Source organism: Strix uralensis, chromosome 19 (assembly GCF_047716275.1).
Source record: "Strix uralensis isolate ZFMK-TIS-50842 chromosome 19, bStrUra1, whole genome shotgun sequence".
NCBI lineage: Eukaryota > Metazoa > Chordata > Aves > Strigiformes > Strigidae > Strix > Strix uralensis.
In genome coordinates this window covers 3,434,439-3,565,906 of record NC_133990.1, presented here as the reverse complement: position 1 = coordinate 3,565,906, position 131,468 = coordinate 3,434,439, and the positions used below count along the sequence as shown (strand labels likewise).

Below are 131,468 nucleotides of genomic sequence, written 5' to 3'. Positions count from 1 at the left end.
GAACTGGGGGGGCCTCTGGGGGAGACAGAACACACGACCCCAGCCAGGTCGGGGAACAGTCCGTGCTCTGGGATGGTGCTGGGTTTGGTTTTATATCCCCAAAAAAGGCAAAATCTCCACACGCGAAGGGTTCGGAGGCTGCTCTTGGCCGGAGCTGAAGGTGCACCCGTGTTAATACAGAGTAAATCAGTATTGGAATCTAATTTTCTGTTGATGGCTTTCGAGGCCGTCTGTTTATGTTGAATTGTACTTCACTTTCAGTGGCTCTGACAGCTCCACTCCTGGCTACGCGAGAGAGGCTGTTCAGCATGAATAAAGGTATCGCACTCACGTAATTTAATCACAAATTTATCTCCAAGACATTTTGGTATAAATAGCCCAACAGAAGAAAAACACTACAACACACATGTAATAGCTTTCTTCCTGATGGCTCATTAAAAATGAATAAGCACTTCGTTTTATTTCTGCAATAACACATTTTAGCAGACTTTTATAAAATATACATACGGATCTCAATCATACATACCGATCTAAATCATACGTGCAAAACCTGGATGGGAAGAGCAGTTTGTAAAGCCAAGCACCACACTGCAAGCAAACGCTCGCTTTCAGGTTGCCTGTAAAACCTTAGTGTGGCCTCTCAGTGCCGGCACATCCAAGCGAGGAGGTTGAATGACCCGGTGACAAGTGGTTGTCCCACCAGCCCGGCCCCACGCCGTGCGAGGGCAGATCAGCCGGCTGGCTGAGCAGGTAATTCAATACTCTGGTTTCCCATCAGTCGGTGCGCAGCCCGTGCTGCGTGCTGCTCGGAGCCTGCTCTGAATACTAAACTCTTCATTTTCTTGTGATTTTTCTTCTAGTGCTTGTAAATACACAGGCGAAGTGTTTTACAAATACCGAGGAATGTCTTTCCAGTCCCTATGAAATTAGAGGTCATGATCCCTGTTTTGCACACACAGAATTGTGATACAAAGGGATGAATGAAAACATAAATGCCCACAGATTTGAGGAGCTCACTCTGCAAAACCTGCTTCTGTGTTTTTCAGGGTACAAAGCCCTTTCCTTCTTCCCCTCGACCAGTAGCCACAAGCCAAGGGATATTAACCTCTCTCCCAACATAGCCTGGATTTTCACATATTGCTGATTTAATGTTAGATGTGGTAATGCTCAGTAGTTTTTTTTTCTTATTATCACAGTGAATCCTTTAACGGTGCCGGAAGACGCCCAGAGCACGGTGGAAGAGCCCTGCAGTCAGTCTGCCCAAGGCTGGACCCTGGGACCTTGCATGCAATGGCCACATGAGCTCCTCACAGGGCCAGATGAGCCAACCAGGCTGCACAGGCACCCCGGGCACCCTCACAAAAGAGATGAGCTTTTCCAGCTGAGCTAGAGGGGCTCCGAGACCCTCACAACCTTGTTTAACACCAGCCTGGCAGGGAGGTGCAGGAACAGCCAGACACCCCACTCCAGACAGACACCCCCTTCCCTCCGGGGCAGCACCTCAGGGCGGTACGGGGGCACGCGTGTGCAGAGCCTGAAATTAAACGCATTTCACAACTGATGCTGCAAATGGTGCAACCTGCTGCACACCTTTCCTGTGTCCCCCTCCCCTCACACACCCTCTTTTGCCTCTCCTCTTCATCGCAGCACTGCTGAAAGGAGCCACGGGCCCACGCAGCTGCCCAGCACCAACCGATCGGCTGCCACACACCCCCGTGCTTTCATTTCTCCTCGGTGTAATACTGCCAGGGCTGCAGCCAGCTTTAAATGTTCTGTATCTCATTTGTACAGCTGAACCTGTGCCGTCTGGCTGATGGCAGGGACGGCTCTGAAAACAAACTAATTCTTCTTTTTTTTTTCATTTTTGATAAAAGAAAACATTACCTCTCTGAGATTTACACACTAGATCAAGCATAAACCTGAATTATCTCCCTCTTCTTTTTTTCCAGGGAGCAGATAATAGGTAGATCTATCCATCCGTCTGCTTTGTTACACGTCGCCCAGCTTGGCAGCGTTTCTGTTGCTATTAAACCATGCTCATCCCCCTTGACATTTAAAGGGCCGTTATATGATTACTGTCACAGTCTCGTACGTGGATCCTTAAACCAATTCTCTCCTCCTCTTCCTGCTGATGATGGATTTGCTCGTTTATGCGACAGTAATTTGTTTTTCTCACCCAGCGCTCCAGCAAAATGCTTTCACTGTCAAATGTGGTTTTCTGTACAGTCCTTCCCTGCAGTGCCATGTTACAACCAAGCAGCTCCAGGCAAATTGGAGCTGCCCTGTCTTTCAACAGTGTTAGCAAAACCAAATACACCTTTGGGAGCCTGGTCACACCGGGGTTGGATCCTCCTGCATTCGGAGTCACTCCTGCAGCGGTGCAAAATGTGGCAGACCTGTTGATGGGACCGTCAGCTACCACGGCTGCTCCATCGCCCCCGTGCAGGATGTCTCGTGGGACACGTGGACATTGGCTGCCCAGTGAGGAGCACATGGTGCTCGAGAGCAGGGAGTCGAGGCTTTCTGCCTCTTTGGGAGCCTCTTTTCCACCTCTGTGGGGTGGGAAGCGCCGTCAGCTCAGGGGGTTGCAGCTCAGCCATCGACTCAGCACACACATGGGGAGAATGTGCAGAGTGCAGGGTTTGCTGCCACCAGAGCTTTTCCAGATGATCTGCAAAGGGGAGAAACACTTTAGTGCACCAAGTCCTGAGAGTACTTTAAAGTTCATTTTGGCCTCTCCTGTGTTCACTTGTTGGTAAGATCAGAAATGCTGAGGTTGGTACCCAGCTCCGCCAGGTGCTGGTGGGTGGTTTTGCCAGAAAGTTGGTCTCTTACACATCCAGGCATTGCATTGAATGAGTAAAAGCACCTACCACAGACTGTGAAACAAAGCTAAGCCCTTGTCCCATGCAACAGTTTGTACTTCGGGTGTCTCTGATGTGAAAACCTGGCTCTGTATGTGCTCCCAGCATGTCCTGCCACACACAAACTCCTGCTCACATGGAGGGACTTCATCTGCCCTCACCAGCAGGAGCCTTGGAAACAGGCCATGAGCGGGGCTACCCTGGCCCATCTCCCACGTGGAAAATGTGGCCAGCAGAGATGAAAATACAAGTTGTCCCCCTTGGATGGAGAGCGTCACGGCTGGTCGTGCGGCAGGTCATGTCACCTGGACACCTGAGCCCAAGGCACTCGAAGCATGGACCCCCGCCATGGGGCTGCAGTGAAAGCTTGAGGATCTCTGGTTTAACCTGAAAAACAAAGTGAAAATTTCCTTCTCCACAGAGCTTAGTTGTTTCTAGAATTACTCCCATCATCATCTCCTCTGTTCCCAATCCCCTGCTGCAGAGAAGGTTGCAGAGGTTTGCGTAGCTGATGAGTCGCTATTCAAACCCACTTGCTTGCAGAGAAACATCCTCGACCAAATCCAGCTGTGCTGGGGAAAGATGTTTTCTCTCTCAGGCACTTGTCACTGTCCCCAGCTGGAGGTTTCTCTCCCATCAACCTGCCAGCAGGGCAGACTGTGTGCACAATTCAGACAGAGCCAGCTGGGCTGGTGTCCTCTCCTCCGAAGACAATAAATCTGAGAGCAGGCAACCCGATGAGGAATGCTGTGGTGGCCAGGCACGCTGCTGATCACGGCACATCCACGCTGCTGCCTCCCACCTACTGGGGGCTTTTTTGAGGAATAACTCATTGTGGCAAAACTTCTGCCAGATCCAGTATCGTATGGCTGTGCTTCCCTCATCTCAGCTGTACCAGGTATTATTTATCGTCCAGCAGACAGCATCAAGCTGCCGAGCAGTATGTCATGGAGCTTGACTAACTTCTCAGGCACAGACTAAAGCTGTGCCCAGCTCTGGGCTCCTCTCTGCTGCCTGGTGGCTCAGCATTGCATGCATGAATTAATGCCTGCAGAACAGTATCCTCAGAACTCTTCATAGAGCTGAAACAAACCCCAGAGTGGGGTGGTGAGTCCTGCCCAAACTGCCCAACCAGCACATCTGCAAGAGTAACAGTGTCCATGCCACAAGCTGCTGCGGGATGCTAACTCCTGCCACCGGCACAGCTGGATCTCAGAGATGATGCTTCTTGGCTGCATGTGTGCAGGACAGGACTCAACACCAGCAGTAATTCATCTGGCCCTCGCATGAAAACTGTGCAACAAGGGCAGCTCCGCGGGCTGGCAGGGAGGTGTTTAGTGTGCCTGCAAACGCTGGGGGGAATAACCATCTTCAACCACAGCAGACCCCTGTGTAAGCAGGAGGAAGGCTGGGCAGTGCAGAGACGGGTGGTAGCTGGGGACAGCCCTGAAACGACCATGGCAGTCCCCTTTATTCTGTGCTCAGGTAGCCACACTCTGAAATTCCTTGAAATACTCCAGAGCACTTGGTCCTTTTCCACCTGGGAGCTCCCTGTACCCTTGCAAGTGAGGTCAAGTCACAGCAGCAAACAGGCAGCAGGAGGCACACCTGGAGCTCTGGTCGCTGAAATTATCCCAAGGAAATTCCTCCGTATTGCATTTTGGGGACCAGTGCTGACACCCTCTTGATCTGCAAAACCCACAGCCCTGAACATCGCCTGTCCCCAGCCAGGCACTGCCACCGCTCACAGAGTCCCCCGCCCCCGGGCCGCCTCCCCACCGCCCCGACAAGCTGGTTTATAGGGCCGCAGCCGCATGGGAGACGCGCTTCCAACGCAGGCGCCTCGGATGAGTTGGTGCCCTTTGCAATCTCCTTCTGTTGCATTCCTGTAGAGTTTGGCCAATTTGCATAACAAACACGCGGTATAAATGTCAAAAGCAGCCACAACCATATCTTATTTTCTCTTCACATTCTAATTGCATCATTTTCACTCTAACTTGCTTTTGCAGATAGCTGAAGCCTGGCACGCCGGGGACGTTGCCTTCCTGGATCCCTGGGGCTGTGCTCCGAGAGCCCAACATCCATCTTACAGCCACCCGACGAGAGCTCCTGCCTTTCCTGCAGATGCAATTAGCTGCTCTGTCACTGCTGCCCAGCACAAATGGACCCAGGGAGGAGAGAAAAACACATGTTGAGCCAGGAGACAGACCTGCATGGCGGCCTGGGGAGGCAGACGGCCTCTTCTGCGTGCCAAGAGGGAAACCAAGGCAGAAACAGCCAGGGGTCTGGCGCTCTGTTGCAGATCTGGGTTCCCAGTGCGACCCTTGTCTCACTTTGGTTTACACAATTTCTCGTGAAGTGGCCCGAGACCCTGTACTCTGGGTGGTTTTGCAGATGCAGGGTGAGGGGAGATGGCTCCGAACCCTGGTCTTTTCCAGACCTCCACGCACTCCATTCCTCCCCCTGCTGAGCTGTGGATAAACCCTGTATAAACCCTTTATAAACCCACCTGCTGCTCTCCATGACGGCCCCGCTGGCTGCATCCGCTGCCTCCTGTGGGGCACATTTTGGACTTGTATCTAAGTGTTTCAGAGTCCCTAAAGCACCACTTTTCATTTAATTCTGCAAATGCAAATGAGGATTTGCAGGAAACCATTTGATTCACGGGTTCATCCTTTATTTTGGCAGATAGCATCAGTTAAACGCCTGCTTATTTCTGCTTTGTGAGAACAATATAAACCACTTAAGTACACATACAAGATAGACTGATCCATAAGTGCTTATGAGCTGTTTGATTTACCGGGGCGTCTTTATCTTTGCTGAGTATCTTACAAAGTCATTTATTATTTAGCAGTAAATTAAAGCAGAGGGTCTGTGATTTTCAACAACAGAAATTAATACCCCAGCACTCCTTTGTACCATATATATCTATAATTTACAGCACTGAAATTGGCCAGATAGAGCTGCGAAACAATCCCTTTCCCCTTCTCCCTTGTTACCTCCTGATTACTGCTGCACAGGGGGAAATAAAAAATGGACTCGCAGGAGAGACGCTCAAGTCAGTGAAGGATAGTTTTAAATTAAAAGTCCAGTTTTTGTGGCTCTCGTGAGATCCCCTTTGCTTCCCACTCTGTCCTCCCACACACATCACTTACGGATAATATATTGAACATGCTGCAATCTTGCCTTGAGACCGCTGATTTTTAACTTCACCGGTTCTATGCTCAGGGTTAATTATTATTATTATTATTAATAACAATTCCACCTGCAAGCCTCGCAAACACATGCAGTGGAGGGGTGGCCACGGTACCCGCAGAGCTGGAGCAAGTGGTGTCTATCCAGAGACACGAGTGACAGCGAGGACAGAGCTCTTCCCTCTGAGGCTCCATGGACTCCTAAAGTCTGTGGGTGATTTTAGGAACAAGGGTGAGGGTGTCGCACTGGAGAAAAATACATCCTTTGAGCTGGCAACCCCTCCCTTTGGCTCTGGGCCAGGTCATCACCAGCAGGCTGGTGCCACGTTCAAGCACAATAACATGGCCAGAAAGTTTTATGGGCTGTGTCGCGCTCTGGTTGACACAAAAAAGCTAATAATTTATAGCAATTTCATGTACTACAAAGGCAAACCATGTCCCTCTCGGATGTAGCTCTGCAAGCTGCAGGGATAAATCATCTCCAGCAGGGAGCAAATATGAGAAAAGCAGAAAAATGACCGCAAACTTTCCACTTGGCTTCTCTGGAAGGAAGAGACGAAGGCGCCCTGCAATCGCCCTCCCAGCGTAGGTCATGTCCTGGCCAGCCCGTACGGGTGCCCGGGCTGTGCCGGGTGTCTGAGCCCTGCCTGCAGGCACCGCGGCGTGAACCGCTGCTTCCCAGACAGCCCGCACGCTGCCCCCAAGATCCCCTTGCATCGCCTTTTGTCTGTGCCCACAGGAGCCCCCTGTCCTTCTGGAGGCCACCTGGGCTGCAGAGTACTGAGATGGCACCCCAGAGGTGTGGGGGGACAGGGGCTGCACCCCAGGGGCTGTGTGGAGCCATCTGGGTAGCAGCAGGGGTGCATACACCAGCCACTCCTTACACTCACCAGCGAAATGAGGCATCTACACAGCAAGTTCCTCATGTCTGGTGCCTCCATGGGGACAGGATTTGTGCTTTTGGCCAACAAATCCATCTTCAGGAAACTCAGTGCTACCCTGGCTGCTGCCGGCCGGGAATGGCACCCACGGGCACTACAGATGCTTTCCCCCTCTCTAACATCTGACATCTCCGTGTTGGAGCCGCACAGACCAACCTCCCAGCATCTACCAGAGGTGTTTCACCACACCAGTGACTGGGGTGTGACCACGCCAGCACTGGGGCCGCTCTTGCTGCAACGCTGCGCAGCGTTCTGCCACAAGAACCCGACTCCCCGGCCTGGAGATCCTGTGGCATCAGATGGGATGTGACACCCCATCACCTTATTTTCACCGCACTCACTTGCTGCAGTTCCCCAGGCAGTCGGCTGGCTGGACCACTGCCGGATTATACGAGTGCCCTTCAATTTCTTAGTTAAATTAAGAGAGTCGTTTGTCTTGCAGCAAACCAGATAAACAGGAGGAAAGACATCAGGAAATTCAGCCTTTCACAAAACACGTTTTTCCCCTCTCTTCTTCTCAAAGTGGAGAAATTTCCAAGGAGAAACCGTTGCAGTATTAACTGTCTGTTTTGGGGAGAAAAGCAAGCTGATTAAAAGCAAACATAAAGCAAGAGCTGTGGGGTCCCAGAGGCTCCCTTGCAGGAGTTCAAAGGAAAAAAGGAATAAAAGTCTGGAAGCTTTAGAGCAAGACATTTAAGCTTTGAAGATCGTATCAGTTATGGATGAATTAAAAGACAGAATAATTAGCACTGGAAGCTACAATACCTGAAAAGATGGGGAAAACTTGTTTCTTCATGCTCATGAAGTCCTTGCAGCGATGCTCGTGCCAGGCTGGGTTATGGCCCAGGCGCTTGCAGCGTCTGCGTGTGGCGGCTGAGCCACAGCGGCTGGGATGAGGGTTATCATCGGGAAACACGCTGCTGTTTGCATTGCTCGGGACCACAGCCCACCCTTGGACCCCCTGCCCGGAGCAGGGATGGGGACAGCAGCGCCCTGCGCTCCCCTCGGGGCCTGCGCTAAGCCCTGAGATGACCTGGAGGTGGAGATAAGGTGGGAGAACAAAACTCCTCGATGAGTGTTGGGAGGCACCTGAAGCTTATCTCCTCTGTGCCTGTCAGCTGAAGATTATAGGCTTTTATTTTCTTCTTCCCAGTGGTAAGGGAAAAAAAGAGAAATAGGGAAAAAAACCCATCCTGAATGCAAAACATGAGCCTGAAATAAATATCACAGCTATGTTATCCCATTAAAAAAGCATTTAGCTTCGAGCTTTGAACACCTTGGGCCTTACAATGCTGGGCTCTGACTGTGATGAGCAATGGGAATATACCTCTGCCAGCTGCTGTTGGCTCCTACCTCCTTGGCAAACCATTTCCTCTCTAGTGCAGAATTTTTTTTTAGCAGAGCCACTTGGCTTCAGACCTGCTCAGGAGTTAATTTGCTTGAAAATCAGCAAATTAGACTAGGTACTTCTGTAGATCAGGGGTCATGGGCATGGAGGGAGGTCCCAGCACTTCAGGGGTTTCATCTTCCCCTTTGGAGGCAGGTCAGGCTCCCCTCACTCTGCTTCTCCTGCTGTGGAGTTGGCAATGGGGCTTTTGAGCTGCTAATTTCTACCCTAGTTCTGCAGAAAAGGGACGGCTGGACCATTGTGCTCTGACAGTCCTCTGAGGGCAGTGAATCGACCAAATCTCTAGCAGATGAATGGGCAGGAACCGCTTTCCTGCATGCACACACACAACCAGGGCAGCGATAAGGATGTTCAGTGAGAAGAAAAAAACCCAGGCAGATTCCTATCAAATAATGTGTTCCCATATAAGTGATTCTCAGCAGCGTGGAGGCTGAGTTGGGCTCTGTGGCACTTCGAGAGGGATGTTCAGAACAGTGTAGATTAAAAAAAGCTGTAAAACTGTGTTTGCACTGCAACAAAGTTAATTAGGTTTCATTTTTTTGGTGGAGGAGGTAAAATCAGTCCAGGCAGCAAGGGTCAGCTCCAGCCCCAAGAGCCACTCACCCGTGGGCAGCGCTGAGGGGTGGGTTGCCCTGGGTGGCTGCCCTGGCTCAGGTTTTACAAACTGGGTTTGCAGGTTCAGAGCAACATCATCCACTGTCCTTGGTGGGGTGACAAGAGGAGGTGTCATGTCACCCTCCTCCACTGAGAGAAATCCACCTCAGTGGAGCTGGGCACATTCCAGCCCCTCCAACCTCAACACCCTCCACTCTTCACAGCTGCCTCTCCTGCTACTTTTTTCCCCTCTTTTTTTAGCTAAAGCTCAATTCAAGCAGATCAAGGCTGACCCAGGCTAGCCCCTCCTGCCAAAATTTTCATTCCTTTAGATGGGAAAGATGTGAGAAACCCTCATCACCGAAGCCTCCAGCAGCATGTTTCAAAACCCTTCCCTGCTCAGGAGGGCAGCCGTGCTCCTGGCTGCTGGAGGAGTGGGGAGAAGGGCGACAGAGCCAGTACCCTGCAGCCGGCAAAGGTCTGCTGTTATTGTTAAAAAGCCCTGGAGCAAGCTTTTTCACCCTGGACCATACATTTAAAAAGCCTTTTCACCATTTAATGACTCCAGATACCCCCATCTGCAGAGCCAAGGCAGGGGCAGGGACACTATTTGCAAGGCCCCTGCCTGGTGTGTGCAGCAAGGGGGTGGCTTTTCCCCGGGACAGGGGCATCCCACCGGGGATGGGGACCTGCAGGAAAGGCTGCACCCCTCGTTTTGGCTACAAGCAGGCACCCCCCTGCCAGCTCTAAGCGTCCCCATTGCCACTAGATGTCAGTGAAGACTGGAACTGGGACTGTGCTTGGGGAGGGCTGGTCCTGGCAGCAGCGCTGGGGAAGCAAAAGCGGGGTCCTTGGGTGATGGGCATCGCCTTGTACCCCTCTCTGCAAGGCTTGGGGACACCCAGTGTGACCTGCCACCTCCAGGCATGGGTTTGGAGGTTTTCCCCCGCATCTCCCAAGGGGTCAAAGGCCTCCAAACCTTGCAGCCAAAGGTATCAGGACTCCCGATTCCCCATCCCTGGCACTAAGCAGAGAGCATCCTTCAGCCCAGCTGGCAACTGCTCCTCGTTAGGCGATAAGCAGCGTGTGAAAACAACAAGGGAAAGAAATCGGGCAGTTTCTTTGAAGGCTGTACTACCAGCAGCTTGTTAGTGTGCGGGGAGGGGCGGGACGCAGGGTTTCTGAGGGAGCTGTGTGGGTCCTGCAGGCTGGCATGGGGCGAGCTGTGGGGTCAGCTGTACCCCGAGCCTGGGCTCTGCCCTGCCCCCCAAGCCCTGTTACCAGCAATAATGCATCAGCTTTTTAACATCCCCCTAAAAGCCTCCACCCCTTCCCAAGTCAACTGTTTAACATCCTCCTAAAAGCATCCTCCCCTTCCTGAGTCTGGCCAGATCCTTTGCTTTACCATTACAACAGGTTTCACCTCGAGTACAAAGGGCTGTTTAGGCCCACACTGCAGCCCTGAGCCACACCAGGATGCTCACGGGAGGAGTGGGGCAGAGGGCAGCCCCCGACCCGGCTCCTTCGACCAAGCTGAGCCTGATTCCTCCATCTCCAGAGGTCTGGACCTGGAGTTTTGCTGCTGCCACCCAACTGCAATGTCCACATGGGAGCATCTCCCCTCTCCAGCAAGCTGGGCTCACTTACACCATCAAAATGTAACAAATAAATAACAAACGCCTTATTTTCATGGGAAGTGGGGAATAGTGATGTTACTGAGCCGAGCAATTTGATTTTGCACTTACTGAATTACGACACATTGGCTTCAACCTCCCAACGAGAAGCAGTTTCCCACCACTGGTAGATGATCATTTAGGCAGAGTTTGAAGTAACTCCCCAGCCTCCCCCACCAAAACCCATCAAGATCAACTCTTTCCCCCACAAATATCCCCTGGAATTACCATTTTCTAGTGAAAAAAAAGTGCTTTACATCAAATTCTCAACTGGGCTGGAGTTTCACAGTACTAAACACTACAGGAGCACAAAAACCCCGTTCTCTTGCCAACCTTCCTCAATGCATATTTGGGGGTCCTTTTATCCCCCCTGTTTCCAGTCCCGACACCCAGCTGCTGTGTGCCCCATCCCTTAAATACAAAAAGTGCAATTTCCAATCCCATTTCTATTCTTACAAATGTCTTCCAAGATTCAGAAGGCCGCAGAGGAGCAGTCCCTGCTCTGCAGGGCCCACATCCAGCAATCCACCTGAAAGTCCACACTGATTAAATAGCTACAAAATAGCAGAGGTTTGAGGGTTTTGGGGGGTTATTTCTTTCTTTCTTTTAGTTTGGTTTGATTTTTTTTGGTTATTTTTAAATGGTCTACTTGCTGAAGGCATTCTTGTAGAAAAAGATTGCCTTGCACTCACCAGGGCTGGAATAATCTATGCTGAGCTGGGGCAGAGTGAGATGGGATGCTCTGTTAGATTTTGCAAGACTTTAGCCAGCATGTGCAGGGATGTGAGGGTCTTGGAGCAGGGCTCAGCAGCTCTGCAGTCCGGGCTGACAGGGAAAAGCCAGCACTGAGCAGCTTTGCCACGTCCATGGCAAGCCCAGGGATGCTCTAAATATTAAGTGGGATTTGCAGTGTATTAAACCCTCCCTGAGATGCCTTTTGGAGCTGTGGGGGCCAGGGGAAGCTCTAAAGAGACACATTTGGCCAAGCCCTGACCGACAAGTTTCAGGGTGGCCCCATGGCACGTGGCAGGGTGACACCACTCCTCGCTGTCCCACGGGGGACAGAGTGAGGCCACCCCCGGGCAGCCGCCCTGCCAGCAGCAGTCAGCGCAGTCCTGCCATCGCTGCCTGAATAATGCATAAAGCATCCACAAAATAATAGCTTAATCTTCAGCAGTTTCATCAGCCCTGCTCCTGGGCTCGAGTCGCACCCATTATTGGGAAGGGGTAACAAAAATGCAGCAGCCACCATGAAATCCAGAGAGCCTGGGAAGGCTGGGGGCTGCCTCTGAGTTAACTGCATGCAAGAAAACAGCTATTAGACTTTCTGAAGCCTTCTGAAGAGAATTAAAAGGGAATTAAGTTGCTCACTTCAGCTTAGTCAGTACAAATAAACCTTCAGCTGTTGGATTAGCAATACCGGAGCTGGAGCAGGAGTGGTAGATGCTGGATTTTCTTTCTTTCTGTTGTGTTTTTTTTTCTTCTTTTTTTTTTTTTTTTTTTTTGATTCTTGTCATTCAGGGCAACAGAGTGTCAAACCAACCTGGATCTTATCCAAGAAAGGTCTACCTTCATGCAGATGCTATTGCTTTCATTCCTCACAGAAATAAAGACAGAGACAAAAAAGCCCAAACCCAAACCCTAATCCCAATTCACACTGGCACCTTTTATCCCCACAAGAGTCCAATGCAGATCTTATTTTTCATATAATATTGGACAAAGAAACATACCTGGCAAATAAAGAGATGCTCTCTCCCCCGTCTACGTGCGGTTTGCTCTGCACAGTTGAACTCACGCTGCGCCCAACAAGAGAGATGAGCCCAAGCAGAGAATAAACTGCCAAATAACCGTCACCTGCAACCGGACTTGGAAATAAAAATTAGATTGGCTTAATGAACCAATGCTCTGTTGATGGTATCAAAGCACAGTTTGAGAGAGGAGTGGCCCCCGAGCACCATCGCACGCCTGGCATGGGTTTGTGACCTGAAAGCATTTGCAAACATCCCAGCCTGACCAACAGGCGACGCAGACGAAGCAGGCAGGACTGGCAGAAGGCAGCTGGGGGGGCCCGTCCCTTCAATGGGGTAATGGAATAAATGCGAGAGACCTTCATTTCTTCACCCAATGACTCCAGGTACAAGGCATCTGGCTTGTGCCTCAGTTTCCCCAACTGCAAAATCACACTTCTCTTTTCTACACTGCATGATTGGATATCAACTTGCAAGTCTGCCTGTTGTATCTCTCCCTCTCTCCACACACATACACTATTTATAGTGGGAGAAAGAGGAATTTCTGGCTAAGATGCAGTACATCCCCCCCTCCCTACAGACATACTTAGAGGGGATCACAGCATCACAGCCTACAGCTGCATTTGCCCAGTTAAACCCAAGCAGAAGGCAAGACAAATAGCCAGGAAAGCAGCTGGGCTCAGGCAGAGGCTGGGTGCCAGCTCCGAGCGGGGTCCAGCGAGCCCCAGGGGTTTCCATCGGCGGGGCCGGGCTGGAAGCAGATGTTTTGCAGCACATTGACAGCTGCTGCATTTCTGTTCTGTTTGTGTGCAGGCAGTAAAATGCCGGACAGCTTTAACTGGGATTTTTATGGTTTCCCTGAGAGGGGTTTCGATGAGGTTAGAAATGTTAAGCAGAACCTTGAACCTCACCAGTGTTAGTGAAGCCGTGGTGCCGGGGGGTCCCTGCAGGTCAGTTTAACCCATCTCCAGTTACCCCCCAGCAGGATCCAGCTTCACCATGGAACCAAACCCTGCACCCAAACCAGCAACCACAACCTTAGTCCTGTTAATAGTCAGCTCCCCGCTCCCTAATGAAGATCTTGGGCCAAAACTGAGCATGGGGCAGAGGTGAAGGGGTGGGTTGCAGTGGGACAGGGAGAACAGGAAAGCATCGATATGCCCGAGCATTCCAGCTGACCGGTGTTTTGTCACCTCATGCCCTGCAAGACAGTTCTTCCCAAGAGAGAAGGAACTCAGGGAGCTCGTGCACACCAGGGTGGGTTTTTGTACCTTCACGGGGGCTCTTAGGGGGACCCAGGCATCCTGGCTCCAGTCCCAGCTGCCGGGCGCAGAGCAGAGGAACCTCACCAGAGAGCATCAACCGCAGTGGGGTTTGCACCAACAGAGCCGCCGATTTCATACCTGGCGTGAGCGAGCAGCCTGCCCTGCTGTCTGCCTGTGCACGCTGCAAATCCTCACTGCCTGTGAACCAGCAAGGTACCGGGAACCCGGGCACAGCTGAGCAAATACAATCGCTACATGCAGTTATTAATTGGATAAATCTCATATTTTGGTGCTTGCAGAGGAAGCTTTCAGGGAAGTTTCAGCAGCTGAGAGATTATTCCTCCTTGCCTATCTGCTTTGGCAGCACCCTGGGTGCTGTAAGTCATGTGGGCACCCTGCTATACGCAGGCATTCGGGAGATAAAGTCCTGCTGTGCACATACGCATGAATATAATGGCTTGTGGAAGAGAGAGAGGGCATGGGAAGGCAGAAAGGAGAATTGCCTGAGGGCACAGGACACCCACAGCCCCTGCTCACTGGGGCTTCACAGCCCTGAACGCAAAGGTTGCAGCCTGCTGTCCCCCACAATGTCCTAGGTCCCCGAGTCACTTTCCCAAGGACTATTCCACCCACTTTTGGTGCTGCTCCCTGTTCATGTTCCTGTTTGCCCAAGATGTTTTCCCAAACACCATCCCAAAGGAGAGGTTCAAAGGCAGCCAGGGCAAACACATTTGAAAAAGGCACAGGTAAATACTTACAGCCCTGAGCGTTTGCTCTGGATTAGGCAGCCAGCACCAGCTTTGCCTGTGCCCCCTGAGACCCTCCTGCTCCTCTCTGTGCCTTCACTCTGCATCCCTCCTGCTGCTGAGAGCCCCTCATATCCTGGAAAGGTGGGCAACAGCTGAGAGCTGGCTGCGGCAGAGAAAACCCCCTGCAAAAGGTTTGTGTGGCAGGTAAAACCCTACGGCGCAGTCTGGGCTGGATGCTGACACTGCCCAAATGCCCCACAGCACCTCGGGGGTTGGCAGAGGGGAGTGCTGCTGGTTTTCCCGGCTGTAAGGAGACATCAGACAGTGGAAGAGTCAAGAGCAACACTCGAAGCAGAAAAGGAGGGAGACGCTGAGCCTCGCTCTCCAGAAAGGTCATGCACGCAGCATCTTTATGCACAGATAATGATCCTCACGGGTCAGCGCTCCCCACCTTGACCCTGTGTCCTGATGGCAAATAAAAACGTTTGAGCTATTAGCACTGTGTTACTCAAGCCGAGGGCAAAGCTATCAACCAATTTTCCTCTTATGGAGGCTGGAGACAAGGGGAGGGATGAGTAATTTCAACCCCAGTGCGCACAGAGAGAGGGCTAGCAGGGGGTGAGGGCGGCAGAGCAAAGGGGAGAGGCAGATTCCCCTTGGAGCATCATTTCTGGCACCAAAAAGCACTGTGATTGCTGTGGATAACGTCCAGGGAAGGGAGCACAAGCAGCCTGGGGCTGGGATTGCCCTGGGTCCAAGCCAGGGGCTGGCTGGCTGCAGCAGGAGCATCACCCCAGGGCTTTAACAAGGGATTCCCACCCAGGAGAAGAGGATTCACCTCATGGCTGACCTCGTACCAAGCCTTTCCACATCTCTTATTTTCCAAACAGCTGCTTTTTTGCGTGCAAATAACACTCTCCACCTCCATGCTGCCACTGCAGAGGGTGGACATGTCATGTGCATGGGGACAAATCCCAGAGCTGCCACCTCCTAAGGGCTGAGAAAGAAGCTGACCCAGCCGGGCTGCAGGGCTTGCTTCACCCCAGCACCTCGGGGTAAAACACTCATCCACTGACCCCCAGAATCAGTGGGACCTGACCTGCCAAAATATAAGTTTTAACAGCAGCTGGAAAGGCTTCACAGCTGCCACTGAGATGCCAAGCCCAGGTGCCTCTCCTGCTGATGCTATTCAGCCTGACAACATCTTTTTGGTTAAATTCTCCGGCTTTCAGGGTGCTGTGCTGCCTGGCATGTAACACTTTGGCTGTTAATGGGGTGTTCCATCTCCGTGTCCCCCTCCTCTGTGCCAATCGCCTCTGGGCAATATTGAGGACTACGTGTGCTCCTTTCCCTGCCTGGATCCACACAGTCTGTAGGTGTTTGTCCTCTCCCCAGCTGCAAGGCAGGAGTAGCAGGGCCTTGAGGAGGCTCAGTGGGAACTTGGGTTTATTTGAGGATGGCAATAGACCAAAATTGCTTCTTGTGAGCCCTCCGAGATGGATGGTGCATGAAAAAAGGACAAACCAGGGCTGGTGGGGGGGTCCTGCCTCCTGCCATGCAATGTCCCAGTGGGTCTGGCCAGCCCCAGTGACACAGCCCAGCATGGGTTTCATCTTTGCCTTGGCTTTGTGTACAAAGAGGCAAAGCACGAGCTCCTTGAGGCAAAGCACCTTCAGGCACAGGTTTCCATTGCTGCTGGGGCCGTGTAGAGCATGTAAAACCTCCGAGCTCCATGGCACGTGCCTTGCCCTGCAGAGCCCAACAGCATCCCCCAAGGGGTGGCCCACATCCCCCCCCAGGCTGGAGAAATTGATGCTCAATAACTGCTGCGACAGCTCCTGCAGGCTCTGGCTTGGGCGTTTATCTGGGCAAGATGTGCTTAAACACAAACAGGACAAAAGGACGGCGGCAGACAGGATGGGGAACGCTGCAGGCAGTGTGGGACTGGCTTGTTCCCCACCGCCCTCGCTGACCGCAGGGACAGGTGGACCTGGGCTGGAACGTCCCCTCCATCTTCCCTGGCAGATGCACGGAGGCGGCTGCGGAGCTGCCTGACAAGTGATGTATTTGGCCCTGGCCTAAAAATGTCACTTGATGTTCTCCTTCCCCGTGACGAATGTGCTGGGGTTTGATGCTAATAAAACTGGGGGCAAGAACTTGACAAAAAATCTGAATACAAGCACGGCAACTGAACTGTCCCAAAAAAAGTTTAACCCTTGATCATCCTCTATTTTGATATATATATATTTGGGTTTTTTTAAGATAGGGGAAATATAAATTCCTTCACTTTAAGCAGCTGCCAGTGGTGAGGGCAGATGCACTTCAGAAGCCCTGGAGAGGGAGGATGGGACTGGAGTGGCCACTCCGCTGGAGTGAGCAGCATCCAACCCCTCCGTGAGCACCGACCTGCTGCACCCAGCCCGGAGCCAGTGCACAGAGTTGCTGTGATGAGCCTTGTCTTGCTAATAAAATAACTGAACATGATCGTCTGCCCTACTCGGATCATGGCCAATATCCATCACATAAACCTCATCCACCAAGCGATTTATTTGTTAATGGGGGGGGGGGGAAGCCTGTTCAAGGCTCAGTTCTGCTCTGAGTGATGTTGGGCTGATGCTGCAAAACACGGCCCTGGAGCTCATGTGGGTTTGCACCAAGTGAACTGGGATCAGAGCGTGCCTGAACCCATCCTAGGAAGGCTTGGGCTCCTGCTGAACTGGGGATGGTAGTTTGTTCTGGGATGACAGAGCACTGAGGCTGGTTAGGCAATACCTCAGTGCCCATCCTCCAGCTCTAATTAACAGGGCTTGCACCCTGCACCCTCATTATCTGACCAGGGCAGAACAGCCTGGCTGCTCCTAAGGAAAAACAACCAGAAAGCAGAAAGAGAAAAATGCCTGTAGTATAACTTTGCTACTAAAAGACATGACAAGGATAATAAATGCAACCTCTCCTCAGCTGTCCTTAACATTCCAGAAGCCATCCCTTACTCTAAAGTGCCAGGTGAATTTTTTCTCCTTTTCAGTACCAAGCAGATTCAGCTGCCTGGCATGGTATTTTTTTCCCAGCTTTGTACAAAGCATCTGGGTCTGATCTTAGAGGTTTGGAGCTTCACGAAGGATGGAAATTTGTGAGCACATGGAGCAGACAGCTGCCACTCCTCCACTGGGCCATCCAGGCTGAAAAAGAAACTGCTGTAGTCATTGTTTTGGGGGAATTCAGAAGGACTTGTGTGTTTTCAAGTGGCATCCTCTGGACTGGGTTTCAAATGCTTTAGATTTTGATATTGTGTATTAATTCTTCCTGGATGTTAGCAAGGTAACCAGTGAGCTGGGACCCAGAAGCACAGTCCCACATCCCTAGGCTGCAATGAGAAGTAAAGGATTTCACTCTGCAAGGCAAATTCCTGTGTTCATATTCAAACAATATGAAAAACACAAGTTTTGTTTGTAAATGAGCAAAATCCTGTATTTCTGCCCCTCAAAGGTTGGGCAAAACCCTGGATTTACTGAAGGTGCTGGCCAGCATCCCAGGACGTCAGCTCTCAGGGTTCCTGGGGGAGCTGCTGCCTGGGATGAGCCACGAACCCCTTCCAGACAGCAAACCTTGGCTGAGTTTCCCATGCATTCATCAAGAAATACAGGGTATTTTCATGGAAATCAATCAGTTCATGAACAATTTGCAATGAAGCAAAGGGCCAAATGCCTGCGATGACAGCAGCAAACTCCTCTCACCAGCCCCGGTTTTTATGCAGCCCCTTTTCCACGAGCACCCTGGGCTTTTCCCCATGTCTGCACTGCATGGACACATTCCTCTCTCACCCAGCAGGGTTTAGGCCACAGCAGACTATACACTGAATAGGTCTGAAACAGTCTGGATTTTCTTTTCCTTTCTTGGACCACAGGCAGCTCTGCAGGCAAACCCCGCTCAGCAGGAGGGCAGCCAGGCAAACCCAGACGGGTGCTGCAGCCGCAGGGCCCCGGCTCCTCTCGTCCCCCAGCCTCCACCTCGCTGTTGAAGCTGAGACCAAAGGTGAAACCTGCTTGAGACCATTTTTCTTTCTTATTTTTTATCCTTCATATTCTTTGCACAGCTCTTCTGTCTGGCAATATGCTAACACTGCCACCAAATTGAAGTTGGAAGATTAGAGCAATCAAATCCATTTCCACAGGGTACATTTAACTGGACAGGTTTTGCTTTAAACTTAAGTACCCTACTGGGGATTCATTACCAAAATCCATCCACTTCCCATTTGTTTCTAATGGGAGGAAAGATGAATTTTGAATAATTAAAAGCCATTTCTTCTCTGCCTGCCTGCTGCTGGACAGAGCAAAGGTTGTGCCACCGCTCGGCCCTGCTCCAAGATCTGAGCCCAGCACTATGTAGTAACTCTCCAAAACCCCTAAACTATTTACAAACCCTACAAAAACCCCTAAATTATTTATAGAATTACAGAATGGTTTGGCTTGGAAGGGACCTTTAAAGGTCTAGTCCCACCCCCCTGCCATGGGCAGGGACATCCTCAGCTAGACCAGGTTGCTCAGAGCCCCGTCCAACCTGGCCTTGAATGTTTCCAGGGTTGGGGCATCTACCACCTCTCTGGGCAGCCTGTGCCAGTGTCTCACCACCCTCATCATAAAAAATTTCTTCCTTATATCTAGTCTGAATCTACCCCCCTTTAGTTTAAAAACATTACACCTTGTCCTATTGCAACAGGCCCTGATAAAAAGTCTGTCTCCAGAAGAGTAACACTACAACCCCCACCCAGCTCCTATCTGCAGGACACACAGAGGATCCTGGCAGGGACAGGAGCTGCTGGGCTGGGCCCTGGGCTTTGCAATGCACTGGCTGCACTTCCAGCTGGGCACCAGGTGAAACCAGTGCTGAAAAGCCATCCCCTTAAATAAGGAACTGTGGAATGGATGTTTCCCAGCTTAAAGCTCTTCCACATTCTGGTCTCTAGTTGCATCATCTCCGAAGGGCTGGGCTGCCCAAGCACGTCCGTCGCATGGCAATCACTTTCCCTGCAAGGGCAGAGGGGGAAAGTGATGACAAATTCCTCCAGTTAATTAAAAAGCCCCACTCCAACAACGTAGCAGAGCTTTTGAAGTAATTTATGAGCATTTATTCATTTTGTCCCAGCACAATCTCTGTGGAAATGTAAAATTCAGCTACTGTATTATTTTCTCTTTGCATTGACTGGAAGGAGAAAGAACGAATAGATTCTGTTAAATTAATTATCAGCATTGATTTCTTGTCTTTTTTATATTTTTATCCCGAGACAGAGCCCTCGGTAACTTTGAAGAATCTCTAGCACTCAGACTTGGAAAATTGATCTACTGGTTTCTGTGAAGCAGCATTTCCAAGCTCCCCTTCCTCAAAATACACTCTAAATGTTAATTTGCATGCTCGAAAGGAACTGGGTGATTTGTCATTATATTTGCCTCCTCTCCCAGATGTAGCTACTCGTTCCCTTCTTAATTGATTTTCATATTTAGATTCAGTTCTAGGGAAAGTAATTTGGGGACTGAATCGGAGAGAGAATTAATAGCTGACAACAAACAGGAACTTCGATGGGACTTCATTAGGCCATCCAAGCACCCAAACCGGTCCTCTCTTCCTCCAGCAGTTTCATTTTCTTGATCTATTATAAATCATTATATTGAAAACCAGCTACTAAATAGAGACTCCTCACTGCTTTTGCAAAGCAGAGGCGAAAGCTACCAGATACGGCGGAAGAAATTATTTGCAAACATTCATTGGAAGAAAAGCCCTGGCGGGTCTCTCCTGGCTCCGTCAGTCATTGCTGGCTGCAGCCCGGGTGTGCAGGATCTGGGCTTCCACAAAGCGCAGCGGGGACATCGCCACCAAAGGCGGGTGCTACAAATCCGGGTGTGATGTGTGTCCCCACCCAGGCATCGCGGATGCATCACATCACCGGCTGCACACAGCACCAGGGAGGGGAGAGGAGCCCGAGGAGGTGCCGTGACTTGCTCAGAAGAGATCCTGTGTCCTGAAGGCACCCAGGGAAGCGCAGCCACGGCAAACAGTACAGAAATCTCCCAGGATAATTGCATTCCAGGCCTTTTCAGCTGGCACCCACAGCTTGCAGCGCCCCTCGCCAGCAGAGGACACAGGGCAGTGCTCGTGTCCCCTCCCCGCTCAGGGACCTCGAAGCAGATGCTCATGGTGGCCAAAAAGCTGCGAGCATTGGTTGGAAGAAGCCTAAAGCCCTGAGACACCCTGGTGCTGGCGAGTGCTCCTGCCCCTGGGGCAGCCCCACAGGGATGCCATAGCACAGGCAAGCCTTTGATAGCCTCTATCACCCCAGCGCTCTTATTAACATTACTTAATTAACAGTCACGAGGACACCATGCAGCATAGCAGTGCTCCAGCTGATGGGAATTACCCAACACGGAAAAGTTCCCTGGGTTGACCTGCCCAGGGAGCTGCAATCCTGCTTCAACTCTGGTTTTACTCATTGCACTTTTAGCACCAGAACTTGTAAAAAGAAACTCCATCTTCTAAGGAAGGAATGTTTTTCTGCCAGTACATTTCATTTTAGGACCACTCCAAAGCTGGCTAGCTGGAGAAAGCAGTTTCTTCCTCTCTCCTACTGTTCTAAACACAGTTAATTCTTTTATAAATTAACTTGCACAATGTCACAGTACATTACCTCACCTTGGAATATTTTTATTCTGAACTTTGCATGGCTGATAAATGGAACGATGCTTGGATTTTCTCTGGGGATGTTTTACCCGTAATGTAACTTATTAAAATACAGCTGACTGCAGAAGAAATAGCACTTTTTCAACAGGGTCCAGGTTATCCAGTGAAACACAGATAATGAATAATGGTTTATGGCAAAACTGATAATTCAGCAGCTATTATACACACTGGCCCTGTGGTTTCTTTTAATCATTGGAAATTGCTAGGCAAGGTGCCATGGACCACTGGCTAGTTGAAAAGTGGGGGTCCCCAGGAGGGGATGGCACAAGGTCACCTTTAGGGGTGACAACTCAGACAAGCCCTGCCAGCAATGATATCCCTGCCCACCCGCTGCGGCCAGGGAGCTGCACCCACTTCTGCAGCCGCTGTGGCTTATTCCAGCATTTTATCCCTGGCTGTGAAATGCTGCTTTATTTATAGCAGGGCCATGAGGTAGAGCAAGGCAGTTTTATTTCTGTGTGCATTTTCTTTCTCCCATGGGTGGGGCTGGATGGGGCAGCGTCATCTCACCCAGAATCACCAGCTGCTCTGCTGGATCCGGGAGTGCATGTCCCTTGGGGTACCCCATTCCCTGTCAGCCAAGGGAGGGGATCCCAACCCTGCTGGCTGTCCCTGGAGAGTGGGGAAGGGCTTTCCCCCTCCCAAAGGTTCAAGGATGCTGGGCAGGTTTCTCCAGTTGTTAGCCACATTCCCAAAGGCTGCCTCTTCTTTCTCCACCGCTACAGCCAGCTCCATCTGCATTAGGTGCTGCCATCAGCCAGGACCTCTGCCCATGCCGCAGCAGAGGGGAGGTGGCTGCTCACACCGTCCCATCCCTGCTCCCAAACCAGCTCCCATTTTAGCCACTGGCAGCCTGGCTTGGGCCCAGCACACGCTAAAGGACAGTTTCAGCAGCCAAGAAGAGAGAAGAAGGCTCCAGCCAGAGCCAAGAAGAAGACATAACCTCTGACACTCCAATCTTTCTACCTTTCTAGAGACAGACACGTGCCACATACCTCAGAGCACCAGGATGCCTCCAGCAGCATTGTGGGGCTGGGGGAAGCCATGGAGTGGTGGTGGGGAAGTCCTGCCCAGCTGCAGCTGCCCTTAGCCCTCCACTGCTCACAAGCAACACCTGCTTTTAACCTCCTCCCTCCCCAAAATAGAAAGAAGATGCCAACCCTCTTTCTCCCTTTCCCTCTCTTTTATAGCACCCTGAAGCAGGGAGGGACTGTTAACCCTTGCCTGCCCTCAGGCCCTTGGCTGTAGCCCAGCTGCTCCCCAGGCCAGGCAGCAAGGAGACATCATGGGGAGAGCTGGTGCCTCCAGATTGGTCCCATCCCACTTCTTCCCTTTCCAGCCCCGCCGTTGCTACCCAGGGTATTGCCTGGCTGCTACCAGTGGTGATGAGAAAAAGCAGATGGCAAATAGACTCATTTTCTGAAGCAAGGTTAACCCAGAGAATGAGCAGCAGAGGGGTGAATGGAGCTTTCTGAAGGATCAAGGAGTCAGGGGGGACGTGAGGGGCAGGGAAGGAAGGTGCCGTATGCTCTCAGGTGGAAGAAGAGAACAGGCTGGGATCACTCCACCCAGGCAGCATATCATCCAACAGCCAAACTGTGTTGAGTCAGGGATGCTTGGGCTGGCCCCAGCCTGGGTGACATCCAGGGTTGCTGCTGGGGCTGCCGTGGGCTCTGCTGGGTAACACTAAGTGACCACTTAAGAGCTGCGCATCAGTTTCCCAACTTGTACCCCCGGGCTAACCTCAGTTATCAGCAGTGTCAGTAGTGACATGTCACATGTCCAAAGTACAGTGAGAATCTCTGCAGAGAGATGTAAATCCAAGTTAAACACTTCTTCACATCTCCTGGGAAGATCAGAGGGTAATTAGCTCTGACAGCAGGACCCCAGCTGGCAGGAGGGCAGGAGCACGGTCTCGCTGGCAAGCACTGGGCACTGCTTGCTTAGAGCTGGCTCCCCAGTGCTGCCTCGTGCCAGAGCATCCCAAATTCCCGTGGTGAGGTTTGAATAATCCAGGGATTTGGACACATGGAATCTGCTCAGTGTTTAGCTGGGCTTAAAAAAACCTCCTCGCTTTTCTGTACTGCCTGCAGCCGAGCCTGGCTGGGCTGTCTGGGATGGGAGACAGCAAGTAGGATGGTTGGAGGTGACAGGCTTCTGGAAGAGGGCAGCTGCCCGAAGGATTTCATGAAAACCTCCCTGTGTTTGTCACCCCCGTGCCAGACCCAGCACAGCCCGTTATCCGCAGCGCAAGGGGCTGCAGCTTGCAAGTCTTGGCTTAAACTTCCCCAGACAGCATCTGAACACCTCCCTTTTACTGATTAGCAGGCATCTTTGCTTCCAGCTCCTTGAGACTATTCCTCCTCTCTTTAATAAATACCTCCTCGTTCTCCAGTGGCAAATCTGCCTGCGCGGGCAGGAGCCCCTGAGGCCCGACCACAGGAGCTGCTGGGGCAGAGAGCTGCCTGGGAAGCAGGGCAGCAGCCACTGCTTTCCCAAATCCCTTCTTAATTATGAATGATGAACACTTGAAAATCTGACCCGAGGTGGCTGTTGTTGAGTCATCCTCTGTTTAATTGCTTGCAAATATTACACTGTCTCGCAGTGTGGGCTGTAAATCACCAGCAAATAAAGTGTGGAAGCTGCTTTACAGCTAATATATTGCTTCTTGGGAAAGTTTTTGATTAAATGAGTCTTTTTGCTGAGCTAACAGCCCCTTCCCCAGGGATCAGGCTCCAGTGAGAGGTGCAGGGGGATGTGGAGTGGAGGGCTGGGGTGGGGGATGCTGCCCTCTTGCTGGACCATGTCTGCACCTTGCAGGTAGGAAGAAGCATGGGGGAGTAAAACACAGAGGCATCCAGTCCAACTGCTGTGACAATGTTTGTGCCACTTGCTGAGAGCCTCAGAAGTGCCAAGCACTATTTATCAATATTTCCCAATACCCCCCAAGGTGAGTCTTTCTGATGATTTCAACATGAGGGTTCATTAAGTGACTTCAAGTGAAAAAGAAAAAAAAAAAAAAATCCGCTGTTCAGCAGTACAGATTTCCCCGGAGGCTTCTGTTATTATCATCTTCCCAGTTATGAGTGATTTATTCTTGATGTTCCTGGCTTGGCATACGCTCTGCAAATTATTGCTCCCACTGTGAATCCAGCCCCTCTCAACAGCCAGGCAGAGGGGACGCAGCTGCCGTGGGTGCCAGCACCCCTCTGCCTTCACCGGTGGTCCCCGGGGGTCTGGGCTGTCCTCCTGGAGCATCATCTGTTGCTTATGTCTCTTAAGCTTTGGCCATGGGCAGCCCTAGATGATTAAAAATCATTGCAGGAAATGTTGAAATTGGGATGAAGCTTTGGAGGTCTCTGCTGTGGGTTGCTGAAGCCTTTGGGGCATCTTGGCAGGTACCATGTGGATCTTCATGGACAGAACTGGTGGTGACCCAAGTCAGCAACCAACCCTGTTAGGAAGGTCTCCAAGAACAAGACTGTTGGAACTGCCCCCAAATTTAACCTAATTTATGAATTCCCATCTCTGGTCAAAGGTCCTCTGTCCATCATCAAAATGCATCCATCCCAGGGCAAGGAGGTGGCAGTTGTTTGGGAATCTGAGGAAGGGTGATAAAAAGCAGAAAATACCAGCAGTGCTGCTGAACCACCTTCCAAAAATAGATGGTGTCCAAGCAAAGGAAGAAAAAAGTATCTCCCCTCCCTGCCTTGAGCTGTTGAGGATTTTTCCAGGCACATGATTAGATGAATTAGAGGGTTACAGAGAGTCCTGGGGCTGAGCTGCTGCCAGGGAAAAGTCCCACCAGGGATTTGGCCCCAGCACTGGCTGGTGATGGCTCAGGACTGCTGCAGGATCTCCAGTCACATTAAAATGACAAATTTCCAACCTGTGGCATGAAATGACACATGAAATGATGACTTGGATGTGGTTTGTCCATGACTAACAGGAAATAAGATTTCACATCATTTCTAGATCATTCTCATAGTCGTGCTAAAAGGAAATGGTATTCTTTGAAGCAAAGCATCCCCCCCCCCCAAGAAAATCAAGGTTATTTCAAGGTTTTATAACTTCCTGTTGGCCGTCAGAAAACAAGAGTCAAAATCAACAGCAGCCTCAGTCAAACATACCCCAATCCACTGTGTCCCTCTGATTTCCTAGAAAAAGCCATTTGTGTTAAGAAGCACTACTGTTTTTTCCCAGTCTTCCTCCATAACTCCAAGATGAAGGATAATTAACTGATGAAGTACACTTTCCGTGAAGGCACTTACTCTACTTTGCAAAGAAATGCAAACTATAATTAGCAGGTTTTTTTTCTTTTGGCATGCGCAACCTGCAAACACTCATCAATCCTCAGGGGCTGCTGCATGGGGAGGTGGAGTATTTTGAGCAGGGGTCAGTCCTTCAGACATTTCAACAGTAGGTGGTGGCACAGATGAAGATTTTTTTGGAATCAGCCAGTGAGTTTAGCTACATTTCAACTCAAAGCATCACCCTGAGGTGGAAGGAGATGTGTCCATGGTCTGTCAGTCCCGCTGTCCCCATCACTGATGGCTTTTAAAAGTCCTGAATGTTCCCCCTCCTCCCCATCCACTTCAGCCACCTTGCCACGACTCGAGACTACAGAGGAAAAGCACCGTTCCTGAGAAACACAGCTGGGAAATGAGATTTATGTTTATATCAAGGATGAGGGATAGAAAGACCATGGTTGTTTTCTTGGCGTGCCCAGCTGGGGTGTCCCTTGCCTGGGCTCACCCAGCATCTCCTGCAGACTGGTCCCCCCACGGAACATCCACCTCACTCTTCATTTGGAAACTATTACCCATCCCTTAGAAAAATCCTGGAGCCACCAGAAAGCCATTTCCTCTGCCAGAAATACCTGGAAGAGAGCAAAAGAATCAGGGAGGAAGGAAGCTATAAAGCAGAGGAAGCTGTAAGGCGTTCAAAACCTCAGGACGGCGACGCTCAGGGGCTGGAAAGGAATAAAAGAGTATCTGGTCTTTGTTCACCTCTGGAGCCATGGCTCTGGCAAAGATGAGCAAGAGCAATAAAACTTCCACCAGTCCTAGGTTTTTCTTGATGAATGTTAAGGATTTTCTCAACAAGAACTCTGAATAGCATGAAAATAATAACAGAAAATATGTTTGTTTTCTCAAGGGAGGAAGATGCACATAAAGTGTTTTTTTTCTGGCTGGGTCATGCTGGCAGCAGCCCTGGGTGCAAGTAGCTGCTGCACGGATTTCAGGAGCCACCCTTGGAGAAACACTGGAGGGAAACATGTCCTTCCCTCCTTCCCTCTCTCCTTCGGCTAATTTTGTATTTCTCTTTCTGGCTGTGCTGCAGAGAGTAATGAACGTGGGTGATTTGCCATCAGATAAATTGCATGCCATTAGCTGCCTGTTTAGAGACCATATTTCCTCTTTGTGATGGGAGCTCAGTATCTTTCCAATGAGTTATTACTTGGAGATCTTCTAGACCTGGACTTTAAGTACCGAGCAATTACTGTGCCGTAATTCCAGGGCTGCTCGCCTCCCTGCTAGACAGTCTCTTAAGCCTCATCAGGTTGACTGGAGGAAGCTTTTTTAGTTTTAAAAGAATGGCTTAATGACAGCTGTTTTGAGCAGCTCCCTTTTCCCTTCTCCTTTTTCATCCAGCCTTTTCAGTCGCCTGCTGCAATCTCCTTGCCCTGCCCAGCAATGCTGGGTGATGAAGGAGGGGGTAGCTGGGGCTCCAGGGTTGAACCTTGCAACAAAGTGTGTATTGAAAATAGCAGAAAACTGGCCAAAACCTTGTACCCACACATGCATTAAACCATGGCACTGCTGCCCGGTTGTGCCCAAGCCCTCCCAAGGGGCTGGCACAGCCGTACATCCCAGCCCAGCATCTCTCAGGGGTGCAGCCCATCGCTAACCCTGCTCCCACCTCTGCTTGGTACCTCCATCACTGCCTGCTCCAGTGGCCTAGGGCAAGCTCCTTCCTGCTCTAGGGCCCTCTCCCCTATCTGCAAAGCAGGGAGAAAAGTCCTTCCTTCCCTTTCAGAAAAGCCCTTTGTCTTGGGACACAAGTCCAGAGCACCATTTGCGTCTTTAATACAAGTGATTTTTGCCCTCCGAGCACCCAGTTGAGGCCAGCAGCAAGGTCTGAACAGTGGTTTTGACTTTAAATCTCATTACTGGAGGAGTATCAGCTTGTCCTGACCTTTTCTATACCTCAAGAGAGTAGTGGGTGATGTTGGGGGCCCCATTTGAGGCTGTTTGAAAAAAAGGTTCCCCAAGATATGCCCATTTTCCCCTCTTAAAAAATGAATTACAAAAGTAATAGGTGCTTCTTCAAGCTTAGCACGGAGCTGGAGTTGAGCCTGGTTCTTGACTGACATGATCATGGTGTGGGTTGGAGGAGGTGCTGTGGTTGTGAGAAAGAGGTGCTGTAAAACTGAAGGAAAAACAGCAAAATTTTGTGAAGAGGCTGAGCCAGCCCTTGTGCTCCCCACATGTCCAAACACAAGCAGTAATGCTGCTTCCCTCAGGAGCTGGAGGCTGAGGGAGACGATGTACCTGGAAGCATCATCCCTTTTAGGAGCACCAGCAGCTCCTCTGCCTGCAAACCTGTGCAATCACTGTCAGAGATTTACTCCCCCAAAGCACATTTCATTTTATTAAAGAATACAGCAACAACAAGCATAAAACTCAGGGCTAAAGCCGTTAATACAGAGTTCATGGTGCCTGGAGCATCTCATGCATTTTTAAACGTCTCAACCTGCAGAAGTGGAAAATAAGACAGCAGAGTGCCCTGGGCCCGTCCCGCAGCCCACTTGACTCCTGCTCTGGACACCTCCGCTTCCTCCCAGCCCTGGGGCACCCCAGCTCCACACTGGGTCCCCAGCAGCCTGGGCAGTGGGACAGGACAGGGTGCAGTGGGATGGGATGCAGCAGGATGGGATCAGCAGGATGGGATCAGCAGGATGGGATCCAGCAGGATGGGATGCAGAGGGATGGGATGCAGAGGGATGGGATGCAGAGGGATGGGATGCAGCAGAAAGGGATCAGTGAGATGGGATGCAGCAGGACAGGATGCAGGGGACATGGCGCAGTGAGCCATGATGCAGCAGAAAGGCCGAGCACCTGTGGGTGCTTCTTCAGCCCTGCTGGGACCCTCTTCAGGAGAGAGGCCCAGCTCTTGCAGCAGCCCCAAGCACTAACTCTCAGCAAACAGATTTATTAATGAATGATGAATAACATTAATTAAAGAACATTCCTGATGAGCAATTAAACACCTAAGTAAGCCTCAGGTGGGCAGATGGATGGATGGATGGATGGGTGGATGGATGGATGGATGGATGGATGGATGGATGGATGAGGAGCACCGCGAACCCCTGATTTATGGGTAAGGGCAAACACTCCCTTATAACAGAAACAGTAAAACTGCACTAGCCAGTAAACTGGCTTTTTTTCTCTTTTTTTAACAGCTCTTCCTACTTTTGACATCTCTCCACCTTCAGAGCTTGGAAAGTCTCCCAATACAGTCACAAAGGCACTGCGTGCCTGATGGGCTTGGTGGGGTGACCCTGGCCACTGCTGGCTGCAGAGCTGCTTGTTTGAATCAAAATCTCTTTCTACTCTTCCTATGACTTTATTCCCACTATCAGATGCAGGAAAAGCACCCTGTCCTGGGACAAGCCAGGCAAGGTGTCCCACACTATGATCAGGTTTGTCTCTTCCTTTCCCTCCTCCAGAGAAAAAAAAAAAAAAACAGGATTATTTTTTGCAGCATTAGGTTTTTTTGAATGACCAAGTAATGGAACAAACCTACGGGAGATATTTCAGCCTCCCAAACTGCTGACGTTGAAATGTATCCAGGAGACCAGGCTAATACTGGGAGTATTTTAAATAGATCAAATAATCATTGCTTTGCAAAGCCAGATTTTTATGTCTCAGGCCTCAGGCAGGTAGAGTTCAAGTGTGTTTCAATAGTGTATTAATAGTGTATTAATGAAGCCCACATACGCAGCGTGCGATCTTCAAAGGCACTCTTGTTTTTGAACTGTAATTGTCCACTGAGAAATGACAAAACAAACAGCAATTACACTGAAAAGGGGATTTTAAAAAAATTATGCCAGTGGGACTGGAGCTCATAAAACAGTGTTAGTGATGTATACACATTAAACTGTTGCCAATTGCTGGTGAATTGAAAGCACAGAAGTGCCTTGTTTTCCTGTTTTCTTTCTTTTGCCTTTTTTTGTTATTAAATTTTTGCAGTGTGAGCGATGCCCAGGGATGAAGGCAGATGTACGTCTGCAGCCAGACCCACAAGGAGCTCCCAAAACATCCCCAGAGTGACATGGGGACTGGGACTGGTCTGCTGCATCCCTGAGCTCACAGGAGATGTGGTCCCTGGAAATGTTGAATAATTCCTCTGCACCCAAGGTGCCCTCTGGAGCTGTGGCACTGGGAGCTCCCTTCCAACATTGCTACCTTTTAAGAGCAAAGCTACAGGACATGCCCTGAAAACTGCTCCAGCCTCTCCAAAAAGATGAGAGCTTACCCACCCAGAGGACATTTTTATTAGCATGATGCTAATAATCTGTTATTTTTATTAGGGTGGCACTGTCCCTGTTTATGTACAATCTGTAGAATTCTTTTCCATGAGATAATATAACCCACACCAGACCCAGTGTGCAGAAAACTGTTGATAACAACATGGGGCCATTTATTTTGTGTGGTATTGTTAAAGCGAAAACACCAGCCAGGCAGTGGTGGCCAATTACTGTCAGCTCTTACCTGCAAATAGGGAAAAATTCCCCTTCCTAGGAAGGAGAAAGAGAAGTTATGGACTGGACTCGGTGCTGCAGCAAGGCAAATAATAATAATTTCAGTGTCTGGAAAGATTAGGGGCTGAAGTGCTCCCTGCGTGCTCTGCCACGTTGGGTTTCCACCTTTATTTTTGGAGTGTTTCTAATTTCAGACTGGTTTCTCTTTACCTTAAGTACACTCTTCTATTAAAAATGGAGAAGTGTATTGTTGAGATCTAACCTACTGTAATTTAAGTAGCTTGTATAAAAATGTTAAGCAGCACATGGTTGCTGTCAGCTCTATAAAGAAGCTCTAAAACCACTGAAGCATTGGAAGGCTCTAACTGAAGGGCTGGATCCAGCACCTGCCAGCATCGCTACTCTCCAAAAGAGCAGGCAAAATAAATACCTCTCTGCATCAACATTTTCCACTAATTTAGTTGTTGCAAAACCAAGGAATTTGGGATGAGAAAAAATGGAAAAGCTCATTTGCCTTTTCCTGCTTGTAAATAAAACCTAAGTAATATATTAATTTTAAAACCGTAAAGAATATGAAAATCAGGAACAAAGCACTCAGCTCCCTCATTGCAGATAGCACTTATCTTGTTTAGAAAATCAGCTTTAAATGCATGCTCAGATAAGCTTACTTTTCTGTCTGTAGCTAGCACATTTTAAATGGTTTTATTTAACTAATAAAAAACATTTTTGATGCTGGTTTTTGGGCGTCTTAAATTGAAAACCAATTTCCATCCAAATAGACCACGGCACACATTGTGAGTCCAAAATTAATAATCATGTCATAAAAAAGAAATGCATCATTCCCTATATTATAACATAATAAAGTGCAAACACGAAGAATTGCCATAAATGTACATTAAGCTACATAATTGCTTAAGTAACCTCACATATATAAAGTGTTTTCTTCTGTTTAGCAAAAACAGGGGTTGTAAAAGAAGTAAACCTGCAGATTAGTGGTTACCAACCAAGAAGAATCAAGTTAAGAAAATAAAGTACAAATGAGAAACAAGATTAAAGCCGATCATGTAAACCAAGTTTTCCGCTTTGCTAATTTAAATCATGATTAAAGTGGGTGGCTGAAATCAATCGTCTCTGAAGTCTTCAGCTTCAAAGCTCCTTCCACCCTGGGAGGGGCTGGGGAAGGGTTGCGGGCAGTCCTGGCATGCGGGGGGATGCAGGGGGATGCAGTGGGACGTGGTGGGACATGGTGGGACAGTGGCAGGGGATCTGCTGGGTCTTACCCCTCCCTTGCAGCTCTTGGGTTGGTGCTGGGCTATCATGGATTTAAAAAACTAAATTACAAGTGCCCAGAGCTGCCCAGGGTCATTAAATCCTCCCCAGCCCTGTCTCCGTCAAATGCCACACTCCTGGAAAGATGCTTGTTCCACGGTTGTTCCTGACTGCACATATTGAGGAAAGAAGATGGGGATTTAGGGAGAGACAAGGGTATTAGACGAGAAACAGTGTGATGGCTGATGCTCCATCTTGATGCACATCCCATGATGTTCAGGAAATGATGGGTGGCCCAGAGCCATGGAGCAGGGAGATGGGGCCCCCGGTGCCCACTGAATCCATCCCCTCCTGTTTTATACGGGTAGGATATGCAAGTTTTATAGGAAAGTGTTAACAGGCACCCTCCCATGTAGGCATCCTACAAGCCAGATTGGGGTGAGAAGGGGCAGCAGATGCCTGCCAGCCCCACAGCAGTGTCCCATCTGCTAACCCATCCCACCTCGGTGGGAGACAGGAATCCCCTTGCCGCTGCCATCGCTGTCAGGGTGGTGGGGGGAGCCCAGGGATGCGCTCTGTTCACAAAGCCCTATGGCAGCACCACACTAGGACCCCCACTCCGTGCATGGCCATGCCACCACCCACGGGTTTCCCACCACTGGGGAGCAGCGAGGGCTTCACATCCCTCCATGCCAGGCTCCTGTGGTCCTTCACACAGCTTCTGAGGAAGCATAGTCTTTTTGGACTGGATGAGGAGATGCCCGAGGAGATGATTTGGGATTTCAGCAGGGCCTGGGGCAGCCCAGAGGACATGCAGGGACATGGCAGTGCAGCTTCCCACTGGCTATGGCAGCATCCTGGAAAGATACTCAGAAAAAAATCCAATTCCTTCCTGGCATCTCTCGCTCTGACTCGCTTCCAAAGCACACCCCCGCTCCCGAGCAAACCAGACCATCTTTCTTTCATATGAAAGAGGGAGGCTCGGCAAGATGTAGCAATAATCTGTCGTTTTCTATTCCACTGCTCAGCGAGGAGCCTCTGGGGATGGCGGGGAAGGAAAGGGACCTCAAAATAGCGGCAGACTTTCTGTGCAGCTGGAGAAGCTTTCTGGAACAAAGAAAAACTTGGAATAGAGCAAACATTCCCCTTCCCCATTCCTATCCCAAGAAAAGGGCTTGGGTGTGAGCAGCTTGAGACACCCTATATTTTTGCTTGGTTGGGAATAGCTAGCAGAACCCGCTTGGAAGAGGTGGAAGGCTTCAAAGGGGCATCTACCATCATCAACCAGCTGGGACATCCCAGGGCTGAGACTCACGGGTCACGTCTGCTTTGGAAACTGGGTTCGCTTCTGCTCCCCTATCAGTATGTTGCCCAATCTCTTGTCTTGGCATCTCTTGCTTCATCCATCGAACAGGCACCTCTCGCCTCGGCAGGGGACTGCTGTGCAGTGCCCTGGCAGCGTCTGGCCTCCCACCCGCCCTTTGAACTCTCCAGCAGCTCATGGTTTTGGAGCGAGAGAGGAGCAGCTGAGGGAACTGGAGGGGTTTAGTCTGGAGAAGAGGAGGCTGAGGGGAGACCTCATCGCCCTCTACAACTCCCTGAAAGGAGGGTGCAGAGAGGGGGATGAGTCTCTTTTAATGAAGTAACAAGCGATAGGACAAGAGGGAATGGCCTCAAGCTGCGCCAGGGCAGGGTCAGACTGGCTCTTAGGAAGGATTTCTTTGCAGAAGGGGTTGTTGGGCATTGGAATGGGCTGCCCAGGGCAGTGGTGGAGTCCCCATCCCTGGAGGTGTTCAAGAGTCGGGTTGACCCAGCGCTGAGGGATCTGGTGGAGTTGAGAACTGTCAGTGTGAGGTTAATGGACTGGAGGATCTTCAAGGTCTTTTCCAACAGAGATGATTCTGTGATTCTGTGAGACTGAAAAGGGCATTGTCAGAGTGCTGGGTCTGAAGGAGAAGCAATCCCTGAGCATGTCACCCAGGGGATCCGTCCAAGCCTTTGAAAGAGAGATAAATGCTGAAAATGCCACCATCTCCTGTGGGAGGAGCACCCCCATGCCAACAGCCAGGTGGGCTCCAGGAAATGAGCATCTGCTGTGCGTGGCTGGCACAGGAGGAGCACACCAGGCTGCACCACATCAGACCCTCCCTGCTTTGGCACTACAAGAGGCACAGGGCCACCCGTCCCCACGGGGGCCACCACATGCCTGCAGGGTGCTGCGCTGACTGCCAGAGCACAGGGGAGGCAACGAGGCATGGCCAGTTTGAAGCCCCCATTTGAAGCCCGTTGCCTGCAGGTGGGACCACGTCAAGCTGTGCCTGCCTGGTCCCCGCCATCAGTTCCCTGCCATACCTCCAGAATGAGACCTGAGCATCTGAGCTTCATACTCTTCTTCGAACACTGTAGGCCTTCATCCCCTCTCCCCATCATCCTTCTGCCTCCCGAAAAGAGAGATGTCTCAAGCCAGTAAGGGGGAAGGTGCCCTGTAGCCAGGGCAGCAGGACCTGCTTTTTGCTGTGGATGTGACGACAGAAGGACCAGGACGATGTAATTCTTTCTGCTGGAGCACACAAGCAGAGATTTGGTCTCTGGAAGGGGTGAGAGGCACCTTTGCACCACTCAACCTTGGGAAGGACTCAGCCCCAGTAGGGTGCAGCCCCCATGTCTGGTTCCCTGCCCGAGAAGCCGGCAGCAGGGACCGAGCTGCCGTGATTTTTGGTGCCTGCCTGATTTGAGCTCTTGGCCACATCCCAGCTCAGTAATTTCCGAGTTCCTACCACCACCTTGTTAAACCAAACTAGGCATAAGCTGAAAGCAAACCGTGGCAAGGAAAGCGTTTGCAAAGCACCGGCACCAGATGTCCCAGGTCCCGGGTGAGCCTCGTCTACCGTAAAACGCACCAGCTCGGGGCTTTCTTTGTCTCGCCAAAAAACAAGCGCTAAGGCTAAGCACGGGCCTCATGCTGCCAAGGGGTATAAATTGGCACCTATTAGCCATCCTGAAAATAACTCTAACTTGTTTGACATAATGAGGTGATTAAATCAGCATGAGAAATTCTGCTTCTTGAAGCCAACAGGACACGGTGAGATAAATTGTGTTTCAGATCTCAGCACAATTAGGGAAAGGACAGAGCGCGATTTGGGGAGGGGAACATCTGTGTGGGCTTCATTGAGCTTGGTCGTGCCGTGCCAGCAGTGCTGGGCCGGGGTGAACAGGGGTCTGCATCGACACACAGTCCTGCCTCCTTTGTTAGTGCTTTGAGGGCTGAGAAAACACAGTTTGCCTAATATGCCTGATTTCACCCATTTTCAGCCCCCCCAATCCATCAGGGCATGCAAGGACATTGCTGCCATGGGTGCCAGCTCCAGTCAGTGACCTGCCACCATCTCCCACACCTACTCCCCATGTGTTTTCCTGCTGCCAAACTCTTGCTGTAGGAACTCAATGTGTTAAAGTTGGTGTTAACACAGATGGACCCCCCCCAGGACGGCCTCTGTTAGAAAAGAGCATTTCAGCAGAGTTTGCTTTTGCTTTACCAGGCAGGGGAAAACATGCAAGAAAGGTGCTGCACAGCATGTAGATCCGACAGTAAATGAAGGGATTTTGCCATGTTGGTGAGGAGCACCTGAGCAGCGTCTTGGGTTGGTGTCCTCAGCTGCTGGAGCAGGAGAGCCTCTCCATGCCACAGTGCAGGAGGGGATCAGCCAAGCATGAATACATTGGTGAGAGCTCCAGAAATCAACCTTCTGCCAACGCCAGCTGATCCAGGAGCTCCTGAAGATCCCAGGGGAGCTCTCAGACCTCCCCCAGCCCTGCGCTGGTTTGGGAGACCTTTGGGGTCTCCACGTCAGCATGGATCTGCAGAGCTCCACCAAGGCATCCACTTCCATCCCCTGTACAGACATTTCCATCAGATTCTCAGTGACCTTCAGAGGGTTGTCTCTGCTTGGCCAGCTCTCATCTCTGATGATTTGGTTCCTCTCCAGTTCCTGTCATGCAAATGGAGGCATGGTAAATCTTTGGCCAGCAGTAATTCACATCTAGACATCACAGGGACTGAAGATAATGAAGGTTTTTGAAATCCAATAGTCCCTAAACAATTTCAGGTGCTGCCTTTGACTTTCTATCTTCATGCTTCAGGGACAAATCATTCCTTACAACCTGTGCTCCCAGATCCTTTCGCCTGAACTCCAGAGAAGGATTTCAGTTAGGTCTAGCACAACGTACAGTCATTTGTCATAAAATTATTTTTGTTCATTTATCTCCATTCTGCCTTTTCAAGTCCTTTTCTTGTGTGCTACTTCGGCCAAATTCCCAATTCCCTGAATTTATTATCACTATAAAATGGTTGCCTGCTCCACAGCATGACCTAGACACACACCCCACTGCGATGCTTTAGAGGCCTTCGTCTGTTCCTATGGCAACTGGAAAAAGAGGCAAGTACTGCAGCCAGCACGGGGATGGGGACAGATCCTGCACCGATGCCGACACCCTGCTCCCAGCTGGGAGGCTGCGAGGAGGGCAGAAGAAGATGGAGGGGGATACGCAATGCTGGATGAGCGGGGCAGAAACACATCTTCCTGGTGTTTTCAGTTCCCTGGTCACCTTGTAGCAGCTCTGTGCCGGGCTCACGCGTGGCCAGGAGGACACAGCTCTGCCAAGATGTTGGGTGGTGCTCGGTGCTTTGCTTGTCGCAGGGGGGCACAGCATGCTGCTCTTGAATCTGGGGTGGGATGGAGACAAGAAGCGCTCAGTGGGCAGTGGGACGTGGATGTAACTGCGGGAACATGGATATCAGCGCCAGGTCCCCCGGGTGCCCGTGGTGCTGCCCACCCACCCAAGCCCACCCGCAGCCGGCGTGGTTCAGGGACCTCACGCCCCACCGCAACATCCAGCTGAGTGGCACAAAGCCCTGCGCCCTGCTGCGCGGCACAAAGCCCTGCGCCCTGCTGCGCTGGCCTTGCTCTGGTTTCTTACTCTGTTTGTCCTCCAAGTAAAATACCTCTCACAAACCCACTCTCCCCAAACCAGCCATCTTTGCCACAAAAATCTGCTTCTGCAAAATCTGCTGCCTTTAACCTGTTGATAGACATTAACACCTTTACTTTCATTTACTGATGTTATTCTCTTTTAATTCTTTATTAATCAATTCCCACATCAGCCACTCCATCAGTTTGCCCGGGATCGAAGTAGAGCTGACAGGCCTGTAATTATCCAGGTCATCTCATTTATCCTTTTTTAAATGTTGGCAGAGATCTCACCTGGGAAATCAGTGGAGCAGATTCAGCTCTTGCTTTTGACACAGACACAATTTTGTTTTTTCTCCTGTGATGGGTCCCTGTCCTCAGGCTGGGAATCCTGTGGGAGCTGCTTAACCAGCACCTTGTGTACAGCCATGGGCACCGTCCCTGTCTCCTGTAGCATCCCAACTTTCATTAAAAGCTGGGAAAACAGCATGGAAGGGCCCCTCATCCTCTCTGCAGCACAGGGACTGGCTTTTCTGATGCTTGCATAGCATGAGCTGAGCTCCATGTATGATGGCTCTCAGACGTCCCCACAATATACACTGTATTTCTTAAGCATCCCCTGGTCTGGGGTCTATTAGTCACCTCCTCACACAGCGGGATGCTTTTCCTCCATTTCCAGGTTTGAAAACAAATCTCCAAAACTGAAGCAAATAAAACTAAAGCAGACTCTGGCCTTGCCCCAGGGGGCAAACTGGATTATTTTGTTCTGAAAATAACCCAAGGGAGCTACAGATTTCCCCACCCTGGGTGTTCACTGCGGTTCCTGACCTGATGTCCCCATCCATGTCGGAGTGACAGCACACATGAGCATCCCTGCAGAGCTGGCCACAGCCACAGGGCTCAGCCCAGAGGGGGAGGTGATGGGCAGCACTCTGTGTGCCCCCTTCCCTACCGAGGACAGCAGTGTTGGGGCCAGAAGCTGCCCCCCCAAGGACTCATGGCTGCTCTTTGGCCCAGGCTGAGCTTTCCCCACTCAATCAAAATACCGTGAAGCTGCAACAGCCTGAAAGAAAATGAGAAAAAGAGCATTTGCAGACAGCAAACATTCATATTAAGGCTCCTTCAGTGGATAACTTATAGCCACCTATAAAAGCTACGTGCAGCATGTCTTCCGAGGCCAGGCTGCTTTTAACACCTATCAAAAGACACTAAAAAAAGGTGAAGGGGTACAAGCAAAAGAAGCTATGGAGATACACCCTGGCTGCATCGACGGGGAGGCAGCGCGTTTACACGCACTTATCGCCTTTGATCCAGCACTTCTCATTTCTGATTTTACACTTACAGAGGATGCTGCTTATGCAGGCAGTGCCTGGAGCGACTGGCCTAGCCCCGTGCATTCCTGCTGCAGACGGTACAAAGCACTGGGGAGATGGATGGGAAAGAACTTCTCCTCCGTCTGCAGCCACGCAGTTGTGACACGCTGGCAGGAGGGACGGGCAGAAAAGCCTTTGCTTGCTGCCATCTGGCAGCCTGAGTCCAGGGAAATGGGGGCTGGAGGTGAAGGAGAAAATAGCTTTTCTGTTTACCTGCTTGTAGGAAGGAGGAGGAGGTTAAATTGGGACCAAGAGCCGATTTGCAAGCCTGGCAGGGAGCGCAGAGCCACATTCGCGACCTCTGCTCACTACTGCAAGAGCTTCTCCCTGAAGGCAGATGAAAACGTCTGGGTTTTTTGGTGCTGGGAACCAGAGTGGACACCACCAGGCTGCATCCAGTGTTGATCAAAACCCCTCTGGGAAGCAGCTTTATACTAAAGGATTTGTGTGGGATTGCTGTTCAGCAGCAATAGGGTTTGTTATGAGCAAAGGCGCCACGGGGAGGATACCAGGGAATGAAAAACTGCTGCATTTTAATGCCCAAGGCTGGCTGGGACTCAGTGGCCTTTCCCTCTAACTGCTGCTTTGTAATCCCGGTTTGTGTTTCCCAGCCTCCCAGCGGGGCACAAGCTGGGAGCCAGAAGCACGAAGCGAAAGGGCAGTCAGCTGTGTGGAGGAGGTGGTCCGATGGCAAGGGATGCTCTGCAGGTCTTGGCACCGTGGGGACTGCTCAACACTGCTGCGAGAAAGGAGGCAGCCGCAAACCCCACCACAGCGTTTGCCAGCTGGGAACGCTTGCAAAAAGGTAATGGCCTCCAAGCAAGTGTTTGTGTGCGAGTTGCAGAGCGAGTGTTGCTGCAAGGCCCTCACGGAGTAAGCTCAGCACTGCTCCAAAGAGGCTGAAATTTGGGTCAAGGAAGGGATCGAGTCAACCATCTTCCTTCTCTCCACTTGAAGGCATGTTTGCACAGTCCCTGGGCATGGGAAAGGACCCGTGCTCCAGGGGGACCTCATGGGGGCTTCTCCCATGCAACACGTTGATCTCCAGATGAGCGGACCCAGGGAGCCCGCGCTGAGCTGGCAGGCGAGTGGCACCATGCCAGCACTGGCAGCAACCTACGTCAAAGCAACACCACTGTTTCCCATCAAGTTTTCTGAACATGAAATTTCTGCCTATGCCCAGGTTACTTCATTTTTCATCTCTCCTGTCTGCAAGCTGCTCTGCTCCTTTCCAGCTGACCTTGGGGTCCTCTTTATTTACTGCCTGCCCTGTCCTTTTACCACAGAGGTGGGACACGCCTCTCTCTCCAGCAATGCAAAGGGGTGGCTGGAGGCAGCAAGGACACCAGAGATTAAGGAAACCCACCTAGGCCCTCTGCCCACCACGGCAGAGCCATCAGCAGGGAAGGGCGTGCAGGACCACAGGTTGTACGGCCCCAGCTAAGAGCAGCTTTGCCAGTGCCACAAGCCAACCTCACGCTGCAATTTGGAGAACCACCGCTGACATGGAAAAGACAAACACCAACCGCCTCTGAGCGCAGCAGGCAGCATTTCCATGTGTCCCTATTTCTGGCATGATAAACCCCAGCACATTATAAGGAGGGACCCCACTGCTGTCTGAAAGGCTTTTAAAAAGCTTTGTTCGATACATGTGTGGTTGTTAAAAAGCCTGGCATCGATTCTCCTTCACATCCCTGCCAGCTCATCCCTCCCCGACCTCCCAAACCTGCCGCTTCTCCAGCACTAGGATCCCTTTGTATGGCAACATTTTATATAATGCACTCAGTATGATGAAGCATGCAGTCGGACTCGCAAAAATGTCTTCTGAGCACATCTAAAGCTGCTTGTTAACCAGAAGGGAGATACAAAGAGCACAAACTACTTACGGGGATATTACAGCTCGCATGTGCTGCTCGTGTGCAAGACCCATCGCTACCCAGCAAACTTCTCAGGAATCCAATAGCGCAGAGGAATTAATAGCTGTGAGGATGAAGCTGTGAAAAATAAATGGGCTTTGTTTGGTAGCTTCCTGCCACTTGTGGAAAACAAAGTGGTTTCAAACACTGGGACTTTAAAGCTGGGTATTTTTAAAATTAAAAAAAAAAAAATCGAAAGAGATTTCCAGCTGACATCCAAGCAGTGATGAGCTTGTTTGGGAAGTGTTGAGGAAGGAGCTGGAAGTGTTAGAAATGCTTGTCTCTTCTTCCCTCCTGTGACAGCATTAGGACAAACTGAAAGAGCCTTCAGCCTCACGGGGTCTGCATCACACCGCCTCGTTTCTCAGCATTGCACGGGGCTTGGGTGGGATATTACCGCCACGGTGCCAAGAGGTGAGACTTCTCGCAGGTGCAGAGGTGTATGTGCCGTGGGGTGTGAGCACCAGCCCCGCTCACCCCACGCCAAGGGATGGGGCAGGACAAAGAGTCTCCGACTCACAGCAAGCAGACCACAAAGTGAAAGCTGCTCACCTGTGGAAATACAGCCCAGCAGCCGGAGAAAGTCTTTCCCTTATTTACAGCAAATTCCCAGGAACCCGGGTCTGAATTGAAAGCATTTGCTCGCTTTTCAAGAAGCTATTTAGTCCTCTACAGAGAAACGCACAGCATCTCCATAAATTTCAGCAATGTCCAGAGGGCAGCAGGATCAGAGAAAATGCCCTGACCACAAATGCATCAATCTCTTCAGGAAAGAATCAATTTTTATGTGCTTGTAGCTGTGGAGATTATTGTTGACCTTGTGAAATCATAAATAGAAGGTACTTTTGGCACAGTCCCCGCTTTCATCCGGATTGTTTTTCTCTTCTTCTCTCCCCCACCTCCCCATTTTTGGAAGGTAACTGCCTACTTTGCAGGCAGCCTGCCTACAACAACCTCCTTCGGAAATATCCATGCATCTTTTTTTGCTAAAGGCAGAAGAGCCCCTTGATGTTCCTGGGCTCCATCTCCTGCCAGTGCTGGGTTAGCATGAGCAGGGCAGGAGTGCAGTGCTGTTGCAGCCTGCGATGCACCCAAAGTCATTAGCGCCCATAACAAATTCTCACGTTAAGCTTTTTTCACCATGCACCTACAGGCTTCATGTTCCCAGGTCAAACTGGGCTGTTTAGTTATAGAGGGTCAAATAAATTGCATATTTCTGTAACAAGTGAGCTCATAATTTAATTCCTTGCATTCTTAAAGACACCTGCAACATCAAATTTTGCTCTGAATACACCCTCAACCCCCTTTTACAGGCTCTCAAAATATCCGCATGCACGGGCACACTTCTGCAGAAGCAGAAACCCCCAAGAAACCATTTGGAAAGAGGATCAGGAATCTAAGGGCTTTTTACAGCAATCTTCCCCCTGCTCCGCCACCTCCCAAGCCTTCCTGTAGGGAGAGCTGTGAGTTTCTTCCTGCAGCAGCTCAGGTAGGTATTGCAGCATCTCACACCAAAAGTGCTCGAGCAAAACTCTGTGTCTTGAATTTTAACGATGCCACACTGAAGCAGCAGCATGGGATGCTCTAAGAGCTGGTCCAGCCTTGGATGTGTTCCTGGTACCCCCCAAGCTGTGTTAGACACTGAGGCTACCCATCTTGTTCCTTGGGCCATTTTCTTTGCCTGGCCAGCTAAGGAAACTGGAGGGATGCTTTTATATTTGGTAGATTGCAAAGCTGTTAAGCTTTGAGGAGGACATGAATGAAGAGCTAACACAAACTAAAAATGTTCTTTTTTTTTTCCCCACACCTTTGGAGCAGCCCTACCAGCCCACTTCACACAGGCTCTCACTTGGGCCAAAGCCCTGAGTGTCAGCACCATGACACAGCGAGCAGCCAAGCAGCACAGGGTCCTTCCCTCAGATGGATTCGTTTTGCCTCATCATTAATTACCCATCTAAGGAAGCAGAAAATATTTTTCCACGTTGTGCTTCAGTGGGAAAAAAAAAAATTAATTTTGATAGAAGCAGCTCTAACACCCCAAAACAACAGTTAAACCAGACCTCTTGCCTCTCCCTAGTTGCACAGGCTCTGGGCAGAGCAGCTGTGGATTTGGGGAGACACCCCCCATGCCATGAGCATCGCCTGTTACCCCCTTTCTTACTCCTGGGGCTTTTTGGTGGTCAGAAGGCAAGTGCTGCTCACACTGCCCTCGAGTGGGCCCTGAAATGTCTGCACGGTTTGCAGGGTCCTACCCCAAGAGCCATGGGGAAGGAGGATCAGGAGGGTCCTGAAGAGAAGATTTCACAGTGCTTCCTTTAGTCGCTGCCACTTGATAGGCAGAAGCAGGCAGCACTGTGAGCATCTTCCTTCGGCTCCCTGCCACAGCAGTGAACCAGTATAGCCTGGGACTGGCACTTACCCTGCCTGAACCTGATCTTTCCTTATCTTTTCTCCACGCCCCCCCCCCAATAAAATAGCAAACCTACCATTCCTCCATGCAGCTTTTGGCCCCCAGCACCTTTGCAGGCCCCATCCTGAGCTCAGCACTTTCTGCAAGACAGTAACAGACTATTCCCTCAACCACAATAGAATAAAACCAGGGTTCAGATCCTTATAGGTTTTAAAGAAAATGAGAGCTGGGTCTGACCCTTGCAAAGGACAGGACCGGTGTTGGGACGCTGCTCCCCTGCAGCCAGGCTGCCCAGCTCACAGTCGTGAGCAAACAGCTTTGCTGCTAAATGAAGGCGATGCAGTGCCCCAGCAGAATACGATGAAATGAATAAACAAAATGCAAGGCAGCCAACAAGAGCAGCGCTTTAATCAGGTCAGATGAAAAATTAAGTTTAAAAAAAATTTCCCAGATTCAAATCTCTTTTTTCCCCATCCACAGCTCATGAGTGGCTCAGCTCTGAAGAATGAGCAAGAGGAGAGGACGAGGGCTCTGCAAAGCATGAAGAGACCCGTCTGGGTCCTGCTCCCCCCTGCTCAGCACAGGACCAGCTCCTGGTGCACGTCCTGAGGGATGTTCAGTTCTGGGCTTTGCCTGAGCAAGGCCACCTGCGACCATCACAGCTGGTCCTCTCGCAGGGACCACGAGCATCCCACAACCAGGATTTAAACCCAGAATTGCCCTTGGCCAGACGCAAACCCAGATCTGGCAGAAATGGCCCCAGACATCACCCCAGGCTCTCCACGGGCACTGGATTGCCCTGATCCAAGCACTCTCCTCCCTGCTCAGCTACCCTTGGGCATCTAAGCACAGGAGCTATCACAATTGCTCCTGTCACTTTCCCCACCTCCAGCCCCAGCAGCTTGTAGCATCCCTGGACAATCCACAAGATTCATTCACGATCATCATTAACTCATGGTCGCTACCAGAAAACAGGGACAACTGCAGCAAGCCAAGCCAGTGGGTGGCACGGATCCATCAGCTGATGGCCTGGAGTGCAGTAGCAGCCAGCCCTGCTTTTTCTTCCGATACACAGCCCAGGGCTGCCTTTTCCTTCTTTTCCAGCACCCAACCAATTAATTAATTAAACAAGGAAGCAGCAATTAACCCGGCATTGGCCTCTTCAGCACCCCGCTAGCAATCCTCCCTCGAAGGAAAGCTAACAGATTTCCCCGCTACTCCAGACAGCTTGAGGGCACAAAATTTTTCATGCTCTGACCCCGCTCCAGCATCCTGTCTGTCCTGTGGTTCCCAGCCCCTCACCAAAATGTGCCCAGCAAATGCCTTTTAAGTGAAATCAGACTCAAAGACCTTTTCTTGGCCAGTGCCTCTCAGCTGCTTGGCGGGAAGATTTGCAGATGCAAGTGCCTACGGGTGCCTCTCAAGAGCTGGCCAAGCCCCCGCACACAGTTGCCCACCGTGGCTCCCATGGCATGTGGCCCAGGCAGGGCTGCACGGGCGGCACGTGGAACCCCCAGCTCTAGGAGTTGGGGTTAGCATGCTGGGCAGGGGGTGCAGAGGCAAGGGGGGGTTAGTGTCAGTTTGGGAGCACACGGATGTACGTGAAACCCAGCGCCAACAGAGCCTGGCGAGCTGGGCGGTGGGATCTGTTTTCCCATCCAACCCTGGGCAGGTTTTGGGGCTTGCTACATTCTGATGAGACCTTTTGTTCACCCTGGGCTGGAGTTTCAGAGCATTTAATCTCAGATCAAGAGAGAGCTGCTGTTTCATTCCTTCACTACAACCTTCTGCTGAACTAGAGCCGAGTTCCCAGCCAGGCAAGGGCATCCCCAGGCTGCCTTGTTCAGTGTCTCATCCCTGCATCAAACATTTCACGGGTCTAAAGTCACCACGGGGCAGCCCAGCCCTACAGCACCCCAGCTCAGGGCAACCCTCCAGCTCTGCCTTATTTGCCAGCCCCCACCCTAAAAACACCCCCCACCTCTCCCCAGGCTGCTGGGGCCTGGCAGTGTGCCTGAGCACCGCTGGGGCAGAGCCAGGTCCCCCTTCAGCCAGATCTGTCGGCATTTCAGCAGTCTCTGTCCCTGATCCTATTGATCAACAAAGTTATCTGGATGTCTGCCCCATCCCTGTGCATCTCCAGCTCGCCCATCACTTGTGGCATCAAGGCAGCCCTTCTTCACTGGTGCAGACACGTGCCTGGTGAGGCTGCTCCTTCCACCCACACCCTGTGACAGCCTGAGCTTCCCCAAAACCCAAGGACAGGCTGTTCCACATGGCAGATGTTACCTGGGGACATCCATTCTTCCCGCACATGGAGACACGCTGCAGCCTCTCACCAAAACACCTCTCCTGCTTCCCAGGAGCATCACAGCAGCTTTACTGCTCTGGGATGAGCTGCAAGGCTGGATCACGCTTCCCACAAAGCATCACGTCCTTACAGATCCCACAGGAATGAGGCAAGGCACAGGTTTTGTAAAACTAAGGGAAAAAATAATATATATATTTTGCAAACCCATCTTCCGTACAGACAGGCAGCTCTTTGAAAGCCGGAGTGCCTTGTAAAATCTGGGTCAGTTTTGTGAGATTATTTTGAAGGAGTGGAAAATCATTTTGACAACTTTGAACTACCCTATTTTGTTGTTTTTTTTTTTTTTTTTTTTTCCCCCTCTCCTGAATAAAGTGCCTGGGAATGACTTTTTGTCTTTATAATCTACTGAAGTTAAATCAAAGTTAAGACCCGAATAAAACACCCCCAATGACTGGCGACAGAGCTCTGTGAACTCTCCCCATGGAGCCGGCGGGGAGCAGCCAGGTCTCTCACCCAGACCAGCGCTGCCGCAGCTGATTAACTGAGTCGTTAAATCACTCCTTGTCTCACTGATGCTTCTCATTTAAGCCCAATTCCCTCATATTTCCAGCCCAGCAGACATCACCCCGAGGGACAGAGACCAGGGTGTTGTGTTCCTATCCGGCAACTACTGATGCTCTGTTTATGGGAAGAGAATAAGAAAATATTGACACTACAGCAGAGGAGCATCCCCGGCACGGGGACAGAGCTGGTTATACCCTGTCCTTAATGCAGGCTGCAGCACTGCCCCGTGCCCCCAGGGACGGACTCGCTGCCCAACCACAGGCAGAAGCTGCCTGCAAAGCCCCCACAAAAACCACCAAAACTCCTGTCCCACACATGATGAGACCCGCTCGGGGACACAAATCTGGGTGACAGCAGCGTCACAGCACAAGCGCCCTGGGTGTCACCACACCAGGATTCACCTGCTTCAGCGGAGATCTCATCCTGATCAGCATCATCTTCTCTCCTTACCCCACCACTCCTACTTCGGGAGCGACTGGCCAACATTCATTGCTGCACCCTTCCCTAAATACAGCCCAGTCGGTGCAAGATGATGCTTTGATGAGCAGAGAGGTGGCGAAGGAGGTAACAAGCCCACGCCACGGGCAGCAGATCAGCCCCAGACCCCCTGGGGGGCTACAACAGCCCCCCTGCACAAGAATCTGCTCCCGCAGGGAGGGCACCCAGGCTCGAGCGGGCTGCGCTCCCACACCAGGGTGCTGGGTGCTCCCTGGACCACCCGCTCCAGCACCCTCCCTGCACAGCTCATCAGGCTCTGCGGTGCAAGGACTGCAGACAGAGCAGGCGATAATTTCATTTCCCTTGCAAATGAGGCCCCATTGCTTCCCCATCCCCAGCACCTCATCAGTGGAGCCGTCATCTCCACCCCGCTCCCCACCAGCCCTCGCCGCCTCCTCCACTCACTTCAATTTGTTCACCCAACCCCGACAAACAGCCATTTCCATTTTGCGAGGAGCCCTGGCTGTCAGTATTCTTACAGTCTTGTTGCAGACAGTTGATCGGGCAGGTTTGCTTATTAATGAAGTTATGACAGTTAACTATTAATAACAACAACAACTTGCTTTTCTAGCAAACATGGTTCTCTGAGATGTTATCCGATGCCAATTGCTGAAAGCCATCACCGTATGAATATGCTGCTTAGGATGGGATGCTGCAACTGACTGGTGCCTATGTGGAAAAGGGGCTTTGTGGATGAGAGAAGGCGGCTGAGGGCTGAGATGGGGATGCAACGAGCTGGAGAACCCTGACAGGGTCCCATCTCAGCACAATGCTCTCCCTGAGCCCTCACTCTTGCAGCCCCATCGCTCGCTCCTGGCAGGGAGTATTTTATCCCCCTGTTTCCCCATCGCTTGCGCCCCTCCATCAAGGCTTTCCCAGCCTCACTCCTACTCTGTGCAGGGTGGGGGTCCAACATCAGCCAGCCCGAGTCCATGAGCTTTGCCAAGACACCAACTCTTTTGCTATATTTAAACAACCCTGGGAGCTCTCTTGGTCTCAACAGACCCATTCCCCAGCAAAGGTGCTTTTGAACTACACCATGCCATAGCAAAGTAATTAAAAGCAAGACTGAAATCTTCCCAGGGAACTCAGAGCACAATTAAGGCTGCAGAAAGCTCCAGAAAGCAAAGACTCAGAGCTCCCAAGTCCCCTCCCAGGCAGAGGATAGGTGCAGGCACTGGGGAGGGGGGGCAGGGGGGGGGCACAGGGGAGCAGTTGCAGGGTCATGCTACCTCCTGGGGTGGTACCTGCCTCAGTTTCTCCACTCTAGTTAAGGCACAGTCTCCTGCAGCACTGATTGAGATCACAGCAGTCACTGACCTCCCAGAGAGAGCTGCACCCCACATCCAGGATCCTGCACTGCCTTGGCTGGAAATCCTGCAGGGAGCAGAGAAAGAAGCATTTACTGGGGGTCCTGCTGCCCCCCTGAACCTCTCCTCACCCCAGCCCAGCACATTGGTGCCCTCCCAGCCAGGTTCTCCCACACCTCTGCCCTGGCTGGTAAGGCACCCCATCATTCCTGGGTATCCCCAAGGCTCCAGGGATGGGGTTCACCCCAGCCCTTCTCCCTGCAAAGCAGATAGGTGCCAGCCCTGCTAGAAAAAGCCAAGACAGACAGCAGGATCCAGCCCCACTTTCATTAATTTCTGTTGAATAATTAAACCCTGGGAAGTTAATACTTTCTGCTTAAAAACTCAAATTGCAGTGTTTGTAATTACTGTTTTATTGAAGCATTAAAAATTAAAGGGTATCCTGAGGTTGCAGTTAGTGCAAGCGCTGTGTTCGGCCCCGGGTGAGAGGAAGCTGAGCCCTTGGGTACCAGCCCAGCAGCAGGGGGGCACGGCCTCTCCATCCCTCCCCCTGCTGCAGAGAGCAGGTTTTGGGGATCAACAGTTACAGGAGGACCGACCTCCCCAAACCTGGGGGTCCTGGCCACAAACCCTGCCCAGCTCAGCCTGGCTCCTGAGACTCAGGCTGCCTATCTCAGGATAGAGGGGTGTGGCAACTGAGGCACAGACTCTCCATTGAAGTGCAGAAGGAAAATCCTTTATTATTACAATGGTACATACTTACGCTCTCTCTACCTTGGCTCTTACTTCATGATAAGCAAATCAGCAACTAGACAGTCATCAACCCTCTCTCCCAAAAACAGTTCCATACTTTCTCCAAGCTGACTTATCTTTCTTCCAAGGCCTGTTTCTCCTCCAAGCCTTACTGCTTCTCCAGGCCAGCACAGGACAGAGCTCCAGCCTGGCTCACCAAGCAGAGTTCTCCCGAACAGAACTCTCCACCTTCACCAAGCTCCCCAAACAGAGCTCCCTGGCCAATGTCAATTTGGGTCTTAAATATTGAATCTCCCACAGCTGTGCAGGGCTGACAGGCCAATGCCGACTTGCCTCTTAATCATTTACCAGTAACACATGATTTGACTCTTAACATATTGAATCTCCCACAGCTGCGCAGAGCTGACACTCCCACAGAGGGGGACCCCTGACAGCCCCCAAACCATCACCCATGTTGCTGCCAACACCAGCCCAACCGTCCCCACAGGGCACAGGGGTGGGGATACCAACTCACTGAGCCAGCTTTGGGACCCCCAACCATCCCTCCTCCTGCAGTCAGGTTCTGGGACCAACCCAGAGCCCCCCCCCTCCCCACAGCAGCACAGCTCAAATCAAGTCTAACAGCCCTTTATAGGCTCCAACTTCTCCCACCCTCCCTGCACTGGGGTGGGAGAAGCTGGAGGCCAGGCTGGACCCCTGAGAATAGGTAATGAGGGCAGAAAGGTGCTTTTAAGACTACAGCTGTGAGGAACCCTCATCTTCCCCCACCAAGATCTTATGTGCTCCCATCCCTTCGCCATCACTTCATCCCATCACAAGAGGAGGTGGTCTTGAAATTCCCAGCCAGAACATCCACTGGCCCCGCAGGTCTGGGGCATGTCTGGGGTGGGAGGATGTCCTGACGTGGGGTGGCTTCCCCCACCCCGGTGCAAGAGAGCACGGCCAGTGTGCCCCATCTGACCAGGCAGCTTCAGGACAGACAATAAATGGATGGAAATGTCTGTGGGTGTTTTTGTGGATGCAAAAGAGCGAGCAGGCAGGTTGGAGAATTCCCATCTCATGGCAAGGTGCTCATCACCTGCGTGCAGAGGATCCCTCTGCCAGCTGCCAGAGGGGAGATGCTGCTGGATGCAGGGGAAAGGTAGGGAGGGGACATGGTGGGAGAAGGCAGAGCTGCTTCTGCTCTGCTGTGGGTGTCAGGGAGGTGACCCTCAGGTCCCGTCAGCCCACACATGCCAGCCCGGTCGGTGCCAGAGGCAAGGCTGAAAGAGCACAGAGGCATCCTGGGGTGTTTAAACACTGCTGCATGGCACAGTGAGCATGGCCCATGGGAAGGGTGACAAAAGCCACCTCAGTCCCCACTGAGGACACCTCTCTCCTGCAAAGGAGAGGCTCAGCCCAGGGGTGATGAGGCCTTCCTTTTTTTTTCCAAAGTCCTATTTTAGGACAGAAAACAAACACAAAACCCAAACAGGAGAGCTTTACTGGTTCTGGGTGGAGTGGAAGAGCTATTCAGCTCTATTCACATCACCTCATGCTGCCAAGCCGAGAGTATCCCCGTCCTTCCCACTGCACCTGCTGTCTCCTCATCCCAGTCCTGCTCTTCCCTCCCACCCTCTGTGTAATTTCTCTCAGGAGATGTGGCTCGTGCCACATTTCCTCCCTCAGCCGCTTTAATGTTTGTGTTTCTGCGCAATTCACAGTCCTGAGTGCCGGTGGGTTGTGTGTCCGAGAGCCCAGAAATATCCATCAGCTCTTTCCCCACCAGCCCACATTACTACAGTTTGGGATGTTCGGTTCCCCAGTTTGGGGCAGTTACTCCAGTTAGGGGGATGTTACTCCACTTGGGGGATGTCGTGGGGCTCAGCTCTGCTCTGGAGTATCCGACCGACCCAGCCATCCCATGCCACATGGACCAGCACCATCCCCACGACGTGGGGACCAGCCGGGCGGGGTGGCCCCACAGACTCCCAAACTGGTTTCCATGGCAGCCAGTTTTCAACTCTCTCATCGGTCTCCATGGCAATAAGACTTCTCCCTCCCCATCCAGGGTGGTGGGGCATTGCTCAGGGGTTTCCACAGCAGCTCTCCCACTTGAGAGCATCCCTCAGGTCTCCAGCAGCTCCCCCAGTTCCTCCCAGCAGCAAACCAGTACAACCAGTGCATCTCGCTGCGCCTGTACAGACAACATCTGCCCAGGTACCTGAGCAGCCAGATGGGGCACAAGCTTGTTGCAAACTCAAGAAACAACATCAATTTTTCTTCCTTCTTGCCCCCACCTCACCCCCATCCCAGAGGGTTTCCTGCTGCTGTCTGTTGTAGCTGGGGCCACCTGGCAGGTACTTGGCGCACTCTCAAACCAAGACAAGCAGGGTTGTAAACCATCTCTCTGGTAAGAGAAGGAGACAAGCTTTGTAAAAATGACGCACGGCAGACGCAGATTAATTTTATTTTACAATCCTGTTGAGGATTTTGAACTAGTCACTGATACGGGACTAAAAATACCACTGGGGTCCTTGAGTTTTTATTTTTCCTATTCAACAACACTTACAACAAAAACACCCAACCAAAATAGAATCTACAAAACCAGACTGAGCCCCTCACGGGCGATGACAGGAGCTGGAGGTGGGGAGGTGTGAAGGCACCGGCTGCGCGTGGGGCAGCCGGAGGAGGATGCAAACAACATTGCCCTTCCTCTGCGGCAAAACACTCTTTCATTGAAGATAACCCCCAAGATCCGCAGCGCACAAGTTCTCTGCGGCTTTGGATAAAGCTGAGCCAAATGGAAGAAGGAGCATAATCCTGTATTTTCTGTGCTGTTAAATATTGGCAGTAACGGTTCCAGGGGCTGCTGCAGTGAGTTTGTCCTCTCTGGGGCATTTAACAGAGCTTTGCCCAACTGTTTTGATGCCTCCTGAACACCGGGCATCCAATATTCTCTTTGGGCCCACACTGGGAGCCAGCCCTTGGGGTGAAGCCTCTCCAAGAGTTCCCCTTTCAGCCCCCCTGATGTTCCTCAGTAGGGCAGGAAAGGACCCAAAGCCAAACTTTCCCAGTGGCCAGGCAGGAGCAAGGAGATGGGGGGGTTGTGGGTGCTGAGCATGATTCTCACCACGTGGCCCCAAAAGCAAATTCCTGAAGGTAATAGCAGGAGATGGGTGCAGGGAAGAGGCGTTCAGGTTTTGCTGAGTGGGCTTTAGGAAGCAGTGGGGGGAAGCAGGGTGTGTTTGAAGCTCAGGCTGGGCTCAATCCTGAGCTGTCACGGGGACTCGGAGAGTCCAGAGCTCACCGGCACCCATGGGACAAGAAATGCGATCAAGAGCGGTGCAGGAGGAAAGGACTCTCTGTATTCCTGCTGAGACCAAACCGTCACAGGAGAACACTGCTTAATTAACGTGCTCAGAAAAAGAAGAACAAGCAGATGTTTTCATTCAGGCTCTTTTTAGAGCAGTGGAGAGGGACAAAAACAGTCTCCCCGCTGTTTAGTTTTCTGGTGGGAAACCACTCAAACAGGAGCAAGAGCAGCCAAATTTGCAGTGGTCTTGGAAAAATGGCGATGATGGAATCCAGCACATCATGCCCTGAGAGTCACGGGGGGGATCACTGGGTCACACAGTGCTGTCCCCTTGCCTGTCCCCCATCCTGGGGAGCAGCATGTCAAGGGGACCAGACCCGATCCAATCCCCACCAGGATGTGCCTGGGTGGTGGCGGTGGCAGCTCTGGTGTTGGGGACACGTAACTCCTTGTCCTCTGCTTTTATAATAACGTTAAGGCAGATAGTGCGGTTGTTGCTTGAGGGGGAAAGATGATTAACCACTATAATCCCAATTACAGCTTCTAATTGGGATTAATTTGTTGAGTTAATTAAGTGTGGAAATCCATTGCCTCACGATTTCTTTTATGAACTTCTTGATCCCAAGCCCAGTCCCTGCCTGGCCACATCTGGCCACAGCTGGAAGGGCAGAGGACTGGTCGCTACTGTGTGATGACATGAGATAGCTGTGGCACTGCCACCGCCGGTGACAGCCAGCTGGGCTCCACTTTAGCACCCAGTCGCTGCTCTTCATTTGACCTAGATGGGAAGAAGGCAGGAGCTGAGGACAGGAACGAAGGTGGCTCCAACCTCAATGCCAAACCAGAACAAGCCTTTGCAGAGGGACAGAAATGTTGCAAGAGCCTGGGGACAGCAGTGGCTGAGGAACATCACTGCAGCTGCGTCAGAGCTGATGCACCAAGAGGCCAATGATGGAGGATCCTTGCAGGTAAAACTGGTGCCACATCCTCCCTAGTTTCCAGCACAAACCACACAAGGAAATCCCAGCATGACAGACTTGGTGAGAGTAAAGGAAGCGGGGGGAAGCACACACAGCGGGCTCAGTGGACAGCAAAGACATAGGATTGGCAATGCCAGGAAAGGGGAGACGAAGCAGTTGGAGTGCCCAGGCTCTGTGCAGTAGCCATGGCGGCTGAGTGTTCCTTTCCCTGAGGAAAGCGTTGCTGTAAGGGTGCAGACTGGGTTTCCCCAGCTGCCACTGCTGTACAAAAAAGACATGGACCTGCTGGAGCACTTCCAGAGGAGGCCACAAAAATGATCAAAGGTTTGGAGCACCTCTGCTATGAGGAGAGGCTGAGAAAGTTGGGGTTGTTCAGCCTGGAGAAGAGAAGGCTTTGGGGAGACCTTAGAGCAGCCTCCCAGTACTTAAAGGGAGCTTATAAGAAAGATGGGGACAGACTTTTTAGCAGGGCCTGTTGCAATAGGACAAGGTGTAATGTTTTTAAACTAAAGGGGGGTAGATTCAGACTAGATATAAGGAAGAAATTTTTTATGATGAGGGTGGTGAGACACTGGCACAGGCTGCCCAGAGAGGTGGTAGATGCCCCAACCCTGGGAACATTCAAGGCCAGGTTGGACGGGGCTGTGAGCAACCTGGTCTAGCTGAGGATGTCCCTGCCCATGGCAGGGGGGTGGGACTAGATGACTTTTAATGGTCCCTTCCAACCCAAATCACTCAGTGATTCTGTGATTCTATGATTCACATCTGTCCCAGTACTGCACAGCCAGGCTCGCCTCACTCCCCTGAGCCACATGTACGGATCATGCCCCTGTTCCCACCACGGCACACGGTGAGACAGCTGGCGGAGCTGCTGGCGCTTCCTATTATTTTTCTCAACACTCTGCTGAAAATTAATTAATTCAATTAATTGATTAAATAAACAATCCTCCATGCTCGGCAGTGCTGAGCCAGCTGTGCACTGTGTCAAGCTGCAAGAACATCACCCGTTCCCAGGCTGGGTCCTGGTCTCAGTGACATGAAATTGGGGTAATTTGGGAAGGAATTGGGGCTGGCAAGTAAGGGGTTGCAATGCAACGGTCAGCAAAAAGTTGCACGCACACCTCTGAAATGGCTGCATTTCCATGCAGGTTGCAAAGTCTTTCCTTATTTCTTAGAGATGCTGTCAGATGCTTTGAATCCTTAGATGAAAGGAACTAAATTAGGGCGGATCGTTATTTCCTGTTTTCTGGTTTATATTTATAGAAAAGCTGATACGTCTGGTAGCTCACTCTAAAAGCAAACCTCTGGCCTGTTTCCAACTGGTCTTTACTGGGAGCTGAGTTCCAGAGGGTGAGAGGCAGTGGGAGCCCTCTGAGACATAGCAAGAAGAGGGGCTGCACACCCCGCCAGCTCCTTTCCTCTCGGCTTTCCAAAGCCAGCAGCCAAGTGTTGGGAATGGCCACATTATTCATATATTTTTGCCCTCCTGAGGCCCTTTGCAGGCAGCAGCACCACCCAGGGGCCCTGGCTGGAGGTCAAACCCCGCAAAGGCACCTAACGCCCCCAAGACTCCCCCTTCTCCCCATCCTCCCAACTTTTAATTTTTCCCCCTTTCCAGAAGACCTGGTTGCCAAGGGTCGCATCCTGGCTCAGCTCCAATGCTGCCCAGGCTGGGGGTTGTCCTGTCCCCACTGCGGGCACTGGCAGGACAAGCTGCATCCTCAGCAGTTTTGCTCTGCTTTGTGGATGGGGCGTTGGTGTTCCTCTGCCTGCCTGGGGAATAATGTTCAGTGGGCCCTATCTCTCCTGAGAAAATATCGAGCCAGAATTTTAATGGCTTTCCACTAATGAGCCACAATGTGTGTCACTGGGCATCACTGCCTGAGCTGGTAAGAAAGGGAACACTCAGCCCCACACCTTTGAAAAGGGGTTTCACCGCCCACCCCAAAACCTTTCTGCTGGAAAAAAAAGAAAAAGAAAGGAATAAAAAGAGAGAAAGCAGAAAAAGGCAAAAGATTTCACTGCTCTTTTCACTCAATAAGTCTGAGGACAGATTTTCAATTTGCTAACTTTCTTTATGGCTCTGGCTTTGCCAAAGGGAGCGAGAGATGAGGGAAGGGGACAGGAGATTAAATGCATTAGTTTATTGTGGGAAGTCTTTCTAAAGGGGGGGGGGGGGGGGAAATGAAAAAAAAAAAAAAAGAAAGAAAAAAACATGACACCAGGGAGACAGGACTCAATTAAAGCAAGACCTTGAAATATGTGAGCCAGTGGTCCTGACCAGAGGCCCATTAGACATCCCTGTCAGGTGGCGTGCTTTGGTTACCGGAGGCTGTGTGGCAGCTAGATCCATCACCTGGGGAAATAACCACCGGTGCTTACATCTTCAGCAGCTCCTTGATCTAGCGATAAACCCGTTAGGGGAAATAAATGGGTTTATCTTGCCTGGACTGTCCACATCATGGATGCAATTTGCCATTTTACCCGGCTGCTGATAAGCAGAGGATCGGGAGGGAAAAGCCGCTTAACGATTTCCTAATAAAGCCCTAGATAAGAGCGGAGCAGCGCTATTACCTCCCTTCGGCTGTGATTTACAGCCCAGATTGCTGCTCCAGGAGCTAACGGCGGCTCAGCCTCTGCAGGGGAGGATGCTGGTGCGGGGAGAGACACCCAGTCAGCAGCAGGATGCTGTGAGGGGACGCCGGGGCAGGGACCACCCACCCTCTCGGCAGATCCCCCCGCTGCCCCAGCTGCACTGGCAAGGGAAGGGTTTGATGCCATCAACATTAAAAACAGGGGAAAAACCAGAACTCCAGAAAGAAAGTTCTGAGTGGAATTACTGAGAAGAGTGAGGCTCAGAAACAAAAATCGCCCTTGGCTTCATTTCTAGGTAGAGAAAATGGATTTCCAGAAAAATATCATTCTTTCGACACGCCTGTCCTGGTTTCAAAGCTGCCAAGAAGAGGAAAACAGATTTAAAAAGAAAATCTTCCAGGAGGCTCTGCCCACTGCGATGCCACCAGAGATGCCTTCAAGAGGTCCACACCCCCCCACCCCAAGGAGACCCCAGGGGCTCACCACTCACGTGCTCTGGTCGTTAAATAAACTGTCCCATCCACCAGCATTGGAGGGTGTAGCTGACAGCTACACTGTTTGATTTTATTCTTAGTTTTGACACTGTTTCCCACTCTTTTCCCCCTCCCAACTGGGGATTTCTTCTTTGTAATTAGCAGTGGTAATTAGAATCTCTTTCATATGGCTGCACCTTGGCTTCCCTTTAAATCTCTTCTATGCTCCTACTTAATAAAAAGTGAATTCAATGTCAGTATCATCCTCAGATCTCCCTTTCAGATGGAAACGTCCTGACCAGGGAGATCGGGGCAAGTGCTGGAGACTTGCTCAGAAAAGGGCTCAGGAAGGCAGCGGGATGCTCCAGTGATCAGTTGGGCACAGTCAGGGCCAGAAACAGGCAGAGAAAAAGCATTTCCAGGTGACAAAGTCCCTTTTCTTTTACACCAGCTCCTCTGGGAGCTGCTGCTAACCCAGCACCTCCCTCCCTTGCTGCCACCTCCGTGTTGGGGTGCCCAGGACCAGCAGCACTGCAGGAGTCGATATGCCCCACAGCCCTGGCAGACACAACCCCACATGACAATTTGGTGCCAATTCTGCACCCAAAGCCACCATTAATACTCAGTGTTGGCATTACCGAGCCAGCCAAGACCCCACTTTGCCCCTACATGGGATGTTACAGACCAAGGCATCCCCCTGGGGGTCCACAGGTGATGAGGCAGGAGGGGCTGACCTGACCACCCACACTTCGTTACATCCAGAATCCACGAGCGATCTGCAATCACAACGGACCAAGAGCGGCTTTAGCCCAGGCAGCATCCACCCTCAGGGCAGCACTGAGAGCAGGACCTGGTGCCAGCTGATGGGGCAGAGACGTGACAGGTAATACCAGAGCATTACTCAGCCCCATCACCCAAATTTACAGGCTGGCTCAAGATCCAACAAGCTTCCAGACAGATCATTATTTCCCATGACAGCGGCAAAGGTGAGCCAGACGCCTTTTATTTCAGCTTGGAGAAAAATGCTTCTGCCAGGGGATAATTTGGACTCTGTGGTGGGAGGCAGGCGCTGGGCTGCTGAAAGGTGAAGGCTATTTTAAAAGCAGCTGAGCAGAACCAGTGGAGAAAGCTGCCCAGGGAGCTGGTGCAATGAGCACTGGCTGGAGATGCAGCCCGAGCCTCTTGGTCTTTAAAGCTTGCTTAGATCCCCTGTAAAACCAGGTTTTATTTGGTCCTTACAACCCTGGGAAGTGAATCACTGGTGGTTTCTGCCTGCAAATCCCCCGTGCCTCCCCCGGGCTAGATCCTGCCCACCCTGCGCTCGCAGCAGCCGGGGCGAGCGGCGCAGGGAGCCTGTGCTGGGTGATGCTCTGAGACCAAGATGAAAGGTGCCGTAGAAAGGCACAAGGTATTGTTGCTCAGCTCTGCAAAGAGAGGTTTGTGCTGCTTTTATTTATACACATGCTGGCTGCAAGACACAAAAATTACTTAATCAATCCTTCCCCTTGTCTGGCGTTGCAGGCGGGATGGAGGCTGCCTACGCAATTTTGCGCTGAAGATGACAAATTGCTTCGGGATAATGGCAGCGTCTCCAGCTCCCGCCTCATCCGGTGCAGGATGCGGCCGGTCTCGCTGCAGTGGGCTCAAGGGCTCAGCTGAAGGGATGTCTGGAGGACACGAGCACTGTGTGGTGTCCCCATTCCTGGGGTCAGAGTGGGTGAGGGGAGCTGGCATCTGCCCAATGCTGCTGCACAGCTGAAAGAATGATTTTCTCCCAAAACCCAGCTGCAAGCCATTGAGCCATGGGGAGGATGGGCTGGAGGTGCCAAGGCCATGTGGCTCAGCTCCAGCGAGCAGCTGGGTCCTGGGGGAGACCTCATGTACTCATCCTGCCATGGCACTGCTCTCCATCAGTCACCGTGAGCTGGGGGGACAAGCCTGGAACCCTGTGGTGACACTGCCAGGACAGGCTGCCAACCCACCAGCCTCCCTCGCCAGCCCGGGCCAGGAGCTTTTCTGCACAGTGAAGGGCTGGGAGGGCATTTCCAGCGCATAATTTTCCAGCCACATGTTTTACGGGATGCAGGAGTCTCACCATCGAATGCTTCCAAGCAACAGGAGGGCTGAGCACCAACCTTACAACAACACACTCAGTCTGGCTCCAGTAAGCAACCCTACAAAAACAGGTCACCCAGCAAGCAAGGGGATACACCGGCAGCAGTGAAAACTCCCCTGAACTGAGATGAATGGCATGAAGAAAATTAAAGAAGCGAAGACCATCCATGGAAGATGGTTGCTTGGAGCTCACCTCTTCCCATGGCTGCAACATCTGGGGCACACAGAGCTGGCAATTCCTTTCTGCTGCTGCAGCATGTCCTCCTTGCCGCCTGCTCATTCAAACCCCGAGCAGTCTCCGTGCCCCTGCCACCGTCTCCGATGTCTCGGTCCCTTGGAGGGACGTACAGCTCCGTGCACAGCCCAGGGGCTGCGGGGGGGAACTCACTGTGGGCACCTCCATCCTGCTGACAGCATTTCCCTGGGGACCAGCGTCCTTCCCGGGAGCCCTCCCCAGCCCCATCCTGCCCCTCCCTTCCCAGGGACAGCCTGGGTATCGTCCAACCCCCAGCGGCTCTTCCTGGGAGAACCATGGGTGCAGACCCCACCGTGTCCATCCAACCCAGCCGCTCTCCTTGGGCTTTGCTCTCCCCCAGCTTCACAGCCAAGGCAGGCACCAGCAGCCCCCCTGAAACCCCCAACACAGCTCTGCCCAATGACTCCCACAGAAGGATTGGGTGTTGCTTCCCCTTTAATTTACCACTTGTCAGGGGGGAGGGTTAAAAAAAAAATCAATAAATAAAACAACCCAGGATGCTTGAAGAAGATGAAAACCCTGAAACTGCAGTCTGCTGGTTGCTTGTCCCATTGTCAGAGGAGGGGAAGGGTGTCCCCAGTCCCCCTTTCCCACCACCTCGGCCCAGCACCACCAGGTCCAGGTGGGTTCGGATGCGGTCGGACAATGCTCCTCGAGAAGAAAATTAAACCAAAAGTCAGGACGTGGTCATTCACAGTTGACTGGCAGACGAAACAACCCCCAGAGTCTGACACTCCCGGCTCACCCGCCGGGAGGGACCTGTCCCACCTCCCTCGGCTATTGCAGAAGCTTTGAGAAAAAGCCACTCGTTGCACGTTGTGTGTTGCAAACGCGGAGGGGGACACACCAAGTCACAAGCAGTCCCTGCACAGAGCCACTTGTCCTTTGCGGTAGTCACGGCAGGGGCAGAGGCGCCGGTACTTGGTGTTGTAGCCTGCACAGCTGAAGAGCAGTGGCTCCTTCTGGAGGTAGCACTCATGGACATTCTCGGCCACCGCTGGGTAAAGATGGTTCATCTCATACTCAGTGCTATCGCAGGTGATGCTGAGCCTGGGAACAAAAACAAAGGTGGGTTGGTTCAGGTGAGGAGGCTGCCTGGGGTTTCACTGAAGGGTTTTTAGCGCTGTTCTGTCCTTCCTGTCCTAAGCACTGGGCCAGATCTTTGCTGGTTGCACCAGTGTTATGTTTGGCACCCCTTGGCTAGACGTGAATGCTCGTCACCAGCCCAACACACCATGCAGGAAGGGGTGACCCTTGCAACTCAACCCTGCAGCCCAGAGACCACCCCATCCCTTGCATGGGCCATGGATGGCTCAGGAAATCACGGACTAAAATCCACCTAAATATTTTATATTCCCCCTGCTCACCAATGGGTCTGTTCACTCTCTGTGGACACCTCCCACAGCAGCTAATGTCCCCTGGAAGGGCACATGAGTTCAACAGAAACCCACATGTCCCCCGCTAGCTGGGATTAGCCAGCAAAACTGGGGTGGGCATCAGCAAACACCCCAAGGAGCAGCAGCAATGGCCGGTGTGGATCTCAGCATCCCTCTCCTCCCACCCATGCCTGCATCTGCAGATGGAGCAGCAGCACTGGCATCACCCTCCCACCAACCCTCTCAATTGGTGAGTCCCTGAGCCAGCTCGTTTTAAGGTCTGGAGGAGGGCATGGAGGGGAGAGAGTGAAATCCAAGCCCCAGCTATAATTTATCATATAAAAATGTCAGTGGGACTCACAGCGCCTGCCTGACCAGCATGACAGCAATGGTAATGCTCGCATTTTAATTGCCCACAGAGCAGCACGGAGCCTGGTGGCAGATTTATACTCTATTAGAACTTCACTGCTGTGTATTCAAAATGCAGTTTTATAGAGAAAGACATAAAAAAAGAGAGAAAGGGAGAGAGCATGGAGGAGGTGGAGAGGAATAGGGTGGGAGAGAGGTGGAAACGTGCCTGGAAGGGCTACCACTGTCTTCTGAAGTGTGAAGCCGGTCAGGGCCAACACATGCAAGCAATGGGCTGCTTTGCAGGCAGTGCCCTGCCTACAATCACGTTGGGCACCTCACTGGGATTTTGGGAGGAAAGATATGAGGAAAACGGGGGATGGGATGGGGGAAGCAAAGGGAACATCTTCTGGCTGATGGCCCCCAACGCCACCTCGCTGAGAAGGTCACAACTCACTGGAGAAACACCTCCTTCTTGTTGAGGAACCTGAAGAAGGTGGGTTCGCAGACCAGCCCGTGCCGCCGGCATGTCTCGGTGCAGGCGTGCCGGGTCTCTGACACCCACACCTGCAGCGAGTCCACTGGGGGCCAGGCATGGGGGTCCCGGCTGGCACTGGGGGACCACACCAGGTGAGTGGCATTGGGGGACAGGGCCAGCGGGCTCGGAGGGCTTTGCATAGCAGGACTCTTGGCCTTGGGAGGCAGAGGAGGAGACGACGTGGTGCAGAAATCCTAGTGGGAGAGAAGACAATGGGTCAGTGTGTGGAGGGACAGAGCGAGATGTTGGGGATGGGGAAGAGAGGCTGCTGGTGGGACAGGAGGACATTTGGGCTGCTGAGTTTGCACCTCAGGTTGAGGTCACCTGCATGCACAGATGGCATCTCCTACTATGCGAGATGAAGGCACCGGCCACCTCTTCTTCTCCCAGTGTTGCCTTATTCTCTGCAGCAGAAAGGCCTTGACCCAGCCCCAGTCCCCCCAGCCACCCTCTACCACCCCCCCAGCATCTTTGGTTCATGACAAACCTCCCCCAGCCCCCATCTCCTGGTGCTTTCTGCAATTAGGCCGCTGGCTGCACGGGGCTGGGACCTGGCATCCCTGGCTGGGGAGCTGCAATGGCTCAACGGTTGCTCGCCCAGAGGAACAGGAATGGACCCATGAGAGAACAGGGATGGTTGGCCAGGAGAACAGGGATGCTCCCCAACCTGGTGCTGAATGTAGGCGTGGATCCGCTCCAGCATCCCCTCGCAGGTGTACTCGTAAGGCAGGTAAGGGTCCACCTGTGAAGGGAGAAGAGCAGAGCACAGGCAGCAAGAAGGGACAGCCTTGTTCTCCCCCTGGGCCTGGTGGCCTGGGACAGCAGTGCCCTGGGCAATGGCTCTCCCCACCCACTGAAGCCCATGGCTTGTGTCTGTCCAAAGCAAGTAGGTCAGAAAACCAGGACTGGAAAAACTTCAGAAGCCATAAAGCACTAGAGAAAGAGGGTGAAGGATTAATTTGGGTTTAACCCATGTACTGGTGAAAATGAAGTTCTATTTTAGTCTCACTTTTCATTTTTGGTATGTTATAAAATAAAATCAGTTTTCACGCAATAAGTCACTTCCAATTAAAGTATGAACTGTTTCAATCCAAGAAAAACTCCGCAGCTGCAGGCAAGTGGGGGGAGTAATTTTAAAATACAGAGGAGAAGTTAGGACTGGTAAAGATGCCAAGCTAATCCAGAACAAGAGCATCCTAGTGGTGCCCTGGGTCTGGTCTAGGATCCTGAGTGCTCTGACATCAGCACAGCTCTGCCTGCTCAGAGAGGAAGGTCCAGGCTTTGCCTCCCTGGGCTACGACCCACCAAACTGAACGGTGAAAAGCATAGGGAAAAAAAAAATATCTTTCTCACTGGCACTTTGCTGAGGGTTTGCTGCTCTGCGTGGATGGCTGTGACAGGGTGGAAGCCAGCACCTCCCCCAGCTCCAGAGGCTCAGTGCTCCCCGCTGCTGCCAGCACGGGCTGGGACGAGGCAGGGAGGCAGCACTGGCTGCACGCCGGGATGGAGTAAATGTTGATGCCAGTGCTGTCGCTGCACCCCCATGTTGGTAACTGCTATTTATACCAAACCAGCAGCACTTCAACCATGGTGTATTTTTAGGTTACGAAATGCTGCCGGTCTTTGGGAGACTTCTGCCTGCACTCACTGTCCAACATCCCATCTCCCTGCCCCAAGAGTCACCCTCGGGTCCTGCCATGGGAAACCCCCTCCTCTGCAGAGAGGCTCAGCAGCATCGCCCAAACGAGCTTGTCCCTGGCACAGCAGTGGCACAGGTTCCAGGGCAAGCAGGCAGAAGCAGGCAGAAGCAGGCAGAAGCGGGCAGACAGGCTCACTGCCCTCCAGCGGGGCTGGTGTGTGGCCATTGTCCTGGGGTCAGCAGTGATTCTTCCCACAGGGAGAGCATTGTCTCGAGAGCTGCACCACTGACAGACCTCTTCCCTCTGGAACAAATTATTTTTTAAGGAACTTTCTGCTCTGGGAAGACAGATTTTTTCACACTCCGTTATTTTTCCAGAGAAATGTTACACGAGCCACAGGACATTGGTGCCTGGAAGGGGCTGGTCCTGGGACCCCTGTTTCCCCTGGGCATCTCTGCAGAGCCTCATGCAAAAGAAGGATTATAAGCAAAACCACCGCAAAGATAATTCATCTGGAAAACACTGTTTCTTCTATTTTCTGAGCACTGCACCTCCGAAATAACTATCTCCTTTTGAAGTACCCGTCAAACCCAAGCTCAAAGGCTCAGTCTGCCGAGAAGATCCCTCTAAGCATTTCCCTGCCATAAATATCCCACCTGAGATCTCAGCCAGGCTGGAAATCACAGCTGCTCTGTCTAATTACAGATGTGCACGCTAATCAGGGCTGACACAATGACAGGCACCAATCTTGCCTCTGAATTGCTGATGGGCGCTCAGTTAACTGGGGCAGAGTCCTCCACAGAGCAAAACTGCCCATCTCAGTCACGCAAAGCCTGAGCCAGGCTGGGTGCTGGGTGCTGCCTGGCACTGATCTGGGGGAGACAAACCCCACCTTGCTCAGCATCACCGATGCTCGGTCACATTTTACCACTGCTTTCCTGGCTGCAATGCTGAGGGCTTTTCCCAGGACCCCGTTACACCCAGCATGGTGCAGATGTAATTCTGTAAAACAGCCTCTTTCCCCCAGAACCCCACCGTGGTACCCAGTGGGATGCAGTGCACCCACAGCTGGGCAGAGCAGAAAACCTCCTTGCTCCTGCGTGTGTACCTGGAGGTGATGCTCTGGGTACAATCCCACTTGTTCACAGGCTCCCAGGAGCCCTGTCAGGTCCAAGGGCATCAGGAGGCTGCAGCTGGAGCCCACTGCAGCCCCCACACACCCCCTTTGTGCCCCTCTGCCCCCCCGGGGCTCCCCCAAAGGTTCTTGCTCCCCCCTGCTCCCCTCTCCTGGTCTCATTAGGATTCAGCTCATGCACCCAGGACTGAAAGAAAATGCCAATTTCAAGAAGATAATTGTTTAATTAAAATCTGACAGGCCTGGCCTCCTCTTGACAGCCACATCATTAATGCCACTCCCTGCGCTGGGAGCTCAGGATCTCCCCAGAGCCCTGGGCAGGAGGAGGAGAGGGGCTCCAAGGTGGGGATCCCTGCACCCCGCTGCCTGGCGGAGCAACGCGTGGGATGCCACGGGAGAGGGAGCAGAGGGGTCGGTGAAGATGGACTTTGCCATCCTTACCCCCAGGCACTGGTGGGGAACACAGGGCCCCAGCGCTCTCCAGCCCTAGTGCTCTCCATCAGCCAAATGGGGAGTTAACTGCTGCCCCCCCACGAGACCCCTGGTCTCCAGCAGGAATCCCAGAGCTGAAGAGAGCAATGTCTCCCTTGCTCAAAAGGAAAAGAAAGGCAAAAAAAAATCCAAACATCATCAGACAAATAAGTAGAAAAATAATGCAATTCTCTGCCGGCACGTAACAGCAGGCTGGGAACACTTTAACCAGCTATTTTCGCTGTGATGTTTAATGTGCCACTCTTTCAAGCATAGTCTGAAATGTATAATTTTCCATTATATTCCTGTATGTTTGACTTTAATATAATGAAGCCTTTTCCCTTCAGTACACCAGAATATTGGCTCTATTAAATTGCTTGTGCGAGGACTATTATTGACAATGGAAAAAGCTGAAGGCCAAGAAAATGGTGGTGCCTGCAAACCTCTCTCCTTCTCCAGCCTCTCGCCCCTGGCTAACTGCCATAATCCACCACCACGACAAGCCTCCCGGCATCACCTTTCCTAGGGGGATATAATTTGTCTCTTGGCCCCGTGCAACTGTGCCGGGATTTGATCTCTGGGGTAGAGAGCTTCCATGATTTCGATTTTCCTTATAAATAGGTCAGGGGTGCGAGCCATCAGGGAAACCCCAAACTGCTCCACAGGGGAATGAATGGCAGAGGCATGGCTTGCTGAAAACCTTCCTCAGCAGTTGCAGGGTGACCTGGAGCGGGTGCCACCTCCAAAAGGATGACGGAGGGGAGCACAAGGGCTTTTCTTTGGGGAAAAAACCCATATTGCAAGCCCAAGCTATGTCCAAGCCATGATTCAGATCTCTTTCCAGAAGGAAAAAGTTTCTTTCAAGCAAATCTAGGTTGGCGAAGGACACCGGCCGCATCTCAACTCCTGTATTTGCACAGATACAGCAGCCAGCCCTGCCAGCAGACCCAGCCAGCTCCAAACCCACCAAGGAAAGCTCTGCCAGCCCAGCCAGAGCCAGGGCAGGGCTGTAGCTGCAAGGACGGCACATCCTGCCCCGAGCTGCAGCTCCGGGTGTCTGCAAATTAAATCAGGACAGCTGTGCGGCCACGCCAGCAGCGACCTGGCCAGAGAGCCATGGGCAGGCTGAGGCAGCCACAAAGTAAGGCTAAAATATTGCTGAAGCATCAGCAAATCCCCCAGAGCCACGATGCTCTAAAGCAGGGCGAGCTTGTTTGTCAGCTTGACCATATCCGAATTACTACCAGGTTCATGAAATCAGCTCCCAAAGCCCTTGAGGGGTTCCCAGCACCCCAGTTCCTGGTCCCTGGCACCCTGGTTCCCAGCACCTGGCATGGTTGCTGCTGGGAAAAGCTGATGGCAGAGGCAAAGCAAAGGAGACATCTCACAGCTTCCCACAACATCCCACATGCCCAAAAACATTTTACTGAGTTTTGCCTGGAAGATGCAAAACTAAAGCTGTGGGATAAGTGATTCTTCAGTTATACAACAACAGAAAAAAAAAAAAAAAAAAAAAAAAAGAAGAAAATCTGTTTCAGGTCAGTTTTCAATTTCCAGTGTTTCCACCCATCAAGGAGGGGAAAAAGGCTGTGTTTCAGGTTCAACAGTCTGTTTGGGTTGGTGAAGCAAAGGGAAATGCATCATTTCAGATACAAGCCCTCGTTTCAATAAACTGGAAGGGTATTTTCAAACAAAGGCAGACAGATGGGAAACAAAGCTATATTACTTCATTTCAACATTACAGGAATGAAGTAATGTTTTCACTGAAAAAATAAACTGATGGTGGTTATTCTGAAACAGACAAATTTGTTAAGATACTCGGATAACAAAACAACCCATTTTGCCTTTGGGGAAAAAAAGGAGTCAGTAAAATAGTTTCTCCAAGCTCCTACCTGGCTAGGAACAGCAAAACTAAACAGCCCAGACATGATCTTTCTGCCACTCCTCCTGCTAATGCTCTTTTTTTTCAATTTCTGCTGTGACAAACTATTTTGAAGACAAGATACCAAGGGATTCCTGAAGCCAAAGCCCATAATAAGGCTTTTAAACCTGTAAGGTAGGTCAATTTTTAGGCTTAATTGCTTTGACAGCTTCTCTAGTAAAGCAGACCTTTCTACTTAAAAGACAAAAAGGGAAAAAAAGAGGAAAAAATGAACTTGCTGTAAGTTATTCACACTCACCCCCTGCTCTGCTTCAGGAGGATTTATACAATATCTTTAAAAAAAAATCCAGAGAGGCAAGTTGTGGGATTAACCCAGCATGCTTCTTGGTGGGAAGGAGTAACTTCTCTCCAGAGTGACTGCACGTTTTCAACACAAGCGGGATGTCAGCGCCTGGTTTTATTAATGTGAGGCAAATTTAGGACTTCAACCTCCTGGCAGTCAAGGGTAATGACAGCAGTTGGGCTGCTTCACAGGAGGGGACCTCGGGGTGGGGGTCCCTGGTCGCACAGAGATGGGTGGCAGCTTTAGCTGCCCTGTGGTCCCATAGGAGACAGAGTTTATCTGACTACATGTGGTGTCACGCTGGGATGGAAAACAGAGAGCAGCCTGCCCGCCCAGGCAGCTGCCGACACTGCCCGCACGCCGTGCTGGCATTACAGACACCCGTGTTCCAGCTCTGCTTCCCCTGCCCTCCATCAGCTGTTCAGCAACTGAAGAAATGTTAATTAAGGGAGGGAGGCAGGACGTGTTGAGACTGCACCACAACTGTATTTACATGAACAGTGGGAACAGGGAGAAAAGCCGAGACGGGAGCTCATCTTTGGGCAAAACTGGCATCAGCACGGCAGTGGCACGCTCCGGGTGCCAGAGACAGCAGATCCCCACACCAGCTCCTGCCTGGTGCCCATCACACCACCAAATCCCTTCCTAAAATCCTTTTTTCTTATTATTTTTAACCAGAGATTATCATTAAGCATCTAAATGACCTGGTGCACATCCAGTCGACATTGCAGCGCAACACAGCTGCTCAGGAGCCAGCAGAGCCTTCTCCCCCACTTAATTCTCCAATCATTTTTTAATTATTTTAATAGCACGGCTGCACCAGGCTTCACTATTTTCCTTTCCCTTTCTGGAAAGATTGAAAATTTCCTTCTCTCTCCTGAAACAGAGACCAGCAGCTCCCGTCTGCCCGCCCACGGCGTTGCCTTCACCTTGGGGCCATTTCTCCAGCCCAGATGGTGGAGGGTCAAGCACTGACAGCTGGCCCAGCAGCATAGCAGCAGGGATGTAATTATTTTTAATTTAATTTTAATCGAGATACGGGAATGAATGTGCAAAACAACAACTGTTTTCATAAGCTGGGTTTGTCCGTTCTTTGCAAACCTGTAGAGAAAATCAGTGCGAGGTGAAGAGCTGTGGCAATCAACCATGATAAGGTCCGAGACCTGGGCAGATGGTGTGGCCACATCAGCTGAATAAAGTCTCCAGACTGCCACAGACTCCCACCTCTGCAGCTTCTAATGTGGGGAAAAGCAAGGATGACACCTCTCTGGCTGGTATCACCCTGTCCCCTCCAAAATCCCACCCAGCACCATGAACCCCAGACCCCTACAGCCCAGCGCAGAGCCCCAGTTTCACAGCGTATCGCTGTCCTCAAAGGGGGATGGCTCATCCAAAGCGAAGCAAATTGCAAGCAAAACAGAGATCAGCACTTTTCTCCCCTGCAGGAAAATTGACTTTAATAATTTGGACAACTTGAAAGGCTCCTGCCACAGGGCAGGAGGTAAATATTCATGAGGGAGTGTTTCCAGGGCAGGCGCAGTGGGAGCGCTGCCTTCCCAGGGGGTCCCTGCATCCCCCTGCTTCCTTATATCCCCTCATCCTTCACAAAGGCAACTCCTGGAGCTATTCCTATTGATTTGCCTGATCCAAACAATAACAATGAACAGTGAAATGGGGGAACAGCAGGCGCAGAGGTTGGCAGCTCTCGGGGTTCTCGCAGGGACATGCTCTGAGTTTATCTTTGCTTCACGCCAGGTCCCAGCACTGCTGCTCATCTCCAGCAATCTCAACCTCCTGGTCCCAAACCTCATCTCCCTTATCTCAGCTTCCCCTTGCTCTGGCTCTGCCCGGAGGATTCCCAGGGGATCCCTCAAAGGCACGGCGCTGCCCTGGGCAAACCCTGACAGTGTGTGGTACCAAAGCAAGGCACGAGCACGAGTCTCTCTGAAGCTGCAGGAGAGGACGATTTCTGCCTTGCACGTGCAAATAATTTCAAAGGGAAAGCAAGAAAGGAAAAGCAACTAACGCTCGAAAGGGAGAGCCAGGCACTAGCAATCACTGCCGATGTCTGTCCCTGCAAACCCAGCAGCAGGGAGATCGCCCTGCCACCTCCCCTGAGCCGTACCTGGGTCCTCATGATGGTTTTGATAGCAGCTTCAAACTCTTCGGAGTTATTGTAGTCGACAGTCCACACATGTGGCTTCCCGATGAAGTCTTCAGCATATGGGTGTTGGGAGGACACCTAAAACACAGCAGTGTGAGCCAGTTTTGGCAATCCCTGCTGGAACGGCTGCTGACTACCGCTCACAGCCACGACTGCAGAGAGGAGCAGCAGGCTCAGGCACAGACGTGTTGGGTTTTAACCCATTGCACATAGAGATGTGCTGGAAAAAGGTTTCCTCTGAACCCAGCTGCTACCCAACATCAGGCTGATGCTCTAAAAATCCCGCTGAGTTGGGATGCCCCATTCCCATCAACACTGAAATTGCCTCCACAGCCCTGAGTATCTCAACCTCCGTAATACGGGTACAATTTAACATTGACCTGAGCCATTTGTAGGTCTGGAGTGACAAAAATAGACCAAAACAGCAAAGGTCTGTGAAAGCACCATGTCTCCCAGGTTTGCTAGTTCCAGAAACAAGAGAGAGAGAAAATCTATCGCCACCGAAGGCTGGGGAAGTCTGGCACAGGGAGAAAGCAGTGCTGGAAGCTGCATTGCCCCAATGGCACAGGCAGGCCCACACACTGGTACCCCATAGCCACCTGCCTCTCACCAGGCAATTTTTGGGGATCTACCTCTTTTGTTTCAGCCCCTGAGCTGCCTTTCCAGACCCATGCTGCTGCGAGGCAGCCAGAACCCAGACCTCCTCTCAGGAAGGGAAGAGAGAAGATGCTGAGCAGAGGATGTGTTTTGGGGGCACCGCAAAGCATTGCAGAGGGGCCTGAAAACCTGCCAGCTGGAGGAGCAGAGCAGGGCATGCTCTGTATTTTATTCTCCAGCTTGCTGTCCTTTCCCATTTTTTTGCTGACAGATCAATCACCTCCTTCCCCTCCAGTGTATAAACACCCTGGGGCATTTCACAGCCCTCGTCCCTGGCTGCCCTCCTGGCTCCAGGCTGAAGCACAACCACAGCACCCACCCGGGATGGGTGCTGACACTGGCAGCTAATTAGGGGGGTGCATGGGACAGACACAGGGGTCCAGGACAGCCCAGTGCCCCCCACCCCATGATGGGTGCTGCCAAGCCGGGCTGTGGCAGGGCTGAGCTGCATGGTGCCCCAGCAAAGTCCTTCTCAGCAGGAGCGAGCGTTGCACTGCATTATCCACTTTATTAATAATAAAAGAGGCAATTTTCTCAACCCTTTAACTTTTAAAGAGTTTCTGCTTCACTTAGATTGAATTCCCAGTGACGGGCAAGCCTGGGAGGGATTTCAATACCCTGCAACACCATGGAGGTCCCAGTGTCCCTCTCGGTGTACAAAAGGATGAACAGGGGAGCAGTACCCTGGTTTGGGAGCAGGGTACAGGTTGTGCGTGGATCTGGGCTGATGAGGAAGGATCTGGGGTTTGTGGTCTGCAGAAATCTCCTGCACCACCTTCTCCTTTGCAACCCCAAACCCACGGCAAGGCCCCTTGCATCCAAGTGCTCCAGATGGAGATGATGCATGGATGGGAGAGGGGACCCCATCTGCAGGTATCCGCAATTCTGCATTTGGAGAAAATCTTGCCAAAAAAAAAAATAATATAAAAATCCCAGTTTAGCTACTGCTCTTCCCTGGGCTGGACTGAATCCCGGTGTAAAGGGGGTGGCTCCATCCAGCCCATCCGCTCGCCTCCTGCCAGACTCGCCTCTCTCGAAGTCGGCTTCCCGCGGAAGAACTCGTGGTTGAGGGAGCTGTGCGGGGGGTTGAAACGCGCCTGCAGGAAAATGCAGCCGTTGGCGATTGCCTCCAGTGGGGCAGGACCCTCGTAGGGGAACCCAAAGCCAATGAAGAGCTGCAAGGGAAATGCATGTGCTGGTGAGCGAACTTGGCCAACCCCATAGGAAAATCTGCCAAATAACCCACCAGCACCCCTCTCTGCTGCTCTGGTCCTGCACACCAAGCCTCTAAGGCAGCTCCATGCCATTCAACACGCCACAGCTTAAATGTGCTAAAAACTCCCCTTGTCCCACGGCTCACAGCCCACTTGTGCAAGGCAACAGGGTATTCAGGAGCTGCAAGTTCCCTCATGGTGGCTACAACCATCATACTGGCCCTGTGTGGAGAAATATTGCTTTGCCAAAGCCATTTGGAGTGGTGAATCAACAACATTTTCCCCAAACACCAGGTGAAGGTGACCAGGATGTGCCCACACCCCGCACACTTACTCCAAGAATCACATTTATTTTTATCACAGCCGTGGGGGGGAAAAGAAACCCACCCCGCTCAGCAATAAATGAATTAATCAGGAAACTTTGTGCTCTGTCTGCGGACAGTCTGCAAGGAGAAACTCGTCAGACACATCTTGATTTGAAATTATGTGCTCTGCTCAGTTCCCTGCTAATTAGCCTGCTGATAGTGCCTGCAAGCCTGGGAGGAGTGCAGATAACGGCCTTTTCCCCCAACCTCCTCCTTTAATTAGGTTTTCTTTCTCAAGGCAACTGAGTTCTCACTGCTGGCTGGTTAACAGGGCACAGGGTCCCGTGGATGCCCCAGTTGGCTCTCGCCCACCTTTGCCTTCCTCAGCAGCTGCTGAAACTCGTGTTGTGGCAGCAGCCCATGGTTCTTCACGAACGCTGGGACCTCGGGCGGCCGCTGCGTCTCGTAATAAACCGTGCCGTGGATCTCCATGTACTTGTTAAGGATGGTCAGAAACTTCTCCTTGCCCTGGAGAGGAAGGCAGAGGTGTGAACCACACCAGAAAAATGGTGACGGGGAGAGATTTAACTCTCAAACTGCTGTCCCAGAGAACCCAAAATGCTTCAGCCCAACCCGCAGCAGTGCAAAACCCACACCCTCCCCTCTGCATCCCTCAGACACGTGTCTTGGACCACCCCAGGCTCCCAGTGAGCCCAGACAGCTGTGGGATCCAGCACCCTGAACATCAGCACCTCGAGCCCCTGCCTCCCCCGCTGCCTCCATGGGCATCTTCCACTCTGGAGCTGCTGAATTAAAGGTTTCAGGGGATTCAGAGGGAAGCTTGCAAAGACCAGAGCTTGCTAATGGCCTCTTATTCCAAGTAACAAGTCCTCAGGATTTTCTTACTCAGGTTTAATCCTGTTTTACTCCCTGTAAAAATCAAGGGGGTCACCAGTTTTCTTCTTTTGGAGGCTTTCCTCCTTCTGCTCTCCAAAGGAGTCTTCCATTTTAACAATTTCTCTACTGCAGAATTTTTTTGCTTGGAAAAAGTACACAGGGACCATTCTCTGTATGCTGCATTTTCAGCTTGTTCCAGTGCTGCAACAGGCCCCAAAAGAGCAGAGATCGGGAAGGAATAAGGAGGTATAAATGGGGAATTTGAGAAAACTCTGTATGTTGCCTTAAAGCCTCCTGAACACTGTATTTCTGCCCTCAGCCACGTACCCCTGCACTTCTCTAAGGCTTAAAACAAGTGCTTTTGGTGGGATGAGCCTGCAGGGTGAAATCCTGGCCACAGTGCCACTAACACCCAAATCAGCACCATTTTGATATCAATTCCCTAATGGAAAGGGCTTGGGAAGATGGGAGTGAAACACAGATTATAGTCCCTGGGTAGCGCCTGGCATCACTGAGCATCATTGGGGGGGACCAATCCCCCTGCATGGTGAGGGGGCTGGCATGGGAGACCCCCACCACCGCTGCATCTGAGCACCATGAGCCGCTTCGACCCATGGAAGTTGGGCAGCAGCCTGATGAAAATGGCCTTTCCCAGCTTATTAAAACTTCAGCTCCTGTTGCAAGCCAGAGGTGAGAAGTTCAGAGGGGTAGGAAATGAGAAATAACAGGAAGGTAGGTTTAATGAAATGTTTCTAAATGTCAAAAAGATCCTGCCCTGGAGACGGCGCTTCGTCCAAGGCTTGTAAATAAGCACCCGGCTCCAGAAGATGGAGGTGCTCTTTTCCTTCCTAGACCTCAAAATCAGTCAAAATAAGAAAACGCTCCTTTTCCCCCTTATTTTATTACATGGGGTGGCACAAGAGACAAAGCAATGCCCAGGCAGCCTGGTCTCAAGGAACAGCCACCAGCAAGAACCAGCCCCAGCCCCTTCACCCAGTAATAAATTACGCCAAATATGCAGTTTTGGGGAAACTGGTGTTGTTTGTGAATTCTGGCTAAAAGGAGCAAACGTTCATAGCACTAAGGGTGGAGGAAATGTCCGTTCTGAGGTTTTAACTGTCTTTAGTGCCCTTCCAAATTAACCTAACTAGGCTCAAATGAAACTTCTGGATAAGAAAGGGTGAGGGAATGGTAGAAAAAGAAGACAAGATGTTACAGCTGCGCTGAAATGAGATTTAGTGGGTTTCAGTATGTTTTCTAGGGAGTCCCTGAGCTAGGCGGATGCTGGGGGGATTTGCTGTCAGACGTGGAAGGTGATGGAAAAGCCACAAACACCAGCGAACAGGAGATGGTGTGGCTGGATCCTGACCCACTGGAGGCTTCCCTGTGAGGACAGAGCTGCTAATCAGGAAAGCTGGGGATGGGGAGGGGACACAGCCCCCGGCTGCATCAACCGGCATCAATCCCGGCAAAGTCAACTCCAGCAAAACCTCTTTTCTTGTGAGAAGATGTGCAGAGGTAAAGCCCAGCAGCAGCTGGTGGGGTACAGTACCTGCAACTGGAACAGCCCCAGGCAGCGCACAAAGGGAAAAGAAACAGAAATAAATCAAGATACAATGAGAATTAGCTCCTTTTTTTAAGCCCTGAAAGGAAAAGCAGCTGGCTAGCTCTGGATAAGCCAGGGGGGAGTATAGACATCCCCTGGATGCTATAGGAGATGCAGGGGGGATGTTTTGGGGGGGTTGGGGGTGTTGCCCCCATGCAGCTGCCCACCCCTCACCCCCAGGTGTTACAGGTGTGGGCAGGCAGCAGGGCAGCACAACCCCCTTTCACAGGGTACTTGAAAGCAGAGACAAACCATCCACATCATAACACAGGAAATCACCTAATGGCAATCACTGCAATTAATTACATAACAACATCGATATGAAATCCTCAGTCTAACAAGCCTGTTGGGAGGAAGCACTGCCTAGAGCAAAGAGCAGGGGATGGGGTCTCACCAGCCTCTGCCCTGTTGGCTCGGAGGCGCTGGACATGTCACATCATTGCAGCAACCTCAGCTTCCCCTCTACGAACGGGACAAGGATGCTTCTCTAGAACCACACCGAGATCTGTGCCCCAAAAGCTCAGGGTAAGAGCCAGAGGCTGGTGCTGCCTCACAGCTCTGCCTACAACTGCCCCTGCCCGCCTGGGTGCTCCCCACAGCGCCGAGGACACCCACCTTCCAGATGCTGGCTTCCTTCCCATACACCACCGCCATGCTGCTCACTTTGTTGGACTTGATGAATTGCTTCTCCGTCTTGTTGAGCTCCTCCGACACGAAGCCCATGAAGGAGTTGTCGGGGGTGTGAGCTGTGGACACCAAGAGGAGAAGACACATGGCTGGACAGATGTTTGCTGCTGGGACCTCATTGGGGTTGAGAACGCAGCCCCGTTGCAGCACAGGGGCTGAGATGAGCCGGGTTCCAGAGCCTTGCTGGAGCTTGGAGGAAAACTGGCATGAATCCAAGCAGCTCATAAAATACAGGCTTTGGAACTCACTCGAGCAACTCTTTAAAAAGTAAGGCATCAAAGCTGCCAAAAGGGCTTTATCCAGCCAGGAAAAAGCAACCTGTGAGTCACCCAGCAGCCAACAGGTCATCAAATCACTGAGCTGCCTCTCACCTGTAGAAACCCAGCTGAAATAAAACCAGGCTTTGCAACCAAAACCACCCTGCGTTTCCCCTCTCGGGAGCTGGAAGCTGCTGGCTGTGCCCTGTGTTTGGACCTAATTGTGCTGGAGCCAGCAACCCATGGCAGAGGAAGGAGCCAGGCCTCTCTCCCCAGAGCACTTCTATAGCCCAAGAGATGGCCAAGCAGATTTGGAAGCTCCTTGCAGGCAAGGGGAAGCAGGCCCATGCATCACCTCCTGAAGGAGGTGAGACCTGCTTCTGCAGTGCCTGCGAGCCCCTGACACCGCCCCGCCGTGCCCCCATCCCCCACTTACGGAACATGGTCATGAACTGGGTGGGCTGCAGGTTCCAGTAGCCCCAGTTGGTGCGGTAGCCGCGCAGGGTGGCGTACTCCTCGTGGTTGTACGCCGGCTCTGTCCCAAAGGTATCGATGACCCGGACGCGGCACCTGGGAGAGCAGACAGGACCTGAGGACCTCAGTTTAAGAAAGTCCCACTGCCAGGGACATCTGGTGCTCCCAAGCAGCTCGTCCCTTGTCTGCTCCGTGAGCAGAGGGTGCAGGAACATCCCAAGCAGCCCTTCCCAACCCACTGCTCCCTCCTGTAACGAGCAATTTCCCTTTGCAGGGCTTTCATCTCCCTGATGGTTGTGAGAGTGATGTATCTCCTGAAGACTTGTTAATGCTTTTCCCAATATCCCAGCAACACTGAGGCAGCCATTACCAGCACAAGACCGAGGAGAGAAGGGGATCATCAAGCAAGGGAAGAGCAAAACAAGCTGAACGTGACAGCAAATGCATTTATAATAAAAGCAATAATACCACTTGTCATTTTTCTCTCTAATAAAATTGTGTAGGATAATGGAAGAGATGGGGGAAAAAACAATAAATAGCAGGACTATCAGCACTAAATTAAATCGCATATTTTCCTGGCTGGTGATATACCCGGGGATGATGACATTTGTCTTGATGCTGAAGGAGCCAGAGATGGGGCTTCTTGCAAATAAAAAAGGCTTGCACTCTGTGCTATGGCCACCCCTGTCTGCAGGCTGCAGGCATGGTACTTGAAGGACACACACACCACAGGCACACACAGGGTTTTCTTCCCAATTCAGTCTCTTCTAATGAGGTTTCATCTTAAACACATGAGGCTCCCGAGTGAGCAGACCGCCTCGTGCCATGGCGGCAGGGAACACAGCAAGGCAAGAGCTGGCAGAGTCAGGCAAAAATCAAAGGTGCAATCAAAGGGTCTGACTCCTTGGATGTGGGGTCTGTCCTTCGAGGTCATTACCATTAGTCTTTGCTTGCTAATTAATGAAATGGAGAATAAGAGAAGAGAGTGGTTTTGCTTACCTGTATTTCTTAAAGGAGAGCCCCATGTGCTGCTTCATCTGTTGGAGACCATGGTAGTCGGTGTAAATCAGGTCAAAAGGCAAGGGATTGGTCAAGGGGCAGTTTCCACGTCCTGGAGGCACCCCTAAATGACTGGGGAGAAGCAGGAGGGACTGATCAGCCCCCCAGGACCACGAAAGCCCTGCAACACAAACATTCGTTTCCCTGCCAGGCATTACAGGGGCCATCAACCAGCTCTCTAGTTGATGGAATGGGAGGCAAATGGTTCTCTTCTCTCCAGTTTTTATTTTCTGGGCCAAAAATATGAGGTTTGGCGGAGTCCTGGTCCCTCCCCATCTTTGCACCTGCTTCAGCCAAGTTCCTGCTCCTCCCATGTGGATGATGAGGCTTTTGCACAGCATTCCCAGCCAGGGCTCACCAGCATCTCATTCAACACAAACACTCCCCCTGGACCTCTCTTGTCAAAGACACCAGATTTCGTTTGCTTTCATTGCAATCACATCAGTGACAGACTTGTAAAGCCACATCTTTCCCCTCCTCCCTGCCTGCAAGGCTCCCAGCTTAGCCTAAATCTCCCTGTTCCCAGCCCCATATCCCTCCCAGCACACGTCATTCACCGTTTTTGTTACTCCAGTCCTTAGAGGTACCCACCACATCCCAAAGCACCATCAGCTTCTCCTTGATTCTGGTGGTACAGCCTGTCCTTGGATGTTGTGTACATTTAATTAGTATTTCTCATTTTTGTCCCATTTATGAAATAGTTGAATAAAGCTGAAGCAGCCAGACTCTGGGTTTCGTTCAGTGGGTTTTCAGCCAGTTCCTTACAACAGCCATACTCAGCCCCTCTTCCCTCCTCCAGCAGATAAAATGCATTATGAAAATCCAGATAAACTAGATCAACTACAATCTCTCTATCAATCAAGATCATCAGTTACTTTGCTGCCAGGGTGATATGTGATTAATCCAGCACGATACAAGGCTGGTAAACCTGCAGTATGTCTACTTCCATTTTCAATTACCTCTGTGAACTGATGAATCCCTCTCTGCAAAGCTGTTCCACTAAGTGTACCACTGATGTCAGCCTGACAGCCCATCTGCTTGTCTGGACCACGTTTCCTCCTTCTCAGAAAAAACCCTGTGACACCTTCCAGCTTCAGCAGGTTTCTCAAAAATCCTTGTTACATGTACTTGTGATTTCTGAGTGCCAATTTGCTCAGAAATACAAATGATCCACCCCTCAGTTTCAATGCTCTTGTATTTCTTTCCTCCTAAAGACAGTAATTCCTCATCTTTGCTCTCATAACCCCACTCATACCCAAAGAACAACAGCAACATCCTCATATAAAACCAAAATGTTGAGCTGATTTAGTCTGCCTGGGCTCTGCCCCACTCCCACCACACAGTCACCCCATTTCATTCTCAGTCCTTCTAACAGGGCTGAGGAATTTCTGTTTTATTTTGCAAGTCTGAGCTCAGACAGTGTGAAATCTCACCCTTAGCTCCTGCCTGCCAAGATGTCTGTCTTTGTTTTCTTCTGAGCTCTTCACTTCCGAGCACCTATTTGGAGATAGGAATTTATCCCAGCCATACCTGTATTTTCCCTTTTCTTAGGAATAAAGGTCCAGCCAGGTTTTACATTCCCAGGCTTTGAAGCTTTCCCTCTATGTGACCTCTCTCACTCATTCTAATTTCTCTGCATTTCTCTTTCTGAACCTGAGAATCCTCTTTCCAGCCCTACCTGGGTTTTACCTGTTGCTCAGCTGAAGCTCGAATGGACCCACAGTCCAAGGGTCCATCCTCTGAGGAGCACATCCATAGGGTGCTCATCCCTTGCCCAGACCTACAACTACACACAGGATTTCATCTATCGATCCCATGGCTGCTTGCAGAGGAAATCAATGGCACTCCCACCTGGGAAACAGCCAAGTGATTACAGTTATCACAAGCATTTGCTCTCCAATCTCTCACTAACAACATCAGAAGGGGTCATATGTAGCCAGTGAATTTGTTGGCCATTATAGATATGATAAAGGGTTCTTGGTCTGCTCTGGGCCATATCTCACTCTTCTTCTAATATGGCTTGCAAGCCCTTGAGCGTTGGGCACCAAGATCCTTCTTCCAGCCCCATCCCAACCTGAGACCGCTGAAGGCTCATCCCAAAATCCTGACCACGACTGTTACTCCAGAGAGCAAGTAAACGTGGAACTACACTGCTCGCCAAAGCCAGGAAAAACACAATTTCAATTTAAGGCAAAGAGCTGTGTTTGCAGCTGCTTCATTGCTCTTGTCAAAAGGAATACAAGCATCAGCTCAGGGCAGCCCGGCTGGGTCAGCCGCGGGGGAAACAGGTTGCAGTTTTATCACTTTTATGCACAATTTTACATGACATGGCTGATTGGGAAGATGGCAGGAATAGAAAGGCTCTCACCTCCAGCAGCCACCTCAGTACGATAAATAGGGCAACAAGGAGACCCACTCCTCCTGGGGAGGCTGAAGGGGAAGGGGAATTTTTAAGCCAGTAAAAAACCCCAGGATTTTGCAGAGACGCAATACAAAATATCACATTTTCTCACATACACGCTGCTTTTTCCTCAGTCATCAGCCAAATGGCAACACTGATTTACACCGACCCGGCGCTGCGGTGAAAAACTCAGCCGATCCATAAACCTTGTATTTAACTAGAAATCCCCAAACCGTAACGTGTCTTTTGCAGCACACCCCATCCTCTAGCTAGTACACATCACGGAAGCCGCTCCATTACAAAATCATCCGTAATTTCAAAAAGCCCTAACCAAGCTTGACAAGGGATTGTGGGAGACAGCAGTTAGTGTATCTCATACTGAAACCTCCAAAAAACTTTCCACTGCTTCAATAGAGCAGGTCTGGCTCCCCTGCTCCCCCTCATCACCGCGACCTGCCAGACATCCCCTCTCTGGGTGCTCAGGACTTGCCACATTCATTTATACTCCCAGCGCCAAGGCTGCGAGGCAGGAATAGATCTAAAAGCAGGACCAGTGTCTTTGGAGCAGAGCATCTCTCTCACTTACCCCCCGCACCCCTCCTAAACACTTTATAACCACTGATCTTAATATTCCAATCCTGCAAATCCAGGCTGCACCTCTGAGGTGGGGTGGATTTTTTTTTTTTTTCATTCTTCCTTATTTAAACATTCTTTATTCAAGCTTTCATCATTTGCCAGTTAAGTCAACTAATTTTCTACTAAACCCAATTTCACTCATGGTTGGAGTGAGATTTCCCTGATTTTTCCTCATGCCATGTACTATTAATGGTGCTTGAAATTACGCAAATAAAATTGATAAGCGCAAATGCCTTCTTCTCAGCCAGCACAGCCAAGAGATTTGTTTTTGAAAACCACTTGATCCCAGCTCTGGGAGAAACCTCCCCTCCCAGACCAGCCAAGGATGACGATCAGCTTATGTCTGATCCAGCACCTATAGGGCCCCAGCAGGTGACTCAATGGCTTGTCCCATCCCAACATCCAGGATTAGTGCATCGGCTCAGCCCTCACTCCTCTTCGGGAGAGAGCAGCCGAAGCGGCTTCAATCCAAGCGGATGCAAGCGCAGAGCTCGTCTCTCCGCCAGCTGCCTACACCAGCTGTGCCTACTCCAGAATAAACCTACAGCAGCCTCTCGTCCTGCTATTTTCCCCTTATAGGTACTTTAATCAACCAGGGGACGCGTTCCCTTCCCGAGTGCGGTGCAGGCTCTCTGAAATCAGATGACTGCAGGGTTATCTTTACATCCCATTGACCTATTTTCAAATTAACCCAACATTTCCTTCCATGTTATCACTCCTGGGGCTGAAAAGTCCAGCACTAAATGGATCTCATGGGCATCTGCTGGCAGGCTGGGCCAATATCCTATATTATATTTAATTGCATCTTCTCTGCCCACATCTGCTGTCATCAGCAAGGTGGACTGCAGCAGGGGAAATGGAGAAGGGCTTCTGTCCTTTCTGCTCCCTCGCCTTCTCCTGTCTACAAGGGCCCAGCAAGCACAGGGCCCTTATCAGGGGGAGGAAAGGTGCTGGAGCAGAGACCGAGCAGCTCCTGGGGGTCTGTGACAAGCCCATCATGAGCAATTTAAAGTGCAAATCAGAGCCCACAAGATGAACGCCCCACTGCCTGGGCTCTGCTCCCAGCTCTCCTTCCTGCTAGAAGGGACACGATGACCTCAAAAGCAAGGTTTTTCGAGCAATTACAGTATGCTTTTTAAACCACCTGCAATGGTTTTACTTTCGCAACGCTCAGTTGGACTGTTTCTCTGGCCCATCATCGATTCTGTGTGACACAGCCCTACCCATCTGGGGGGTGAGGTTCAGCAATCAATTTATTTATTTCTGAGGTTCAACAAAACCCTGTTTTCCCATCACGGCAGGATGCAGCACATGCTGGAAATCTTTGCAGCACGTCCCCAGAAGACAGCTGATGCTGAGATTTTGCTGCTCATCTGAGCAGCAGCGGGTCCCGGCAGGGCTCCACCAGGAGATCCCCTCCGCTGGGAGTTCCCCAGGAAGACATTTTTTCCAGGCTGCAAAGATAAACCATGAGGAGTTAAGATTGTGGGATGCTTTGCATCTTCTTGAAAGCCTCCAGAAACAGTCCTGTGGGGCTGGAGGCTGGGTTTGAGGCAGGGCTCCCGGTTGCACCATCTCTGGGTGCGCTGAAACTTCCATCCTCCCCAGTCTTGCCAATCAACCCTCCCCGCACACCAGGCATTACCTCCTCTCACCTATATAAATTACCCAGCAATTAATAAGGTTATGATAACCTGTATGTGACAAAGCAGAGGTTTTTGCAATGGCAAAGAAGCCAACGAGCGAGTCGTCATTTGGCTACAAAATAAACATATTTCATGAAGGAGTGTAATTTAACAGCTCAGTAATTCCTGCTAATTTATCCAACTTCCTCTCCTACAAAATAAAGCCCTCAAAGATGGAAGAAATCCCTTTCCGTTGCTCCTCACCACGGCAGGGCAGCTCATCCCCACTCCTTGTGTAGCTGCTGCCAGCAAAGCTCCAAGCCGCCTCCTCAGAGGTGCTGGGAAGCTGTTGTAATTAAAGGGAGAGGCTTTTGCAGTCTTCTTTTGATGTACCTGGCTTTTAATTGAGGAGCTACATGACTGCTACTCTGCAAGCAGCTATACCTGGCTGAAGAGGGGAAGAGGAGCAGGGGAGGCGATGGGATCCACCATCCTCTGGCAAGAATCGCCCTCTCAGCCGGGCATCGTCAGACCCTGGAGATGCACAGGAGGGTGCCAGAGGAAAGACCTCTTTCTTGTTTGAAATTCAGCAAATAATGAAGAAATTTCCCAGGAAAGGGAAATAAGTACTTGGGCTCTTCCAGGGAGCAGCAGAAGCTGAGCACTCACGTGCTCCTGGTGCCTGGGCAGACCCTTGGACAGACAGGCTGTCCTCTCCTGTGCCAACTGCCCCAGCAGCTCAAAATGAAGGGACAGTTTTAGCCAAATCTTCATGGGTCTACCATCTACATCTCATCTACAGTGAAGCTGATTTCTACCACTAACGTCCCAGACCCCTGCCTAACCCATCACCTAAGATATGTCTGCTGGAAACATGTCCCGATTAAACTACAGACTGGAGAATCCAAGTGGTGTGTCCAGCATTTGTGTAACTTCTTGGTTCAGATTTCATCATCTCTCTTTGCAAGGGACTGCAGCAGTCAAGTACCCACAATCAGGGGCACCATCTTCAGCTGTAACCAAACATCCAGCCCTTCCGAAGCCTAAAACATCCCAAACACAATAGTGTCCCAGCAGGAACATCAAAGCCTGGCCAGAAAAAGAACAATTCAGTAGCCCTAACAGCTTACAGAAGCACTTGCTCTCAAGTAATGGGAACATCTGATGCTACATGAAAGGCTGAGATTTCCTCCCCACCAGCACGGAGCTGATAAGTCCCATAGCCACACCACAAAGTTCCATCCGGACCGCCAACAACTGGTCACTTCTGCTGTTTCCACAAGCAATTCCTGGCTCACCCGCACAATGGCAGGACTGTATTTGCCAACTTGGCAAGAGAAGGTGAAGCCTGGAGCCTGGGCACTGCACAGGTCTTCATGTGAACAGATGCAAGACAGAAAGATAGCTTTTATCTGCCAGAAAATAATTAGAAATGCCTTCGTCTGGACATCGTGTTTCCATTCGAACAGCCTTTTTGCAGCCTGAATACACCTCGGTGACTGTGGAAAGCACAGGAAAATAGCAGCTACAATTATGTGCCAGGCAATGAGAGGAGAGCGACAGCAGCGGGAGCTGCGCCTTGTCCCGCCATGGTGCTGGCCCTCCTGTAGCCCGTCCACGCTGCCCCGACACACAGACGGTGGCTCGTCACCCAAACACACGCTGGCCACAGCTACTGCTTGGCAGGGAAAGGGCTGCCAGCATGGGATACAAGCACATGCTTAATAAATTAAGTGCCTTGCTACGGCCAGTATTAGGAGACCAGGACTTGACACCAGAGCAATTAAGCTCCAAGAACACTTTGTAAAGCTCTGACCCCACGAGACATCAAATCCTGTTTTCTTCGACTTTCTGTCCTGCCTTATGAGCAGTTAATTTCAGGGGGACCATTGCAAAAGCACCTTTCAGCATCACTGAGATCAATACTCCCCGTGACTCCAGCAGCTCGCAGCACAGCACCCCCGTCCCCCCGAGCCTCTCCCTTAGCCCCGTAAAAGCAGCTGGAGATGCCGACATGACCATTCCCATGACCTGAGGACAGGGGTAGGAGCTGGAAGTCCTAACAGTGCCTGTTGTGCCCCTTTTCTTGGGGGGCAAGGCCAAGCACATCCCTCCCTGCCTGCCCCTGGGCACGGGTGCTCCGGAGGAGGAAGCTCGGCTTATTGCAGCTTTTGCACCGGTGCAGCCATCACTCCAAAGCGCTGCTTGTAATTTTCCAACATCTCCTTCTGAGCTGCCTCATTAACAACACAGCTCAGGTCTTTCAGGCACTTCCCACTCCTCCCCTACCAAGCGACACACACATGCATACCAGCCTTGATTCTCACTTCCCTGAAAGCACATGTCGGCTACTAAAGCAGTACAAGGGGTCTTCAGCAGGAATAAAGTGTTTGCATTCTGATTCGGGATGTTTCTTCCTTCCCTGCTTCAAGATGGGGCTCAAAATGCTGCTGGCTCCCTCCACTGCTCCTAACCACCCAGCACAAACCTCAGGTGGAAGACAGCTCCTGACTCCCTGCTCCAGCTCGACACTTTGCTTTCCTCCCGGGGAGCTGCACAGGCCCAGCAATGCTTTGCGCCAGCCACCAGATAATCCCATGTCTCACCCCTTGCCTGTCAAGACTCATCAGAAGCAGTTCACAAATTCACCAGGAAATGCAAAAGAGGACAAACACGTGCACTTAGTTCAACTACAGGAGAAAAATTAGCCTCTGGTAGGACACAGCAGTGGAATTTACAGGTCTTTAAGGTCTATAGTGGGAAAAAGGTAAGCTAGATAAGCTAGCCCTGGAAAACCAGGGCTGAGCTCAGCAGCTTCGATCTCAGACCTCACAGGAGCATTTGGACAGTGCCCAGCAGAGCAGTGGAGCCAACCTGCAGGTCCCCAGAGCTACCTGGCTTCGCTCCAGATTAGTACTGGTCCCCCAAACTGGGAGAAGAACAATTTAACACCTCTGCTATTCATGGCTTGGCATCGGCTGCTCTTCCCATTGGAGTCCCCCGGCATGGGGGGACACTCCCAACCTGTTTTCACTCCCAGCCCTCCATCACCATTTTTCTGGACCAGGGACTTAACTTTTCCTCCTCATTTGCCTGATCCCCAGCATTTCAGACCCGATCCTGACCACCACTTCCAGGCACTGCTGCATTGCAATCAATATAGATGCTAATAATGAACAGCTCTCAAATAACTACTGGCTGAAGTGTATGCAGGCAAACCTTCCAGTGATCCCTTGCCAATGATCAATACGTGTAGAAAAATCAGCTCAGAAATTTGAAGAGACAAGAAATAAACCAGGAGAGAGGTTATTCCATTCTGAATAATTTATGGGCACCAGCCTTTGCTCCATGAAGGCCGTGCTGGGTGGGAGCAGCTACAGCTCCGAGCTGTGAAAGGAGCAGGGGTTGCCAAAGAAAAATAAACAAGAAGTGGACTCAATATTTCACATTGCTGGAGCAAAATATCCTCAAACCCACCCCAACACTGGTGCCTGCCCTGCTGCAAGCTCAGCAAGAGGTACCCAGGACAGGAGAGGACAAATTTAGCCTCAGTCTACAGTAGAGCAAAGCTCTGCTGCTTCAGGAGGTGGCACAGGAGCAGACGGGATAAGAAATCAGAGTACTTGGGCTGAGTCTTCCATGGTGACACAGCTTTAGCTTTGCTTCATCCTCACAGCCCAGCTCTAGCCCCTCGTGCACCCCCCCCGCTGTGTACCAACCCCTGCCCAGAGCTGCGGCTACTGGTAAAGTCCCCTCCAGGCTTCAATGAAGAACCAAAGATTAACTATTAGCACAACTCCGGATTAATTACACGTGTTCTGCTAAGCCTCCCGCTCGCTTATGCTTGGGCAAAGGCTTATCTCAGCACTCCTCAGAGCCACCGCTGATGCTGTACCAGCCTGATAGCAGGGATGTTGCTGAGAGGTCTGAAAGCACGGAGCAGGATTGCTGGCACCGCTCGGTCCTCCCCTGGGGGGGACCTCTGCTCCCCCTCCGACACCCACGTTAACCCATCTCTTGATGGGCTGCAGGAGGGTCCCAGCAAACACTGGACTCAGTCTCCAAAGGGACAGAGGGGACCCAGCTACAGCCCCAGGTCCTGCCTCTGGTCACCCCAGCCCCATCAACCTGGAGGTGGGCCAATGACGTGGGTGTCCAACATTTAAAATGCCGTCAAAGCTAGGCACAGGACACATGCTTGGGGAGGTGGGGACGGTTTCTATCACTGGGACAGAGAAGTGCAAGATGTGCAGCCCCAGCCTGGCTCGCTCGCGCCCCTCGCAGCTACAAAGGGAAGAGATGGAGCTGCCATTCCCAGGCATCCCAGGGCACACATCCAAATCCACGTGAGAAGAGGAGCTCTCATCACTGCCAACAGATGTCAAAGCTCCCGCGCTTCTGAGAAAGGTGAAATACTACAGGTAGTGACGATGTTCTCTCCAGAGTCACTTGCAGAGGGAAGCAGATGCTGCAAAACCCCCCATAAGACTCGGTCAGCTCCTTCACCTCATTAAACGACCACTGTGAGGCTCTTCATTAAGAAACACAAACAAGAACTACACAACAACACAACCCTCCCAGCCATCAACTTTTTTCATCCTTGAGTACACAGATATTATTTAGCATGTCAACTTAGCTCAGCATGCCACGTGGAGATCGCCGTGATGCATGCCCGCCTCTTTGAGAAGCTGCTGCTTTTTGCATTAGGACCAGGATTATTTTTTTGAGTTAATTAGTTGGGAGCTAATTCCATTCGTTAATTCTGAATGCCGCAGGGGTTGGGTTGGGATTTTTTTGTTGGCTTTTTTTTTTTTCCCCAGGATTGTTGGTTTTTTTCAGTCCCTTTTCAGCATGGCTCATTATGCAGCCGATGCTGGCTTAGCATCACCCAAGACTTGCCCAGTCCCCGAGGCAGCTTCAGGCTTTTCTTGATTTATAACCCATCCTAATTTGCATTTTCCCTGGCACTTGCCCTCTACACAAGATGTCTCACAGGAGGCAAAGAAACCTTGTGAGGTTACAGGAGGCAGCAGCGTCAGCCTGGTAATAACAGAACTGCATCAGCAGAGAGGAATACAGCACACTTATCTTCACACTCTTACTTCTTCCATCTAATATTGGTCCCTCTTGGAGCCAGGGTGCTGCCTAGAGACACTTGTAGGGTGGCCCAGTGTAGCTGTTTTCACACTCTCACCTTGCGTCGCCCCATATCCCATGGCAGAAAAAGTCCATCCCTCTGCGAGAAGTGCCCCAGCAGCAGCAAATTCCCCCACAGGTCCCCAGGCCACCAGCAGCACCTCCTGAGATGCTGCCACCCTTGGTGGCTGTCACCCCCCTGTAAGGGAGGCAGGTTATTTTTGGCAGCCGCCCCAGCTGCCTGCCTTGCAGTGGAGCAGGAAGGGAGGGAGGAAAGGAAGGAAGGAAGAGAGCACAGTCACTGCTCCAACAACGCCGGCAAAGCCACAAGGGTTGAGCACAGCCATGTAAGGTGAGAAGAGCCAGTGACCTGCAGGACACCTGCATCCTGCAGCCACGTGGCCACCAGCCCCACAGAGAGCATCACTGGGGAACAAGGGGGGTAAAAGGGAGCCTTTCCCACACCCAGCTCTAGGCAGGTGCCAGGGGACACGGGTGATGCCGTGGGCTGACAGAAGGGAACTGATGTTGCTCAGATCCAGTGCCAGGACCAAAGGGCAGAGCCCTGCCCCAGACATCTCCACATTAGCCCCACACAAAGCCCTGCTGCAAAGCCCTACTACAAAGTCTTTCCCACTTTCCCGGGATGCAGAAGGGATGGGGTTGATCCTAGCCATGATGCTGGTGGTCTGCACCCACCCAGCACTTACACCAGTACAGCACCAGCGCTGCCTGAGATGCAGGTGGGGGAAAAGCCACCCCCAAGCCTTTGCAGACTTTGTGTTTTCATGCAAGACCTTGATGCAAACCCACACACGCACGGGGGGCAGACCCTCCTGGGGGGTACCGCACACCCATAGCACGACAGCACCCACCTCTGCAGCTCCTTCAGGGAGACTGTGACCCTCAGGCTGTGTCCCAGGAGGAAGAGGGCAGCCAGGATGTCAGCCCACTGCACCATCTCACCCAGCGGGCCCCCCTTCAGCACCCGCGGACTGAAAACATCCCCCGACTCCTCCGTCAGGAAGCCAATGTGGATCAAGATCTGGAGAGACATGGAGAGGGGTGAGCACTGGGATGAGTGGTGCTGGGGGAAAGGACAATTTGGGTTTTCCAGCCCAAAATGACTTATGGTCTCTGATTCCCTCCAGCTCCTTTTGCATGCTGTAATTAGGGAAATCAGTCAGGTGTAAAGAGAAGTGATCTACGTCCAATTAGCAAAGACCCAATAGTCAGAGATTACCAGCTCCCATCAACTGGAACTCTGTATCTCAGGACCAGGTTCATGTTCCCGATGTACATCCCAGTCTGTCCCGGACTGGAGCCAGATGTCCCAGCAGACAGGGACCGAAGGGCAGGGCACCACAAAAACACCAAACGGGAGGACCAGCAACCTTGGCACCTCCACAGAGGAGACGTGCCAGACTTCCCGCCTGATGCTGATGGCTGTCCACTGGCTGGACACTGTCTCCCACCCACCAGGATTCATCTCCAAAATTTACCTCATTGTTCAGCAACACCAGTCCTGTGACATCCTAAATGTGTGCAGAGTTGTGCCCATGTACCACAGACCGATCCTGCAGACCCACATGCTTCCATAAATGAATTTTCCTCCCAGCTCACTCACATCCCAGCTGTCTCTGTGTTCCCAAGGGCTGTTTTCCCATCTCCCCACCACGTCCCCCCCATGTAATTTGCTCGTACGTGTTTCTGGTCCCTTTGCTGGCCCTTCAGCTTCTGCTCAAGGCGCCGAGCCGCCAGCAGCCACTGCTGGGCCAAGTGCCGGATCCTCTTCTTCATGAAGCTGAGGGACTCCTTGCCTGTGCCGATCAGCTCCAGGAGGCGAGCCAGGTCGCTCTGGAAAGCTGCCTAGGAAAGGAGCACACTCTGCACTTTGAGTGTAGGGGAAGCAGCTGTGAGAGGAGCCCCTGGGCTGCCACGGGGGCTGGCAGAGGTTTGCCCATCACAGCTGAGGTGCTGCGGGTCCTTCTTGGATGGACAGCTTCCCCAGGGGCAGCCAGACCTGACACCAGATCTCCTCCACTTAATGCACCAAATCCCAGGGGCCCTGTTGCACCCAGAGCATCTTGTGACATCCCAGATTCTTCAGTACAGGAAAGACATGGACCTGCTGGAGCACTTCCAGAGGAGGCCACAAAAATGATCAGAGGGCTGGAGCACCTCTGCTATGAGGAGAGGCTGAGAAAGTTGGGGTTGTTCAACCTGGAGAAAAGAAGGCTTTGGGGAGACCTTAGAGCGGCCTCCCAGTACTTAAAGGGGGCTACAGGAAAGCTGGGGAGGGACTCTCTATCAGGGGGTGTAGGGACAGGATGAGTGGTAATGGTTTTAAATTAAAGGAGGGTAGATTCAGATTAGAAGGAAGAAATTTTTTATGAGGAGGGTGGCGAGACATAGGCACAGGTTGCCCAGAGAGGTGGTAAATGCCCCAACCCTGGAAACATTCAAGGCCAGGTTGGACGGGGCTCTGAGCAACCTGGTCTAGCTGAGGATGTCCCTGCCCATGGCAGGAGGGTTGGACTAGACCTTTCACGGTCCCTTCCAAGCCAAAGTATTCTGTGATTCTATGAAAACCCACGTGAGGCATCATGGCCCTGCTGACACTGCTGGCTCTGGGAACATTTATTTCCAGCAGCCTTGAAGCCATCATCTTCCCCCACACCCCTGGGACTGGCAGGACACAGGTTGCCCCCACCTTACCTGCACCCGGGGCAGCGGCGGGGGGGAAGGCAAAGCCACCGTCCGGTTTCGCCACGGCAGGGGAGGGCAGAACCACTCAACTTCGCTGAGGTAGATGAGGAATGAGCACTCGGTGCCGTCCACGCCAAAAAACGCATAGCAGGGGTCGGAGGTCCACCTGGCCCTCATCCACTGTGAGGGGACAAAGAAACTTGTGGGGCTTGTCCTCCAGCCAGGAGAGGATGAGGCAGCCCTGAGAGCTGCCCTGCTATGGGCAACCTCTATTCTCCATCACCTTTCTCTAGCTGGGAGCTGGAAATGAAGGGCAGAGGGTGGATAAAGGGCTGCGAACCAGCACGCACCCAGCACCCTTGCCGTGGTGCAGGAGTTTGCCCATCTGGTGCCTCCAGGGCACACAAGGCAGAGGAGGAGTGCAACAACCCCAGAGGAGGGTTTCCTGGGGGCTCCCTGGGTTTCTAGCACTGGTTCTAGCACTGTCATGTGGCTCCCCCAGGGGCACAGCCATTAATCCCTAGGAAATGACACACCACAGGGTTTTCTTCTCCTTATTTTTGCTGGGGAGTGAGATGAGCTGCTGATCTCATTGCTCTGGGCACAGCAGGGCAAGGAGACAGATCCACCAGCAGTCCCCAAGGATGATTTCACATGAAGGAGAATAACCAGCAAGCAGAAGAGCGATTTATCATCCCCCACAACGGCTCTTGCCAGCCTCTTCCTAATTCAACTACAAAACCGAATCTACTCAGGAGACAGGTCACTGCACCCAATACGTAGAATGCAGCAATCACCCGGACAGGAGATCAAATTACAGCCTTCCACAATTAAATTACATTCCAAATTTACTCAAATCATGGAAGGAAAGGATGTCTAGCACCAGGGGAAGAGGAAAATACAATCCCCCAGTATCATTTTAATATACGCTTCAACATCTTTTCAGGGAGACTCAGACCTGCAGAAGCCTCAGCTTGAAGCAGGAGGTTAGGAAGGGAAGGGAAGAGAGAGATGCTTTAATTAGTTCCTGTAAATATGCTCTCTGACAAAGCAATCACGCTCCAGGTCAAATGCCAGGCTGCATTCAGGTCTAAAGAGCGGGTTGGGTCAGGCAGGACATCCTAACTGAGATGGAGGTCCTGGACACCTTAACGAGATACTCTTCTGTGCAATGCTGAGATTATTCCCCAGATGCTACCTAACACTCCAGATATTTAAAGACAATGTGACAGTGCTTTCTTCTCACCACGCTTCTGTCATTAAACACAGAAACTCCAGGCAGGGAGGACTGCAAGCAGAGGTGGTCTCACAGAGCTGATTCTGCTGCTGCCTGCACACCTCTGGGTACCATGGTTTCAGTGCTTTGTATGACTAAACCTGAAGGTATATGCCTTATTGTTGGGGAAAACAGTTACATTCGTATAGCAAAGGCTCCCAGAGGATCTTGGACACCTCTCTTGTGTTTTCTCCTAGCAGCACAGCTGTGTTTTGCTTTCCACATCTTTGGCTCTGTTCCTCCTTCTGCAATGGGCTGCACCTTTCCCATTTTAAAGCAAACAGTTTTATTCTGGAAAGAATCCCCCTCCCCACTGCCCTTCCCAGTTTAACCCCTGGGGTCGTTGCTTTGTGCCCTTCCCAGCAGCGTCCACCCCAGGTTGAGACCCTCTCCCAGCCAGGGAACCCCAACTCACCTCCACTTTCCCAGCGCAGTCAGGGAACTTGGGGTCCCTGGGCACCTCGCACTGGTCCCTCCTGCCTTCCACCACTGCAGAAAGATAATTTAGGCACAGGGAGAGTCAGGACATGTCAGCAGAGCAGCTAGAAACACTGGGATGGGATGGGATGGGATGGGATGGGATGGGATGGGATGGGATGGGATGGGATGGGATGGGATGGGATGGGATGGGATGGGATGGGATGGGACGGGACAGGGCTGCCAGCCCCCAAGCACATTCATTGGCACCACAGATGGGCCAGCAGACAGCCCCATCTCACCTGATGGAGCAGGACACCAAGATGTGAAGCACCTTCCCTAAGGTCATGGAGGAAACAGGAAACCCCCCAGACCTGCTTCAATGCCAAGACCGTGTTCCCCTTTCATAAATCTCAGCAGGTCTCTTTATAGCACCTCCCTGCTGCTCTCAGCCTGGTCCAGACCCCAGGTCCCACCTATCCACACTCCTGTTAATCATCTGTAAGCAGGCTGCGGTATCTAAGGAAGTACTTGACAGCCTTTACACCATAAACTTGCAATAAAAATTGTCCTGCTGAGTTGTTGAGAGAAAACTCAGCCCCCTGGGGTCAGCCCCAAAATAAGGCACAGAAGTGGCTAAAAAGGTAATAGGATCTTTTCTTCCTCTGTGGTTAGATTAAAAAAAGACACCACCCCTCCTATAAGCCCTCCTTTGCCTATAACTGAAAAAGCACAACGTGGAAGAGGCAAAGGAAGCATCTTCTACTTGATGATGGCTGTGTAGAGAAACATCTGGAGAGCCCAGCTGCCCACCCAGCACTGCTGAAGTGGGATGGGAACATCTCTCCTGGCGCTGGATCCCAGCCTCTGGGCTTTGGATCCAAACTGACACATTTTTCTATCCAGGTGTTTGTGCTGGCACTATTCCTCATCTTTAATCTGCATTTAATTCTGTGGCATTTATTTCTGACAGCAATTCAGATTTGTCACCATTCCTCCCTCTTGCAGGCATGAGTTCCCCGGGTCTTGCTCCTCTACAGATTGATCTCCCCGTCTCACAAGTCCTCCTGGGCCAAGTGAGTCAACGCTTTCAGGAGAACATCACTGCTGTCAGAGACCACGGAGAGTGGTTCCCTATGCAGCCTCCTTTTCCAGGCTTCCTGGCTGTAAATAGCAAGGTGAGAGTCCTGGAAACCTCTGAGAAGGCTCAGACCGCACTCAGGACCTCTCCTCCCTCGAAGAGATGGTGTGACCATGTGCTGCATCTGCACAGAGTTGAACACAAGCAGCCCTAGGAGGTCTGCCGAAGAGCTTCGGTGCCCTACTTAGTCCTGCAGAAGGATGAGTTGGGTAACCTCAGATCAGCATCCATTCCCCTGCTTTTTTACCAAATTTTTCATGGTAGGCTTGGCTGGATCTCCCTACTGCAACTGCATAACACGTAGGAGGTCTGGAGCATGGGGACCCCTGGGGACACTCACCTTTTCCATTCAGGAGGCTGTTCCGGAGAATCTGATCTACTTTTATTGCGATGTCTGAGACATTTTGAGCTATAGCTTGGATCCTCTCCATCAACCCAGCTGCTGGCTGGAACCTGGGGGAAAAAAAAAAAAAAATAGACCTTGAAAACTTGATGTCATCCAGTGGTGACACCCAGGGGTGCTAACAGCAAACTTGCCACCCCTGGAAGCTGCCAGCAGGTTGAACTTAGCTCCAGGATGCAACATGGGAATGCCTGGTCCAGCGTGTACTGGGCAAAGAGGTCACTGTCTTCCAAGAGGTTTGATTAAAAACATATGGAAGTCAGTATTTTGCCATTTTTTCACAGCGTGCTGATAAACATGGATACATCTGTGCATTCTACACAGGGAAAAATTAAATAGGCTGGAAAAAATTGTTTTTCTTATTTCAGATGTGTTATGTTTGAAAATCATCTGCTGTGATTATCGCCCTTGTGGTGCATGTAGGAAGCTGTGCTGGGAAAAAAGGTAGAAAAATACTCAAAAATACAGAGAAAGGAAGGCAAAACCAGAGGAGGGCTGAGGAAGCTTGTGGGCCTGAAGCAGACTGCAGACAGATGCAAAACACACAAGACACGTGGATGGCCTGAGCCAGCCCACCCACCAAAGATTTAGGCGAGTGGATTTCCAGGTCCCGTAGAGAGGGTTGTGTGGGACAGGGTGCCAGGGCAAGCGTCGGCCGGGCTCGAGCTGGGTATCACAGTCCCAGCAAAACCCACAGGCACCTTCCCACCAAGGCTTGAGATCAGATTCCACCAGTCTGACTAGCTGCGTACGCTGTCTATCGAATTAAACCTCGCAATCAATACCGTCCTGGGTAAACAGCACCATTAAACTCATCTACATAACACATCGCGCGGGCGGAGCGACAGAGCACTGTAAAGAGGCCAGGTGTCAATTAAAACCTGCTGTAATATATTAAAGGGCAAGAGAACTCAATCCATCAGCAGCGGTGCCCTGCCAGGCTTGACAAGGAGCGAGCTCTCCACCTCCAACGCCTCACCTGCCATTTCCACTGCAAACAACAACAACCACGTCTCGACGAGTGCAGTTATAGCAGTAAATAATTTCCCCTTCTGCAGCATCTGGGTCATAAGTTTTTCCTCCTGCTGCTGCCGAGATCATTATAATACAAGGAAATATCATAAGCAGTGAGCAAAACCAAAAGAGCTACACCTTGAATACTCTTGGCACAAAAAATATGTGCTGATGTCAGGTCCTTCCTGGTGAAGTTTTATGTTTGTTCTCTAGCAGATCAGTGAACCCGAAGGCTGGGATTTAAAGTACCTCTGTCCTCAAGGCTAAAAAAATCCTAGTTTTATGAACCAATACTGCTTCGGTTGTTGATTTAAAGTCCATTTGCTAGCAGCAAGCAGCCCACATTTTTCCTTCTGGCATGGTTTATGACCATCAATATTCAGCCTGCGTACCTCCACAGGGAGCCACATATCTTAGGCTTTTAAGAAATAATAATTAAATGCAGAGGACACCATTGCCCCCAAGTAACTTTCAACCTTTGCAGAGAATAAACCCCAGGTATCCTGCCAGCTACTGTAACTGCTGCAGCAGGGAGGTTGCTCATGAGGGCCTGGTAAAATATGGGCACAAAAATGACCTACGATAAGCTCCACTTGTCAGCGTGGCTCCAAGGAGATAAAATGCTCCCAGTCTGAGGGCTGCACAGCTCAGCCAGCCCTGAAAGCTCGCAACCCCCCCATTTCTGCAACCCTTTTTCCACCTGCAAGCAGCCATCAGACCACGCAGGTGATGCACAGGCATTCAGTAAACACAGAACAGCTGGGATGGGCAGTTTAGGAGCAAACGTCACAAGGATGCAGTGAATTTAGAGCCAGCGAGCCCAACCTCCTGCTCCAAAACAGGAGAGGGACCTTGGCTCGGTGGAGATGCTCCTCAGGTTTCTCTATCACTCATGGCAAGGAGAGAGGACAAGCACAGCCACAGCAACCCTGCTCCCACGCTTCAGAGCACTAGATTAGCCCACAATCCAACATCTGCATCCTCCCAGAAGCTACCCCAATTCCCTCTTGCCTGTGAAACCACTCCCAAACACCCAAATAATTAGGCAAATCTCAAAAGCCAACAGCAACCTCAGTTCCCATCTCCCCTCTGATGACCTCCAGACCTCAGCTCAGCCAGGGCTGAGCACTGGACACCCACAAACACGTTCAAATCAGGATTGTTATCCTAAATAAATGGCTTTCTTCCAGGCCCAGCCTCGCAGCCAGCCTAAGTCCTGCCAGAGCTCCAGCCACCGTGGCGGCTTCCACTGGGTGATGGATCTGGCCCAGCATCTATGCCAGCTCGCCCAGCTCTTGTAAGCTACAGCTGCTCCCCAAACACACTGATTTCAACTCAGAGCCCTTTGATGTAAAATGTATATCTGATCATCACACTCAGACGGCACTCCGGGTTCTCACAAACAAGACAGCTGCGCCACATGGGCTCTGCAAGATTTTCCCCAAAATGCAGAGGGTTACTGCAAAGTGATGCAAAAAATGTCCACCACGGTTCTTGGCATATATTAAGAAGATGGAAAAATGGTAGAAAACGTCCCTCCAAAATAAGGAGCCAGGCTGAAATCTCCCACCGCTTGCACGCCCATCACCCTTACTTGCCAAACTAGTTTTCTCCAAATCCGCATGATTTTGAGCAAGGGATTTCATGCTTGGGGGGGAAGAGCCATGCTCCCACATTGGGAGCACTGACGGGCCTCAGTGTCAGCACTAACACAGGCAGCACCCAGTCAGCCGCCTTGGTGTTTTCATCCTGCTGGGCCACACGGCTCTCACTTGAGCAGCAAATTGCGTTTAACGTATTAAAGAGATGACAAGAAGGTTAAGCATAAGTTACATCACCTATCATTACTGTGATTTGTCACCTGGGCAGAGGACAAGAAAATAAGACATTTAAAGCAAAACCTCAAACGCAAAAAGGTTTTCTGGAGCTCATCAGAATTTGATGCCTTATACTTAGTAAGTGGAGACACTGGGAAGGACAAGGTAAGTGACTTATTCTGCTCAGTGACAGCTAAGCAGGAGGGGAATATCCCACTGCGTGCCTCCACCCAAGCTGGGATGGCAGCACGGCCTCTGCCTGCCCAGGGGAAAGAACAATTCACTTCCAGCACCACCACTACACAGGGAGCACCGACGGGCTTTTTTTTCTTCTTGTTGCTTTTTACATTTTTCTATAGCAACAATATAAATGCCACCAAAATGTGCTGGGGCTGTGCCAGCTATTGAAACTATAGTAAATTACTATGGGTTTTCTAGAACAAATTTTTCCCTGGGACCTTAAAACCGTTTACTATAGCAAATACAGTACTTTTACTTCTAACCATCAATATTGATTTCATCTTTATTATTTCCAGATTTATATTTCCCTGTGTTGATTAAGATTCAGATCACACTGTGCTTCGTAATGCACTGTATACAGTATTCATCTCATTTCAAAAACTGCTATTAAGATGTATCTTTCCCCACTGGCAGATCATTTGCCATATAATACAGCCGGAGGTTGAGTTTTCCTTTACTTTTTTATGCATTAATTTGGTTCCCTTCACTTTGTCTCTTGTCCCCAACCCCGCAGCAGCAGCTCAGATTCAGCCTGTTTATCCCTTTACAAGGCACTGTATTTTTATTGCCTTTTATAAAAGTGGCATTATGAAAAGATGAATCTCTTTCTGTTTGTGTGTTGTCTTCATAATACAAGCCCTGAACATATTTGCTTGCTCATCCGATATTTCTTGCTATTAACTGGTGAAAGCAGGGACTTTGGGAAGACTGATACAGATGGAGAAAAGCAGATGTTCTGAAGAGAATACATCAACAAATGCAACATTCGCACTGAGCAGTTTACCAAAGGATTTCAACTTGCTCATTACAATGTCTGCACTGCCATTTGCCTCTTTAAAGATATTTTTTTTTGCCCAAAGACCCAAGGCAGAGCAGAAAACAGCTGGGTAGGGTGCCCAAGGTTGGTGCTGGGCTTTTTCTGCTTCCCCGCTCTGGGGACACAAATCACCCCCCAACATCCAGCCCCACAACAGCCTCAATCTCCAGGACAGGGAACTGAAATTCCAGAGGCAGCACTGATGGATAACCCTTCCCAGCAATGAGAAAAGGGCCTTTCCTGTCCTCCTGGCTCCTGCTGCAGCCTTTGAGGTGTTGCCTGTTAAAATAGCTGGGGTATCTCCTGAAGAAACGAACGCCTAGGGCATCTCCAGTGGGTCACGCCATGGGCTCAGGCTCCTCTCCCCATCCATCTATCCATGGCTCAGGCTCCTCTCCTCATCCATCTATCCATGGCTCAGGCTCCTCTCCTCATCCATCTATCCATCCCTCCCTCCATCCTGGTAGGACGAGCTCAAAGTTGCCCAACAGCCAGTGGGGGACAAGCTGAGGAAAGCCGGGGAGTCCCTAAAGGATGTGGGGAAAAGTCCTCATCCACATGCTGAATAACTAAAAAAGGTGATTTAAATCTCTGAGAAAATGGAGCAATTAAGAGCTTTGCTCCTCTGGCATAAGAGAATCCAGATAAACCTCACTGATGCTGGAAGTAAAACTTTTTTGGAGGATCCATGTCCTTGTGCTCATCTCCGCATCCTCTCCAAGATGGCTTGCACCCAAAAGGCTGGGAGCCAGGGCTGACCACGGGTGAGAGAGCAAGGACACTCACACAGAGACAAACAAGGGGGTTACCAGGCAGTTGATGTTCTCCCTAAAATTTGGGTCACAGTCCCCTGACACCGATGCTCTCAACAGGGGGTGTAGCAAGAGATGCAGCAATGGCCAGGTGGGTGCCCTGCTCATGAGACTCAGCTGTGTGTTTTGTGTTAATTTGACTTGTAATCCTGGCTTTAATCCTCCTAATTCCAGTGCTGGAGCTACTACCCTAAACTTGGATAAACAACCTTGGCTTGGTTTGAGCTGGTGGCCCATGCAGGGGGTGGGGCAGCACCCAGAGTGTTGTAAGGGGGAGCACAGGGAGGGTCCCTGCTCCTCTTGGGAAAGGCTCAGACCCCCAGGGAGCAGAGCAGAAGCGTGAAGCCCTGGTTGGTATCAGCTTGGCAGAAATCTATAGCAACATTCGGGGGAAAAAAAGTGCTGGGGCTGAGGCACTGGACTCGCCGCTTTGCTATCGCCAGCGCGGGCTCTGCCAGGTCGTTCAGCTCCCCGGTGCCTTTCCTGACAACAAACAAGGACAGGGATGCTGCACCCAGCTTTGCAACCTCCCCGAGAGCCACATACAAGAAGACCCATACCACTGATAAGTGGGCTTATTCTTCACAGACAGCTCCAGCCAGTCAACTAGGTAAAAATTTTAAAAGAAATAAAAATATTTTTAAAATCACAGAACAGCATATGCTTCCAATATAATTTCTGGTATCTCCATATACCACAATCTTGTCTATTACATCTCAGGGCTGAGACAAACAGCTCAGTCTCCTCTCCATGAACACCTGAATAAAGACCTGAGTTCGCTCTGGCTGTGTTTGCATTTGCTGGGAATTCACCCTGGGCAAATATCCCAGAGAACGTCTTTTGGGATGGGAAGGTTCCTTGGAAACTCATCCGAAGCAAGTATCGGATGATGCATGGGCAGAGCCCTCCCTGAACTCCTCCAACTCCAAGTTACATAATAAATCATGTAACAAATACCAGAGCATTTTACTCACTAAAGTACTTCCATTTATTTTAATTTCAGTTTACTGTGGGTGATGTTTCTCACACAAATGCATTTAGAGGACCAGACCCTGAGCTAACCCAAAGCCCAAGGGCTGCACACCGCAGGGGAGGATGCTGCCATTTTAATGAGCTGGCAACAAATTTAATGAAAAAAATTATGAAAACCAACTTTCCAGTCAAAGCCAGTATCTCACCAACACAGGGAGAACTTGCCAGCAAAGTATAACCGAGATTGTTAATTAAAATATTTTATGAATGCTATAAAGTGCTCTGAGCTCCTTCCCAAGCAGAACACAAAACCGAAGCCACAGACCCAAACCTTCGCTTTTCTCCTGACTCCCAGAGCAGACCTGAGCCGAGTCACACGCCCTGGCAGCAGCAGGTTTTCTTTATGTGAACACGAAGGGTGATGGACAGGAGGGTTATGGGATCAGTCACTTTGATGTATGTTAATCTTCACTTGATTGGGGCATAAATCAGACACATTTGTCTATGTGCCTGAGTAGCCTGATGCAGGCTGCGAGAAACCGCCTTCAGTGAGCTGTGAAGGCATTGCCAGCCTTGGCAGTCCTAAGAGGGACCTACCCAAAAGTTAGACCAAAAATACACCGTTTTGATCACAATCCCTGGGGATGGGGATTGCCTGGATGAGATGCTCTCCCAAGCCTGTGCTTTTCTACAGCCCTCAGCCTCACATTTTCTTTGCCAGCTGGGTGTTTTGTGGGCACGCGCTGCTTCATCTTGGAAGGGTTATTTTGGCAGCCTGTTTTTCCACCATTGGCACTGCAGCATCCCCAGACAGCACCCCCCCTTCCCTCTCATCAACGGCCCCCAGCTGCAAAGCCCCCAGGCTCATCCCTTCGGAGGGGGCTGCTTGCTCCCAGCTACCCCAAAATGAAGGACACCCGATGGATGGTTAATGGGAGCTGATTTTCCTCGTAGGGTAAATCAGACACACAGCCGGGGCAAAGGTACGCTGGTGCCACGCTTCTCCCCATCCCACATCACCAGCCCCCCAGCACTACCCCAAAGCCCTGGGCTCTGCTCACCCTGGGGGACTGGGTGCCGAGGACTTTCAACACATCCAACCACAGCACAAAAACGCCAGCAACAGCACTTTGCCTCCATGTGTTAGTGCATCAGAAAGCCTCATTTGCAAAGCCCTGCAATAAAGCAGCCCCCAGCGTATCAATGCTTTGAGATGGAAAGGCACAAAATAAACAGAAAGCAAAGCCTATCACAGAATTAGGTTCAGCAAACTGAGCTGGAGGTGCTGGGGGAGGTACAAGCCTGGGAGCAGGAGGGGAGGGTGTGAGTGACCTGGGCACACATGGGCACTGACACCCCCACCACGTTGGCAATGCCCATCACCCTCCGGCCGTGGGTGATGGCACCCCCAGTGGGGTCTCCCAACAAGCCCAGAGCCCCTCAGGCAAGGTGGGGGCACATGGATGGACCCTGGTCCCCCGCTCTGCCTTAGAGGGATGTCCTGCATTTTATCTCAGCTGCCCAGGCTTGAATTTGCCCCTGCACCTCCTCCTCTGACCCTGATGGGGACCCCAGACTTGAAGGGTCCTCAGTGATCCCCTGCGTTGTGCCCATCCCCTCCACGCTAACACTGAAAGCATCCAGGACCGGGCTGAAGACATCCTCAGGAGCTGGCAAGAAACAACTTGCAGCCTCTGCCAGGATGAAATGGGCTGCAAAAGCTGTGAGGAAGAAGAGTGCCAGGGAGGAAGGCTCCTGCAGCGCTGGCTGCTGGGCTCTCCTGCCCAGCTGCACCCCTGATGCTGCTCCCATGGCTGAGCTCTACTTGGCAAAACAACCACCCAGCAAAGCTGGGCTGGATCTCAGAACAGGTCTTACCTTCCCCCTGGGCTGCTTCGGGGCTCTGCCTGCTCTGGACACCTTTCACACCACGTAGCACCAGCCTCACCTGAGCCCTGCAGTGTGCCGAGGAGATGGGGAGATGATGCACAGAGGGGTCCAAGCCCACTCCGGGCTCACCTGGATAGCAGGGGACTGTGGCATCTGGCAGCAATTTCACTAAAGCCAGCTTATCAACTGCAACAATTCAGGAATTAATAGAACCAGGCTGGCAGGATGAGGAACATCACCCATTTAGTGTCATATTGTAAGATTTTTAATTACTGGGGGAATACGGAGTCATGTAATGATTACAAGAACAAATACTTAAAGTGTGTGGAAATTAACTGAGCCTCGGCAGTAATTAAGCTTGAAGATTAATCAGTCGTTAGCAAATAACACCCTTTGCAGGCTAACTACTATGTGGGGAAGAGGGATGACCAGGGCTGCCAGCACTGCAGACCCCAGCCTTCCCCTCTGCCACCTCCCCGCAGGCACGGGTGTAAGCCAACACGGGGTGGGCAGGGGCAGCCCCGCTCCTGGAAAAGGGCTTCTCTGAGCCCCAACGCTTTTGGGTTATGGTGCCAGCTTGGGTCAGCCCCTTCAGACCCCCTCCCTCCCCAGTGCTTTCCAGCAGGGGACCAATACTTCCACTGCAAACTAATATTTCCCTTGCCCAGTAAATAGCTCTCCAGGAGGCGTCCATAAGTACCTCTAATTTCCTTCCCCTCTGATGATTTACGAGGGTTGCATTCAATTAACAGCAGTATTGATTTTTCTGCAGTTGACTGGCAGGCTGCTCGCCCTTGTTAGGGAACCCATCGCTTACCTTCCCAGCACGGGCAGGGTGCAGGCAGCCTGGGGAGTGCTGGAGAAGGGATCCAGCAACGCGCAGGGGCACAGCAGGCTGGTTCACAGGTACAGCCTATGTCCCCCTACCCCAGCGGGACATCCCACAAAACCCCTGGGCGGCTCTTCTAAGGAGGACGTTGGACATTTGAGTCTTCCAAGAGTTTTATCCAAAGCATTGCAAGATGCTGGAGGGCTACAGAGAGAGGCACCTATACAGTATTCAATCAGACAGCACCTATGGAGCGAGAAAGATCTTGGAGTAACTTTCAGCCACATAAAGCTGACTGCCCTGGCAGTTGGGAGGCTTTCCAAGGCAGGTCATTAATTATACCCTGTATATTTAAATTCCTCCTTGCACTTTCCAGGGGTAAAAGCCACCCCTGCCCTCCACTGGAGCAGTGCTGGAGGGGGACAGTGCTCACGGGCTATTCTGTAAAGCCCACTGCAGCCTTCACCTCCTTCTTCTTCACTGGGTCTCTGCAAAGCCAAGCCCTCCCAATTTCATCAGAGATCCAGCATTAAGCAGGAGAATGCTTTGTAAAACCAAGAATTAATCCACTTTTGCACAGGTGGAATTGCAAAGCCTGCGCTCGGGGCTTTGCTGAGCAGGGAAGGAGATGAAGGCAGCCACCATGCTAACCAGAGAAGCTTTAAAGAATAAAATCCCTTTGAAATTAGCACCCTTTAATTGTATTATCTTTCACTGACAGCTTCAAGTCAGTCACTGGTGATCAAAGAGACAGAGACAGGGAGGGAAGTTGGAAACAAGCCCTTGGTAGAGTCCCAGGGTCCTAATAACAAACAGCACCAGGGTGTCTCCATGGCCACGGGGTTGATCTGGGCTCAGGAGACACCACTTGGTCCCAGTGCAGTTGGTGGTGCCCGTTCCCCCTCAGCACAGCGGGTCCCCAGGGGCTGCAGCTGGTTACCCCCAAAGGGATGGGGACCACAGCACCCCTACTCCACAGGGTCTCAGCCAGGTTTCGCATCAGCTGCTATTTGATTCCCCCCAGGATGCTCCACACAGCTCTGGAGAGCATCCATCAGAGCAGTGGATCAGCCCAGCACCAGGCTCTGCTCAGAGCAGGGTCACAAACAGTGTGTATTGGCTCTGCACCCTTCCAGCTGCCTCCCACACCCCGCAAAGGAGGGCAGGGACCTGGACAAGCCAAGAAAGGGCACTACAGGTGAGGGAGCCCACGTGGCAGCAGAGATGGAGCTGCTCAAACTCGCTGAGACCCGGCACCGCTGTAACACTTCCAACAGGTCTCCTCTGACCACAGACCTCAGCCAGACCCGGGGGCTGCAGGGCAAGTGGGGAGCACTTGGGAAACGCTTCACAAGCATTTGCAAATGCTGTCAGTGCTTCATTACAGACTGTCACAGCAAAAATCCATCCACAAGAAACGCCCCCACAATGGTTGCTTCATCTGGAGCTGCTCTGCCCCATGACCCAAACCTGATCTTTGGAGGCTGGGTGAGAGCAAGATGACACAGATCGGTTTTGATGCAAGATCAAGTGAAGGGACTTGAATGCACTTAGGGGGTAATTTATAAGGAGCAAAAGGTGATAAACTAACTGTCCTGATTTTCTGTTCCTGAAAATGAAGACATCTGTAATCTCAACCACTCAAACCCATCTCAGCACATACACAAAACCCGAGGTTGTTTTGATGTGCTGGGTCCATAAGCTCCCAACCTCTCTGGTGTCTCCAAGCAATGGCCCTGGAGTCACCAGCTACGTGGTAGATCTGAAATGCAAGATCCCCATCTGCAGCGATTGCTGCCAGTTCACATAAATGCTTTTAAGTTTATCTCTTGGCTGCTGGTGTACAGAAATTATGATCACATAAAATTACTGCTTCTTTTAACACAAGGTTGTCCAAGAAAATCATCAAATGTGAGCAAGCGCCTTCCAGTTGCTGGCTGTAGTAGTCCTGTCCGTTCCTCTCCAGGATTACTGTTGTCCTCCTCGTATGCCTGGGTTCCAGCCAGTGTCTAATGACAAAATTCCCAGCACCTGCCATTACCGAGGTAAATTACATTTTTCAGTGGTTGAAATTATATTACTTAAAAGGCAAGACCATGCACTCCAAGGCTGCCTGTGCAGCTTTAATTCATGTGTGCACGCCGTACAGCACAGCACAGCCTTTAATTACAGGCTCACTTACTCTGTTTTCCATTATAGGCACAAAAGAGACTCATAAGGAAAGCAAGGGAGAGAAATGGAAATGATGATGGAAACAGGGAGGCACAGAAACCCCCGCCAGCCATCGAGCCTGGCCACCGCAGGAAGCAGAGGTGGGAATGCCAGGCGGGAGCCATCGGGATGCACCGCAGCTCCCGCGCTGGCTCCGGTGACACAGAACAGGGCAGCGGTGACAGCTGCGTGTCACATCGCTGCCACCCACCGCTCAGACGCCACCCGAGCAAAATCTACGCTGGCATCTTTTCTGCATTGCAAAGTTGGTCCCAAGTGCTGCCCCTCAGTTTTTTCATCTCTGCTTCTCCACATTCAAGTTACCATTTTTGCAGGCCTTGGCTTGACAGCCAAATTAGTATTAATAGATGTTTAAAGGCTCTCGAAGCAAAGGGAAATGTCTCTTTAGTAAATCAGCATGTCACGATGGGAAGGTCTGATGGCACCTCTCAAGCTGCCGGCTGGGATGGATGTGGTGCGTGCATCATGGGGAGCCAGGACGCCAGCTCTGGGCCTAACAGTTTGCTCCTATTTCATTTTAAGCCTTGCTCAACTCCAAAGCTGAACATATCAGCCCTGGGTTTCAAACAGTAATCATTTTGACAGTTACCTGAGGGATATGGGCACAAAGAAACCAGCCTGAGCTCACTCCAGGATTTAGTGGCAGATGGAGCACAGGCCATGCACCAGGTACTGCTCCAGCCATCGGCAAGTCCCACCTGCAGCTCCACCACAGCACAGCGGTGTGAAGAGACACCCTCCCACACCACAACACTAGCAGCTGGGACAGGTGCTACAGGTAACTCCCCAAATCATGGCAATTTCATAAATCCCAAAAGAGACAGGTTCCAGAAATGGCAGACAACAAGACTGCAAAAGATCTGCCCCAGCCCCATGCCCTGGTGGGCTCCACCATCCCCACGCAGCGGCTCGGCCTGACACTGCAGAGCACATCGGGGTTTTTCTGCTCCTGCAAACCCCCCGGCACTGCTCCACGGGGTCTGCCCAGGGCATCGGTGCGGCCGACTGACCTGTCCAGAGGGAATCGCGCTTCATCCCCTTTGTGGAAGTCAGTGCTATTCTCCAGCCTGGCCAGGATGTCCATCCTCTTCATCAGCATCTCCAGCATGTCGCTCATTCGCCGCAGCACCCCTCGGGACTCCAGCGCGCCCATCACTGCAGGCACACAAAGAGCAAGCGAGACACGGTCACGGGCTGGGTGCTGCCGTGTCAGACCGAGAAAATCCCCCTCCCCATGGCTTCAGCCCCAAAGCTGCCCACGGTCTTGTGCTCCCCCACCCCGCTGATGGGCCTGGTGGTTTATGGACCATCTCGGTGCTTACAGGAAACCAAGTTCATTCTCAAACACTAACCAAACAGCCTTTTATTTTGTACTTCTATTTTTCACTCTCCAAGACCCACCTAGCCCAGCATCCTGCCTTTGAGAGCAGCCTGCAGGGGATGCTTAAGGAAAAACATGGGAAACAGAGCAAATAGGTGGTCCTCCCCCAACACATCCTCCCAGCAGCACCGGATTTTCCTGTTGCAGAGAAGAATTCCTTTTCTACCTAAATCTGCTACAGGGTGGGTGCTCCAGCACTGGAAATAGCTCTGTTTCAAGAGCTGCATCTCAGCAAATCCCCCCCAGAAGGGAAGGCCCCTGATTCCCAGCCCCGTTTAACACACTGATTCCTACGGGTCTGCACAGCACCAACCTGCTGCTGTGTTGAAAGAGCCGGGAGATACCCGGGCTCCTGGCTCCTGGTTTGATCTGCTGTCTAGTGACAGGCAGCCCCAAGCCTGAAGCCAGGGAACAGAAAATAAAGCTCTTGTTTCATCTCAGCGTGGCTCATTTCACATTAGTAATAACTTAATCAGTGCATAATCCCCTGAACTTCTCCCGTTCAGCTTATCTCCGCTGTTCCACTCACATGTGCTTTTCAAGAGGCAGCACATATTTAATTTAGGGAGCAGCAGGAGCCGGGTGGGCAGCGCTGGGAAGGCTAACGGCTGCCGGACACCCCAGGTGGCTATCAGGGCTTACAGACATCTCGTGCATCTCCAAACAGATGTCAAACGGCATCTTGCAAAGCCAGAGAATGGCTGTGCTGGTGCATCCCCTGGGTCCCCCACCCCAGCACAGCATCCTGCACCCAGCTCAGCCCCGGCAGTGGGATGGAGTGGGGCATCCCAAGGACATCCCATGCTGGGGACAGCCCTGGCACGGGCTTCTCCTCATGGTGGGATGGAGTGGGGCATTCCAAGGACATCCCGTGCTGGGGACAGCCCGGGCACGGGCTTCTCCTCACGGTGGGATGGAGTGGGGCATCCCAACGACATCCTGTGCTGGGGACAGCCCCGGCACGGGCTTCTCCTCACGGTGGGATGGAGTGGGGCATCCCAAGGACATCCCGTGCTGGGGACAGCCCGGGCACGGGCTTCTCCTCGCCACAGGAGCTGCCTCAGGCCGCTGAGCATGTCAAACAGCACTGAGACCAGCCTGAATGTGAGGTCTAGATGGTTTTGATATTCAGATAAGAGCAGTGCATATGGCTGTGGTGGGAACCGGCTTGCTGCGATGGCTCCCACCACTGCAGAGATGCAGCCCCAGCTCCCTCCCCACTACCCCAGTAAATCACCCGCTAACTCCAGCTCCAGATGCCACGGCACTAGACCCACGGCTGCCACAGGTCAGTTCTCCAGCTCTAACAGAGGAGGGCTGCATTGGCACCACAGCCAAATTGGGGGCTTCAGCACTCACATGCCACCCTGCCAGGCTCTCGGCCCGGTGGGCACGGTGAAAGCATCACATTACTGTGGCTGCCTGTCTCTGTCAGACACACGGCACATGAACACAGGGCCACAAGCCAACCCTTAACCCCTCTAAGAAGCAGACACCGGGCCAGTCAGATCCTACCAAAGGCTGTCTTCCACGCTTGGCTGAGATTATCAGCAAAACATTACTTTTCCTGACGCTATCTAACAAAACGGAAGAGAAATAGTGAACAAAAGCAATTCCTCAAAAAGAAAACAAAAAAACAAACAAAAAAATTCATGGAGATTGAAACTGGGCTCTTCCCCAAACAATCCCTGCACTCCCATGGCAAGAAGTCATCAACTTCTGCTTGAATCGGTGGGTTCAGAAGTCCTGTGCAGTCCCAGACCTCCCTGGATGGGTCTGGGAACACAGGAGCCACCTTTGTCCATCCCACCAGGAAGGTCCCCCAATCCCCTGGGTGGGACACGAGTCACAGCCTGTCCCATTAAAGGGCAGAAGTGCTAATGAAGTCGCAGTTAAAAGATGCTACGGAGGGAAAAAAGTGGAAACTTGGACCCTGGAGCTCAATTTGTACAGGGGCCTCCCCAAACACAGCTGAGCAAATTGGGCAAAGACACAGCCAAGAAAAATAGAAAAGCTCTGAGTTGGGCTTAAGTCAGAAAATCCACATTAGTTATTTCCCCCCGGGACTGAGCCGACTCCGGTCACATCCCTACCACAGCTGGGCTGTGGTCGCAGCTTGAAGCACTCAACATCCTCCATCTGCCTCCCTCAGGCAGCTTCCAGGACTGACCACCCCCTGAATGGGGATTTCTGCTCAGGATTTGCTCCTGGTCCAACATCCAGGCACTGCCAGGGGGTCAGAGCTTAGACCTTGAACTCAGTCTTTGAGCGAGATGGAGACTGCGCACCCTTCTTGCATGTTCCTGTGCTGGCAGGTGAGTCTGGAGGTCAGGAAGAGGACCCAATACACCACCTACAGCTGGCCAGAAGGGCTTAAACCACAACCAGCACATTTCCATGGACGGAGTGGTACCCCTGGCCCAAGGATTGGGATCCCAGGTTGTTTTGGGAAGGTCAGGTCGTGCTGGTTCACTGTGAAGATGCAAGGATCATGTCTGGGAAGGCAATGGAGATGACTGAAAGCTGCTGCTGCCTTTGCCACTCAGGACTGGGCTGTTGCCCCAGTTGGTAGCCAGGCTGCATTCATTTAATTATGAAGGCCTGTTTAGTGGTGCAGCTCATTTGAAATTTAAATGGCTGCTTGCAAAGCCCGGGCAGAGAAACAGCTCTGGCCCCTGATTAAAACCCACACACATGCACGGAGCTCATCCCCGCAGAAGAGACTTGGGAAAAGCCCTTTCCTGAGGGGTTTGGGATGGGTACAGGAGACTCTCCAGCCGTGCTAAGGGAGCCTGATCCTGCCCTGGGCAGGTGGACAAGGGAAACTGAGGCACAGAGCTACACAGGGCTCACGTTTCCAGCAGGCAGCAGTGAGCTGATGTCCATGCTGGGCACCCAGGGGTGCTCAGTGCTGCATTCCCACTGCCCAGGCAAAGCCCCCCAGGGATCACCCCATGCTCAAGCACAATCAGGAGATAGAGATCTCCTGCTGCTCGGGCGCCATCCACACCCAGCAATCCAGGCAAGGATGCCTGCTCTGAGTCCTCACCGCAGAAGCACAGCTGACAAGACAGCTCTGCTCCCAAATCTCTAAGGAGGGATGAGGATAGTCCCACTGGGGAATGAAACCATTTCCCACCGGATCCCACAGAAGCTGGCAGTGAGCAGAGCTACAAGCCCTGGCCCCACAACTGAGCCCCCAGAGCCAGCCCGGGCCCCCCCGGCTCTCCCGCTGGCTTCACCAAGATTTCCCCTCGTGTCTGCCACCATCCAATTTCACAGCTGGTTTTGAGCATTTCTAGGATGCTTTTCAACAGCAAAGCTCTGAGCTTTGCTGTCAACAGTGAGAAGAGCTATTCCTTCTCCAACAAAGAAATTAAAAATCACCCCAAATCCTAAACAAAAATAGTAATAAAAATCTCAGCCTTCACTGGGTTATTTTTTGGGCACCCTGCCAGAAAGCAGCGCTGTCGCCGGGCACATCTCCCCCCAGCCCTCCCTTGGCTCTTGGAGATGAAGTCAAAGCCCTTCCTTGTCAACACCTCTATTTTTCTGTTCTTGGTCTTTTTGTTGTTGTTGTTGTTGTTCCAGAAGCTTAAGGAGGATAACAAGAACGATTTGACATTTTTGGCAATGATTATTACATCTCTTGGAAAGTGTGTCTCATTAAAACCAAAAGAAAGGAGGAAAAGTGCTGAAGCGACTCTTTTAAAAATGCAAGAGCCAGGATTAATTTGTTAACCTGAAGCGGAGACCCAGACACCCGCCGAACGGCTGCTCGGCTGCCTGACAGCGCGTGCCAGCGAGGGGGATGCGGAGGACGGAGGCGAGCCCGGTGGGTACCCCCAGCTTCTCCCTTTAAGCCAGAGATGAAGATCCCCAAACGACTTGCAAACAGCACTGCAGGCAGACAGGATAAACCCAAACCCAACTCCATAGCATGAAAACCCGGTCAAATAGTCCTGCGAGCCACTTTTTTTTTTTAAAAAAAGCAAGCTGCTAATTACAAAGGAAAAATATTCTAATTACCCTTGATAATCAGCAATGATGGGAAAGAAAACACAAGTAAAACTGCTCAACAGATTAATTGGAGTTTGCTAAAGTATGACAGGTTTTTGACAGTTTTCCTGAGTGGCAGCCACTCTTTAAAGGCAATCACTGAACCTGACAGAGGTTTTCATAGCAGCACTAGGAAATAATGATTGCAATCAATCATATCTTACTGGATTTCATGAGACATGCTGGTAAACACAGCAGAGGGAGGAGAATTATTTATGGTGCTTCAGAAGAGCATACAGCTAAGTAATTGGATGAAATCAGGGGAAAAAAAGAAAGCATCCCCTAAGGGTGATGTCTAGTGGAAGAAGAAATAGTTTCTCTGCAAAACCAGTGGAATAGTCAACAGCCAATATGCTCAAATTTGGATGGGTAGAAACCCTGGGGAATTCACTAATGATACAATCGTCTTTAAAATACCTTCTTGGAGTGAATACACCCCTGGGCAGGCGTCCCACCTCCTGCCATTACCTGTCATCAAAACCTCCAGGAACAGGAGCCAGGACGGACGCACGGGTCAGTTTTGCTGCGTGTGCAGACTGCTCTGGACGCGAGGGTGAAGTTCAATGCCAGATGCCTCAGGGCGACTGCGCAGGAGTGGAGAGCAGCTGAGAAAGCAGTGTTTCACAGAGCATCTCCAGCACAGCCATGGCGCAGGGGACTCCCTGCCAGGCAGCCCAGTACAGAGCTGGGACCAGTGGAGATGATGTGAAACAGAGCTGGCAAAGCCCAGGTTGTGCCATGGAGGAAGGAGCAGATGGGAAGGAATTTCCATGCTCAGGCATCGTGTTTTGGGATCCTGAGCATCCTCCCCATGCCACCCTGCCATTCTTCATGCTGGGAGCCACCTTCACTCAGCACTTCATAAGCATGGAGGGGGCATGCAGGATGTCACCCCATCACACAGGCTTGTGTGTGGCTCTGGGACACTCGGGCTGATGTTTTCAAAAGGAGCCAAAACCCTTTGGGAGAAAAAATTGCATTTTGGGGTCATGTTCCCTTTAGCTGCTTGGACTGATTCAAAGCTCCTTGCCCCGCGTACCTGCTGGACCCAGATGACAGCATCCTGTCCTTGGGTCACTTGGCCCCATCCTGCTCGGGGGGGGGTCTCACAATGCTCAGCACCAGCTTCGTGCTGAGATGAGGAAAAAGAAACACGTAGAGGAAACTGTGTTTGAGCTGCACACCAGCACTCAGCCCAGCACATCCCTTGCGTTTTCCTCCTAGAGGACCCCAGTGCCACCCCATGGGTGCAGAGGTGGCATCTCACCTTGATCATTTACTGGGAGCTTTTCCACCCAAAAACCAGTCCAGTTTCAATGGGAGCAAGAGCCTCCCTAACCTGGCAGGCACAAGGGTCCATCTCCCAGGGGGAGACCGAGGCACAGCCTCGACCTACATCGGTGCAAATGGCGCTGAAACATCCCCCTGATATTTAAAATGCAATTCCACAATCTATCTCCGCTGTTCATAACATGGCTGGTTTGTTGTTGATTTTCCCACCCCGCCTTCTCAGACATGTCATATCCCTGCCTGACTACCTCGCAACAGCTGAACGCTCCAGTACAAGAAGGGAATTTGCTCAGAGATGGTAAGATATTACTTATGTCCACTGAAAATACCAGCTGAATTAATTTCAATCTAAAGCATCATTTGCTTTGCTTTGGTTTTCTCCTTTAAAGGACAACTCCAGGCTACTTAAGCCCCTCAAAAGGACAACGTACTCTTGAAGGATTTCTTGGAGAAGAAACTGGAGGACCTCCACCACCGTGAAGCTGGACCCAGACCTCACTGCCCAGCTCTCTGGGTGGCTGGTAGCCGGGGCTGTCCTGGGGACCCCATCCTCCTGGGAGGGCACAACCCCAGCACCTCACCAGTTCCCAGGGAGCAAAGCACCAGCCCTTCGCTTCCCTCCTCCTCCCATTACTTTCACTATTGATTTTGATTCAAGCAGATTAAAAGACCAAAGAGCCAACTAGCCAAAGGCTCCAGCTAACCCTGACACATAATCCATTGCAATCACAGCCCAGAGACCCAGCACTAACTGGCGCACTAACTGGCAACAAGAAAGCCCAAGGCCAGGCTCAGGCTGGCAGCGACAGCCACCTCCTGTCTCCATCCCTTTGGCACCCACCCTTGGGGGAAGCTGCTCCAGGGATGGATGAGGTCCTGCTGGGTGGCTGCACCCCTCGAGGGCACCCACTCACCAGCATGGGCACCCAGCCAGTTGTTGCCTCCAGCAAATCCACCCACACTTGCCATTAAACTGCTACAGATTTATTATTTCAAGTTATACAGAGAAAATATGGACCTGCTTAGCCAGTGCCCCAAGGCAAACAGCACAAGGAGCCGCACAGGGAACTGTCACACCAGCAGCAGAGTTTGCACCTGGAGGAGTCCACGAAGCAGGCTGGGGGCTGCCAGTGAAGCGGACACTTTGGTACAACTCCAGCTGCACCATCAATTTGCTGCTGCGCTACTGGAAATGGCCGGCAACAAAGTGGTTCCCCAGTCATCAGACAAATTAAGCAGCCTTAAGTCACTGGCTGGTAAAATAGATAGTGTCCCACCTGCCTGCTATCATCTACCTCCTGGATTTATGCATCCCTTTGTCCACTGCTGTGCAATCAGCAGCAAACGTGCAGCTTCAGGAATGTTTTCATTCCCTCTCGCCCCATCCATGGGCTGGCAGAGCCCATCAGGCCCCGCTACGCCCTGCACGGCCGGCTCCATCACCGCGGGGCTGGTAGTCGTGCGCCACAACCGAGCCAGGCAGGAGCTGCCCCAGGGCTCTGCTAACGCAGCCATGCGATAACAGCAATGGCAACCCTGCCACAGGCTCAAGAGACCCCCCAGCTCTCCTACAGCCCCCCTGCATGCCAGCGGTGCCTGGGGGCGAGACACCTCAGTGGGGGAACCAACCTGCTGCAGAAGTTTCCCAGCTGAAAGCAAGAACTGGCTGTGCCGTGGCATGCATGTTGTCCAAAACAGCACCAGCAGATAGGAAGCAACACTGCTCAGCCCCATAAATCGCTCCCACAAGCACCACACCACCCCTATGGCCAGGCACTGCTCTACCCACCCCGCTCCCGGACACCCACAGCAAAGCCACATCCTCGGCCCCGCTCTCCGGCGCTGCCAACGGCTCCCTGAGCGATGAGCCATACCTCTGCTTTCCTTCTGCAGCCCCACGCCCCAGCACGCTGCAGGTCCTCCCTGGTGAGGGTGATGCCCCCCAGGAGGATGATGCCCCCCCCCCCCAGGTTTCATGGAGGAGGTTGGTTAGAGAAAGGCCTCAGAGAGGTCCTGAGCAACCCTCATCCTCCACCCAAGGTCTCACCAGACCTCTTCCAGCTGCTGCACTAAACATGGAGTGGGGGTGCCAGCCCCATGTCCCCACACCAACCCCACTGGCTCTGGGATCTCGGTCCCTCCCTCCGGGCAGCCCTTTGGCTGCAGGACCCTGAGCTGAGCCTGCAGAAGGGGCTCCTGCTGCTTCTCCACCCCAACCAGCTCCCCTTGCCCCCCACCCAAAAGGAAATGCCTGTAAGAGCAGACTGCAGCTCTCTATCTCCACCCTAACACGTTTGCTCCCTATTTCCATATAAATAAGAAAAGGCAGGAAGCTGAGCAATACAAATAGACACTTACATTCACAGACAGGAGCATTTCATTACCACAAGAGAGAGCGCAGGGCTGTTCCCCACCATTTTTATTACTCCTTACCCCGCAAACACACACCAGAGACCTGATGTTCCCTGTGGGACACGAGGACAGTCCCACAAGCCCTGCCACAAGCCTTTGCTCTCAGGCAAAATGAGCCCTGTCATCTCTTCCCAGCAGTCCCAGGAGATGGGCTGGGGGAGGCGGGTAGCTGGGGAAAAGGAGACTGCTGTGCAAAACCCCAGCACAAGGCGAAGTTCAGCTTTTATTTATTTTGGTTTTTTATCCCCATCTTCTTCCCCCTTCTCATCCCCTTTTCACTTTTTTTTTTTTTAAAAAGTACCAGCGGGATATTTTTAGTTGTTCCTCTATCGCCAGCCAGCACTATTTTAAATTGCATTTTAAGCTGTTCTGCAGTGCTCCAAACACCTCAAGCTGCAGGCGAGGCTTTCAAACTACAAGATTAACATCGATTTTAAATCGCTTCCTAAAATACAAGGGCTCCAGCACAGGGCTTGCTCAAGGGCAGTTGCCAGTAGCAAAGCCCAAAGGATACTGGGGCTCCCAGGGCACGGCTGGACTCTGCACCGGGCTGGATGCTGTCAGCACTGGGGGCAAAGCTGGACCCCAGTTTTGCAGCCAGGACCCCCAGCTCCAGGCAATGAGCAGCACACCCCAGTCCCATGGCACAGGGGCAGCTCCAGAGTACCTCCACAGACCCACAAGCCAGGAAGCTCCTCTGTCACCAACCCTCTTTTTGGTTCTTGGTCTTTACAAGAGAGGCATCTCTCCAATGGCATCAGCATTCAACTCAACTAGTTCTTCTCATAACAGTCCCTGTTGCTGACCCAGGGAAAACTGTATTATCAGAGCTGATGCCCCAAGGATTGCAGGAAATCAGCCCAAACCCCTCAGGCACAGGAAGGATTTGACCCAGCACCTGCACACCCCAAGATCAGCCGGAGGAAGGCTTCAGGAGACTCGCCACCACCATGGCTCCCCTGGCTCTGCATGTCCAGCACTCAAGCCCACAGCCTTATTTACAGCTGCCCCAAAATGTTATGTTTCAGAAACAGCAGAACTCACTAATTTAACATTTCCAAAATGATTACCATTTCTCCTTCAGCCAAAAATATTGGCCAAACAGTGTCGGGCATTCTGCCACTCTGTTTCCACAGGCAAATAAATCATCCCCTTCCTCCAAACCCATCAGCCTCCACTGAGCCCAGCAGCTGGATCCTTCCAGCAGCAGCAGAGCGGGGCAGCAGCCCAAAGCAGAGCCCGCAGGAGCCGGGGGGCATTGGCAGAGCCATGGGACAAGCCTCGGCTAATCTCTACCCGAGTTAAACCGAGCCCTGCTCTCTCATTTAGGCCAGAGAAACAAATAAATCAGTGGGAAAACCCAGCTTTTACAGAGGCTGCTATGGTTCCCACTGTGCTAGTTTTATTTTCTGAAGTACCTGCTGCCTCCCGGGCTCAGGATGAATTTTGATTTAGGAGTGAAAAGGGGTAATAAAAGCATAAAGAGCCAGTAACATTCCTCCTGGCCATGGTGGGGTGTTTGCTCATCACATGTTGATGGAAATGCCATTTGACTTCCTTATGAGCTATAGAAAATCAATTCATTGATTTAATCATTCCCTGGGAGTCACTGCTTATGGAGATAACAGAGTGCCGAGGCCAGCGGGAGGCTGCTCCTCCCTCCTCCAACACGGCGGCGGCAGGGAAGGGGCCAGCGCGCATCTCTGCACTGAGATCTTCATCTCTGCTCCACCAGTTTAAGACTCGTGAATCCACACTTCCATCTTCCAAATCGTTTGGTGGCATTATTTTTTTTCCCTTTTTAAGTCTGCAGGCATCCAATTCTGAGCAGCGATTGTATCAAACAGGTACTTCTTCAGTAAGAGACATGTTCCCAGGGTGGATTAAGCCTTAACTGCTACTACAGCAGCTCTTACACTTCTTCTCACCCCTCTGTGCCCTGCAAAGCACCAATCCGTGTTTTACTCCCCCAGCACATCCCCACAGAAGTGGGCAGTAATCCCTGGTGTCACGTGGAGCCCCCACGGATGCCTTCATTTTCCTTTATTTTAACAGCACTCATTTCCCTGCCTGCAATAGCAATTTAATAAGCGCAGTAAAGTTTTACACTTCCACTTTAAACACCCTTTCCAAGTGTGGGTTGGAGACAGGAGCATGGTGCACATTCACCAACCCGTCGGGGGAGGCAGCGCTCCGGGATCAAAGTGGATGGCCCATGGGGACATCAGAAGCAGCAGGCGCAGGACAGAACACGTGCTTTTAATCAACCCCCACTTTCTCCACCCAGGCAAAGCAATAGTCTGCTCCAAAAAAATGCAGATTAAGGACACCCCTGCATTGCCCATGGGGGTGTGACCCCAGCACCAGCAGCACAGTGGGGACACCCACTGTCACTCCCAGCAGCATCCATCACCAGCAGCCATTCCTCAGCCCAGAGCACCACTTTAACCCATAATTAAAGAAGCCTCCTAATACTCAACAGAAAGAGCAGAATAAGTTATTGCTTCTGTGTGCAGCATTATCCATTCAAAAGAGCCCCTGGAGCAATGGAGCATCTGGCAGGAGCCAGCAGGTAGTGGGGCTGGGGGGAAGGCAGCATTTGAGGCAGAAAGCCCTCACCCTGAATCTGGGCTCTGCCTTGCTTTGGGGTCTCCATTAACCCCCTTCTCCCCACTGACGCTTGGACAACGAGGAAGCAAGAGAATGATGCTGAGCGGCGGGAGCTGCCAGAGCACAGCATCTCTGGGCCAGCTGGAGAGCTGGCCCTGCCACCCCAGCATTTTTCTGGGGGAGGCAGAATCAAAAGCCCATCTTCGCCAGCACAGCTCTTCACCAAGGAGGTGCTCCCAGTACCAACCAGCTCGGCTTGGCACCAACCAGGCAACTTCTTACAGCATCAGCTGGCTGCTCCAGCCCCCGAGGCTGCTTGGAGCAGCTTTGGATGGAATGGATGCAGCCAGGCTGGAAACGAGCCCCAGGCACTGAAGAGCTGCACAGCACACTCCTCCCCATGGGTCTCCCCTGGTTGGCACCCCTCCAGTGGCCCACAGGCTCCAGGAGACTCTAATCCAGCTCTGGATGCAGCAGCAGAAAAATTAAGCACTGGGGACGTGTGGGATCTGCATGTCCCAGCTGGTGCCAGGGGGGTGACACGCACCCGCTTACCCACACCCTCTCTATGGGGATCTGGGAGAATGCTCCAGCTAACAGCCCCACAGGCACTGCGGGAAGTGGGGATGAGAGGGGAACCTCCCACCACCTATCGAGAGGGGTTTGTGTAAGGAAATTCTGGATTCAGATCATGAGAACAGCCTCATCCCTCTGCCTGGACAAGCCTCCCGGCCGCTGCCTGCGCCGTCCGGTGAGACATACTCCAGCAGCAGATCCTGACAAGCTGCTTACAAGCTGCTGCAGACAGTTATCCAGAGCTGCTCAGCAGACAACATCAAAACATAACACAAGCATCCCGGGAGAGAGTTATAACTCACTCGGGAAGAAATGGGGAATAATTAGTGCTGAGTTTGCACAGCAGAGCCTGCCCGGCTCCCTCCCTCGCTCTGCCCATGCTCCTCCCCAGCCCCGTCACCGTCACTTGGTTACATGACTCTCTGCAACTGGTTCTCCTGTCACCTTCACTGGGCATTAAAGGCAGCGAGATAAATTTATAACTCACTTGACTTTTTGAAAGCAAAGGGAACACAAGCATCCCTGGAACTGCACGTCTGTGCATCACATCTCAAGGAGGCAGCAGCCCAAGCTGCTGGTCAGGTAAGAAAAGGGATTGTCAAAGCCACAAAGCAACTTTTGGGTATTTTGTGCAGCTCCTGTCAGAAGAACTATGTGCTCTGCTGAGAAGAAATAACTGAGGAGCAGATTAGGATCTGTCATAAGTGGCAGTGACCCAAGGTTGCAAATGGTCCAGAAATTACTTTCCCCAAGAGAGGGGGAACTGGGACGTGAGGATGAACACATCTGTGTCTTGCTTTAAAGCTCCTTCAGACTGAGCAGCATCTCACTGCAGCCAGGACCTCGCAGGCAGAGCCAAACCAAGCTGTCCCCTCCTCTGCTGTCCTCCCTCGCAGAGCCACACACAGAGGGTATGCAGGGGGTCAGGATCATTCACACAGACCTCCTCCACCTCCTCCTCCTCCTCCCCTCCCAGCACAGCTGACTGCGAGGGAAGATGACAGAGTTATTCAAGCTCACTCTGATCGTTAGCAAATCTGAGCTTGACCTTTCTGCATCTTCTGCGAGAACAAACGGCGATGGTACCTGGCCACGCTAACCCAGCTGGGATGCTGCTGGAGCAGAAGGAAAACCAGCAGACACAGGAGCAGGAGCAAAGGACCCCTCTGAGGAGAGCATGTAGGTTCTCACATTTCTATTTGGCCTCTTTGCTCCGCTCCTCGGGGAGCAATTCAAGGGATTGAAATAACATGAGATCCCATCGCTTCACGGTACTATGACTCTGAAATGGTGAAGATGCCCTACAAAACCCCGAGCAACCTTCAACATTATCTTCTGCAGCACAATTCCCACCCCTCCACCCCCCTCCACCAACATCCCCGCTCTGGAGAGAAACAGAAGCCACAAACACCAGAGTATTCAGCTGTGCTGCACAGCCCTAAACAAAATCCATCTCTCTCCTCCTCTGTGTTCATTGATGGAAGAAATTGCTTTAAGCAGGTGAGACTCCAGGAACTGGAACAAGCAACAGCCATGGGAGAGGCAGAGCACTCCAGTAGTTGGAACACAGGAGGGGTGCTGGGTTTGGGGAGAGAGCAGGGCAAGACTTCTGCCAGGTGATGTTAAACACTATTTCCAGTGCAACATGCCTTGGCTGTTGTCTGCTGGACCTCTCCTGAGAGTCCCCTACCCCAACACAGCAAACCAGAGCCATTCTGATGCCCCAAGAACACAGCAGTGCTCAGCTTCACCCACAGCCTGCATCCAGCACAAGATGCCCCAAGGCAGCAAGGGGGGCTTCCCCAGCAGGCTCTCTCCATAACTTTTCCACATTTATTTTTCTTTCCCTGCACAATGAACACAAATGACCAAATCTCAGAGGCTTTTGCAGTAGAAGCTATTCTTTGGCCACCTGCACTTCTGCTGTGCCACAGACCAAGGAAAGTCCCTGCAGGCACTGGTGCACTGCTCACCTCCAGACAGATTCTGGGTCAAGGCAGTTACCATCGCCCAGCTGCAGAAAGTCCCAGTGGCGTAGGACTGGGAAACCCCCTGTCCCAGTCCACAGGCTGTTTAATATCCCATCAGGGTCCATATCCTGTAGCCCCAAGGAGATCAGGCCCCAAAACACATCCTGGCAACCTAGGACAAGGTGCAGCAGCCATGCAGAGGATGTGCTTCACCTTGCTCACTGGCATTTTCCAGCTTGCCCTCTATAATCAGCTCCAGTCTTGTCCTTCCTTCATTCTCTGTCCCCACTAATCCTGTTTCCAAAGCAGTGGAGGAAACACAACGCAGGAGCCCGACTGTGGTCACCAACAGGAAACCAGCTGGAGATGCTGCTGGGAGCTCGTTTTGGGGTGGAAAAAGGCAGGTGTTGAGCTCTCAAGCTGAGCACCAATCCAGGCAGGAAACACTTGAAAACGGGTTGAAAAGACCATTATGGGAACAGTAAACACACAACTCCAGTGCTCAGCAAACCACCACTTCCCAAAGGCATCGAGATTCGAGGATCTCAGCACAAGAACTGCTGCTGCAGCACACAGACCCCAAGCACTGAGATATCTATATGAACCACTCAAAGCACTTTAAGTACCACCAAGGTCAGCTGAAATTAAATCAGAGCCCTCTTGCAAGAATCAGCAGCCCACAGCGAGGGCAGAGCTCAGCTCCAGCCATTTCGGGACATCAGGACCTGCCCTACACATCCCCTGGGCAGCAAATTCCTCTCGTACCTCGTACCCTATCATATAGGAATCAACAGCAGGAGAAATCAGAAGTCTTCCCATTTTTTTAAACTAGCTACAGCAGTTTCAGGCAATATTCCAGCCGCATCTAATCATGTTTTAACACTTAATAGCCTATTTTCCTCCACTAATCCCCTGCAGCAGAAGCTTCACCAGTGGGATGTACATCGCTGCCGAAACCAGGCTGGGGTGCAGCTGCGGGCAGAGGGACTGCTGCCAAATCCCTCCCCAGCCACATCGCAAGCACCACAATTAAAGATTTTGGTGCTTTTTCAGGATCAGCCCCCTGCCTCAAGACACCTTGACTCTGTCAGTAAAACAAAACCGAAAGAAAGATGCTTGGGAAAAAAAAAAAAAACACAAACGTTTTAAATTCTAAAGAGGAGGAGAGAAGAGGGCACAGAAAACTCAATCTCTTGAGTCTAGAGCCCTTCCCAAAGCATCTCCCACATTCAAAATTTATAGACTTGTCTGTTCTCTTTTTTTATCTAGATCTTTGTTTGTAGAGCAAATTCTCTCGGTGGCCATTTCAAAACAAAGGAACCTTTGTCTGTGTTTACTTGACAGTAGCGGATTAGGATAAAATAACTTGCATTTCAGAAGATTTTTTTATTTATTGTTAAGACACAAAGCCTCTGCTGCATCGAATCACCAAGCAGAGAATCCATCTGAGGAATGATTTCTGGCACACACCGAGAAATTTGGCTGTTGGAGAGAGCCTCTGAGAAGGGAATTCACATATAAAAATAAAATTTAAAATGGGATTAACTTTTGGACTGTGACATTATCCATTTCTCCTTTTCATGCTCCTGCCTCACATCTATCTTCATTTTGGTTTTGACTGGCTGCTCACACAGTTCAGAAGCCAAGAAAGCTCTGGGCAAGTCTGGGGCATTTTCATAAGCTTCCCCTCAGATTGCAATATCCAAGGTTCAGTGCTGGGCTGGTCAGGACACCCAGGGGGAAATAGGAACAGCCCTCGCCTAGACTGGACCGTGAACCGTGAGTTTTACCACTTATCCACAACCCAACAGGATTTCTGTGATGCAAATGACTTTTTAAGTGCTCAGGTGCTGAGCTTGACCCCCAGCTCTTTGTAGTCGCCCCAACCCTGCAGGCATTTAAGTGCATGGGCAGTCCCACCTGCACAGCATCGCTGCTGAGCCTGGCAGGACATGTGGAAACAAGGACCAGAGTAAAGAGCCACAAAAGCCAGGATCAACCCCAGGAAGGGCCACAGGAGCGGACACTCGCTAGCCACAAATGTACCCAACTAAATACACCAGCTCTGCTGGTAAAGCAAGCCCACACCCAGAGCGTATGGGGAGAGGATGCTGCCAGCTTGCAATGCAAAATTAATCAATTAATGAATAATGCTCAGAAGGGCCCATTAAAGCCAGTGCTTCGATGAGCCCATCCGCAGAGGAGAGAGGCAGCAGGGACTAGGCTCCTTCCCCAGGCAGGACCACCACTGCACTCCAGAGGGTTTCACACCCGGAGCTTGGCCCCAGGAGATACTCAAGCCGGGTTTCAATGCATGGCAGATCTGAGGCCACGCGCCCAGTAACTCCTCCAAAGCCCACAGCTCCGAACCTATCCAGGTTTGTGCAAATACTGTCCCGATTCCCACCATTACTCACATCAAGAGCTCAGCCCAGCAAAATTAACCTGGTCCTTTGAGCTCATCTTCAGACCAGCATTGTGCGCTTAACAGCAACGATAACAACCAGCAATATTTCTTAGGTTTCCTTGGGATCCATAACGCATGTTAATTAAATGCCAGTTTGTTATTCAAACAGACCTATTGAGACTTCGCAGCACTAATAAGAATTATACCCATTTCTGTTCCTATCAACCCACATTGACTTCAACGAGCATTCAGCGTTCCTCCACGTGAGCTCAGCATCACCCCACCCAGGAGGGACCTCTGGAATCCCCTTCCCGACCGCCTGCTCCAAGCAGCGCAGACCTGGGGGTCAGATCGAGCTGTCCACAGCCTCATGTCAGCCAGATGTGTTTTGAAAGTCTCCAAGGAAGGAGTTTCCCCATCTCACCAGCTTCCTGGAAGCTTTGACTCCCTATTTCCCAGTGGCACCAGTGAGGTTGCCCAGCATGCATCATCCCTCCTGTCTTTTTCCATGGGTGTGATAGTTGGTTTTTCCAGCCATTGGGGCCTCCCCCAACAGCCACAACCTTTCAAAGGTGACAGAGAGGGCTCTGAAGTGACTTTGGCCAGCTCCTGTCCAGCCCTAGTCTCGTACATGCCCTGAGGTCTTGGTTCTGCTCTACTTTTGGGGTCTCTCACCCCGTGTAGCTGTGTGCTGAGAACAGCTACATCACCATGCGGGACAGCCAGTCCCTACGTACCAGTATCACAGGAAAGGCTGAACCCAAACAGCCTGAACCCAGTGTTAGACAGCTAGAAAAAGCCTCTCAGGTTGGGCTTGCCAAGTCCTGGGGACAAAGAATACAACCTTCTTCCAAAACAGCATCCTTTCTCCAGAGACAGGAGAGAGGATGCTTTGTGTTTCAAAACGGTGTGTAAGACCATGAATGAACCAAATCTTCCCCCAACAAGAAACACAGCAACAGCCAAATTTGCAGCAATTCATCTGGAAGCAATACCTTGCTTGGCAAATCTATCCAATAAAGGAAAAAAAATGGTTTTATACTGAATTTCTGAGCTTCCTAACAAAGCAGGACTTGCCTTAGCCAGTTACAAACCTAAGAGATCAAAAGCTTGAATAATTAGAGGACCTAGGTCATAATTACTTTTTTTTTTTCTTCTTTAAATGAGACCAACCAGCTGTTACCAGAAGCAACACCCAGACCCACGCAGTCTCGGAGCAAAGCAGCAGACATCTCCCCTGGCCAGCAAGGCAGGGGCTCGCAGCACACCCCTTAGCAGAGCCAAGGGGGCCCACCGTGACCAGGAGCTCAGATGCAAGAGGGTGAACCCATTTACACACCTTGATTTAAACACCTAAAGCAGGTAAGCGTGGAGGACTCAGAGATGCGAGAGCCTGAAGAAGGAGGTTTCTTTTGATCCAGCTCCAGGACTGCACCAACATTGCGCCCCATGAACAAGAGAGACGCAAGGGTGGGAATCAGTGGACTCAAAGATCTGGGTTAAATCGATGACAAGAATAAGGATGGGGAAAGCTCTTCCCCTCCCAGGCATCCAGAAGGGGGAAAGAGGAGCTGAATAACTGTCATCTTGCCATCATTTCACCACAACTTTAGAGTCCTCTGGGGTGGGGCAGCAGCTTCTGCAGGTTTCTGGAAACCTTTGCTGTTGTTTGTAGCACGACCTGTGACACCTCTCAGCTCGGACTGGTCCCACAGTTAATCAGTTCCTCTTTACCTTCCTTCTACTTCTCTGCAAACTCCCTGGGAATGCTGGAACAGAGGGCAACTGTAACAGGTGACACCTTTTATTCCAAACTCGGGAACCTTTTCAGGACTCATCTCCTCAAAAGCCAAGTGTGGAGAAGATGATGGTGCCAGGCTCCTGCCCACCCTCCTCATGTGCCGCTTCTCATCTTGAGAAGGAAGGAATCCCCTACAACCAGGCTGCACTCACCAGCTGTCCTGGGAGCTGTGCTTGGCATGGGACAGGGACAGTAACACAGCACCCACCCTCCTTGCAGGGGCAGGTACCCTGACCATGGTAAAACATGCAGAAAATACCAAAAGGCACTGATCCTGCAACCTGCTCTGGCTCAGGCTGAGGTCAGCCAGGCAAACACTAGTCCCTGGGAGAAGGGGCTTAATGCAGTTGGTGATGGGAACAATTAGGGGAGCACAGAGAAACACCATCCGCCACGTCCTCTATCCATAGGGCAGAAAACAAAGCCAGCTGCTGCAGGCTGCACATTAATCTGTCTGAAAGTCAACTAAACAGTTTACAAGCACTATCCAACTTCTGGAAACCACCACTTTAGTCCTCTCCTTCTGTAGGAATGCAACTATCACTTCTTCCAGCACCGCAAGGAAAGGATTTCATGCCCAAAAATCAAATTCCAGGTGAGGCTGGGGAGCTCAAATCCCTCCACACCTTTGGTATGGAGGAGGAGAAGACCACAGTGGCCTGAGCAAGCTTATCTCACCCTGCTCACCAGAGTTCAAGCTGGGCATTTCCCTCTGTGCCATTCAGTTGTGCTGTTCCAGGCTGGGACCACTGAGGAAAAGTCAAGGCGAAGCTCGATTCAGTGTGGCAGTGTCCTCCCAGAGAAAGGGCAGGACACAGTCCCCCCACCATGGAAGCTGCCTCCTGAGCTCACTGCACATCTCACCAAAAACAGGATGTTTAAAAAAAATGTAACAGAAAGCACACTTGCTAAAAATCAGAATATTTCTCTTCTACATTTCAGTACCTCCAAAACCACAAAGGCCTTTTATTTTCCCTTCCCTAAGGAACAATTTCCACTCTCTGCAGACCAAAACTGCTCAAAACCACTGAGCCCTCCAAGCACCCAAGCCAAATTCTCAGCACATCAGACTGGGTGCAGCCCATGCAACCCACACCACCGCCAGCAGTTGGAGGTCTGATCCCATCAGTCCAGCCACTGGTGTTTTCCCATCCCTCTGTTGCGAGGCAGGGTCAGCAGCCACTCTCCAGCACACGCATCCCCACTGTGCCTGCACACCTCTGGACATGAGCACAGCCAGGTTTTAGCCACATGGCTGCAAAGTGTCCCATGCCATGGCAAGAAGCGCCAAGAGGACCCCGAGCTGTCCTGACATCCCTGAAACAGGTCAGGAGGGAGCTTTGGGAGTGGAGGCATCCGAGCACCATCCTCTGTGCATCCCTGGTGCTCACCAGCTCGGCTGGACCACGCACCTGGGGGTCACTGAGCATCCCGCGGGACAGGACAGGCACAGAGGCGCGCTTACCTTCGGTCCGGATGGTGAAGGGTGAGTCCCCCAGGCGCTTGGCTGAGAACTGCCCTCCCAGCGACGTCATTAGGAAGCACAGGGTGAAAAATCCAATGCCCAGCACAAATATCCTGTGGAAGAGAAAGCAGAGCTGTAGCAAGATGTGATAAGGAACCTGCTCGCTCCTGGGACAGCCCCAGCACCCTTCGCCCCCTGGGGTAACCCGTCGGCACAGCAGCAGGAGCCACTTTGCTTTGGGGTGTCTGGAAGAGGCAGCTGGGACAATCCTTCCCTCCCTCCCAGCTGCTCCATCCCTGCGGCTCACCCCATCCAGCCCAGGCAAGGAGCATCGCTGCGGCCCCAGCCCCGCGAGAGCACACCAGTACCTCACCCCAACCATGGCCAGACCCACAGGTGCTTCATAAAGAGCCACAAGATGCTTCTGCCCAAACCCTGGCACTGAGCAGGCAGGTTTTGCCTGAGAACACCCTCCGAAATCCCTGCAGCCTGCTCCGATGGGCAGGCCTTGAGAGGGAGCAGAGGACTTGCACCTTAGGTGGGAAAGCTGAGCCAGACCACGACTGCCCTTATGATGCTCCACTAGATCCAGCCCAATAACCCAGACCGCAGGAACCGCTACAATAAACAATACCCACTTTCCTCCTGGGAGAGTCCAGAGAAAAGAGAGACCTTGTACCTTCCCTTCCTCCCAAAGGATCTAAAAAAAACCCTTTTTTTTTTTTTAAAAAAAAGGTCTTTTGTTCCCCCTGTAACTAGGCCACCGGTATTTGTCATTGTGTCCAGCATAGCCCGTGCAGTGCGGGCAGGACAAGGAGGGACCCACACTGGTGGCACACACAGTGGCCTGGGACCATCCCATCGCCGCTTTGTTCATCCGGGCTGGCAGGAAAGCGGCTCCCCCGGGATGTGCCGGGCAGGATGCCGACCTGCACGTTGCTCCCAGCCAAGCTTGTGATCACCTCCAGCTGTGAGACAGGCAGGAGCTCTCAACACTGCTCCTATTCAGGTCAAGTTCAGGCCAGTGACTCTTTTGGGGGTGAAAAGTCTGAAGGCAGGAGCCCTGTGCAAGCAGGAGGGTTATTGCGCACCATGGAACATAAAGCCAAGCCTTCCCGTCTCCCCGGTGCGCAAGCAGAGCACACTGCACTGAAGACCTGGACTCTACACACTCAGAGATGCTGCCGCTGCCTCCGAGTCTCTGTGGAGGTGCAGCATCCTCCAACAGACACACGGGCAAAGCCCTGGCAGAGCTGCTGCCAGGCATCACGTATGATGGCTCCCGGAGCCGCGGCCATACCCGGGATCCCAGCCGGCCAAACCCAAGGAAAATTTCAAGAAGAAGGAGGAGGAAAGACAACTGCCAGCCAGCCTTGTGAAACAACAGGTTTGTCATTCAAGAGATAAATCTTATGTGGGAGCTGAGAAGCCCTTGGGGGTGCCCGCTGGCATTTCTGCCTCTCAGCATCCCCAAGCCGAAGGGAAGCAAACCACCAAACCACGGAGGGCAGGAACCAGCAGCTCTCCTTTACAAGTTCACAGCATTATCCGCAGGGCTCAGGAGCTGTGCACAGCAACACAGCACAGCCCGTCAGCACCGAAACCAGGCTTTTCCAGAGAAAGGCTTGCAAAGGAACACCACAGCCCTCCATCTAATCATTACTGTGTAGTTAAAAGGCAGAGGATTAGAAGCCAGCCATTAAGTCTGGACTACAACGTGCCAGCATTGCAATTATCTGTTGCTGGAAAGGGCTGGCAAATAAAGTAACTTGCTTCAAAGCACTCATTAGCTACAGGAAATGTTGTGGAGAGCTGAAGTACAGCGTCAAGCAGTTCAAGAAGGACCGGGCTTCCCCAGAGAGATCTACTAGAGGAGCTCCCAGGGCAGGTCCCTACTGTCCCAGCACAGCACGGCCAGGCTTGCCCTGCCTAGAGGGGCTCCAGGGCAAGACATGGCACCTTCCTGGGACCCCACGAGCTCCCTACCTCCATCCCCCAAGCTCCAACGCTGCTGCCACGCAGCCTGAGCCCCAGACCTAGGGCAGCTTTGCTCTCAGCATTGGACAGCTCAAGAGCAAAGGGTTTCCTCTGCCTGCTCCTAGGAGGATGCAGATGGGCATCTAACCCCCATCCATGCCCCCACTCCCACGGATCAGCCCTGCCTCATCCCCAGCTGGGTCCCAGCAGATCAGGGTCACCTGGCCATGGGCTCTGGACAAGCAGCTCCCAGTCCCCTTCTCAATTCCTGCCTCATCAAGAGAAAAAGTGACACCCTGGGCTCATTAGCATTAACAAGCTCTGCCAGCAGCACAAAACACCAGCACAAATGCTCACTAACCCTTTTGGAGACCCACTGCCAGGCACCGGGAGACCTGACCCACCTGGGAGAGGGGACACTCAAGTGCATCACTAAAACTGCCTGACATCCATGTGCAGGCACACCGGGAGTGGAGCATCTCATGTTCCTTTTATTTCTGAATGAGCCTGCCCTGGGGGGTGGAAAGCAGTTTAAACAGGCTATAAAAAGCATTGTGCACTCTGCTAATCCAGACTCCCATCCCTAAAGGCCTGGCTATAAGCATGGCTGGCATGCCCTACAAGCAGCCGGCAGAGCACAGCCATCCCCTCCCCAGCAGATGCTGATGAACCATCCAGCTGCTGTGTTTGCACACAGACATGACTACAGACCTCAGCCCCTCTCCCAGAGCAGACCTTGGCAGAGGGTTTTCAGAGATCTGTGGTCCAGCTCTGGCAGGGAGGTGACTGCGGAGGCAGCAGAGCATCCTTGATGCTGCGAAGCAATGTGGTGTCCCATTAATTGCTTGGAGGGGGGGTGATTCAGGGACATTAGTCCATTCCCATTACCACACCCTGTGCCCACCCACACAGCACAGTGCTGGGTCTGGAAGAGGCGCACGGGAACACGACAGAGGGGATTGCAGCTCCCAGCTTGGCCTCAGAGGGCTGAATTTGTCCTTAGGGCAAGAGTGGGGAACACTGTCTGCTGTGGCACCTCCCTGGCAGGAGAGAACAGCACAAGCTGGAGGAAGAGGCCAAAGCCCAGCCATGACCTGCAACCAAGGGTCCTCCCTGGGAGCACGTCATAGTACAAAACCCACCCGAAGGCCCCATCCTGCTGCCAGCTGCTCCCTTCCCCAAGGGCCATTTTAACAAAGCATCACCTGATTAAATAATCAGATCTGATCCTGCTCTTCATTCTCACCCCTCCTATTGACAATACCTTCATCATTATGCAAGACCTTTTTTATGCATTTTAATCTTCATAATTATACTCTGGCAAGGAGTGATGGTTAAACACCGAGAAGAAAAAGAGGAAGGAAAGAAAAAGAAGAAAGAAAGAAAAAGGGGAAGGAAAGAAAAAGAAGAAAGAAAGAAAGAAAAGGGGGAAGGAAAGGAAAAGATACAAAGGTGATCTGTGCTGTAGCATCTCATTAGGAGACATAATGTTTTTCATTTTGACTGGATTACAGAGAGAGTAGGGGAGAGACAGAATCCTTTTTCCTTAAAAAAAGAGGGATCAGAGCCTAACTGAAATTGGATCCAGAAGCAGATCCAGTCCAGCAGCAATGCCTCAGGGAGCACGGAGCTTGCCGGGATGGGCCCTCAGCCTGAGGATCCCGTCTCTTTTACTTTGTGCTGATCTTCTCCAGGTGAATAAAAATGCTTGGCCAAGCCTTAACTGTGCAGAAACTCTTTATGCAGAAAACAAATAGCATGAAGTAGGTAGAATAAACCAGACCCCAGGTATTCCAAATCACCCACCAGATGCACTGTGTCCTCTGCCCCCAAAATCAAGTCTAACTCACTGAAGACCACGGAGCTCCAATGACCAAATAACATCCACTCTGCATGCTGGCTTTGCCTGTCATCCCACATTACATTTAATTCATCGCCTGGGCACAGTTCTGGTGCCAAGTCCCTCTCCACATCCTCCCCAAACTGAAATGTTCACAGTTCTGGGTTCTGGCTTGATGCCCAAAAGAGAAGGAAGCCAAATTCTCTGAGTCTTTAGTGAAAATTGGAAGTGATGCCCCAGTCATTGCAGATTTTGGCCCATGGAAGTGAAAGCTGGATACAGTCAGGAGGGTCTGAGTGATGAGTTGTGAGGCGATGGGGGGAGGAAGGCCAGCAGCACCCAGCGGGATGGGGCTGTGACACTGGGACTGCATCCATGGTGCTGCATCACCCAGCTGGGACCCACGGCAAGAATATTACACAGGTGCACGGGGAAACCAAGGGCTACAGAGACAGGTAACATCTTTTATTAGACAAGTTTTCAACACCAGAGTCTCTTGAGCCCAAAAACTGAGCCACAATTTCTAATAGCAGCAGCAGTCAGGCTAATAAAAGATTCTCCCTCTCCTGCAAACCTTGTTTTGCTCAGAGCTCGACACTGTCACAGTGCTGTTGAAATGATGCTCAGCCACGGGGATCGTCCTCCACAAAGGAGGCCAGAGTGAATTCTCTTACTGGCCAATGCTACAGACACACAGAAAGCCTGGTTTTGGTTTCCAGCTGGCAAACTTGCCTGAACTCCCCATGTTCTGCAAAACCAAGAGCTGGGCAAGCTGGACCAGGGCTCCACAGCTAATTAACGCCCAAATCTGGCACTGTCAAAGATGAAACACCCTTTGCTGCTGAGATGAAGTCAGAGCCATCCTTGGACATTTCTACACATGGTTTCTACACCGATTTTCTCTCTCCCTCCTTCCCATTTGCTGCAGGTGCTTTCAGAGCTCAGGGCTTTGCATTGCTTTGCTAAGCACGTCTGGAGCGTGGTTAATGAAATGTTTTGGTGCAAAGGGTCAGGTTTCCTGCTCGCTGTTTGCTGATGGCACCGCTGCCAGGAGTCTGCACCAGGCAGGGGATCACACCACAGACTTGCCTAGAGCAGTGAGGCTTTGCCCAGCCAGCAATGAGCACCTGATTTACAGGACCCCTCCTGACTGCCAGTATTCCCACTCCTGTAGGTCAACCCCGATTCACATCAGCTGAGAACGCGGGGTGCTGATTTTAGGGGAGCACTGCTGATTTGCACCGGGTTACGGCAGGAGCGGGGCAGTGCCAACACTTGCCCACATTGGGCTGGGAGCGAGGGGACACAGGACGGTGATGTGGAGGGTCACGCTCAGAATGGGGGAAGTGCAGAGCTGGCCACCGCGGGACAGCTGGGAGAGGGTCTTGGGAATTTCTCCTCTTACACAGGGAAAGCCTGACTGGTTAACAACAGGGTAGCTCCACTGGTTCCACTGGCACATGTACTGGTCTGCACTGGTTTGAGAGCAAAAGCCAGCCCAGGACACACAGGCAGGACGGTGCAGGTGCTCCACTCTGCTACAGACACCAGGGACCCTCCAGCCTGGTGCTCTCCTGCCATCACAAACCCCTCGTCCACGTGCATTCTCATCTCCAGTGCGACTTTGTGTCTCCCTCCCTGTGCTTCCCCAGCCTGATCCCAGGTCACTGCTTCCTTCCCACCTCTCTCACAGTCATTCCCCACCCCACACTCGGAGCAAGCCCGAGCCGTAGGGACCCTCATGCCCCTGCTCTGCCACCACTTTCCACCATCCCCTTGGCCAAGTTCCCCAGCCCCAGGGTACTGCTGCGGGATCCAGCAGCAGGAGTCCCTCCAGCAAGCAGTGCAGAGCCAGGCAACTCCCGGCGAGCGGCAGACAACATCTCCAAACCTGAGCACAAGTGAGCGGCGCAAGCACAGCCCCATCCTCCCTCCCAGCTCCGGGCGGTAGCCTGGGCTAAGCAAAAAGACAGCGGCCAGACCCCTCCGGTGATCCCAGGTGATCCCCAGCCCCCAAACACAGTGGGGAGCGCTGGCAACTGCCGGACTAGGCTCACCCCACACTGTGCTTCACCCCCCAGGCACTTTCTTCTGTGGGTTTTTGGTCCCTCTCTCCACAGAAAACCCAAGCAATTATCAGCATCTCCCATGTGTCTCAAGCCTGGGAGCAACCAAAGCGCATCTCCGGTGAAACAAGGAAGCTGGAGAGAAAGGACTGGAGAAGGGAAGCGAATGCATGGAGGCAAAAATGGGCAGAGTTACACCAAGGGGAAAAAAACAATAGGTGGGCACGGGCGTGCTGGGGCCGGAGGGTTTCAGGCTTGGATATCAACCCCAGCCCCGCTGCCAGTTCAGGGTGGGTTCCAAAGCCCCCATCAGCACCTGCAGATTTAAAACAGAGGAACCGACTCCCCCCCAAGTACCAACACCTCCGAGGACGGTATTAAAAAAAGCGGCAAACAGCCCTGTAATCAACCCCCAGAATACACCGGCGTGAGGAGAGACCCGGGAGCCGCCGGCCAGCCAGCGCTGCACGACCAGCGGGCAAACTTGCCTGGATCCCTGACATCCTAAAGCGGGCTCAATCCCACACCCCCCCCCGCCGCAAAATGTGCTCCGACAACCGCTTCCCACCCCGCAGGGGCCGAGCGAGGCGGGGGAGAGCCGGGAGGAGGGACAAGAAAACACCAACTTTACCTAAAGGGTCTCAAGGTGACGAGGCATCTTCTGACCATTATCTTCCCATCCGCGTTGACTGTGATCATCGTTCAAAGTTGCGGGGGGAGCGGGGAGGGAGCGGGGAGGGGGCGGCCCCCGCACCCCCCCCCACCCACCGACCCACCGAGGCAGCGAGCGGGGCTCAGCGGGCGGAGCGCGGGGCTCCGCGGGGGCGCATGGCGGGGCGCGGAGGGGGCGCGGAGCACCTCCCCGCCCGCCCTCAGCCCTACCCGCTGCCGGCCGAGCCCATTGCCGGGCCGCTCCGCTCCGCTCCGCGCAGCCCGTGCGGAGCACCGCGCCCTGCCCTGCCCTGCCCTGCCCCGCCCCGCTCCGCACCGCTCCGCGCAGCCCCGCGGAGGCAGCTCCGCCCCGCACCGCCCCGCGGAGGCTGCGCCGGGCGCGGCGTGCCATCTAGCGGCAGCGCGGCTTGGGGCGGGGGGGGGGGGGGTGTTATTTTGGGGAGGGGGGGGGATGCTGTGCAGAGTACGGCTGCCCCCGGGGTGGGGGGGGGAGGCATTTTTGGGGGGAAGAGGGTCGTTTCGCGGCGGGGAGGGCAGGTGACAGCCCCCGGCGTGGTGACTTCGGGAGCCCTTGTTGGGAAAAAGGGGGGGCGGGGGGGGGGGGTCACAGCACAGCCCCCGCGGGTCTGTTTGCTTCTGGGGGCTGCGAGGAGCAGAGCAAGCCCCGCTTCTGGGGAAAAAGGGGGGCTGGAGTCTGGCTCTGACAGCACCGGCTGCGGCTTTGCTTCGCCATCACCCTGTTTTCTTTTTTGGGGGGTCACAGTCACGGCCCACCACGTGGCTTCCCAGTGTCCCCGGGCACCCCTGGGTGCTGTCGACAGGGCCAGGGTGGCGTGGGGGGGCCGGGGGAGGGGGGGCAGGGAGGCGTCCTTGGGAAGACAAAGAAGGGGCCGTGAGAGCCAAGGCAGGAGAAGCAGCTGCTGAGCTCAGCAGAGGTGTTCCCGCCTCATGTCTGAAGGGTGACAGGCACAAAAAAACCTCTCAAAACTGGGGACTTGAAGCAGCTGAATGTGCGCAGAGCCCAGAGGCACCCCGTTTCCAGCCCCCAACTCGAGGGCACCCGGCCGGCACAGGTGCACCCCACCAGCACTGAGGGAGGGGACGCATCACCCCGCAGGGTGAGCACAAAATCGCAGAGGGCTGGAAGGAGCCTGTCACCCTGGGCTCCGGGACACGACCAGGCTCTTGTCTGGGGGGTTCTGGTGCAGACAGGGCCCCCTCATGCCACGCTGGCCCCAGGGCTCGCTGTCCCTCTTGATACCACCCTGGGCACCATGAAGCACAGGGTGACGCTGGGGGAAAGCTGCCCCTTTGCCTCCCCCAGGGTGGGACACTCTCCTGCCATGGTCTTTCCCAGCCGTTCTCCATCCCCTTCCCAGGCAAGAAGCCTTCCTCCAACCCCAACAACCCGGCATGGCTCAACCACCTACTCTGCAAGTGCTGTGCAGTTACAACGCCCTCCCAGCGCCACGCAGCCAACCACCCCCTCTTTTATAAACTAATTGTGGGCTCCTTCGCTTGTGCAGAATCCCGGTGTTTTCCCATGAGGCTGATGAAGGAGAAATGCCGTGTTATGACTGCTCTGATAGCGTAGCTCCGATTTCCACAGGGATCCCAGGCACTCACTCTGCTTCCTTCTCCGTGGTGGAAACCAGGGGTGGCTTTGGTCAGCAGAGCTCCAGGTAGCATATGGTACAACAGCATCAGCCACAGGCGAGCTCAGAAATGAAACACAGCTGGAAATTTTCCATGAAACAGCAGTTTCTCCCCATGAAACAGCACTTTTTGCCAAGGAGAAGTGAGAAGAAAAAACGTATCCTTTAGGGTTTCATAAATACAAAAGGATTTTTGTGTTCATCCACACTTTTCGTGGCCAGGGAAGGAGTCATTGCCACACCGGGTCTGAGCAGGGTAATACCGGGCTGAGGTAGATGGATACACAGACTGAGGACTTGCAGAAAGCGAGGCTCAGAAGCAGCAGGCGACACTGTCAAGCCAAATTCAAACCCTTAGGTCAGCTCTCCCTGACCTTCACTACAGGCAGCCCAACCAACACCTTGGCAAGGACACCCCTCCCCAAAGCCTGTCCCATGGGGACCTCATGGACAATCACCATGCGGACGCCCTGGGCTGGACAGACACTGAACTCCAGCCGGTGTGCCTCAGTCCTTGCCATTTTAGGTGCAGTTGGGAGTCTTCTGGTGCATCTAGCCTTCTCTGGAAAGAACACCTGGTTTTCTTAGCCTGGTTTTTAGGCAAGAAGGGAATCAGCAGACTAATGAAGGGGCTATGGGGATCCTGCCACCCCTGATCTTCTTCCTCCTGCCCGCTCCCTCCATTCCCAGCTCCTGCTTCTCTGACAGGAGAACCTTAGTCCCCATCTGAGCTGTAAAACCACCTTAAAACCTGGTGTTTCCCCACTTGCTGCTCTTGAGAGCACCGCTCCAGCCGGCAGCCTTTTGCTCTGAGACCAGCTCAGCGTGATGGGGCTGGAAACCTTCCTAATGCACGTAAACACACACCATGAAGTGGTCAATGGAGCAGCCAAATCGCTGCCTCCTGCATGCCAGGAGCCAGCCGCGCCTTCCTGAGAGGCTGGGGGGAAAAACAGACCATCCCATCGCAGGGAGTGCAGAGCAGGGGGCTACGAGAGTTCCAGCGTGGGGTGAATTTTGCTGTGGGATGGGACCCCCCCTCTCACCTCCATAAGGGTAGTGCCAAGGTCCCTCTGTGCCTCCCACAAGCTCTGGATCGTGCCAAGTGGCAGCTCTTCCCTGAGGCCAATGGCAGCAGCGTCCCAGCAGGAAAAGGCTGGGGTATGGCGAGGCAGGACACATTAATTTTTTAAGACTTAGGGGTGAGGGTCATCGAAGGGGAGAAGGGATGGGGAAGGAGATGGCGCCCCCCCTGTCTCCTTCCAGGGCTGACCCCAGGCTGGAAATGCCCCCCGAGGGTCTGGCCATTTCTCGGGCAGGCAGAAGGCAGCTCAGCCACTTTGGCTTCCTCCAAGCGCCTGCTGCAGTTCCAGCCAGAAAAAAATATAAAATAAATTAAAATTCAGAAATCTGCTCTTGGCAATCCCCATTCAACAAGCTTTTATTTTGGCTCCAGCCAGCATATTAGACGGCAACTCTCCATTACCCTGCACGGCAGCACAGAGGCATTAGTGAGGTTGTAACAGCCCCATTAGCAATGTGCAAAACCCCATAAAACCAGCGATTAGTGGGGGAACCCCAACGTGCAGGGACACTTCCACGGCCAGGCGAGGGAGGGAGGAAGGGAGGGAGCGAGCAAGGCCACCAGAGCCACTGCTCCCCTCGCTGCATCTCTCCTGCCTCTTGTTGCAGAACATCCAGCCTCATCCCGAGGCCACGAGGCCATGCAGGAGAGGGATTGTCCAGAGATGGAGAAAAGCATGTCCCATATCCACAGCCTGGGAGGGTGCTGGGGTTGGCAGGGAACAACTGCCCTCGCGGTGCTGGTCGGGGAGCCAGGCAGAGTTACCTCTGCTGCTCTCAACTCCTGCCAGCCCCGTCCTGTGCAGGATCCATCCCCCAGTGACGGGAATGTGGTGTTCACTGCCCGCCTGGGGCCCTTGTCCCTGAGGAGAAGTGCTGCAGCAGACAGTCCCTTCCCTGTGCTGCTGCTTGAAACAAAAGCTTAATTAACTACCAGTTCGCTCTCTGTTGAGAGGGATAAATCTAAAATCCAAGGATGGTAATAAAGTGGTGAATTATCTTCTTCAGCAGCTGAGAAGCAATGGCCCCAAAAATCAATATACTGAAGTTATATGTACACACACACGCACACACATGTATATTTGTTATTATTACAAATTGGGCAGCAGCAGGGAATGGAGAGAACCAACTCAGCAGCTGACTGGTATGAAAGAAACCAGTTTTCTACCAGTTAGAGCCCCTGTCCAGCCAGAAGTAGGCATGGAGCATTTCTGGTATGGGCTCCAGACAGCCACCTCCACAGTCCTGCCCGTAACCCAGGGCAGAGCCACGGTTCCAGCTCCAACACCAGCACATCCCCCTGTGCCACTCGCCCAGCAAAAGACCTTGGGAATTTTCTTCTGATCTCGAGTAGCCATGTTACCACGAGTCCCACAGCTCCCTAATCCAGTCATTGCTGGGCAGAACATGATGGTTTAGATCACCACAACCAGAGAAAAGGGATTATAAGTGCAAGGGGGGCTGTAAACCACCACAGACAAAGCTTAAAATGTCATATTCCTGTAAAGGGCACAGAATGGCAGTCATCACTGCTCAGCTGTGGGCAGCACAGCCATGGGCACCTCCAGACAGGTCACAGTGACAGTGTTTATGTTGGCTTTTGGTGAGTGTTGCCCAAGTGCTGCCAGGGCTCCACAGGCACCCCAGGACCCTCCAGAGAGTCCCTGCCTCAGACCAGGACCCCTCTTCAATGCTTTCCAAAGCCTGGAGCTCAGACTCTGCCCATGTTTCTTCTTGGAGCCTCCTCTCGAGCCTCAAGTCTTCATG

At 51.9% G+C, this 131,468-nt stretch overlaps 1 protein-coding gene across 2 annotated transcripts; it reads right to left on the bottom strand.

The window, feature by feature from the left end:
* Positions 1-57,434: 57,434 nt before the first annotated feature.
* MGAT5B (alpha-1,6-mannosylglycoprotein 6-beta-N-acetylglucosaminyltransferase B) lies at positions 57,435-127,198 on the bottom strand. 2 transcript variants are annotated; one of them, XM_074888939.1, is made up of 17 exons: positions 126,923-127,198; positions 120,409-120,521; positions 101,448-101,592; positions 89,752-89,864; positions 88,269-88,342; positions 86,587-86,757; positions 85,573-85,737; positions 84,744-84,913; positions 74,011-74,142; positions 72,974-73,107; positions 72,203-72,339; positions 69,463-69,618; positions 68,600-68,746; positions 66,876-66,992; positions 59,947-60,021; positions 59,199-59,473; positions 57,435-58,067 (listed from the first exon to the last, which is right to left on the bottom strand). In XM_074888939.1, the coding sequence occupies exons 1-17, from the start codon at positions 126,988-126,990 to the stop codon at positions 57,869-57,871; spliced, it is 2,391 nt and encodes a 796-aa protein (XP_074745040.1). In that variant the 5' UTR covers positions 126,991-127,198; the 3' UTR covers positions 57,435-57,868. The 2 variants fall into 2 exon arrangements, with proteins under 2 accessions (XP_074745040.1, XP_074745041.1); XM_074888940.1 differs by having other exon boundaries at positions 72,209-72,339.
* Between the last annotated feature and the right edge of the window lie 4,270 nt (positions 127,199-131,468).

Excerpts from the sequence above, each read along its gene's own strand:
- MGAT5B (XM_074888939.1), bottom strand. The coding sequence starts at position 126,990 with ATGATCACAGTCAACGCGGATGGGAAGATAATGGTCAGAAGATGCCTC. Across the intron at positions 84,914-85,572 it reads AGCAAAGGGACCAGAAACAC|ATCTTGATCCACATTGGCTT; the intron begins GTACGAGCAAAT and ends ATGTCTCTCCAG. Across the intron at positions 66,993-68,599 it reads GGAAGCCGACTTCGAGAGAG|GTGTCCTCCCAACACCCATA; the intron begins GCGAGTCTGGCA and ends GCTGTGTTTTAG.